Source organism: Panthera pardus, unplaced genomic scaffold, assembly GCF_024362965.1.
Source record: "Panthera pardus isolate Hobbes unplaced genomic scaffold, ASM2436296v1 HiC_scaffold_2, whole genome shotgun sequence".
NCBI classification, from domain to species: domain Eukaryota; kingdom Metazoa; phylum Chordata; class Mammalia; order Carnivora; family Felidae; genus Panthera; species Panthera pardus.
In genome coordinates, this window is record NW_026526765.1 from 64,586,581 (window position 1) to 64,727,373 (window position 140,793).

The 140,793-nt window shown below is 48.7% G+C and overlaps 1 protein-coding gene across 6 annotated transcripts; it reads left to right on the forward strand.

Moving 5' to 3' along the window:
* The first annotated feature begins 38,528 nt into the window (after positions 1-38,528).
* On the forward strand, positions 38,529-116,721 carry HRH2 (histamine receptor H2). Of its 6 annotated transcripts, none has more exons than XM_019450362.2 (4): positions 38,529-38,693; positions 60,043-61,621; positions 67,349-67,539; positions 88,798-88,956. In XM_019450362.2, exons 2-4 carry the CDS (start codon positions 60,546-60,548, stop codon positions 88,839-88,841), a joined length of 1,311 nt encoding a protein of 436 aa, XP_019305907.2. In that variant the 5' UTR covers positions 38,529-38,693; positions 60,043-60,545; the 3' UTR covers positions 88,842-88,956. The 6 variants fall into 6 exon arrangements, with proteins under 6 accessions (XP_019305907.2, XP_053763079.1, XP_053763080.1 ...); XM_053907105.1 differs by lacking the exon at positions 67,349-67,539 and adding an exon at positions 69,193-69,263 and having other exon boundaries at positions 38,533-38,693; positions 88,798-88,900; XM_019450364.2 differs by lacking the exon at positions 38,529-38,693 and adding an exon at positions 55,169-55,365.
* The last annotated feature ends 24,072 nt before the right edge of the window (positions 116,722-140,793 follow it).

Genomic DNA, 140,793 nt, shown 5'->3' on the forward strand with positions numbered 1-140,793 from the left:
AAATTTTAATTATCTGCCAGAGCATGATTTCCACAGCCACCCCCATGAGGGGCGGATATGAGGCAAGCCAGAAAGCTCCAAAATGTATGATGTCAGCAAAAAAGGGATCACAGTCTCCTTGGCAACGCCTTGGGGCCTTGGAGCTGTTGCGATGAATCCAGAGGCTTCCCTCTCCCCTGGGTAGACGGGCTGTAAGCAATAGAGGGGGCTGTGAGGAGGGGCCTGGGACAAACCTGCAGACTCACTTTCCTCAATGGTCAAACCAGTTACCCAAGAACTACCCAGCAGCGCCAGCTGGGCCCCAGGCCCTGGGTGCTGGGGACTGAGATGAGCCTTCCCTGCTGGGAAGGAAGGGCCAGCCTTATACGCCCTCCCAACGTGTGCTGCTCTGGAGAATCATTTCGTAGAGAGATGCTACACTTCAGTCTTTTTAAAGTGAGTGGATCACAAGAAATTATTCACTAAACACTGTGTATCCAACAAGTGTATAATGCTTACTCCCTGTTCTTGGATTAATTCATTAGCTCCTTATAACAATCCTATAAGGCGGGTGCCTTTCTCATAACCCATTTTGCAGATGAAGAAACAGAGGCACAGAGTTGCTGAATAATTTTTCCACGGTCACACAGCAGATGGTAGAGGGAGGATGTGAGCCCGGGCAGCCTGGATCTAGAGTTTTTGTTCTCAACAGCCTCCACGTGACATGGGCAGGACGCTGGTCCCCCAGACACTGACTTCGGGGAAGCACAGAACAAACCATCCCTCTGCCTCAGCCAACGCTGCAGGAAGCAGGATGTACGAAGCTGTCTGCATCCTTCCACCGGCTACGGCGCCAACGGGCCAGAAGTGGGAACTGGGGCCCGGATCTGTCTTCTCGAAACAAGGAGTGTCCCTATCGCCTATCTTGAATGTCCTTTCTTGACTGGTAAAAGCAGGGACGGAAGCAGAGAGCCTATCACTCTGGAAGGTGGATGGAGTGAAGCAGGAGAGGCCAGCGACAGTGAGGACATATGTCCCAGGGGACACACCATGGCCACAGTGAGTCTTCAGTCACACAGAGACTGAGGCAATGCGGACGCATCCAGATCCAGACCTGGCTCCCAATCTGCTTACGTGCATGACCCCTTTTTCATAATAAACATTTCAAAGTGAATCAGAAAAACGTATAATTTCCAAATCCAGTCTGTGCTATTGCAAAGAATTCTCTATTGGAGTCAAGCCAAATTGGTTTGTTTTTTAAAAATGTCCTTTACTATCCTGAAAGTTTAGATAATATTACATACATACACACATGCTTTATATGTACGTGTACACCTATACATATATATATGAAATCTCCCACCTATAGTATAGAAGAAAATATTTCATAATACAATAATGCACATTTCAATATGCAAGCACTCTGACAAGACTATAGTAGGAGACACAGTGAAATAATCCAACAGTCAGACACTGACTCTTATTTATAATATATAAATACGGGATGCCTGGGTGGCTCAGTTGGTTGAGCGTCCGGCTTCGGCTCAGGTCATGATCTCGCAGTCTTCGAGTTCAAGCCCCACGTCTGTGCTGACAGCTAAAAGCCTAGAGCCTGCTTCGGATTCTGTGTCTCCCTCTCTCTGCCCCTCCCCAGCTCACGCTGTGTCTCTCTCTCCCAAAAAATAAAAATAAAAATAAACATTAAAAAAAATAAAGAGGAACAAGATGCTCAGATGACTGACAGCAGGCATAAAAAGTGCAGGGAAACGAGGCAGAGACAAAGTGAACCTTCCACTAAAAACCAGTGTGATGGGGCGCTTGGATGGCCCAGTTCATTAAGCATCCAACTTCTGTTCAGGTCATGATCTCACAGTTCACGAGTTCGAGCCCTCTGTCGGGCTCTGTGCTGCCAGCTCAGAGCCTGGAACCTGCTTTGGATTCTGTGTCTCCCTCTCTCTCTGCCCCTCCCCTGCTCACACACTCTCTCTCTCTAAAAAATAAATAAACATTAAAAAAATTTTTAAAAAAAAACAGTGTTAGGATTAGTATAAACAGACCAGACATATTTATATGTGATAAGAGGAAAGGCAGTAACTTTAATTGAAGTTTGGTGAACATGCCAAGACAAATGTAGAAAATAAGGAGTGTAACAGTCTCACCAAGAAGCTGGGCCTCCTTTGTAAGTACAATGTCCAGATCATACCCTGTGTGATGAAGTATCCCAGAAACATATATCCCGTTTTGAAATTTCAGTGCATACCAAGGGACACTGCCAGTCTCAGAGACCTGGGAATCTATACCCTTGGAGAAGAGACAGGATACAGGGAATGGCATGGAAAAGAAAAATAATAATAATAAATAACACAAGACACCTTAGAGAAGTTATGTGGTTGACTGAAAACCCGATCAGAGTCCAAATGAAAAATGACAGCCAACCCCAAGATAGATCATTTGAATGTGTAATTCCAGAACATAGATCTCTTATAGTTTAGGCTGCAAGAAAATCTAAATTTATATTGAGCAGCAGTAATTTTGAATACTTTTGAAAAATATTAATGAAATTTAATGAGATTTCTGCATTTCACGTATGCCCACTAATTCAATGCAATTTAGTTCCAAGTCTGATATAAGAAATAGGCAATGAGTAACTGAAGCCTTTTTCAACTAATTATGAGGTTGGAAACACTATGGCAGATGATGAGTTAGATGAGCTAGACCAAAAGAGATTGGTCAGCAATCTCAAGACAGAATTTTTCTTCCACTGAAGCCCCTCTCTCTGTAAGAACCATCTCCCGAATTACTGGGATTTCACATAGTGTCTTGCAGAAACTTTTCCTTATTAAAATATTGAAGTCATATTGGTTAATACTGATTATATTTGTATTTTCATTATTAAAACATTGAAGTCATATTGACTAATACTGATTATATTTGTATTTTCCTTATTAAAATATTAAAGTAATATTTATTAATACTGATTATATTTGTATTTTCCTTGTTAAAATATTGAGGTAATATTGAGTAATACTGATTATATTTGTACTGAGTAGCCTGCTGGGACATTTTAAAGTTGGGAGGGATGCTAACAATTCTTCCTTGTGTCTTACTGTGTGAGACTATCATGCCCGTGGCAGAATTTAAGCATCCTTGTCCCCTCCCCCGAACGCCATTAGTGGTCACAATCCTTATGACAACAAAAACACTGCCCCCATTTCCAAAGGGAGTGGTATCATCCAGGTAAGAATCCCAGATCAACACAGTAAGGGAAAACTCAGGTTGGGCTGTCCTGACCTCCTGCTTTATTGAGTCCCGGCTACATGCATGGTTCTCAGTGATTCCTCACGGTAGACCAGAAAGCCATTCTATTAGCCTCGTTATGCATATAAAGAAATGAAAGTCCGGGGACATCTGGTGGCACAGTCAGTTGAACATCTGACTCTTGATTCCGGCTCGGGTCGTGATCTCACAGTTGTGAGATCAAGCCCCATGCTGGGCTCCACGCTGAGTGTGGAGTCTGCTGAGGCTTCCCTCTCTGTCTCTCTGCTTCTGCCCTTCTCCCCCACTCATGCTCTCTCTCTCTAAAATTAAGAAAAAGAAAAAGAAAAAAGTCCAGAGGGATGACGTGCCCAAGGTCAACCAGCTGGTAAAGCCGTTGGCTCTGTAACCCCAGTATCCTCATTTGTAAAATGGTTGGGAGGCAAGCACTCAATACATATTTATGGAATGAGTGAATAAGGAAATGAACAGACTAGGAGAATTGTCTGGAAGACTTTCGTCATTTTAGTACCCAATCCAGGATGGTTCCGGAATATGTAAAATCAAAAACAAATTGACAGAGTCTGACAAATCACAGAATAAGAATTCCTACTTCATGCAAGAATGATAAGAATTGAACAAGATCCGTGTTTTGGAAGTACTTGGCATATAATATTCCCATCCCTTCCTACATCCTTCCCCCCACTCTCACTTTCCAAGGTCAAGATAAAAATTCACCTTAATAGAGACAATCCTTTGCTCGATTATAGCATTTTACAGATAGCGAAAGCACTTCTACATGTGGGTTCTCACTTGATTTTCATGTATTGCCAGAGTTGGTTGTGAACATCCACTACCTACCCAGAGATGCCAGCTTAGCGGGGAAGGCAGACCCCCATTCTCAGCCCCCCTCAGATTCTCACACTTCCTCCTTCCACTCTTCAAAGATTCTGCCTGATTAGCATTGGAAGTAAGTCTTTGGCTAAGCTTAGCCCTGCACAATCTGGCTTTATGTTAAAGGTCACACTTGAACCAGCTCTGCCGGTCTCATTTCCTTTCCAAGCTCGCATTTGGCTCTTAAAGGAGCCTTTCCCCTTCCACTCCGAAAATACCCTGAAGATTCTGCGTGCTTGTCCCTAAAGGGTTGACTCAGCAGATTCGTGGGGGCAGGTGGGAGCTGGGGTTCGATTTTAAGGAGAAGGCAACAGGGGAAAATAGAGTATAGTAGCCAGAGATACCAGAACCAGGATGAAGGCTGATCAAAGCTATCCTTGTTTGGAGCTGAGTGTGGAGTCTTGATCCCACCCTCCTCCCACATGACCCCCAGCATCTGCAAGTGGGAAGGAACAAGAAGTTAGAAGTGGTGAAAATAGGGGAGCCTGGGTGGCTCCGTGGGTTAAACGTCCGACTTTGGCTCGGGTCTTGATCTCATGGTTCGTGGGTTCGAGCTCCGCCTTGGGCTCTGTGCTGAGAGCTCGGAGCCTGGAGCCTGCTTCAGATCCTCTGTCTCCCTCTCTCTGCCCCTCCCCTGGCTCGTGTTCTGTCCCTCTCTTTCTCAAAAATAAATAAACATTTAAAAAAAGAGAGAGAAATGGTGAAAATATCCCCAGGAGGGTATTTACATGTGAGAGGATAAGCCAGGGACTGCCAGTCCTTCTCACAACAAACCACTGTCACTGATTGCTGCTTAACTCAGTCGTGGTGGGGTGTGCAGGTAGGAGAGAGGACAGGGAGCCGATGTCTGTGGGACGAGCTCCTGCAGAATGAGCAAGGGTGGGGCTTGGTCTCCGGTGGCAAAGGACACTCCTGTTTTGCTCCAGAGTTCCTGGCTTGGACTCTTCCAGAAGTATGCCTCTGTGTCCCTGGCCAAGGCCAGGGTAGGTTTTTGTTGTCATTGTTCATGCCACCAAAAAATCAGGGCAAAAATAAAAAGGCAATCCATGGCTGAGGTGCAGGAAAAGGAAGGTCCGTTCTGTGCATGTAACCTCCCCACTCTGTCCCGCTCACCCAAATGCCTCAGACAGGGTCTAACACAGACAAGAGGTGCTTTGAAAGTACTTGTTAATGGAAGAAAGGGGAGAAAGAAGGCAGAAAACCAGGCCTTTGCGGGCTGGGCATCCTTTTCCTTTATGTTTGTAGAGGGCTATGAAATGTGTGAATTTCACACGTATTATCTAACTGCCTTCCAAAAGCTACCAGAGCTGAACTTTTAACTAGAGCATTTCTGTTTTAGATTAAGCAGGTTTAAAATATTTTTTGCAGAGATTGCAATGGATAAACCCTTAAGAAATGGCTATAGTTTTCAGCCTTTTGAAGAATTCACTCTTAGAAATTGATGGGGTTTAGGGTAGGCTGCCCTAAAATACGCCCCTTTGGCATGTTGATTATTTTGAATTAAAGTTTCTTAGCAAACAGCTGGTACAAGAAGGGTACTTTGACCACCTTTGTCCCCTGAAAGGAGGAAATAAATTCCCTATGTGAAGTCTACCCTCCCTGCACCTAGACGTTAGAAGGCATTCTTATCACCAGAGATAGGGAATTCAGGGCTGTATAAACAAACTGTTACTTCATTTATTTGCTACCCCAAACCCAAATTCTTTTGTCAGTTCTTCACAAATAATTGTTTCTCTTTGTTTAAAAGGTATAAAATCTACCTGCTTTGGTCACTAAGAGCTCCCGTAGTATGAAGTTACATTTGTTTTTCTCTTGTTGATCTGTCTTACATCAATTTAGTTATTAGACCAGCCAAAGAACCTGAAAAGGAAGAAAGGAAAAATTTTCCTCCCCTATAAAATCATTCACTTAAAAGGGAGAGAAACTCTTAATGAATTAATTGATCCAGACTATGATATTCAATGTCTTCTCCCATTTAGAAAAGAAACATAGTCTTGCAAAAGAAAGACTGAATCATCCTGATTCAGATGCTAGTGAATCTAGCCAGCAATAACCAGGAAATGCAGGGGACAGAGGAACATGTAAATAACACATGGAGGCTGCAGTCAACAAATGCAGACCTGGAGAAACATAAGAAGACAAATGAGCACATTTCTTCAACACAACAACAACAACAACAACAACAACAACAACAACAAAAATTGCTTTTAAAAATTGAGAGAGAGAGATGGAGGGAGAACCTTAAAAGTGGTCTAGGAGACCACACCAACCAATCATTATAGCATGATCTATGCCATATTTGAATCCCATTACAGGGATTTCAAGGGGAAATCACGCCTAGGGGAGCAAAACTGATTTCTTGAGGGGTGGAAAAACTTAGCTGTCACAATGATTTATGGCCCTCCAAAGGGCCCAGTACATAAGGAAATATACAGTGTGTCTGTGGTATTAAAATTTCACAGAGCAGGGCAGGGAGGGTTGTGATTGGGGAAAAATGTCTTAAATAGCTCCTCAAAGGGCCATGATGGAAAACGTTTTGAAAACACTCAATTAGAACACTCACATCGTAAAATATGAGGCATCAGGGTCAATGTTAACCATTCACTGGTATGTGAAACAGTGTTGACTTTTTAGGTACAATAATAGTATTGTGATTACATTTTTTTAAAAGCCCTTATCTTTCAGAGATAACTACTGACAGATATCAGATATTTGCAGATAAAGTAGAGTATGGGAGAGCCAGAGATAAAGGGAAAGAAAGATCCATTGATGTTTCTCCAAGCAATAGACTTCCTTTTTGTTGTGTTTGGGGGTCCATCTGTTCCTGGGCTGTGGTTGCTAACTGGTGGCCCGTGGATCAAACTCAGCTCACAGTTGTTTTATTCTATCTTCACAGTGTTTTAAAACTAGTTGAGCCAACATTTTCTATGAGAGATTACACTTAAAACTCCCTAATTCCGGCTTCTCTTGAAAAAGCAGACTCTCTGAACTCAGACACAAGCCTCTCAAAGCTGTCTTTGCTCTTCCGGTCACCACAGCCACCCCAGGTCATACTGGAAAAGTCCACGCTCACGCTCTGTTCTGCTTCCTGTCTTTTCTTCCCTACCGGCCCTTGGTGCATGGAAATTATATCATTAACAGTGGCCACCAATCCTTGCCCACCAGCTGTGAGCCAGGCAGAGTTTGGCCGCATGATCCCACTGAACCTTCTTATCGAACCAGCAGGTTGGGACTGTCATTATCTCCATTTTACAGATGACAACACTGAGGCTCAGAGAAGTGGGATGACTTACTCCAGGCCACACAGCTATTGGGAATGTAAACCTGCTTTTTCTGATTCCAAGGCCTGTGTTTTACCTGTCATGCCAGCTACTGCTGCCTCCTTCATGTGACCATAGTGCATAGACTCACTCCCCCAGATTCTCAGACAGTCCCGATTTGAGGAGCGGATGGCAGAAGCTACTTCTGCGACCCCCCGGAACCTGGCCTCCTTCTGATTGGTTCCCTAGTAAGGATGTACCTACCGTGTTTGATGCTAGAGGAGATCATTTTATTTGCATCCTCTCCTCTACCTAAGGGGGGTAGTTAACTATAATTGTCTGAAATAAAATAATAATCTACAGTGAAATTGATATAGTTCGCGGGTAAATGAAAATGTGTGCCATCAAACAAAAAATATCACGCCTCGCACTTTAATTTGTTCCACTGCTGCGAATTTCAAGCACAAATAAGAGCTCCAAGTAGTCGCGTAGAACAACAGGGTTGAAGAGACGCAAGTTCAGTTTCTTCGCCTTTGCAATCACCGTGCTTTCATTTATTTCAAATCGATTGTTCAAACACAGGAGCATATGGCCTCATAAACCTGTCCCAAAGCAAACTTGAATGATTCCAAACGGCTACCAACTTACTCTCAAATAAGAGCGTATTGTTGAGTCTGAGGGTATCACCATCGACTGCGTAACACAGAGGTCTCAGAATTCGTTTCCATGTAGGATGATATTTTTTAAAGAACAAGTAATAAAAACGCGCTAGTGTGAAGCTGACGTATATTATTAAAACTCTCAACTCTCAATAACCACCGCATAAACCAATAATAACCAATAACCAACAAACCACAGCAATAACCAATAAAACTCTCAATAACCACAACAATATTTAGAGCTTACACCAACAGAAGGCCTTTTCAAGGAAGAAAACTTTACTGCAGGCCTATGGTGATAGTCAAAAATACAAACTGACTTTTAGTTCTTGTTATTGTTAAATTCTCATACGATGCACCCCTATGACTTCCCTGGCCCACCCTGCGTGCTCAGTCCCTCGGCAACATCCCTCTCTGAGCCCAGAAGGGCCTCTGAAAAGAACCGCCCACTGGAGCTGCAGAGTGGGGGAAAGCCCACAATTTGGAATCAAGAGTGGTCTGGAGCCCCAGCTCTGCACTTTATCTCTTTAAGCCTCAATGTCCTGCTCTGCCAAAAAAAAAAAAGGCCAAGGAAACAAAACAGGGGTGTTGGGAGAAGCAAATGAGACCATACCGTAAGTGAAAGCTCTTTATTAATCATGAAGCAGTGTTCCAAACCCAGTCAGCACTCTCAATGGATGAGCATTGCAGAAGATTCTAGCAGTATGTGACGCATAGCACTGTTTACTGATCACTGTCTGCATCTGTGAGCTGTTTTTTTCCAACACCGGCAACCAGTTCTGATCCCAACTCTCTGGACACCAAGGGGGTCAACTCAGTTCTGAAACAGACTGCCCGGAGTTGGTGCAGACCCCGCTGGTCAAGGGCTCAGTCCCACAGACTGCCCCGCTAAGACACCAGTCGCAAATCTGTACTGCCTACACTTCCTGTACAAATAGCTGCCTGTACTTCTGACCAATCGATTATAAATTCAGGGGGTTTCCACAACCTCCTCCTCAGGCTTGATCATTCGATAGAATGGTTCACAGAATTCAGGAAAGTGCTTTACTCACTGTTACCAGTTTATTATAAAGGCTACAACTCAAGAACAGCCAGATTGAAGAAATGCCTAGGGCAACGTACAGGGGGGGCAGGCAGGGTAGGGGACTCCTGCACCCTCTCTTGGTGTGCTGTCTTCCCCCCACCCCAATATGTGTTCACCAACCCAGAAGCTCTCTGAACCCCACCATTCAGGGGTTTTCATGGCAGTTTCATCTCATAGGCATGCTTGATCGGATCACTGGCCATTGGTGATTGAGTCAAACTCTAGCCCCAGAGATTGGGAGTGGGGCTAGAAGTTCCAACCTTGTAACCATCGATCAGGGTCTTTCTGGCAGCCAGCTCCCTTCCTGAAGCTATCTGATGGCCCCAACCACCAGTCACCTCATTAGCATACAAAGGACACTCATCACTCCTGGATACTCCAAGGGTTTTAGGAGCTCTGTGCCAGGAACTGGGGGACAAAAACCAAATATGCAGTTGCCATAATCTGCCACTTTGCGTATACTATCTCCTTTAATATCTTCCTGATCATAATTCTGTGAGGTCAATGCTGTCATCCTCATTTCAATGATTAGGAAAAGGTCGCTCAGAGAGGATAGTGGACTTGTCCAAGGCATCACAGGTTTCAACCCAGGTTCTAAACATTCCAGAACCTGCCAGACCCAAAGAAGGGATGGGTTCACCTTGCCCAGCATGGACTGAAAAGAAAACATTTCCCTTGTGGGCATCACCCTAAAGCCAGGGGCACAGGAATCCAGCCTCATTGATGGAGCTGGTATTATTGACCCTGGGTGAGAAGTTACCGGGAAACTGACTTGGGCACCAAGGAGGGAAGATGGGTGTGTTTGTTTATTCTTACTTATTTAAAGGACTTTTGAGCAACTGCGTGAAAGAGGGAGCAAAGTGATCTCATGCTTTGGTCCACATAGCCAGACCACTTCTAGATCAAGTAAGAACATGCCTCCGGAGTCCAGTTGGCAAACTACCAGGGAGATAGCCCTGGCGCTTAAGCCTGGAGAAGTCTAAATGACAGGAGGACGGATCTGCATCCCTATTTTAGATTTTGGAAACTTAAAGCTGAGAGAGGCGAAATGACTTGCCCAGGGCCACACAGTCCCCGGGCCAGAGTGCCAGAGTCAGGCACTGGACCCCAGTCCATGCGACCGCATGGTGTGTGATGTGTCCACAGTGTGTGGTTGCCCACGGAGTGGCGTAAGGCACCAGGGTCTGGGTATCTTCCACAGAAGCCACAGACTTCTCTCTCACAGCAAGAAGCTCCCACAGGATTGATGATTCTGCAGCCTCCTGCCTACGACTCTTTCTATTCTGGGTGCAGGGCGTGCAATTAGCATAAATCTGAATAAATTTCTCATTTTTAACAGAAAATAGAAATACATGAAAAAAGAGCTTAAAAAGCTCATGTTAACTAGTGAAATTGTGTATCGTCCTGCTTTAGATTCTACCGCCCTTACTTCCTTCTGCCAAGAAGCCCGTCTTTGCCATCTAAGGAATTCTTCATCCTTCAAGTCCCAGCTGAAAGGTCATGTCTTCTACAGAGTTTTCCCAAAGGCATCCAGAGAAGAGTTGATGGCTTTTCCCTTCACGCCTCCCTGGACTGTGTACATCCTTTACATTCTATCACATGTATTCTAACCACCCCGAAGTGAGCCACCTGAGGTTGTTGTGTCTCAAGTCCATACCCTCAGCAGATTTGTTCGGCTAAAAGGCTCTAGAAAGTTCTCTCAGTGCTACAGGTGCCCTGACACTCTGTATGCAACACCCAGGCTCAAACTGAGGGATTCCATACCCCAAGCTTGTTTGCACAATTTCCTTCTGACTCTGCTCTAAGGGTCTGCCCAGCCTGGGACTGGTCTCAGTGCTGTGAAGACACCATTCTGTGTCAACACTAGCTTGGTGGTTAGCCCAAGCTGCAGAGGGTCTTCCAAAGGGTCCAGATTATCCGATCTCAGCCCCCAAATGTAAGCCAGATGGCAACCCCGAAGACCCTAGGCTTGCCAGCCAACTAGGCTAAGCCTGCTTAGTTGACATCCTAATCTAGATATCTGCATTTCTCCTAGCCAGCCTTTGTTCTTATCTCCTACTTCCTCTGAGTGCTCACCCTTGAGCTATCTTTTCTTCCCATGTCTCCTCCACACCCCCTTTTTTTCCCACAGCCACCCACTGTCCCATCTCCACGTTGGACACCAGCCTGATTACTTCTCTGCCCCAGATTATCACACACACGAGGCTCTGTATGTAACAGACTGTGACTGAAAGTTTAGAGCAATGATGGGTGGTTATTGCACATCACACAGGACAGGCGACAGCCTCAACTTGAATATTATCCTAAAATCCGGTATAATCCTAAAATCCTAGCAGGAAGAATTTCTCGCTGGCCACATCCTCCCACACTGTTGACTCCTTTCCCTGCTCTTTTCCTTCCATGACGGCCTCCCCAGCCCCTCTCAGTTCCCTATCTTACCATTCTAAATCCCCTCTCAATTAAGAGACTTCAGGTTTCTGGTCCCTCCTCTGCTTTTATCTCCTTTTAGCTCCCGGGCACAGCTAGGCACACCCGCACGCCCCACACATTCAGCAAAAGGTTCTCCATTCCTGGTCACCATCCTTGAGCTGCACCGAAAACACAGAAGGCATTGGCATTACCACTGCCCTTCATGAGACCCAATTCTAGGTCAGGGATGCCTCCCCTGGAACAAAGGAAATCCAGGGATTGTGCATTGTTTTTCTTTCTATGCTGTCTCCTGTGTAGGGCTGAAAGGAATTCAAGGTCAGAGACCGTCTAACTCATCTCACCAATCCCGTTTCTGCCTAGAACTAGGGAAAGGTGATAGGAAGAGTGAAGAGATAAATGGGTGGATGACGACAGAGTCCACAAACCAAGCGAAAGGCAGGAAGGAGCACGGGGGACACTTTGGAGTTGGGGTTGGCCACGTGTTTACTCATTATCACATTACTCATTCCTGGGGGGACCTAGTTGCAAAAAATCACAGATCTATTTCATTGGTATGGAGCAGCTCATGTGAAAAGTCATTGAGGTAGATGACATTAGTGCTTAGTAGATATTTGCTATCCACGCTCCGTGGGCAGAATACACATTCCACGCCCACAGACTTGGCCTTGGCCATGTGAGTTGCTTTGACCAATGGAAGCCAAGTGGAACCGACAATGCAGCCATTCTGAGCAGACAATTTAAGACGCGTTGCCTATTTCTGTTCCCGCTTTTATGCTCCCAACATAGGCCTTGAGAAGAGCTTGCTCCAGGAAGTACAAGAATTGAAGACGCACGGAACAGATCTGAACCCAAGCCCAGCGGAGCCACAGCTGACTCACAGATCAGTGACAGGGAAGAGCCATTTGTTGTCGTAAGCCACTGAGTTTTGGGGGGTTGTTTGTTATCCAACATACACTGACTAATAAGGTCATCTAGTACAACCTCTGCCCAATGCATCAACCCAACTTCTCACCATTTCTGCCAATTTAAAATCAGGCCTCAGCTTGTGCACTTCCAGTGATAGGGGGCTCTCTACCTACCAAGAGTGAGATAGACCCAACCCATCGCCTGCCTGAGTTTGATCGCTGGTCCAACTCCCTCTGTCCCCTCTTCCTGGCCTCCCGGAGTAAGACCATCCCAACACACCTGGCAGAGATTGAAACGGTATGGTGCTGTGGCACCACCCACCTCCCCCTCTGACCCCCAGCTGTTCCTATACAACATGGCCCCCTGTGTCTTCACCTCTCTATACTTACTCTCCTTGCCTACTGTCCTTCACAAATGCAAGGTCTAGAACTGACCACTGCGGCCAAGCAGTATGACCAGGGGCCAGACTCTTGCCTCTACTGGTCTAGACCATCTGTCTCCACGAGAAACACTTGGTTAGAAGCAGACTGTGGAGCTGGACAGACCTGAGGATAAATCGCCGCCTTGCCGTCACCTGCTGTGTCACCTTGGATACACCATTTCATTTCTCAGAACCCTACCTTACTCATCCGAAAAGGAGGACAATCGTCACCTCCCCCTCACAGAGCCGGTGTGACAGCAGAAAACAGTAATATGCAGCATGCACTTAACACAGTGCCCAGCACACAGAAAGCACTCAGTCTTAGCTGAATAGTTACAAGAGCGATTGTTTACTCTGGATGCCAATTGAACTAACGACACCTACATTTCTTGAATAATGTTTTCTTTCAGAGAGGGATTTAACATTTTTTTTTAAATATTAAAGCACTCAATAACTTCCAGTTATATATAAAAAAAAAATAAGTCCTGGGGATATAATGTACAGCCTGGTGACTATAATTAACAACAGTGTATTGCATTATTTGAAAGTTGCTAAGAGAGATCTTAAAAGCTCTCATCACAAGAAAAAAAAAAAAAGAATTCCGTAACTATGTGTGGTGATGGATTTTAAAGTAGACTTATCGTGGTGGTCATTTTCCAATATATGCAAATAGCAAATCATTATATCGTCCATCTAAAGCTGATATAATGTTGTAGGCCAATGATGCCTCAATTTAAGACAAAAACAGAAAGGAGAAAAATTCATACGATATCAGAAAGAGCAAAGGTAGACTATTTGATCACCCGCAGACAACACTGTCAAAATATTAGCTAACGCCTGTTTGTGTGGACGTTTAATTTGGAGCCAGATAAACTCTACACCACACCTTGCTCCCCCTGTCCTGAGGGAGGTAGCTGATGGCAGAGGGATGGGGCAGCCTTGGGAGGTCGCGCAGCCTAAGTGTTCAAGCCCTACTTCATCACTTGCTACCGTGTGGCCTTGACTTAGTAACCTTACCTTTTGGATCCCAATTGCATTTTTGATAAGTGAAGGTTTTATTTTTTTAAACAGCTTTATTAAGGTGTGATGCACGTATCATATAATTCACCCTTAAGGCGTACAACCCAATGGCTTTGGGGGTAGTTGCAGAACCTGATGTGAGGCTGCCAGCATCTTCCAAAAGGCCCTCAGTGTCATTTCTCCTCCTAGGCCTTCACCCTCCTCTCACAGAAAGTGATGATGTCTGTGAATGCCATTCATTTGGTCCTTTAGAGGGTATGTATTACTGAAGACCTCCTACTCCCCCCCACCCCCAGCCCAAGCGCTGCCCTGGGCCTGTCGATGCAGGCTTGATCTGATGGACACGGCCCATGGCTTCATGCAACTCACAGACAATGAACATAAACAGGAGACTCCCAGAGTAAGAGCGCCCCGAAGGACAGGTCCAAGGGTACCTGGCGAAAACTGCTTTAAGGGGCGGCTAGGGTAAGCCTCCAAGGAGAAAGAGAATGAAAGGGAGCCAGCTGTTAAAAGAGCTGCACAGAACATTCCAGGCAGAAATACTAGCAAGAGTGATGGGAATAAACTTGGCTTCTCAGGAAAACAGACAGGGAGGCCAGTGTGGCTGAGGGGTGGCGAACAGGTGGACAGGTAGGAGACTGGTAGGGGAGGCAGGCAGAGGCAAGTGCTGAGGCCTATTAGCCAGGGAGCAGGATTCAGATTTTGTTCCAATTGAGGAGGAGCATTTTTGGAGGAAGTGACAAAAAGGAGGAACCATCCTGGCTGTGAATGTGCTTTGTAAGATACGTGAGAGGTGACACCTTTGCTTTTCTGGGGCCCAGTGAAGACTTAATCCTCCAGGGGCTCAGTCTCCTCCGTTGGGGCCTGTCTTGATACTCTGGGCAAGTGGACACGCCTTGGAGCTAAGTAAGCAGCAACTTGTTCTTGTCACTTCCTTTCCTATTTACCTTTCCAGGCCCTGGTAGGCTCCGCCCCTGGATCCTGACCTTTCCCAGGACCTCCCTATCTGAACTGCTGGCAGGCAGGCAAGGGTGACATTCACCACTTGGCCGTGCAGCCAGGGACGGGCACCACCCTGGGCAGGCCCTGGCAGAATCAGGGCCTGGAAGGGAGGAAGCAGTGAAAACTCTCTGGAAAAAAAGGAAAAACGGATGCCGGGTGGGACCCTGGAGTTCAACTGGGGAAACTGAGGGCCAGAGAGAGAAAGTGGCTCGTCTGAGGTCATACAGCAAGTTGGAAGCCGTTGGGACTAGATCCGTATGAGGTTCTCTCATTAGGCCAGTAATCAGAGCGGGCCTGGAGCTGAACAGGAGCGGGCCTGGGCCAATAGCAGTTTATAACCACCAAGCTTCCGCTCCCTGCCAGGCCCTGTCCTAAGGCATTTATTTACACGTTTAACTTCACTTCTCACAACGACCCTATGAAGCAGGGATCATTAGATGGCCGATTTCATAGCGAAGGACATAGGAAAATCGGCTTAGCTACTGGACAAGATTCACACTCAGATCTCCTGCCCCCACAGAGCCCCACACTTAACCACACTACCAAAGTGAGGCTCCGAGAGGGGGATGACTCAGTCAGGGTCTCCACGGCTCACTCACGCTCGTGCTGGAGTCACTGCCCTGAGGCTTCCCTTCTCAGGCACCTCTTAACAGCACTGCCACAAAGCACAGGGAAGGCTTTGGCACGGAAAACACTGGGTGAGTTGAAACTAATTGTGGGAACAAGTTTTGCTTTAATGTTGCCGATTCATCTGGTAAGTGTGAGGGGAACAGAGAGGACTTGCAGGAAGGAAGCAGCTCGAACATCCCAGCTGGTGGCAGGTGTAGCAGAACGTGGGCTCTGGGCGAGGTCACGGAGTGCTGGTTGGAAATCTACGGGACCGTCAGCAAGTCATTTAGCGGCACTTCAGCCTCAGTTTCCTTATCTAGAAAAGAGCTGGATCAACTCAACTAGTGATCATCAAATGGCAGTTGGCCATGGACGTGTAGCAAGCATTTGGCAGAGGATCTGGCCCATGCTAAGCACTAGATCAATGTTAGTAATGGTGATGGTGATGATGTTGATGGTGATGATGGTGATAATGATAATGGCCATGATAATTTTGTAAAAAAAAAAAAAAAAAAAGTAGAGAGAGTGATTGGATGGCTCCAATAACCAGAGTCCCTCACCCGAGCATAAGTCCTTTCCATTGCCAATGCAAGGAAGACCCACCAAGAGGAATGGACCCACCTCTGGATGGGGACACCAACGCACTGAATCCTTGTTTCTACGGTCCTTGCACACAACCCCTCTGTTCAAACTCTTCTTCCAGACAGACTAATAGTTGTGGCCACATTTATCTCCAATACCCCAGTACCAACTGGGTGTCCTGGAGTTAGCACCGGTTCACACAGGTGTGAAGCTCAGTCCTCCACAAGCTGTCCCCACTCCAGATGCCAACCACAAATCTCGGGAGCCACCCGCACATCTGACCAGCTGACGATAAATATGTAGGTGCCCGTGATTCCCTCAGGTTTGATAATTCTCTAGAATAACTCACAGAACTCATTGAAAGTACTAGACTTATGATTACAGTTTTGATATATAGGATACAGATCAGCACCAGCCAAGTGAAGGGACACAGGACGAGGTCTGAAGAGGGAGACACAGAGATTCTATGCCTTCTGTTTGTGGAATCCAGACATCACCTTGTCAGCACATCAATGTGTTCACCAACCAGGAAACTCCCACCATGCCATGATGTCAGTGTTTTTATTGGGGTTTCACCAACATGTGAGCATGATTAAGTAAATCATTGGCCACATAACTGAACTCAATCTCCAACACCTCCCACCCCCCACTCGCCGAAGTCAGGCTAGCCCAAAGCTCTAATTTTCTAATCACAAAGGTGGTCTTTGAGGTGACCCTAGATATCTAGGGTTCGTTATCTAGCCCCCATCCTGAAGATATCTAGGTGGGTTCGTCCCACCTAGAGTTCGTTAGCATGACAAAGACACTTCTTTCAGGAAATTCCAAAGGTTTTTGGAGCTCTGTGCCAAGACAAAAATCAGATATCTTCTTTACTTTACCACACCTCTCTGGGTAGAGCCTCTCTCCTCTCCTCCCCAAAACCTTGATTGAATTTTCCAGGCTCTGAATTTATTGTTTTCAACCTGGGAGGCATCTTGTCCCTGGAATAACCCCTTCAGGAGTTGAGCTCATCATTCTGCCCTCTACATATGGATTTATTCTGTTCACTTTTAGGTACCCCAGACTCCCTAAACCTCCTTCTGATCTAGATCCTGAGCCTTAGCCCCAAACCCCACTTCTCAGGCTAAGGCTAAAGACCTTCACTTGTTTATATCATCTCTTGGATCTGCCCAGATTCCACATCTCACCTAGCCACTGCCCAAGACCTCTCGCTGTGCTTTCTTGGTTCATCCCAACTTCAGATCCTGAGCCTGCCAAGTCCTGCCAAGTCTAGAATCTGGCTTGAACAGAATCTTAAAAAGGCATAAGTCCAATGGCTGATGGCACATTTCCATACCTTCCATTTCCTAGTTGGATGGCCTTGAGTATATCACTTCACGTCCAGAAGGTCACGTTTTCTCATCTGGAAAACAGAAACATATCCTCCGTTAGTCAGGATTCAGCTAGGCTTTGCTGCAGTAACAAATACCTCTTAACATAACATCCTAACATAACAGAGGTTCGTTCTCGCTCACACCCTCACTCCTAGCACTGCTGTATCCAGTAACTATGTCATCTAGAGCACATGGTCTCCATGGTCACCAGGGTTGTGGGAATAGAAGGGATGGAGGAGGTCTACTGGCCGTCAGTTGCGTTGGCCCAGAAGTGACCCACGTCTCCTCCACTCACAAGCTGCTAGACCACATGGTCTAGCATCTGGTCATCATGGCTGTCACATACCTGCAAGGATTGTAGGGGGATGTCTATGTGCTATTTGGCAAGTGCCAACACCCTTCTCCACAGGTTCAATGATTCACTGGGAAGTTGGGAAACTCAAGAAAGCTCATGTATGTGAAAACTCCAGCCACACAGCAGATGATCTCTAATCAGTCTTCTGATTTCACAAAGGGCCTCTGTTTTGCTCTGTGAGCCCCTTGGTCTTGATAAGAGGGGTGGGTCCCATTTGTGCTCTTTCATAGTGGAGCCTTCTTGCTTACCGGCTGCCAGGGTGAGACAAGTCCTAGTGATCTGGCCTCTGGGGCAGTTCAGACCTGGCTGAGACAAGCCTTGCAGAGATGTATTCCCTGGATTTCTCCCAACTACCCGCCCCCCACCTCCCCAGGTTGGAGATCCTGACTTCTTAGCCCTTAAATCAAAGCCATAAGCAGGGTTTATAGCACGGACCTGTACCTCTGCAGCCAGAGAGCAAAAATGATCTGACGTAGTGCTTTTGCTTTCTATTTTTCTGGCGAAGTTTGCTTTGCGTAGCTGTAACTGAGTTAGTGGAATGGAAAGGAACACAAAACACGGAGCCAAGGTAACGACAACAATACCAGCAGCGAACACTTATTGAGTATTTATTTACTGTACGCCAGGCTTTTTGCTAAGTGTTTTATGAGGATCGTCTCATTGAACTCTTTCAGCCTCCTTGTGAAGATCCTATTACGGTCCCCACTTTACAATTGGAAAAATTGAAGAACAGAGTGCTGCAAGACCTGTCCCTGTTGGTACACAGCAAGGCTGATGTTCACCCCCAGGTCTGCTGGACTCCACAGCCCATGACCAAGAGCTGGAGTACCTAACTCTACGCCTGGGATCAAGCAGTGTCCATGCTGTTCATCAGCAGTAAGCACATTTCCCAAACACAAAGCATCTTTAACTCTTAGGATGTGTGAGCGTTCAGCTAATTCGCCTTTCAGCAAGCATTTACTAAGTGTCTGTTATGTAAGGCTGGTTAGGTTCTGAGTGTAGGAAATAAACTGGACATGGCATCCTTAAGGAACTCATGATCCAGGGTATCATTAATTCCCAAAGCAGTAAGAAAGAGGCCATTGCAGAATAGGGGGTGGGGGTGGGGAACACCTGGAAGTTGAAGACCAGGTCAGGAAAGGTCAGGAAAAAGCTGAGACCTGGTGGATTAATAGGAGAGAATCGGGAAGCCAGGAAGGGGGGTTTTCTAGATTAAAACAGCATGTGCAAAGGCACAGAGGCATGAAAGAGCATTGTTGGGAACTTGAAGGGACTTGGGATTATTGGGACATAAAATCCAGGATGGGGACAGGGTGAGGACACCATGAGGAGATGTGGCTAGAGAGGTAGCTGGAGCTACACTGTTCATTCATTCATTCATTCATTCTCTGAGCACCAGAAAATTCCAGGTGCTGTGTTAGGCTCTGCAGTGACAACAGTGAACAAGCCACAGAGCTTTAAGTGTGGAGGACGGAGATGGGCAAGAAACAAGTAGACACGTAAAGAAAGAGTTTCAGAGAGATAGGGATAAGGGAGAGGTCCTTGCGTGCCAGGCCCAGGAATCTAAGGTGGTAGAGAAGCCTCCGTTGGTAGAGGAGAGATGAGGTTAGATCTGGATTCGAGAAGCTCAGCCCATGCAGAAGGGGAGGCTGGTGCTGCAGCCTGGGCAGGTACTCTCAGCACAGGGTCAGGCACATGGCAGGCACTCAGATAATGCTAAGGATCTGGGTATCGGTGTGGTGTGCTTCCTGATCTGGGCCTGCGCTGCCCCCATCTCCAACCCTCTGTGTCCCCAAGGACATCTGCAGCAGGGCCAGACGCCTCCTAATCACTCCGCTGGCTCTATGCCCAGCGAGGACATCTTGATAAGCATTAGAACTCCAGCACTGGCCCCAGAAGAGAAGACAGCTCAAGTCCCTTTCGCTCTGCTGCTGACAGGCTGAGGATCCCCACCGGGTTCCCTCAGGGCCTCATCCATCCTCTGAATGGGTGGTGGTCAGACATCTGACCAGGAGCCAAGAGCCTTCTGTGTCTGCTCCTGACTTGCTGTGTGCCCCAGGCAGGTTGGTCCCCAACTCTGTGCTTCTGTTTCCTTCTTGGCAAAACAAGAACAATAAACCTACCTTCCCACCTCACAGGGCTATGATCTGGAGCAAAGGAGATTATCCATTCGTTCCTCCACCAGCACGTTCTGACTGAGCACTTGCTGGGGAGCACCCGGTGTCAGGAGGGAGGGCAGGTGCAGCTGGCAGAACAAGAGAAATAAGTCTGTCGTATTTGTTTTCACACTGCCTGATGTCCAGGCTCTGCTCTAATAATATTACGTGGAATTGTTTCATTTAATTTTCAGAACAACCCAGCGAGGTGGGTTCTCTCATCCCCACCTCTTTACAGCCTGGAAAACAAGGCAGAAAGAAATGTGAAGGCTGCCCAAGTAGACCCACAAGTAGAAGCAAACAGGCACATGAAGTCGGTCTGAGTCCAGAGCCTGTCCTTCTGACCACGAGTCCACACTGCCTCACTGCCCACATAGGGCTCACAGCCTAGGTGATGGGGACAGGGCTTGGAAAACCCTCAAAAGCTAACACAGAGTTACAGATTGAAAAGTTCTGTGGCATCAGGAGACAGAGACAGGAGGAAGGAGGGGAAGTGAGACCTTAAGGAAGGGCTGCCTTGCTGCAGAGAGAAGAGAAGGGGGCTCTGGGCAGTGGGGGTGAGGCTCTGACAGCAGTGGGAGGGCTCCACAGGGCTCGGGAGGGGGCCTCAGACCTGGGAAGCCTTGGCAGGAAGTTTGCACTTTCCTCCAAGGGCACTGAGAAGCCACTGGAGGGATGTAAGCTGTTTATGTTTTATAAAGAATTGCCTGCACTATGGCGGCCAAGATGGGACACAGAAGGACCATCCTAAAGACGGTGCAGTGACCCTGGTGAGAGGGCAAGGTGGCCTAGACTGGGTGGTGGCCTTGGGGGTGGGGGGAAGGCAGCTTCAGGAGGATATCATGAAGTAGAATTAACAGGAGTGGTTGGGTGGGGACAGGTGACACCAGGAAGCAGAGGACGTGGAGAAGTTATGGGTCTCAGAGTATCTCAACAGGCTCGGTCTCTACAGAAACAAAGGCTGAGGAAGAGTCATTATAGAGCCCCTGAGGGAAGGAGGCTCTGCTGGTCTCTGACTTTGTGAGACCTAGAAGCCTGAATCTGCCCCTGACCAGCCCTGTGACTTCCGACATGACTCCACCTCCCTGGCCCTCCTTTTCCCTCTCTGGAAAACAGAAAGGTAAACAATTTCCCCCAGAAACCTCCGTAGACTTTCCTTTAAGCCTCATTGGCCAGAAATAGATCACGTGACCAGCCCTAGACCAACCAGTGGCAAACGAGAGTGGGCATGACAGGATGTGCCCGACTCCAGGCATAGCTGTATATTCTTGTCACTCTCCCCACCCAGGGGCAAGTCCCCATGAATTTTAGCCAGCCTTAAGAACTTGGTGAAAAATACAACTTGGGGAAGTGATACCCTGTGACTTAAAAGGCTAGGTCATAAAAGAACATGCAGCTTCTATCTGATTTCTGAGTTCTGGGGTAATTTATTACACAGCAGTAGATGACCAGATCACGTGATCCGCTGACACCAACCACACCCTCACCCCCTGGGGTTAGACATGCTGCCGGCTACATAGAACTGGGGCTTCGGTAGCAATGACCGTGGCCAGGCATCCCCAATGTCTACCCACGTTGCAAAAAGTTTCCGGCCATCAAACTCTCAGCGACCATAGGAATACTAGGAACTTTCTCATAGGCAACATGTAGCCTGATGGGATACTCTGCTTGGTTGGTACAAGATTTACACGAGAGCTAGAAATGTTAGTGCTTCTCGACACAGGTTCCTGCGTTACTAACATGCTCTGCCCCTGTGGCAGCTGATTAAAGAATTCAGCCTATCCTAAGAACTTTCCTGTGCCAAGTTCTCTCTGGGCTCTGAGACACAGAAATGAAAATATAACCATTATATATACCCTCTGGGGGCTCTCGGAGTCAGGCGTGCCCATAAATAACTGCTAGGTCAGACAGAAAGTATGCAGTGTTCATGAGATAATGCAACTCAGTTGTGGAGGAAATCCAGAGCCAGGCAGTCTCTACTGAATCTGGGGAGATGGGAGGGGGAGGGGGAGGGGGGGAGGGGATTTGTGGCAGTGGTGGCATTGCAAAGTGTGGAAGCTCCCCCTGCCCGTCTATCCTCCTGGTCCCTCTCTCACTCATTGCTCTCCCTTCACATGGCCTTCTTTCCGTCCCTGAATAAATCAAGCTCATTCCTGTCCCAGGGCCTTTGCACTTGCTATTTCTTTTTTCTAGAATGCCTATTACCCCCATTTTTGCATCACTTGTTCTTTATCATTTAGACCTCAAATCAGGCATCCATGCTTCAGGCGCTTATCATTTCTTGGCTACTCAACAATAGATCATCCTTCACATCAGGGAGGTCAAAGAACGGTAGATTTCCAGTCTTTATCTCTCTCTCTTTCTCTCTCTCCTGCCCCCTGGGAATTATGGAGCAAGCATGTGATCTAGCTTCAGCCATTCCAATGGGACAACCAGAAACTATTCCCAGTGGTGAAAACAATCAAATCCTGGGCCCAACAGGGCAGCAGAGAAGGTGCCAGGCAGCTTTCTAGGCCGACTGTGCTATGGCTGGTCTGGCTGAGGTCTCTCTTGGGTCCTGCCCCCTTTCCAAGTCTTGTTCTCTAATACAGGTAAAGCCATCCAGCTACCCAGTGCCCTAGTCAGTTTCTGTCCAGCATTCACTAACCAGAGCTGGTTTCTGCAGTTTGCAACCACCCCTCACCTCCCTTCCCAAAGCAGCCGACCCCCACCCCACCCCACCCCACCCCACCAGACACATCATCTAATTACCATATGGGACATTGCAGTTAACGTTACCTGTTTTAATAATGTCATTACTTCCCTTCCAACTAGAATGCAAGCTGCATGAAACAAAGGCCCCGTCTGCTTTGTTCACAGTTGTATCCTCGGGGCTTACAACAGTGTCTGACACAAAATCAGGGTCAGAAAACGAATACGTATTGTTGGATGGACATGTGAATAGACATGGAGAGGAGGATGCGCTGTTGGAAGGAACAGCATAAGCAAAGGCTAGGAGGTAGGAAATGTTTGGGGAACAACAAACCCACACCTAAGGAATACAGAAATAAGGGAGAGAAGGGAGCCCTCCTAGTGGGCTGGTGTGCTTCCTGCCTCCCTAAAGGCTTTCAGTCCAGACCCAAGGTTCTGGCACAAGGCAGCAGGTCTGCCTGGGGCCCAAGTGACAGAGTAACACCTGCCATGTGTGTGCCCAGAACTGCATTAGGGGCTAATGAGCCTTGTCACATTTCATCTCCACAATTATCCTGTTAGGTGGGCGTCAACATGCCCACCGTACAGAGGAGGCCCAGGGAGTCAATGAATGGCTTGCCCACTATCAGATGGCTTCTAAGGAAAGCTGAGCCAGTCTGAGGACCTGCACTGTTCCCTCTGCAGGACTTGTCAGAAATGAGGGGGCTCCTAGAATTTCGGTCCCCAGAGTCACAGAGAAAACCCCTCGCCAGCCTCGGCTTGAATATCTGCAATGACGGGGAACTCAGCCCATGCCATTGCCAAAATTTCCCACCTGGCAGGTTTGGAGAAGAAAGAAAGGAGGTGGGTCCAGGGAAAAGGCACTAGCAAAAGGCTGAAAGATCTTGGGATGGTTTTAACGGGGGACATGCCAGACTGGATCTGAGCTTTGGCATCATCCCCAGGGGTGAGAAGAAAGGCTGCCGGGGAGACCAGGAGGCCTGGGAGGGCCGCGAGGACACGCTGCAGTCAAGATGCTGGGTGCCGTTGGGAGATGATGGGGGCACCTGCTAGTCAAGTTCCGGGGTTTCTTCTGGCTGTGCTAGGCTCCCCCACACTTCATTTTGCATGTGGTACAGAAGGAATGCCATTGTGTGGCTGACACCCTCCTACGGTAGGCAGGTAAGATCAGTGGGTAAGGTCACGGGGAGGCCTATTGCCTGTTCAGCAGAGGCCCTGGTAGCCGACCATCAGCTGGCAGTTAGGGGGCCTCTGGAAGCTGAGCCCTTTGTCAGAACGGCCTGTGCCCTGGACTTTCCCAGCGGTCTGCCCAAACACCACCCCACCGCTCTCTCGGGAATCTTGGATCAGATAGACTCCGGGTGAGGGCTCGGAACAGCTTTCTCCCCACGCACATTGGAGCAGGGCAGACCATTTGAGCCTGCCGTGGCTGAATTACAGGGGATTCATTATTGCCTCTCAGCCGGCCTAAGGCAGTCAAAAGTGTCTGGCTATGGCCTCTCCTGGACCCGCACTCAAATCATGACGCCCCCCGCCACTTTGAGCTTCAGTTGCTCCCTCTATCGAACAGCGACAGGGGTGTTGAGAGGACTATGTGAGCTACTACCTGTGAATGTAAGACCCTGACAGGCGACAGTCTTCTATATCATCCTTCTGTTGACTCCCGCTGCCCAAAAGAAAACAGGTAAGTTCATACTTACGTATTGGTACTTACATATTACGTATTTGTGCGTGCTAACTTTGGAAACCGGTTTGGGTTTTTTGGTGGTTTTTTTGTTTTGTTTTGTTTTGTTTTTTTTTTTTGGCAATTATCAATGAGACATAGAAATTTTCTCTGCTGGCTGCCAGACTGTGATGTCCCCATCTGAACATAAACGATGCTCCGTGCTCATGGAGTACAAACAGAGCCTCAGTGGTGCGGGGCTCACCCTGGCCCATGCTGCATCTGTGTTTTGACCAAGACACAGACAAACCTGTTCAGAGGCCGCAGAAGTTACTAAATACCCCCTCCTTTGACTAATGTGAATGACTGACAGCTTTTCACGGCCTCCAAGATAAAATGCATTAAGATACCCAATGACCGAATTGCCCTTGTGACTTGACAAGATCCGAACCAGACCCACTTCCTTAATTCCACTTTAGAATCACCCAAACTTAAATTCTCTGAGGAACTCTCCCAGCCCGACCCCATCCTTGTGATCCCCCTGGGCTGCGTCCCCCCTCACTGTAGCGAGCCAAATAAACCTACCTGTTGACCACAGGTGTGCTCCTGGCGATCTTTGGCTGGTGGCCTTGGACAACAGCGTATCTTGAACCCCTTTCTATCCCGGTCCCACCAGATATCAACACCCCGTTTGATGGCTGCAGAAGAGGGCATTGTCTGGATGGGAAAATCTGTTGCTTCTTTTTTTTTAATATTAAACATCATATATTCCTTTATCATAGGATTTGCTTTGTCGTATTTATTTCTACTGTTCATTTGCTGCGCTGTAACTCTTTGCTTGTCTTTTTGTGTTCCCCCTGGACCATAATAAGCTCTGTGAGGGCAAGGACCCCACCCCCTAACCCAAAATCTGATAAGAGCTCGAGGAGCGGTAAACAGAATCAGAAGGACACTAAAAGACTGTTCATCACCAAAGGAAACCAAACAAGAACAGTGCAAGTTGCAGTTTGGAGCACTTCCTGATCACGGGAAAAGCCACTGGTGCTGGCTCTGGAAGGAAGCTGCACCCAGGGTGCTGCAGGCCTTGGCTGGCTGCCTGAGAGCTGCGGCCTCTCAGCATCTATGAATAGCCTTCGCTCGGGGGCATCCAGCTGTGCTTGAGGTCCTGGGACCAGAATCTGTGATATACTAATAAGGACAGCAGTAAGGTTGGGCCATGGGTGACCCCCCCGCCCCCCGCCAGCCCTGGGACTGAGCTTTGCCTCCACTCTGTCATCAGCAACTCCAAAATAGATTGAGTAGGGGTTCCTTCGTTGAGCTCAGGGATGGAAGGGAATTGAAAAATGCCAGGGGTCCCCACTTTTCATTCTTGCCCAATCCAGTATGGCATTAGATGTTCTGGAAATCCAGAAAAATTCCCGGGCTCTGTTAGGAAATAGAATTCAAAGGGAATGTCACCGACAGCTTAGCAGATGCCATCCCCCACATGGAGTTGAACCTGAGGGCCTGGGGAAGAGGTGTTCTTTCTGCTGAGTTCAGAGTAGGGAAATAGGGAAGACCCCACTCTTTGGAGTTGGGACAGAATAGAACTGGATGGGGAGTTCATGATTCTACCACAGTCAAGGCATGAGCCAGAATTTGAATGTGGAAAAGAGACTGTGAGCACTGGGAGAAGACCAATGGGTTGTGGGGGACGCGGCGGGGGGGGGGGGGGTCCTCAAGCCAGCTGCTACTCCCTTCTGCCTGCTGTTCTAGAAAATGATCACCAAGGGCTCTTCCTACTCTTCAAATGGTCTGTGTTGTGTGCTCTGGGAAAAGTCACATGTCCTTTCTGATCCTTGTGTGGGGGGGGGGGGGGTTGCCAGTAGGGAGAAGAGGGAAAGGGAGATAGACCAGCTGATTAGTGTCTACAGACTCTGGGCCAGATATCATGCTGGGCAAGAGGAGGGGAGCGGGGAGTGATGAAGGGATCAAAGACACTTCCCCAGTCCCCAGGAAGCCCATCACCAGGGGGAAGGGAGAAGTAAATAGCTCATTGCAATACTTGAGGGACAATCAGAGGCTCATCAAGCTAAAGCTCAAGGAATGAGTAGGAGTTTCTCGGGGGAGAAAGGGAACTGGGCTTCCCAGGGGAGGAATCCACATGGGCAATGGTTTGGGGAGTACCCAGAAGGCAAGGACTCACATATGTATATTGGACATTTGTAGCAGAAGTTACATAGCCCAGTGACTGCAGGGCCCAGGAGGTAATGCACATGAGTGAGGTGGACAAGTGTCCAAGACCAAAGGAAGTGTGGGGACTTCAGTGAAGTAGAGAACTCATGCCCTGTCAAGAAAGCCACTCCTCAGTTCCCATCCAATGCTACCTTGTGAGCCTTAACCCAGTGTTTGACTTCTTAGAAGACAAAAGTCTGGGTTTTTAGGTAACATCTTCGAATTTGTAACCATTGACTCCAATATGCCAGACAAACAAAACAGGCTGGACACAACTCTTGGCTCCTCAGTTTGCAAGTTCTGGGCGAGGTGGGTTCTGAGGACCCATGGGTCTTCTTTTCTACAAAGGCACGTAGCACAGTGATTGAAAGCATGCACTGTGTGGCCAGAAAGATCAAGTTCAAGTCTTGGCACTGGCTCTTACCAGCGAATTCACATAGTTTATGAATGTCACTGCCTGGAGTTGTGCAATGCACAACATATGGTTGCCTCGTATGTTACTCTAAGCAAGGGCCTCCTCCTCTCCAAGCCCCACTTTCCTCACCCATAAATCAGGGATGATTACCTGTGTAACTATGAGAGTGAAATGAACTTATTATATAGACATACATGCTTACTTCAACGTTGGGTATGCAGTGAATATTCAAAATACAACATCTTCCATCTAGTCAGCTGGAGAACTCCAGCTGAATCTGCAGACCCTCTGGAGAGAGGCATCCCTTCATGTTGGAGAATTCTGGCTGAGGATTGGAAGGGAAGACCCCCTCTCATTGGAGCTGGGCTGGAATAGAATCAGATAAGGGAGCTCATGCTTTACCCGGCAAGACATCAGTCACGCTTAGAATGTGAGAAAAAAAGATTGAGAAATCTGGGCACCCGGTTCAGGTTTTGAGAAAATTTAGTAGGGATTTATTAAGAGAATCCATTGTGGTCAGCTAGTGGGCAGTTTGCCAGGAGGGCAGGAGAGAGTGGGGGTGGGTCTGCATCCGGGTGATTGGAGGGTTGGAACTTCTGGTCCCCACCCCTAACCCCTTATTTTCTCACTTATGGGGAGAGGAGGGAGGCTGGAGGATGAATCAGTCCCCAATGGCCAGTGATCAGTCTGGTCAGTCAGAAGCACGGGTGGCAATCTGGTCTTCAGACTGGCATCTGAAGTGGGTGGGGGCAGTCTTGTGGGACTGAGCCCTTAACTGGCAGGATCTGATGCTATCTCTAGTAGATAGTGTCAGAATTGGGTTGAATTGTAGGACACCCAGCTCGGTGGCATTGCGAAAAAAAAAAAACATGGTAGCCATAAGAGTGTGTAGGGGTGAAGGAGCTAGGAAGGGGGGGTTACCTCCCAAATCCCCATGACATTTGACACATTGGTTCAACCCTCCTTTCCCATTACCTGTGTATCTCATGCTCAATCTCTCCTCTCTCTGTCTCTCTCTCAGACGCTTTCCCCCAAACCCACCTCATCCTGCCCAAGATTTCCTGCCTCCCAGCTCCAGGCTCCAGGGTCTTAGGCAGAGAAATCCCACGCTCTTCCAGCATCTCCACACCCAACATCAATATCAGCTTTAAGAATCTGAAAGGTCATTAGACTGAGTACTCAACACATGTGCTTAGTGAACAGAAGGGTCCCCAGCTACCAAAGAGATGAGGTGGGGAGAGGGGGTTAGAAATATTTTTTGTATGTAGCAATAATGAAATGCCCAGCATGATAATACATTGCTTAAGAGTTATAAAATATTTATGTCAGTGATATTACTAAGTAATCGTAAGAGCAGACATTTATTGCATATTTGCAAGGATACCAGGCAACACCCTAAAAGCAGGACCCACAATATTTTGCTGAATGTTTACATGCATAGAGCAGACACCACTTCTCTGCCACAGACCAGGAAAGTGAGACGCAGCGTGGTCAAATGATTTGTCAAGGTGACACGCTTATTAAGTGGTTTAGCACCCAGATCTGCCAGGCTCCAAAGCCAGTGCTCTGAACCACAGAAGTTCAGAAAGAAGGGGAGGTCCGACTCAAGATTCTAAATGCTCAGCTACTATTGTAGAGAAAGACCCCTTTCGAAAGAGCAAGAGTAATAGCAAAATAGCCAGGAATAATCTTCAGGCAAGCGGGCAAGGCCGATAGCAAAGACATCATGCCGCTTTGCGAAGCACGACAAAGCAGGAAGTCTGGGTAAAGGGACTGCAGATCACATTCCTGGGTTGCTCCTCAAATTGCCCCATTAATTTGTTGTAAAGCCAATAAAAGTCCCATTAGTGCCTAGAAGAAGATCTTGGCACGTTCATTAAAATTAATTTGGAAGAAAAAATGTTCAAGAGTAACCAAGAAAATGTTCAAGAAATGGAATAAGGAGAGGAGCTCACGCTATTCATTCATTCTTTCTGTGGATATTTATTGAACGCCCATTATAGAACACCATCCCTGTCCTCAAGAAGTTTCCAGTCTAATAGATAGTATACTATAGAACTAGGGTCATGTGAATGGTGTGGCTCTGTGGCAGAAGCAGACGGAAGGAAACAGTGAGGATCCAGGCATAGGCTCTTGAAGGCGGGGAACTTAAGAAATCATAATCATAAGGATGTTCATGGAGTGCTTTGCCTGTGCTGTATCATTGCATCCCTTAGTAATCCTGTGAATCGGGAATCCTGATCAACCCTACTTTACACATATGGAAACACAAACCCAGAGATATTAACCTGCTCAAGGTCACAAGCCAGTAAGTGGCAGAGCAGAGCCAAAAATCCATGTCTGTCCAACTCTAGTGTCCCTTGCTCATGAACACCACAACATGTGATATGATAGGACATCAAGACATTGCAGATCAGTAGAGAAAAGGTGGTCTAGTCAACCAATTGTGTTGGGATAATTATTTGAGAGATTATTAACTTGATTTTAAAAACAAATCTGAAATGGATGAGATATTTATTGGGTTTTTGTTTGTGTTTGTTGGTGTTGTTTAAAATTTTTTTAAATGTTTATTTATTTTTGAAACAGAGTGACAGAGCATGAGTGGGGGAGGGACAAAGAGAGAGGTAACACAGAATCCTAAGCAGGCTCTAGGCTCTGAGCTGTCAGCACAGAGCCCGACGTAGGGCTTGAATCCACGGACCGCGAGATCATGACCTGAGCCGAAGTCGGATGCTTAACCGACAGAGCCACCCAGGTGCCCCTATTGCTGTTGTTTTAAAGGCAGACTGCCACATGTAGCGCCTCATTTGGATGTGTCTGGAATCTTGAAAGCTTGACCACCCTATGTTGTCCTACAAATGGACCTGGAGAGCTTGTTTGGAGGTTCTAGTGGGAGAGCGCAACTACTCCTATACCCTTGACCGAAGAGCAGTACTCCTCTATCGGGGAAGTTCGTTCTCTTCGGCAGCACATGGCTTTGAGAGGATGCACAGGGAGCCATGAGGGAGGAAGGAGACACCAGCCTGGCCAGCCAGATCAGCCGAATCAACCCTGGCAATAATGGGGTGATGGATGTCACAGCCAGGTTGCCCTCACATCCAAAATGGCTTAGATATTTAAATGTAAGACAAATCCATAAAAGCAATAGACAAAATTAAGGGACCAGATTTTTTTTAGAGAGACAGGAGAGGGACAGGCAGAGGGAGAGAGAGAATTCTAAGCAGGTTTCATGCCCAGCGTGGAGTCTGACGCGAGGCTCCATCTCATGACCATAAGATCAAGACTTGAGCTGAAATCAAGAGTCGGACACATAATTGACTGAGCCACCCAGGCACCCCTGGATCAGATATTTAAACGTGAGACAAAACTCATGAAAGTAATAGAGACCATCATGGGGGGAGAAGATTTATAATTTTGAGTTGAGAAAGCCTTTCTCAGACGGACAGGAGGGTCAATAATGCTAAAGAAAAGATCGATTGATCTAATCACATTGCAGTTTAAAGCTACTTTATAGCACAAGGCATGGACACAAAGAACAAAATGAGAAAGCATGCCCGCAGCACAGACAAAGCTTGATATTCAAGGAACTCTTATAAGCCCATAAGGAAAGAAAACCACTCTGATACAAAAACAGGCAAAGTTCATGAACAGGCAACACTGGAAAAACAAACAAACAAACAAACAAACAAACCAAAAAACAAAGAGTGTTGGCAGGTTGCTGGCCCCACACACTGCCCCTTCCAAAGGACCTGCCTTCCCTCCGGCCTTTGGAGTCATATGTGCTTATCTGCTGGCCTGAGACCCATCGGATCCTCTCTCTTGAAGATCTGAATGAAGAGATGACTTATATAGCTGTGGTCTGGTGGTAGGAAGATGAGCTGAATGGTCACCTTAGGGCAAGGCCTAAGTCACTTCCACATAGCTAAAGCCTCAAGTCAGACATTCTGGTGAGGAAGAGGGTCAAGTGACAAATTGGGAGCAACTAAATGTCCATTAATAGGAGATTGGCTAAAAAAAAAAAAAAAAAAAAAAAAAGTATAGTTGATCCATATAATGGAGTATCTTTTAGGAATTTAAAAGAGTCAGGTAGGGGCGCCTGGGTGGCTTGGTCGGTTGAGTGTCTGACTTCGGCTCAGGTCATGATCTCACAGTCCGTGAGTTCGAGCCCCGCGTCGGGCTCTGTGCTGACAGCTCAGAGCCTGGAGCCTGTTTCAGATTCTGTGTCTCCCTCTCTCTCTGCCCCTCCCCTGTTCATGCTCTCTCTCTGTCTCAAAAATAAATAAACGTTAAAAAAAAAAAATTAAAAAAAAAAGAGTCAGGTAAAACTTTATATATAGGAAACAATGCAGAAAATCACTGGGTTTTTATTTTATAAAAAAACATAGTTTTTTATTTATGTTTATGGTGTGTGTGTGTGTGTGTGTGTGTGCGTGTGTGTGTAAGATTCAAGGTGGCTGGGTTTGAATGTTTGAACCCTGGCTCTGACATTATCAGCCATATGGCTTTGAGCAAAATTACTTAATCCCAATTTTTCTCATTTCTAAAGTGGGAAATAACCATATCATCTTCAAATGGTTGTTTTAATGAAGACTAAAGCATGTATTGTCTTCGAACAATGTGAGGAACATATTAAGTGCTCAGCAACTGGAGGCTTGCACCATCTTCATCCACTGACCAAGAAAACCAGGAAGATATGCATCAAATAGTTACTTGCCAATACTCTGAGAGAACCAACTGGGGTGGAGTTCACACTATGACATGTGACTTTGTACACATCTACAGTAATTCACATTCTCAGAACAGCTATATTTTATCTTGAAACCTACAAGGAAGCTACGAGGGAGCTTCCTTCTCTAAGTGGAGGAGCTGATCAATAAAGAAGGAGATGAAAGTGGAACAGATGGGTGGAGAGAAGTGGTATCCTTTCCCGGGTCCCCAGAGAGCGAGCAGTGCAGGGAGTGGCCGCAGAGAGCTTTGGCAGGTGGTATTCCATTTTTCGTAAGGCAAGGTGTGATCTGTTTATGATCTTACCAAAAAAAACACCCTCTTCCATTTTTTTAAATAAATAAATACCTAAAATATATTTTTACGGATAGATAAAAGTCTGGAATGAGACAGGGATCAAATTATTCATCAGCTTATCTCTGGAGGAATAAGATTTCAGGAAACTTGCTTAACCCGTATGGTTTGCATTTTTACAACCAGCTTTGTTACGTTTAGAATCGGTAAAAAATAAAGTATTTCCCTTTAGAAAAAGAAAAAGAAAAAGAATATACAGTTGAAACGTCAAAGAACTTAATAAGAAATTTTGTCGTTTGTGGCAGATGCTGCTTCGTGGCCAACCTGGCACTTCCGTTCCCAGCCGTCCCCTTTGCCTGCCTCCCGCTCTGGAGGCTGGGAGGGCCAGGTTGTCGCTTTGCAAGCCTCCCTTGCAGCTAGGGGTGGCCACGTGGTAGACTTGGGCAAATGAGATATAAGTGGAACCCTGCTGAGGGGAACAGATCTCACCCGCTTCCTACCGCCATTTTTCCTGCCCCTTCTTGGGATGCGTTATGAAAGTGAGGGTGCACCAGGATAAGAAGGCTCTTAGGAGGGGCATGTGACCCAGCCTGGGAATTTAAGGTTGAACTTGCAGAGAAAGTAATATCTAAGTGTGACACGGGACCAGATAGGAAAATGTCCCAGCAGAGGAAAATTGGGTCACCGTACTCTCAAAGGGCAGCAGATTAGGGATGGGGTCATATTTTTTGCGTGTTTCTGTATTTCCTCTTCGAATCAGGATGTGTTCAGCTATAAATCATAGAAACCCCGACTTAAGAGGGAGAGGGGCTTATTATCTCACAGGTGAAAAAGTGGGTCCAAAAGCCTTATAATTTTGGGTTTTGAGTCCATTGCTTTGCAGTTCTCATAGTTTTTCCCTCAGGGTCACAACAGGGCTGCGGGAGCTGCAGGATCAAAGGACGGAAGTAGCAGAACAAAGCAGGAGGAGGTGTGCTTCCTGCGTCTCCTATTATAGGAGGAAAATTTTTCATCCCCCTCCAAAAGCCTTCCCTTCTCATTGGTCATGCTGGGTCACATGACAATCTCCATTTGTAATGGAGGCCGGGACAGCACGGTGGAAGTCGCTGTTGTAGACAACAGCAGAGCCCTCCGCACCCGCCCCCAACCCCCAGACCAGGGACAAGCTGCCCAAGTCGTCTTTGGCTGGGTCCCAGGCTCACCTTCTGACCCTCACATCCAAACTCCTTGCCTCCTGGAACGCGGATTAATAACCCAGTCAGGCATCCAGGGGGTTAGCCCAGCTTGATTCCAAGCCCTGGCTTTTTCTTCATTCTGGGCCCTGTTCTCTTACTGGAGTGCCAGTTCGGGGCTGCCTGTACAGGCCAACACATCCTGTAGCTGCTCTTAGGAAATCCTTGCATTATGGCTAATAGTACATAGTAATATTCTATGTCCTAGTCAGGGTTCTCCAGAGAAACAGAAGTAATAGAATGTGGACATGGAAAGATTTATTTTAAGGGATGCCTGGGTGGTTCAGTCGGTTAAGCATCCCACTCTTAATTTCGGCTCAGGTCAAGATCTCACAGTTTGTGGGTTCCAGCCCTGCATTAGGCTCTGAGCTGACAGGGCGGAGCCTGCTTGGGATTCTCTCTCTTCCTCTCTCTCTCTCTCTCTCTCTCTCTACCCCTCCTCTGCTCGTGAGTGCAAGCACTCTCTCTCTCCAAATAAGTAATAAACTTAGAAAGAGAGAGGGAGATTTATTTTAAGGAATTGGCTCATGACATTATGGAGGATGATAAGTCCAAAATGCATAAGGTGGGCTGGCAGGCTGGAGACTCAGGCTGAACACATCATTTCCAACTCTGGATTCCCACAGAACCTTCTATTTTGTGAGTGGAGTGCACCAGGAGAGCCAACTTGTTGAAAGATGGGGCTTTGGAACCAGTCGACTGAATTCCCCAGCTAGCCGTGGGACCTTGGAGAAAAACTCTAACTTTCTGAGCTTCAGTTTCTTCATCTATAAGGAGGAGCTGGTGGGGGATAATAAATGTATCTCCCTCGTAGGGCTATGGGTGAGAATTATTTGAGATGATTTATGCAAAAAAATCCAGCACAGTATACAGAAGATGGTATATATCCAACAAATTGTGTTCCTTCCTATCTTGTAAGCCAGAACTGGGACATCTATAAGCTTAGAGACCTTGGGGAAATTGGCAAATCTGGGCTCTTTGGGGTACCCCAGTCTCAGCCCTGAGACTTTTCCAAAGCTTCTCTCAAGACTCAGAGCACATGATGGCCAGGAAACTGCATCCCACACTTCCACTTACAGTCTCAGGTGCCCTACTGCAAACCCAGAGCCACCCGAGAGCCCAGGACAGAGACAAGAAATAACCGATGAAAAAAACCAATGGGTTTCGCTGGAATTTTCCGCAGACCACTTTAGTAAATGTTATCACTATGCCATGTCATTCGTTATCTTAATTGTTGCATTTTTTTTTTTCAATTTTAAGCTGTCAGACTCGGCAGAGATTACTCATTCAAAGAAGGCACGTTTTGTTGTGTTTTTTTTTCTTCTATTTTGGTCAAATAGTGGTTTGGGTTTCCTCAGAATAAGAAGCTTCTTCCGTTTCCTTTGAAAGATGGCTTTTATTAAGTATTCAGAGCAAGGAGAAAATTTAGGCTATCAGATCCCAAGCCCTCTTACAAGGTGGGGAGCCTCTTAGTAATAATGACAACTTCCTACATGATCAAAGCTTTTAGTAGTTTCCAAAGGTTTTTCAGATCTGTTACAGAACTGGAAACTTTTAGAGCTGGAAGGGGGTGCAAATGTCATCCCAGACTGTGGGGTGACTGACCATGAAATGACTCCAGCAATAACACTAGTACTAACTTGCTTTGTAGTGTACAAAGGGTATCACCTCCCTGTTAAAATCCTTCCTTGGCTGCATTTAATTTAGGATGAAATCTATATACCCCCCCCCCCCAAAGCCTTGCACCAACACAATCTCCAACCATTTCCCCCTCTCCCTCATGCACTCAGCCATGATAAACTTCTCTGTACCTTGGGGCATTTGTACTTACGACTCTTACTACATGGGACGTTGCTCCCCCTTATCATACACCTGGGTTAGCTTAACCGTCATGTGCGAAGAAAATCCTTCTCCAACCATCATTAACAAAGCACTGCCTCCAGGCCCTCTCTATTACATTGCCCTGCTTTGCTTTTCTCGTGGCAATTACATTTGGCTGAAATTATCTGGCTTACTCATTGCCTTTTTCCTCCTCACGTTTCAGATCCTTGCTTATCTTGTTCCTTGCTGTATTCCATAGTCAACCCCGGGCCTGAAATACAGTAGGTCCAGTCAATATGTGTTGATGAATGAATGAATGAATGAATGAATGAATGAATGAATTTAATATCCATTTCTCTTCTCATCTGAGCCTCATCTAAACCCTTTGAGGAAGACATTGCTGTTAGGCTTATGTGATGGTCAAGGAAATGAGCTCAGAGACCTGATTCCTCCCAAGGCCCCTTATCTGATTCATTGCATTGTAACAGACCACCCCAAAACTTATTGACTTAAAACAATAGAGATGCATCATTTGCCTCAGTTCTGTGTGTGGGCTGTGAGGCTCTTCTGGTGGTCTTCCTTGTGCTCAGCCATGTGGCTGTGAGAGCTGGGACAGCTGGCCATCTCTCTGCACGTGACCCTTCACCCCAGATATCTTTGCGGCCTGGCAGTCTCAGAGCACTGTTCCAAGACAGTGCCAGCTGAAGCACCAAGGCTTCTTAAGGTCTAGCCTCAGAAGTCGCATAGCATCCCTTCCGCTGGCTTCTGTCACAAGGCAAGCCCAGACTAGGGGAAGGCACACAGGTTCCACCTCTTGGTGGGAGGTGCTGCCATTTTGCAAAGGGGTTTGGGCCAAATTGCTGTGGCCCTCTTTGACCTTCTATCGCAGCTAACAATTAGTAAGTGCTGTGAAAAGCTGAAACCAGCTTGACTGAACCGACTTAGTAAAGAACGCCCACGATTATCCCGCAACATCACGTGACTCCAGAACTCCAAATGGCCTACAACAAATTTATCTCTCAATTACCCTACATGTCCCCTGCGGGCTGGGGCCGGTTCTGGGACTTCACTCCGGGACCCAATGTGATGAAGCCTGAAACATTGCCTGATTGGAGCCGGTCTCAAGACAGAAGAGTGACATGGCAGACGCTGGCTGTCACAGACCCTCCTGCATAGAAGTGACACAGATCACCTTCACCAACACATCAGTAGCCAAACAGGTCACAGACATATCATCCTCCCTCTGGGAGAGGCACCGACTATGAGTGCACAGTAACCTCACCCACACAGAGCCAATTTTCCTTTTTGGATCTTTAAAAAAAATTCTTTACAGAGCCCAAATCTGTCTCATGCTATTTCCACCATAGCGCCACGTGCTGGAGTCTCATCTGCTCCCTCAGAGAACCCTTCATAGAGAGGGGGGGAGAGAGAGAGAGAGAGAGAGAGAGAGAGAGAGAGAGAGATTGCTGGAGGCTTCTCTCTTCCAGGATACACACCCCGGCCTTTCCAGCCCCCCTCCCGATTACCTGCCACAGCTTCCCATTGCTCACAAGATCAAGTCCAAAGTCCCATCACTGAGGTGTCCTCAAAGCTCCCCACCCCCCCACCTCCCCCCCCCACCCCCCACCCCCCACATCTGATTCCTGCTGGCTGGCTCACCCTGAATGCCCCAGGCTGTTTGATGCCCTAAACCTGTCTCCATGCTGTTCCCTCCAGCTGTGCCCTCCCTCCTTCTCCACTTCTATCTCAAGACCATCTTTTTTTCCCTTGGCAGGGTCAAGAGACTTTCCTTTTTCCTAAACCTTTTCGTTATAGTATTCATTCATTCACCTATTCAACCAACATTTATTGCGCATTTATGACTACGTATCAGCTACTGTTAACAGGCTCTGGGGAGACATAGGGAACAATACAAACAAGGTTCCTGCTCTTTCACCGGTGACATCCTGGGAAAGCAGACAATAAGCATTAAAACAAAAATTTTTTTTGAAGATACTGAGAAGTGTTTTCATCATAATAAAACAGGATGATGTGAAAAACGCTGTGGTAAGGAGGTGACTGCTTTAGGTAAGATGAGCAGGCCTTGTGGCCTCTCTGACATTCAAGCAGCCAGGAAGACGTGGGGGAAGAGCCTTCTTAGTAAAAGGAACAGTCAGTGCAAACGGTCTGTGGTATGGTCCAGCATGGCCTGTTCCAGGCACAAGGAGGAAGCTGCCATAGCTGAGGCACATGGAGTGAGGCAGAGGGTGGAGAGGCATCAGGTCAGAGAAGTGGGCCAGATCATGTTGGTAGTGGTAGGGAGCTTGGATTCTATTCTAACTACAACAGGCAGTCACGGGAGGGTTTTAAGCAAGGGAGTACAGGGGCAAGAGGTGATTTGCACCTTTTTTTAGAGATGACCTATGCTGCTTTGTGAATTGTAGGTGAGCAAGTGTGGAGTCCCCCAGACAGGCTTGGAGGCTCTTGCTGTCATTCCACGATACTGGTGACTTGGATGCATGGCCTACAACCTCCTCCCGCAGAAGCTGTGACCTCAGAGCTGCAGAGGTCTGTGGCCTTAGTCAGTATCCCAACACAGAAGCACAGGGTGAGGCCCATAGTGACAGAATGGCTTGGTGTGCTGTCAGTCATCATCAGCATGGCTCTGAAACGTATGGTCAACTGAGCCAGGATCCTTTTGCTCTCCTTGGCCTATCTTCTGCACAAACTCCCTTGCTCATATCAGGTTCCTTGAGCAACCACGGGCAGCCCATCTGACCACCTGCTTCTCGTACCCTGGGCTGACTATGCAGGTCTGGCCAACACCCTTGGCCATCCTGCCCCCCTCTGCCGCCAGCGGGGAGCTCCCTCCACCCAGAGCTGCGTGGTTAGCACAGCAGCCTTGACATCTTGATATTTAAGAGAGATTTTTCTCATCTGAACCTCCATTTTCCATACCCCAAATTCCCTTTTCCCAAGACCCTCCCTCCTCTCTACCTCTTCTCTTTCTCCATCCCTTCCTTCAACTAGAACAAATCCACTCTGGGGTTTTCTGAAGTTCCTCTGATCCCGGAATTATCCAGGCTCTCCCCTTGAAACGAGACCCTTCTCTCTCATGTAGCCTGATTCCAGGTGCCGCTGGGCACCCCTGCGGAAGGCTGCCACCTGACCCCTGGGCCACAGCCCGGGAGTTCCCTTCCATTTGGATCACCGCACAGCTGGACACCGGCTCCCAGCCCGGGCTGTCGGGGCGGTGGGTGGAAGTGAGGTGGGAAAATGAGAGGATGGAGGGTAGTGTGACCGAAAGAAAGGGGAAGGGGGAAGCGTCCGAGCCAGAGAGAGAAGGGAGGAAGGTCTAGGAGAAAGTGGGGGAGCGTGGGGGCCTGGGAGTGTGGGGAGCGAGCAAAGCGAAGGGAGAGTGTGCTGGGCACGGAGGCGGGAGGAGAGGGAGAGGAAGAGGGGAGCAGCAGAGACCGGGAGAAGGGAGGGAGGGAGGGCGGGAGCAGCTGAGCGCGAGGAGGAGCGAGTTGGGGGCGGAGACGAGGAAGTGGGCGCGAGCGGCGGGGCGCAGGCCGGGCGCCCGCTCCATCCCTGCCCCGAGCGGAGCCGGCGCGGGCGCAGGACCGCGGCGAGCCCGGAGCCGAAGCCGGAGCCCCACGGCGCAGCAGCTCAAGGTAACGCGGCCGCCGCCTCCCCGCGGGGCCTCGGCTCCGGGTGGGGTCCCCGCCGCCGTCTCGACCCTGACCCCGGGTTTGAGCTCCCGGCCCCGGGGCTCGCTGATTGCGCCTGACCTTGGGCGATTTCCTCCGCCTCGGAGCCTCAGTTTCCTTCTCCGTGACCCGCCGAGGTCGTGCGCGCGCCAAGGGGGCGTTGCAAGGACGGGACGCAGCCCGGGTTCGGGTTCGCAGCAGTGCTCAGGGCGCGGGGTGGGGTGTATCGCCCCAGCTGCCCGGGTGGGGGTGGATTTGGAAAGTCCACTTGCACCGAAACAGCCTCTGTCCTGCCCCCAGGCTCTGAGCGGCAGCATTTTCTAGGGGCGATTTGTCTGCGGGAGCGTGGAGTCACATTCTGCTGAGGGAAAGCCAGTGGAGGGCTGGGGGCGGGCCGGAAGGGGGGCTCCGAGTTCCTCAGGGAGCCCAGGCATCTGGCCTTCGTCCTCCTGGGCTGCTGCCCTATGCCCAGTAGCGAGGACGGAGCTGACCTCGCCTGGCCCGATTTGCCTCCAGGATATGCTGGGCAAGTGGCCTTAACCAGGAATCCCAGTTCGCTGACTTAAGTGAAAGTGCCGTTGACCTTGACCATGTGAACCTCAGTTTCCCACCCCGTGAAGAGGGGTATACCACTGCCCCCTTTGAGAAGGCTATGAGGATAAGAAAGTGGGGCAGGAAAGTACCTGCAGGTTGTGGTGTCCCCCAGTGGCAGCTGTCATACCCTAACTTCCATGGCCAGATTCCTGGTTCTGGTTGCCTCCTGGGAACTCATCTGTCCTGGCCAGGCTCCTTCTGCTCTCCTTTGCCAGAGGTGGCCAGTGGTCTGGCTGGGCATGAAGCGGGGTCCTGGGAACTGGGATAGGGAGCAGGAGTCCCTTCCAGTCTAGACATGCATCCTGATCGTCTTCTAAGACATGAAAACTGTGAGGTGACAGTTTCTGTCCTGACAGACTCCTGGGGGAATCTCTTGGAGCCTCAGTATCTTATTTGTAATGGGAAGTTATAAATTCATACTTACTAATGAGTTCCCTGTCGCTGGAGGTTATGAAAGGCAATTAGATAGATTACATTTATTGACATCTTTGACCCTGAGATACGACAAGAATTGAATGGAACGAGAAATAACATTTCTCCTGCCCTTGCCCTGTGCAGGCCTGTACTTGGTGCATTGTATACACAATGTTGGCTGTAGTCTACACAAGGATCCTGGGAAGCTGGTGTCATTAAACCCCCAAATTCCAGACAAGGAAACCAAGTCTCACAAGGGTGAATGGTTGCCACATGGTCACACTGGTAGGATGTGCCTGTGCTGGGATTGGCCCTAGATCTGCCTGACTCCAGAGTACTTGTGATGGTACCACAGTGGCTCCCCAAAAGATGACCGTGGAAGGTGTCCAGCATGGGGCCTGGCACCTGGTGGGGGCCAAGTCAGCGCTGGTTTCTTGTTCCATGTGTAAGGGGAGGGAGCTGCTATATCATCACTGGGGAAAGTGAGTCTGAGTCTAGCACTGGGGTTGGGGTATCTTTGCCTAGTGATTTCTCTAGGGGTTATTTCTCTGGAAGGAAAGCTGGTCATTAATCAACATCACATAGGAAGCAGATATCAAGCCGGCTCACCCCAGCCAGCCAGCTTCATTTCCTCTGCCACCTAGTCCCACTTAACCTCATCTCTGGTAACCTCGGCCCAGGCTACCTCTCCTAGCTTCACGGACACTTTTTGTTCTCCGTACTCTGCTGATAACTAACTAAACTCTCCCTCCCAGCTGATGGGTCCCACGGGAAAACAAGGCCAGCTGTGGTCCATCTCCACCAACGCCCAGAGAAGGGGAAACAGGATTAAGTCCCAATCCCAAGGATTTAGCTCAGCTTTGGGGAGGAAATCCCTGATAATGGGGAAATGGGCACCCAGCTATGGGAAAGTGGGTGTCTCAGCAGGCTAGAGAGGTTCCTTTACTAAAAATGTTTTTTGCAAATAAATGTTTATTCATTTTTGAGAGAGAGAGAGGAGGGGGGAGAGAATGTGAGGGGGGGAGGGGCAGAGAGAGAGAGAGAGAGAGAGAGAGAGAGAGACAGAGGATCCAAAGCCGGCTCTGTGCTGATAGCAGTGGGGCTCGAACTCATGAACAGTGAGATCATGACCTGAGCTGAAGTTGGACACTCAACAGACTAAGCCACCCAGGCATCCCTTTGCCAAAAATGTTTTAAAAGAAGGGAGGCCATCCAAATGAAATGATGGGAATGTGAACAAAGGCTCTTTCAAATGCAAAGATGGTCATCAACTATCCGAGAATGCCTAAATGTCAAATAGGGGATCAATTAAGTAAATAATGGAACAGCCATGTGGCTACTAAAAATGGAGAGTTTTTAATGAATGGGGACATGCCTATGCATATGCAAATATAGGGCATGGTCACAAATTAGTGGCAAGCACTTAGAAAAAAGACTGGAAGGAAACGGACCAAAGAGTGTTAATAATGTTTGCCAGTGGGTGGTGGGATTATAGATTTGTTCCCTGACTGTAATTTCTGAACTTCCCACATTTTATGTAATATGCTCATTAGCGGACATAGAACCCTCTGGCTTCTAGGGACGGTATAACCCACCCGCTCCCACCTCCTGGCCAACACCCAGGGCAGGACTGGCACGTGGACACTTATCGGTGACAAGGCCACCTCTCTGTTGAGGCCTGGAAGGCCCCTTGGAAAAAAGAAAGAATACTTCATTGTTATTACCAATAATATCTGATATTGGTTGTGTTCTTACTATGTGTTCATGGTAACCCTACAAGGTAGATACTATCAATATCCCCGTGTTACAGAGAAGAATGATCTGTAACCAAGAGTTAGATAATTGAGTCCCTGGCCCAGCACCCCACAGCATTCAAACCCAGGCCATCTGGATCCAGAGCCTACACCCCTAAGCAGAGTCAGGAGGGGTGGGCAGATTCAGTTAGCTCACGTGTGAGCACTAGTCACAGAAAACCTGGGGGAGGCCGTGCATGTCCCTACTTGACGGCTGAGGAAAGGGCTGAGTAGTGACCCCCACAGGGCCAGGTTCTGTATTAGATGCTGGGGACCCAAAGGTATATAAGGTGCCATCACTACACAGCTGTGGGGAAGACTGGTGTGTATACAGTGTGCCAGGGCTTCGATGGGATTTGTTTAAGAAACCATGGAACGTCAGAGAACGAAGGGTGAAGCCTCCCCAGAAGAAATGATATTGGAAATGATTCCGGAAGGGTAAGCAAGCATTCACCAGGTGGGCAAAAGAGGTTAGAGGCGTGATTCTCAGTCAGGGTCAGTTTAGTCTCTTAGGACTGGGGACTGGATATTGATTGTCACAACTGGGGCAGAAGGCTGTGCTCACATCCTAGTGAGGAAGGGCAGGGGTGCTGCTAAACATCCCAGGATGCACAGGACAGCCTCCAGAACAAAGAATTATCCTGTGCAAAATGTCAACCGTGCAAAGAAACCCTGGAGCTGAAGAGAAGGGCGTTCCTGAACAGTGATCGGCCTGTGTGAGGCACCCACAGATAGTCCCTAAGTGCCTCCTGTGTGCTGGGGACGTTGAGGCTGTGACTGCACTATCGGCCGCCTGGCCCTCTTGCTGTCCCTCTGCCGCCATCAGCAACTGGAGTGCTCTTTGATAAAATTAAAGCATCGTACAGACATAATTGTCATGCCATAAAATTCGCCTACTTAAAGTCTACAAGCCAGTGGCTTCTAGTATATTGTGCGACCGTCACCACGATCTAATTCCAGAACATTCTCATCACCCCGAAAGAAACTTTGTACCCGTTAACTGTCCTTCCCCGTTCAATCCTCACTCCCACCCAAGGCTAGACAACCACCAGTCTCTCTTCTGTGTCTATAGAAGTGCCCATTCTAGGCATTTCGTATCAGTGGCATCATATAATATGTGATAATATGGAATAACCTGTGGCCTTTTGTGACTGGCTTAGTTCACGTAGCATGTTTTCACAGTTCATGCGTGTTGTGACACGTATCAGTACGTCATGCCTTTATACGGCCAAAATAATATTCCATTCATGGATACACCATGTTTCGTTTACCTATTCATCAGTTGATGGGCATTTGGGTTGGTTCCACTGTTTTGGCCATTATGAACGATACGGCTGTGAACATCTGTGTACAGATTTTGAGGACATATATTTTCATTTCCTCTGGGGATATACCCAAGGATAGAATTACTAAGTCATATAGTAATACTATGTGTCACCTTTTGAGGAACTACTAGAGTGCTTTTTCCAAAGCAGCCAAACCTTTTATGTTCCCGTCAGCACTGTATGAGGGTTCCAGTGTCTTCTCATCCTCACCAACCCTTATTACCCAATTTTTGGGTTCTGTGGGCATGACGGGCTATCGTTACGGTTTTGATTTGCATTCCCCGGCTGGCTGATGAATTCGAACCTCTTTTCAGGTGCCCGTTGGCCACTTGTACGTCTCGTTCGCCGAACAGTCCGCTCAGATCAGAGTCAAAACTTCGTTGTGTCACCCCCTGACTTAGACCAAAAGGCACGCCCTACCAAGGCCTACAGGGCCCTGCGTGATCGGGCCCTGTGTGTTGCTTTGACTGCATCTCTGCTCACTCCCTGTGCTCTGACCACACTGGCCCTCAGGGAGACAAGCTGGTCCCCGCTAGAGTCTCCTGCATGGGCTGTTTTCCTCTGCCAGATCACCATGTACCTAGGAGCTCTGGGGTGAGCCTCAGGGGGGGGCCTTCCTTGTCCTCTCAATTTCAAGGCCCTCCTCCCTTCCCTAGCACATTTCAAGGTTTCCTTCTATCTATTTTCTTTTTTTCTTTTCTTTTCTTTTCTTTCCTTTCCTTTCCTTTCCTTTCCTTTCCTTTTCTTTCCTTTTCTTTCCTTTTCTTTCCTTTTCTCCTTTCTTTCTTTCTTTCTTTCTCTCTCTTTCTTTCTTTTTCTTTCTTTCTTTCTTTCTTTCTTTCTTTCTTTCTTTCTTTCTTTCTTTCCTTCTTTCTTTCTTTCCTATCTGATAAGATCTGGAAGAACTGGGCTCCAGGCACCACTATACCTTTCATCACGGTGTGACCCAGGGCAAGCCACTGTCCCTCTCTGGGCCCCCCGCTACCCCGTCTAAAACCAGGCAGGGGCACACTAGTGATCTCACAGATCCTTTCTGACTCTGTCCTTCTTTGATGCCAGCTTCCGTGGGACAGCGCTGCCAGGAGGGTGCGGGCCTGGCGCCGTGGCAGTGAGAGAAAGGTGGCTGGAGCCAAGTTGGTCACAGATTGGAGCAGGCAGCATGGCTGATTACCGCCAGCCCCGTGGGGACGGTCTCCAGGAGCATGTGGCAGCCTTGACCTGGCGCCCAGCCTCCAGGAACAGCAGGAAGAATTGTCAACAGCCCCAGCCAGGACTGGACGCCTTGGCCACTTTCAACTCAGCGATCACCCACCTTTCCGGCCAAGAATAATGGTCTAGCCTCCAAACCTACAGCCCTGGGGGAATCAGGGCAGGATTCCCAGAGCTGGGTGCAGAGGTCAATGGCAAGGCAGCAGGTAGACAAAGAGGATTGCAGGTGGAGAAAGAGGTGTGAAGAGACACTGAGCCACGAAACCTCCAGGTGTCCTCAGGGCACGCAGGACAATTAATTAGGTTTTGCCCGAGGCGCAAGGGGCAGTGGAAGGAGGTAACAGAGGAGTCAACAGGGCAGGATCCCACAATGTCAAATTGGGGAGTTTGGACTCTGTGCTGTAGGCCGGGGAGCAACGCAAGGATTTTAGGCCGAGGACTGAGGTGACCAGGTTGTGTTTTCCAAAACACAGTGCGGAGGCGGGTGGGGCTGAGAGAGAGCCGAGACCTGGAACATAGTCAGGATGCCCCTGCTCTTGTCCAGGTGAGCTGGGATCAAGGGTGGAACAGTGCAGCCAGAGAGAAGGGAACAGATTCAAAAGCTGTTTGGAAGGTGAAGGCATATGCAGGGGTGTGGGGGGTAGGGGCGGGTTTGAAGGAGAAATAGGAGTCTAAATAATGAACGATGCAAGAACAGTGGATGCCAGCCTTTTGGGGTTCTGGCTATAAGAGAGAAGGCACAAGGAGCTGACATTTGAGTGTGGCACTGTCCAGATGGCTGAGGGATGGAGGACAGAGGCAGCTGCTGGAGGGGGTGATCCAGACTCAGGGATCGGGATGTGCAAAGGCACTGAGGTGCAAGAATATGGAGAGTTAAAGGGAGGGTGAGACTCTCCGGCTGGCTGGTGCACAGAGGGCGTGATGGCAGGAAGGGAAGGGAAACTGAGCCCTCTAATCAAGAGTCCCTCTCTGGGACTCCTTACCACACTCACGGGACAGAGGTGGTGAAAGTCAGCCTGACTTTCAACCACAAGGAAGGCAAGCTCCCGGAGCAATTGGCCAGTGAGTTTATGTTGATCTGGATCAAAATTCTCAAAGTAATAATGAAAGAGGGTGGGTGGTTAGAAATGGAAGTAAATCCTCAGGGCAGACCCAGCTTTCTGAGAACACCGGGAATATGCTGAGCTCATAGCCAGCAGTTGGTGGAGGTCTTTGACAGGGAATCAGAAGATGTCAGAGAAAAAAAAAAAAGTTGAAAAGTTTAGATATTTTATTTTAAAGCCAGAAGACTTCATTTAAAATCCAGATTTCCAGCTTCTCTTGAAAAACGTGGCAATCTGGTGGCACTGACCCATCGTGACCACAGAGGCCACCCCTCTGGCCGGGGCATGCATCCTCTCTCTGGGTTACCATGCCCACACCCCCACAGTCCCACAGTGGGTATAGACAATTCACACACAGCCTGCCTGGCCCAGGGCACCCTCGGGCCTGGGAGGCAGGGCAATCTTCCTAGTTTTCCCCTGCTCTGCGTTCCCTAAAGTGGTCCTGGGAACATTATTTGTAGGGTGGGCTCCATGGGAAAAATAAGTCAAGTCCACCATTAAGACCTTGTACTTCCAGCACAAATTCCTTTTTTTTTTTTTTTTAATGTTTATTTTTGAGAGAGAGAGAGAGAGAGACAGAGGGACAGAGTGTGAGCAGGGGAGGGGCAGAGAGAGGGAGACACAGAATCAGAAGCAGGCTCTAGGCTCTGAGCTGTCAGCCCAGAGCCCGACGCAGGGCTGGAACCCACCAACCGCGAGATCATGACCTGAACTGAAGTCAGACGCTTAACCAATTGAGCCACCCAGGCGCCCCACAAATTCCTTTTTTTAAGTGGCAACTTGAACAAATGTCCACAGAGCCCATTTGGAAAAATACTTACTGCCTTTGCTAAAGATTTCTTAGACGATTATGGGCTTTTTTTCTTTTCACCTTTTGATTAGAGAAAACATCCGTGTGGTTAGAAGTACAATATACAAGGGAGCCTCCCTCCACCCTGACCCCCATTTGCCTAGTCCCCTGCCCAAAAGAGGAGGTCACTTTTGTTAGTTCATGGTGATGTATCCTTTCAAATTCGCTTTGTACAAAAACATATACGCTTTACATGTATACGTATGTGCATATTTTTGACATGGGAGGAGCATGTCATACACACTTCTGCACCTTTGTGTTGTTATTTTAGTCACCGTAGAATTAATTCCCAATGTAGAAAAGTTTGGTAAAGAGATCTGGAAGAAGACAGTAATAAGTCATTGTCACCATCAAAGAAAACCACTCTTACTGTGCAGCCTGTCCTTCTAGACATAAGTTTTAGTTGTTTTTCTCCCCTGTAGGTTGATAAGGTAGGAGTTCTGAGTTCCAGTCATCTTCTATATACACTTTCAATCCTGCTATTTTATTACTTAAATATAAACAGGTCCCCTTATTATTTCATAATTTGCAAAGCGTGATAGTAAGTGCTATCAGAATTCCATTATGACATAATTTGCTCAGCCAGTCTTCTAGTTTTAAACACCTGCAAGTCATTTCCAGTATTCAGCTGTTGTAAATAATACAGTTGGTCCTACAGTGTGTGATGTGTTTGGACTGAGCTGAGCGGACGTCTCCGGGAATCCTGGCACCTGGGTCAGATGCCGAAGGGTCATGGGTTGGTTCCCCAGGGCAGGGGGTAGGAGCTGGGGGTGCTGCTAGGGGCACAGCTGAGAAAGGGGACGTGGTGAGGTCGTGGAAGGAGACGGGACAGGGCAGGACAGAGCCCAGTGGAGAGCTGGAGGAAGGCAGGTTCTGCAGCAAGCGTGGTGCTGAGGGCTTGTGAATCCCGTAGGGGATTTGCACCCCCTCGACCCCAACTACTAGGGCTTTCCACGCCTCTGCCCGTTTATTCCTCACAATAGTCAAATGTGTAGAACCCGTCATCGTTTCCATTGTGCCCGTCGAGGAGGCTGAGGCAGAGAGACACCAAGCCAGTGCTTGCTGTGACCGCGGACAAGAGCAGCAGGGTAGCTGGCTGTCTAGAAGTGCCTTGCTCTTAAGCCCGCAAGCCTCTCCACGCCTTTGTGCTGTTGAGATTATCATCCCCGTTTCACAGGAAGGGGACTCGGGGCTCCAGGCCAGGTGGCCTGGCCAGAATTGCCCCACTGATAAGCAGCGGGGCTGGAATTAGGAGGCCCTGCAGCTGCTGTGGGGGACCCGGTGTTTCACTGAGGTTTGCAGGCTGAGAGGACAAGCGTGCTACCGGGGACACGGGTCCATCGGGCCCGGCAGGCTGTCCCGGGCCTACCGTGAGCTGCCCCTGCTCCCGGACTGTCCCCGTGGAGGCCCGTGTGCACTTGCCACGCTCATTTCTTCCCCCGCTCTGGCCGCCTTGGGTGCCTTCTCTCCCCGAAAAGGCAGGCCTCCACGTCCAGTGAGGGAAGAGCAGAGAGTGGCCGGTGGGGGGTTGGGAATGACATTTGCTAGGGTGCCGCCTCACTTCTAGCGCCAGCCCTTCGTGTCGCATCTCATCTGACCGGCACCACGCCCTGTGGGATCACGCCCCGTGGGATCACGCCCCGTGTACAGATGGGGAAACTGAGCCTCAGAGAAGTTCCCGGCTCCTTTCCCCGACACAGGGTTGGCTTCCCCGGTGGGCAAAGTGCTTCCTCAGGGGCGGGGCCGGCCCTGAGGGTCCCAAAGTGGACCTGGGCGGTCGGTTCCACGGATGCTAGCGCACATCCAGTCCCACAGCGAGAGGATTCCCTTCTCCGTTCACGTCCTCCTCTCGTGTCACGGGGAAAGCGTCAGTTTGGTGCTAATCCGTCTTAAGCACGTCTCCAGGCACGCCAGCCTGCCTTTCCAACAGGGAGAGAGGCTGGCTCTTTGGGCAGCAGCAGCCACACGGAATTTAACACTGATTGTGTTTGCGCCGCCTTGATTTTCAGGGTGACCCGTTGGAGGGAAAGGGATCCTGCTGATTGTTACAGTGATAAAAACCATTCCTTTTGCAATAAATTCAAACACATTAAAGAAAGATAGCAAGTAAAAACAAAAAAAAACAAACAAACCAGGACTGGCATTTTGTGGGCTTGGCAAAAGCCGTGGAAGTGGTGCACGAACAAATGAGGTGTGGGGAACACAGGGGGTGTGGGACAGGGCAAGCTGTTGGGAATGGAAACCTGGGAGGGCTCTTCCCGCCTCTGACCTGCTGTGTGGCCTCCGCCCAGGCATTTGGCCTCTCTGTGTCACATTTGCAAAACGGGGTAATAGGGAACGCCCTGACTGCTTGCTCCACAGAGTTCTGCAGGACCCCAAATGAGTTCATGGGCCCGGGGAGGGGCCATGGAAGGTGGGAGAGGACAGGGAGGATTATAGAAGATAGCCAGTGTGGGTGAACGTTCCTGGCAGATGTTAGCTGTTTGCTGCTTGGGTCCTTAAAGGTGACCCAGCCGGCCACACGACGACGCGTGCCTGCGAGAGCAAGCTGTACCTTGCGGGAAGGGCGCAAGCTGCAGTGAGGTCAGGGGGAAGGAAGATCAGAGAGGGAGGGAGGCCCCATGTTGGGGGGGGGCAGTTCTGGCACCCAGCTCCCGTGGCCACGGCGGCTGCTGTGGGTGCAGGTGATGACGGTGATGGAGATGAGGACGGTGAGGAGGAGGAGGAGGATGGCAGCAGTGACGGGCAGGGCGGTGGTGGCAGTGATGGCAGCCGAGATGGCGGAGATGATGGTGGTGAGTCCAGTCGGAGGGCCCGAGGGCTGTTGTATCATAAAGAAGCGGAAGCTCAGGAGAACACGAAGCCCCGTCGGGCTGCCTGGGAAAGGGGACTTAGATTTGTCCCGTGGAGCTTCAGAGCTTTTCAGGAACCTACAAAAATGTCTGCAAACTCACACAGGCACACGCGAGTACCAGACCCAACATACAAAAAGAAAACCACAAAATTGCAAGTAATGAGTGTTTAATTGGCTATCTACAAATGTAACACTATGACAGCTAGTCAATGGCAGCTCGTTATACTAAATAGCTAAGTACACATTCTCTTTTCTATGGAATAGACGTATTTTGCAAAGCACTTATTATTCAGTGGGCTATGCCTCCAAAACAGCGTGTATAGGGCTCTATATGTTTTTAAATGGCTATGACTGGTTGGCAAATTATTGGTAAGATAGTAAGTCCCCCATCATTGGAGGTATGCAAGGTGACTGGGGATGACTACCTTTCAGGGATGCTGAGCAAGGGGTTCTTGACCACCAGGTGGCCCCTGAATGTTGTTTCTACCCAGAGCACTCCTGTTTTCTTATTTGGGGAGCTCATGATTGCACCCTTCCCACCCCCTCTACACATACACACATACATAAAGTTGCTGGAAGAAACCTTTGAGATATTCTAATCCCATGTCGTCACTTTTTGCTGAGGAAAATTAGGATATAAAACTTGGAGGTAACATAGCAAGTCAGAATCGTACCAGGGACTCAAACTCACGGTCCAAATTCCCAACCCCATGCCCTCTCCACCCCACCCCGGCCCCCTGGGCAGTTTGCCCTGGATGGCAGAGATTTGGGCCCCCTTGCAAACATTGGCAATCCAGGGTCTCACCTCCTTCAGGAGAACCAAGGCAGAGTTTTCATTTAGCCCAGTCCATCCCCTGCCCTGAAAAGGCCTTCCCCAGGCCTTCCCCACACTTGCCAAGCTGCTGCTGGCTGTGGACTTGGGCCAAATCACAAAACACCATAAATCTCAATTTCCTTATCTAGAAAATGGAAATGAAGAATGGAATGCACATAATAGGGTTGTTGCAGAGATTAAATGGGATAAAGTATATAAAGTACTTAGAACATTGGTTGGCACTTTCAAAGTACCCAATAAATGGGATACGATATTGTTATGATGGCTGTTTTCAACGTGCATTTAGTCAATCCGATAAGTATTAATTGAGCCCTCGTTAAGTGCTTGCAGGGAGCGAGACAGAGTGGATCCTAGCCATCATGGCTCCCGTGTTCCAGTGGGGACAGGGAAATAGCGAACAAGTAGGGAAGCAAGAAAAATGCCGGGAAAAAAAGATGTGCTGTCCGGAAAGCCAAGTGGAGGGGGTATGATAGAGGTGAAGAGAGTTGTTTCTGAGGGTCAAGGAGGGCCCCTGTGCAGAACTGATCTTTGTGGCAACACTGGGACATCCAGGTCAATAGCCCATCACATCACAGGCAGAGCCCCAAGGGGGAGCGAGTGGCATGTCCAAGGCACTGGAACAAGGTCAGGGTGGCCACGTGCCCACTGAGGCCTTGCGCATAACATAGGAGACCAAAGAGGTAGGGCGCAGAGCCTATGGGGCCTTATGAGCCAAGGTGAGGGTATCACAGTATAGCATTGGCAAGAGAGGAGGGAGCCAGTCAAGAGCTGTCATGAAAGGCCAGGCAAGAGGGGCAGCTGGGTGGCTCAGTTACGCATCTAACTCTTGATTTTGGCTTGGATCATGATCTCAAGGTTTGTGAGATTGAGCCCCTCGTTGGGTATTGCACTGACAGCTCGGAGCCTGCTTGGGATTCTCTCTCTCTCTCTCTCTCTCTCTCTGCCCCTCTCCTATGTGCATGCACACTCTCTCTCTCAAAACAAATAAAGAAACTTAAAAGTAAAAGTCCAGGCAAGAGATGATGCTGGCTTGGACTAGCACCAAGATGGCGGCAGGGGCCAAGGAAGGTAGCCACATCCTAGCTACACATATTTCAGAGGGAGATTCCCTGGGCTCCCTGGTAGGCTGGATGTCAAGGATGATGCCTACGCATTTAGCTGAGCACCTAGGTGGATGAAAGGGAAGCAGAAGGTGGAAAGGAGAGTTGGGGATCTCCCCCAGCCCCACACTTCCCAATCTTACATGCACTTTGTGCCCACAGTATCCAGAATAGGTGAATCCAAAGAGCCAGAAGGCAGGCTGGGAGTTGGGAGAGACCAGGATAACGGGGGATGAGGAGTTACTGCTGAATGGGTGTGGACTTTCTCTTTGGGGTGATGGACGTGTCCTGTAGCCACAACATCGTCCATGTGCTGAATGCCACCGGATTGTACACTTGGAAATGGTTAGCTTTATGTGATGTGACCTTCACCTTCATTGAAACAAAAAGGAAACGAGAAATAAAGTTTCTCAGACAGACGATAATAACTAAGGGAATTTATTGTCACCAGATGTGGCTCGGGTTCCCACATCAACCCCTGGAAGAGGTCAGGCAAGCTGCATAGGGTGTCTCATTGAGAAGAAAACACCCTCGCAAGAACTGGTGAGACACATAGGGAACGAGCTGGACCAGGTACATACCTTGGGTAGGTGTGGAACCTATGGACACTCAGAGACCGTAGAACCAGGGCTGGCTCAAAGCCCGCTGCCCGCCTCCTTACCAGCTGTGTGCACTTGACAAGTGACTTAACTGCTCTGAGCCATTTGTCCAACAGGAACGGTAATCATCTTGGCCTCACAGAGATAGGAGAATATCTGTAGGAGCTCAGCACACAGAAGTGATCTGTGTCCCAGCTTCTGGTCCAGGTCACCTTCTCCCTAGGTATGATGCCAGAGTGATAACATTCATCATAATAAAATGTCCACTTTGACCCGCCTCCCTCCGTCCCACTCTGGACTAAGGAGGGGGTGGGGCTCTCCCCAACCTGTGTCAAGCTGCCCCAGATTCCACACAACATTCAGATCCATTCACCTCTCAGCCTATGCATAGGGGCCCCACCGGTGGTGGCAGGGGGGGTGGCCATTCTTGGAACATGACACTTTTTTTATTAAAAATTTTTTCTTGCACATTTATTGATTTTTGAGAGACAGAGTGTGAGTGGGGGAGGGACAGAGAGAGAGGGAGACACAGAATCTGAAGCAGGTTCTAGGCTCTGGGCTGTCAGCACAGAGCCTGATGCGGGGCTCGAACTCACAAACCATGAGATCATGACCTGAGCCGAAGTCGGACGCTCAACCGACTGAGCCACCCCAGGCCCCCCAGGAGCACAACACTCTTGAGGACAGAAGCAAACACAGTGCCCGGCTTTGGGCCCCTGGAGGCAATGGAAGTTGGGACCAAAACTCAGATGACTGGGAGTCTAGGACCTTTCTCTGTAAGAAGAGTCTCAACCAGAAGTCTTTTCCTGCCTACGGGGCTTTTATGAAACACCCAGCCCACTGCTGTGAAGGAGCTAGAAATCTCCACCACACAAATGAAAGACCAAAGCGAATGTTATCGCGAAGCAGGAAGAATGTTGTGCCGCAAATGCCCAATCACACCATCTCTTTGAAAAGCCCAAGAACCATTCCTTTCTCCACAGGAAAAGCTAAATATACAGTGGCCCAGGATAGGGGCTCTAGAGTCCGACAGACCTGGATTCAAATCCACCTAATGGTGTTGAGACTTGGGGCAAGTTCCTGAACTTTTCTGAGCCCTGGTTCCTGCATTTATAAAATGCAGAAAAGCTCTCTTGCTTCAAGATGTGATAAAGAGTAAATGAGGTGGTGTATACATCGAGAGCCCTGAGCCTGTCGCGAAGTAGGCATTCTATATGCGGTAACGAGGAAGAAGAGTGTCCTCCTGTCCTCATTGATTGGTGGCTGACTGGGATCGGGAGAGATGTGTTCCACACCTTCTACCGGTTTCCTGGACAATCTTGAGCCTACTGATTGAAGCTTCAGTGGCTCCCTATTGCCTTCAGAACTAAGTCCAAACTCTTCAGCCCTCCAGCCCCGGCTCCACCTTCCCCCTAAGAATCAGCCAGAGAGGTCGGCCGAGGCCAGCTCATACAGGGTGTGGCAGCCGCGGTTATCTTTACACTCACCGCAGGGGAAGCAGCAGAGGGCATGGCATGACCAGCCTGACTCCAGACCTGTGCAGTGATTGTGGGGGAGTGGGGGGAGGATGGTCCCCGAGGGCCGTGAGCTTGGAGTGGAGGACTTCTTACAAAGGGCCCTGCGGACCGAGCGGACCGAGTGCCAGCCCTGGCCCGGAGCCCTGACCAACCACGTGGTCGATCCTGCTCCTCAGCCTGATCTGATCACCCAGCCCCCGTGCCTCTGCGTGCTGTTCCCTCTGCCCAGCGTACTCTGCCCCTTCCCTCCTCCACCTGTCGGACCGTGTGGCTGCTAGGTGTTGAAAAGGTGATACCTACCCAAGGTACAAAAGATTCCAAAAGGTCACAAAGGGTGCATGGCGCAAGAAGTCTCACTCCCACGCGGCTCGGCCCCCAGGTCCCCGCAGGAAGCAGCCCACCTTGCCCTTTTGGCAGGTGGCCTTCCTGAGCCAGCCGCGTGTGGATGCATGGGTACACACACACACACATTCCCCCACTCGGCACATGTTTGGAGACCATCCCACGTGGGCCCGGACAGCCTCCTCATCTTTTCGATGGCATCATTGCTCTGTGTCCTGTGCACTTTTACACAATTTCCAGCTTTTGCTAACACGATCAGCACTGTGGGGAGTCACGGGACAAATTCCTAGAAGCACAACTGCTGGGTCAGGAGTCTGAGTGTTCTTAACACTAATGGGGTTTTCCAGGCTTAGTAAAATGTTGCCTTCTGTATATGTGTGCGAGCGTGCACACACACAGCTGTCACCTGCCACCAGCCAGAGTCACACTTCAGTTTTTTGAATTCCTGCAGCTCCTTGTTGCCCCCACCGTGGGGCTTGGCTGTGTCCGAACCGCAGGGGCTGGGACCCGCCGTGTCCGCTGGGTTTGCATTCCCTGCCCCGGCCCCATAGCTTGCCTCAGGCTCCCGAGTGATGGTAAGAAGGAACCCCCAGGGCTCCTAGCGTGTCAGCATTTCTTAAGCGGAGCTGTGCGTTGGCTGGCATCGGTAAGTGGGAAGAAAAGGACCCTGGGAGGACCAAGGTCATTTCCATTCCCGCCGTCTGAGCCTGAGTCACGCTTGCTCAGCACCCTGTGTGGGTATGGCCACTCTGGAGCTTGCAAAGGCTTGTCTTCCCTCCTTAAAGAATAAAAAGTTGCCCCGTGACATAACCCCCATTTCTCGGGCCCTTCTGGGACTCTGACAGGGGCAGAGCTCCTGAGGGTCTGTTGCTGGGGCCACTTTCTGATGTACTCAGCAGCAGGTACCTAGGACATTTGAAATGGCCAGTTATAGGGGGAAAGTTCTAAGAAATTATGGCTCATAAAGACAAAGAACTGCCTTTCCAGGACCCAGTGACTTCTATGTCTCCGAACCCACAGTGGTTACTGGGTGTGGTCGGCAGGGCTCAGCTCAGGCCCACCACCACTGCCACACCCCATCTCCTCGTGTAAACAGCAGGGCAGTGAGCCTCTTCCTGCCTCCAGTCACATCACTACGCTTACACTCCCCCTCTACCCCAGAGGCCTTGCATCGGAGCTTTTGTGGGAGCTGTTCCCTCCGTCTGGAACCTGTTTGTCCCCCATTTTCATTGAGTTGGCATCTAAGGTCTCAATTCAAATATCTCCTCCAGCTTTCAGTAACTAACTCCTGGACCCGGGCAGCTCCCCCATTATATAATCTTTTTGGCTCCTTTCTATATATAACTTTTTCCTTTCTATCTCCTCTTTCTATATATAACTCTTAGCAGAACTGTAATTAAATGAGCAATACTACAGTGAATTACTTAATATTTGTCTCCCCCACGGTAACAGAAGCTTCTAGATGTTTCTGTCATGCCCACTGCTGTATTTAAAAGCCCAGTACAGTGTCTGCCCCTGGAAGGCACTCAGGTGCTCGTGAATGCTATTTCCCGGCTGTGCAGCTTTAGACAATAATACAGATAACATTTGGTGAGAACCTACCATGTGCCAGGCAGTAAGAGTTTTACAGACTCTTACTGTGCATTTTTACACCCACCACGTGAAGGAGGGCATATTATTTTACGAATTTTACAAATGAGGAAACTAAGGCTCAGAGAGGTTGCAGGAAAGTGCCCAGGGTCACAAAGCCTTCCAGGGTCATGACAGCACTGGAATTAGAACCCAGATCTGTCCAAAGTCCCCGCTCTCAGCCCCTGGGACTCTGCTTCATTTCTCTGTGTGTCAACTTTTGCAGAATAAGGGGATCAAATCACCCTTCTTCACAGGATTGCCTACTGGTTCACCCAGAAGGTACCTAGCATACAGGGGTCGTCTGATGAATACCGTTTTCTTTTCCTAGTGTAAAATTATTGCCTGGAAAATCAGATTCATCTGTGAGGCCAAGTGAGAAACCCAATCAGACAAGCCTTAACTGATCTCCCCCAAATTGCTGGCAGCTTGCACAATGCCAACTCCCCAGGTGGCTGTGCCTGGAACTCAGGTACGTAAACCTTGAAAGAGGAACTTCATTTTACTTCCCACTGAAAAGAGAAAAGAAAATGCTGGACTCAGTTTGATAAAATTTGAAAGGAGGAGACCTGAGCCTCGAGACTAGTGGCTTTTCTAGATGGCCTCATCCCTCTAGTTAGCAAACAGAATGTACAACCAGTGACATTTCTTCTGTGAGGAACAGTGAGAGGGAAGTTGAGGCATGAAGTAGACTTGGGTTTGCCTCCAGGCTACCTCTGTGCTGGTGGGGTGGCCCTCGGCCGTATTCTTTGTGCTGTGTGGGAGGAATGCAGAGGGAAATGATATTCTGGATCCCACCCACCACAACTCAGTTCCTGGGGAGACACATTGTGATGCTGAATCACCAAGGATCCCCCTAGAAGGAGAGTTTTCCGGGGACACTGAAAACCCAGCATTCTACCCAGTGTGCCCCAGAAAGCACAAGCCTGTGCCAGAGGTGGGTGTAAGTGGGAGGTAGAAGTGAGGGGGCAAAACAAATGCTTCTGGGCTTCTGGACGAGATAGCAGAGGAGGCCAGGCCTTGAAGGAAAACCGAGGGCTCACCAGTCAATAGAAGAGAGGAGGGACATTCCCGGCAGTGAGAACAGCATGTGCAACGGCACTGAGTCAGGATGGGCCTGGGACTTTCAAAACCAGGAGGAATTCAATGTCACCTGCACTGTGTTTCTCATAGTGTTGTCTTGGGACGCGAAATTGCACATGGCAGACAGAAGCTGAGACTAAAGAGAGAAGACAGAACCAGGTCACGAAGAACCTTGAATGTCACGTCAAGGATCTAAACTTAGAGACCAACCGAAGCTCGTAATGGAGAGCAATCAGACCTCCTCCCGCACAGAGCCCAGCACGGTGGGTTTGAAAGACATCAGAGAGTGCAGTGAGTGCATTTATCACGCTGGGCTGGGGCTGCTCTGGAAGGCTAATTGGCCAGCATGCCCCCGCAGTGCCTCGCTCTTTGTTATGGCTGCATCTGCTGGGTGATCACTGCAGGTAAAGGTCAGAAGCCTCCCCGGGGGCAGTGCAGGGTACTGCCACCCTGAGCAAATTCTCCCAAAGGTGCCTTTTCAAAGGCTATTAAGACAAAGATGAGGAGAGGAAGCCGTGAGACTCGCAGCTGTAACATCCGCGGTCAGCGTGCAAGATGAGTAGAAGAAGTGGCTGGAGCCTGTTCTAATGACTTTCAATTAATTTTCACACACACACACACACACACACTGAATGAGAGGTAGAACAGATGATTGTCTGGTCTTCGTGAACAGTTGGATAAGATCTGTGTTAGATAAGATCGTGTTGTTTTCTCAACTTTTTGCATGTGAAAATTTTCGCCATAAAATGCGGGGAGAAATAGGCCCATCAGACGCTCACCGGACCCACTGAATTCTGAGGTGAATACCTGTAGATTTCCAAGGTGGGGAAATCACACACACACACACACACGCACACACTCACACACTCCACATACCCTGTACCTCTCCTGTTACGTGGACAATAGAAAATGTTGGATGGATGGATGGGTTGATGGGTGGGTGGGTGGATGGGTGGATAGGGGGTGGAGAGAGGTGGGCAAGATCCAGGCCCTGTGGGGAGGGCAAACACAAAGCCATATTACACTATAAGGTAGCAGGTGCCAATGGTATAACTCGGTACAAAGTACAGGCATTCAGGAAAGCTCCAGGGTGTTTGAGCGGTGCCTTAAAAGGAGAGTAGTTAAAGTGAATACGGGAAAGAGCAGAGCTCCAGGTGAGGGAGACAGCAAAGGCAGGTGTGAGAAGGGGTAATACATCTGGGGAAAGCCTGGGTTGCCTCAATGGCAAAGTTAGGGGACAAGTACAGGAGTGTTTGGTGAGATCCAGCTGGAAGGATGGGTTGAAGTCTGATCGAAGCACAGGCATGTAAGGCAGGCTGAGGAGTGTGAGCTGAGTTTGAATCCAGGCTCTCTGCTCACTTGCTAGGGCTGTGACATCCCTTGGCCTCTCTGAGCCTCCGTCTCTCAGACATTAAATGGAGCAGTGATTTCACTCACCCTTGAGTTATTGTGAGGATGAAATGGTATTTCATTTAATATGGGATCTCACCATGCCCAGGGCTATCCTACAGTAAGGAGGTGCTGCAATGTCTCGAGCCATCCCCTGCTGCTGGGCACCCTGATCGTTTCCCAGTTTTTGCCTCTTGCAACCCCCCCGGCACAGAATCCTTTATACATCTTAGCGTGACAGAGGCTATCTTGCCACAGCCTAGGTTCTCAAAAGAACAAATTAGGTCGAAGGGACCTACAGGGGCATCCTTATGCAATGAAGAAATTAGGGAAAGGAGGTTGCTCAGGATTGTGTAGCGTGTGTGCCTGTGTACAAGTAGAAACACGGGGAGAGACTGGAAGGCCCCCATCATACCAAACCGTCAGCAGCAGTCACCTTCTGCTTTCAGGCATGAAAGTCTGGGTGTGCGATAGCTCGAACCGTTGACCCTTCCTGTGTACCTCAGCATACTTGGTTTACTGCCATAAGCATGTCATTGCTTTGGAAGTTTGAAAGGAAAGCTCAAGAAAGTGTTGTTGTTTTTTTTTTTTTATGTTAGCTGTGATGATGAAAATAATGATAATGATCTTGTGGTGCCGTGACCCTCTAGGGCAGTCACTGTACCCAGAAGGCACAGGATGGATTAAGCTCCAGGCGAACGCATCTCTATCAGATGCTCACCTGCCTTCACGAGAGGTCACCGGAAACTTCTGGGACCTGGGCTGTAAAATAGAAACTCGGCAGAGTGGTTCTTCTTTGAGACATCCTGAAAAACGCACCTACCGCCGCTCTGTTCATCATTGTGCCCCCAGCACCTAGAATAGCATTTGGCACGTTACGTTCTGAAAGAAGTATTTGCTGAAAAGAACAGACAGAAGGAAGAGAAGGAAAGGAGGGAAGGCAGATGAAGTTTGAATTATGTGAGAGACTGCTTCGATTCAGATTTGAAAACCCCGAACGCTAATGAAAACATTGGTCCCAGGGCACAAATACCTATACCTGTATAAGAGGTATACAGAGACTCAGGAAAAAAATGGCTTTCGGAGACAGGGATGCTCAAAAAAGAGAGCTTTGCTGCTATCCCCCCCACAGTTAATTAAATGTACCAGTGAGAGCCATGCTGCTTGTGGTATTTATGTAATGAAAAGATCTTCTAAAAATAATACCCAGAGGCCCAGCTCGCAAGGCCTGGTGGTTGAACCAGCTGGAGTGGCAGAAGGTGACCAAGAGCCGTGATCCTTGCACTGTCACAGTGGTTACGATTAAATGATGCTTCTCATATTCAGGTTGCAAAACCGCTCCAGGCCAGAGCCTAAGAGAGGCTTAATTTTTGTCACATGGCGATTAGCTTGCTTCTGAGAGGGGGTCTACCGTCAGCTTGATTTCTGCACGCTCCCCGGTTGCGGTAGATTGCCTGCTAGCTGCTGTCTGGAAAATCAGGATCAGCTTCTGTGAAAGGGAATCATCAGGGCCTTAGCTGTTTTCATCAGTTGGGATCATAGGATGCCACCAGTAGGAGGGAGTCTCTGGGGTTTAACCAGGAAGTATCGTGTGTGCAGCCATTCTGTTGAAGTGGGGTTTGCATGGGGACAGGTGGAAGGAAGGTAGGAAGGATGGGAGGGAGGGAAGAAGGAACTGGAAACCACCAAAATACTCGTGATAAGGGCATAATAGAATAACCATGGCCAGCCACCCCACGGGCTGCTGTGCAGCCACTGGAGAGGCTGAGTGAGCTCTGTGCTGGCTGACCGACGATGTGTGCTGCTATATAAGAAAAGTAAGATTTAGAGAGACGTTTAGAGCAGGTGCCGCTGGCGAACTATGACAGCGGGCAAAATCTGGCCCTCTGCCTGGTTTTGTGCAACCTGTGAGCTCAGGATGGCTTTTACATTTTTAAATAGTTTGGATCATTTTTAAAAAGAGTTAGAAAAAATCAAAAGAGGAACACTGTTTGGTGACACGTGAAAATTACGTGAAATTCCCAATTTCAGCATCCATAGTAAAGCCTCCTGGGAGCGCAGCCACACTCATTCATTTGCACCTTGTCTGTGTAGGTGCCCTCGTGCTACAGTGACAGAGTTGAGTCATTGCAGCAGAGACCTTGGGGGTTGCACGGCGGAAAATACTGACTACCTGGCCTGCTCCTGAGAAACTTTGTCAGCTCCTGGCTTACTGTATGGTGACGTTTTGTAAAACCCACAGCGTCAAGTTCTCAGTGCTTTATCAGAGTAAATTCATTACATTTGCTGATTTATTCATTCATTTTATCATTTATCCATTAGAGGCTTAATACCTCCCTGTGGGGTCAGGCACTGGGGACCAGCAGCGAACAGCAAATGCAGTCCCTGTTCCTGTGTCTAGAGTCTCTGTCTAGTTCTTTCTTTCTCCCGTATAAGTATCCACTCCAGCCGTATCTCACTAGGTGACACAGTGGTCCAGTCCCTTGCACTCTGCCTCCCTTCCTCCTCCCACTGTGTATCCTGATTGCCTCAGTCCCTCCTAAGGAGAGGTGTCCAGATTGGCCCTGTGCCTCCTGGAGCCTCGCCGGGAGATCGAGGTCTAGACGGATTCGCCTTGAATCAGTCATGCTCTTAGTCTGATTGCAAAGTGTTCAACACTTGACCCTTGCATTTTCAGCTCCTGTTCTCCAATGGTCCTAAGAGGCAGACGCAGCAGTCCTTGACCCCCGTCGCATGGGTGGGAGCATCCATCAGCTATGGAGAACGATGTGGCCACATCTCCACGTGATCTCTCCTGCATAAAACCAAAGCCACCTCCAGACACATGCTCTGGTGCCTCAGTCTCTATGCAAGACCTGGAGAGTGGAGACCTGCTTCAGTCCTTGGAGGAAGCTGGCTCTGCAGGGGGTAATTCGAGGACTGGAATTTGAACCCAGAACCTTCTCTCTTCCTTCGCTCTTCTTCATTCATGTTCGTGCCCGATACCTCCTCGGAGACGGCTCTATTTATTTCTAGAAAAGCAGTACTGCGGCAGTCATCGTAGCCTCCCCATGTCTGGACATTTTCTTTTGGCTCTCCTGGAAGCCTAGAGCCCAGTGATTGGCATAACTGGCACCCGGGGGAGCTGAACGAGCGGCGGCCAGGGGCCGTGGGCAGAGGAAGGAGCCGTGAGGTTCCAGGATGGTACCTAACGGCACAGCCTCTTCCTTTTGTCTGGACTCTCCCCCATGTAGGATCACTGTCAGCGTGGTCCTCGCTGTCCTCATCCTCATCACCGTCGCCGGCAATGTGGTGGTCTGCCTGGCTGTGGGCCTGAACCGCCGGCTCCGCAGTCTGACCAACTGCTACATTGTGTCTTTGGCCATCACTGATCTGCTCCTTGGCCTCCTGGTGCTGCCCTTCTCAGCCTTCTACCAGCTATCCTGCAGGTGGAGCTTCGGCAAGGTCTTCTGCAATATCTATACCAGCCTGGATGTGATGCTCTGCACGGCCTCCATCCTTAACCTCTTCATGATCAGCCTCGACCGGTACTGCGCTGTCACGGACCCCCTGCGCTACCCTGTGCTGGTCACCCCAGTCCGAGTGGCTGTGTCTCTTGTCTTAATCTGGGTCATTTCCATCACCCTGTCCTTTCTGTCTATCCATCTGGGGTGGAACAGCAGGAATGAGACCAGCAATTTCAACCACACCATCCCCAAGTGCAAAGTCCAGGTCAACTTGGTGTATGGCTTGGTGGATGGGCTGGTCACCTTCTACTTGCCTCTGCTGGTCATGTGCATCACCTACTACCGCATTTTCAAGATTGCCCGGGATCAGGCCAAGAGGATCCACCATATCGGCTCCTGGAAGGCAGCTACCATCGGGGAGCACAAAGCCACAGTGACACTGGCCGCCGTGATGGGAGCCTTCATTATCTGCTGGTTCCCCTATTTCACTGTGTTTGTTTACCGTGGGCTGAGAGGGGATGATGCCATCAACGAGGCCTTCGAAGCCGTCGTTTTGTGGCTGGGCTATGCCAACTCGGCCCTGAACCCTATCCTGTACGCCACACTAAACAGAGACTTCCGCACGGCATACCAGCAGCTCTTCCGCTGCGGACCTGCCAGCCACCATGCCCATGACACTACTCTGAGGTCTGGCAGCTCTCAGCTGGCCAGGAATCAAAGCCGAGAACCCACGCGGCAGGAAGACAAGCCCCTGAAGCTCCAGGTGTGGAGTGGGACAGAGGTCACAGCCCCTCAAGGAGCCACAGACAGGTAACCACCCAGCCATTTGTATGCAGGACAAGTGCATGGGGAGGGGGACCCACTAGTGGTAACCCTTAGGTGGCGGCTGTTCACCAGGTGCTGGTTGAACGTTCTGTGCTGGGAACTCTTCGTGAGCACTTTGCAAACCTCGTGGGGTTCCGTCCTCCCAAATCCCCCCGAGGTAGAATCTTGTACTTTCATTTTTAAAGGACCATATTAAATCTCAAAGAACCTGACCAGGGCCACTCAGCTGGGACCTGGACAGAGGCCCTCTGACTCTAGAACTTGTGGGCCCTTTTTTCTAGCTACGTTGTCCTTACAGTCAGGAGCCCTAAGTTTGAAGCCCAACTCTGCCACTTGGTTCGTCATCTGAAGTGTTCACCCAGGCTTTCCAGGACCACCTTCAAATGGCCATGCGCTGATGCTGCCACCTGGGGAGTAACCACAAACCCAGCTCGGTCCACATGCGTTGAGCATCTCTTATGCACCAGCTCTTATGCTAGGGGCACTCGGGTCAGAAGAGAAAGAGGACGGGCCAAATTGGGAAGGCACAACCTTGAAGGTCAGGCTAGGAGCTTGGACCTTATACCATAGGTCTAAGGGGAAAGTGGGAGGATTAGAAGCGAGGGTGGGGGCAACCCAGGCAATTCTGTGCTTTGTGTAGAGAGCTCTGGTTCCCTGTAAGGTGTGGACAAGAGGGATGAGAAGGGGCCATCAGTGAAGAGGGCCATGAGAGAGGAGAAGGGAATAGAGCAAAATCTAGGAGGCTATAAAAAAAATCGGCTCGGAGAGCATTGGATGTTGGGGGTACAGAAGATGCAAGAGAGAGGACACCTCAGGATTCCACCTCCAAGAGGTATCCAGGCTGAAGAGATAAAACAGGATCAGAATGAGATGTAGATAAACGCACCGGTGGCAAAGCCAATGCGGGGTATTAAGGGAAACCCCATCAAACACTTGAGTGGCTCTGAGGAAGCTCACCCACTGCACGGAGAGGGTGTTTACAGGTCTGGGGGAGCTCTAGCTGTTGAGAGGGGTGAACGAATGGGCACTGGTAGAACACCTGGCACATTGCAGTGCTCAACAGATGTTGCTTTCCTTACTCTTCCAACAGACCATGCCAGAATGCTGGTCTGTGTGACTGACCCATCCACCATTCCATCCATCTGTCCCTCCATCCACATATACATCCATCTGTACATACATACATACATACACCTGTCCATCCGTCCATCTACCCATCCACATATACATACATACATACATACATACATACACCTGTCCATCCGTCCATCTACCCATCCACATATACATACATACATACATACATACACCTGTCCATCCGTCCATCCATCCATCCATCCATCCATCCATCCATCCACATATACATACATACATACATACATTTATCAACTTCCCACCACATGCCTGGAACTGTGCTGAGCACTGGAGATGCAGAAGTGACATTTTGGGCATTTATTGCGATGAACAGGATGGAAAGTCAACTGCATAGCCCCGGTCTCAGCTTTGTCCTCACTCGCGCTGTGGTTTGAGCAAGTCCCTGTCCCTCTTGGGCTTCAGTTTCCTCATTGCATAGAGTGTGGGGTCCGTCCTCGTGCAGCCTGCCCTACTCACCTCCCAGGGTTGCCCGATGCACAAGTGAGCCAAGAGAGGTGAACAGGCTCTACAACCCAATGGGACGTTTGTCTCCCTTCAATAATTGAGCATCGGACTTGAGGAAAGCTTGGACGGATGCTGCAGACCCACACCCTCTGGGTTCTGATCCCTGGGGAGTGCTGTGGGAGCAAAACGGCCCAACTGGACCCCTGGGCCTCATGGTCCCTCTGGTCCTGGCAGCAGCCAGGTATGGAGTGTCCCACCATAGACCTGGATCCTGGGCTCTCCACCCCTCCACTGCTAGCCATCTGGAACAAGCCTCATTGTTCCTGCTCCAGCCTCCTAACCTTGAGACTCTCCGTCTCAGATCTGTCCCCCAAACCACCCAGCAATGTCTCTCCAAAATGCAGATCTAAAGGCTTCCACATCTGGCCCTGATGGGCAAGACCCCTTCTGACCACGTCCTTCCACATTCCCTCATTCAGAAAGCGACCTCGAGTACAAAGCTAATTTAGCTCGTGAAGCAAAGAACAAAGCACGGGGCGTAGACCTTGAAGAAGGGCTTAGACACTGTAGAAGCCCATTGACACAATTCAGTGTAGTCATGCATGCCACTAGCCACTGCTCTTACCCGTGTGATCCCCTGGTTTATAGGCTGCCTTCGCCCCTAATCCTTAGGGAACAGCATTCAGTAAGTACTCAGCCACAAGAGCTGACACTGGGTACCCACTGGGTGCCAGCTTTACATGTTTGCCATTGTTTCTGTGTGTAATCATTCTGTGGGCATCCTGTGCCCACCCTTGTGCTGGGTGCTAAGGGTGCAAAGGGACATAAAGCAAGCCCCCCACCCCACCCCACCCCAAGCATCGGTCTCACCACCTGTAATCGCTCATGGTCTGGTTGCAGAGTAGACGGGCAGTGGTTCAGTGCAGCACTTGCCAAGGATCGCAACCCAGCGTGCTGGGTGCCCGGATGAGGCGGCTCGTGGCCCAGGGAGCCCATCCCAGGGAGTAGACCTCTGAGCTGAGCCTTAAATGGGGACGGGAAAGACCTTATTCATCCAGGGTGGTACTTTCGGCCTTGTGACCTCATTTCGCTTTTCCCACAACCCCATGAAGTAGGTGCTTGTTTAATCTCCGCTTTACAGATGGGAAAAGTGAGGCTCGGGAAAGTGAAGTAAATGGCCCAAGTGATGCAAGCTACTGTGTCAGCCAAAGCCACATTCTGAGTAGAGAGATAGCAGCCCGCATTACTGGCTGTCCTCTGGGTGCTGGGCGCCCTGTGTATGCCCATCTTTTCTTCTGACCTTCACAGCCACCCTGGGAGGGGGCTCTGAAGCTGAAGCCAGGCTGCGCCTGCCCCGATCACGCACAGTGGCCACAGAGCCAAAGCCTTCAGAGCACATGTTCTGTGTGGCTGTGGCCATGCTCTGTTCTCCAGGCCTTGGAAACAGGGGGCAGAGGGGTTTGGCAGAGGAGGATGGTGAGCTGCTTGGAGGGTTTCACACGATGGTGGGGACCGGGGGGCGCAGGAGGCCAAGAACAGCCAAAGGTTGATTTTCACACTGAGACTGCCAGGGTATCAGGGCCTCATGTGGCCCTCCATCAGGTTGGCTCCCAGCTTCCCTGATGACCGATATCACTGACCTGACCAAAGGCCCTTATCACTGCTGAGGTGGGTGGAGGTCTGAGCTGAGAATTCTGAAGGGACTACCTGGGCCTGCCCTTGGAGCAGGGAGGGACACGGTCAGCCAGGGTGCCAGCCAATGGGAGACTCTAGGAGGGAGGGGCCCGGCTGGCCCGTCCTCCCTTCTCTGTGGCCTCTCCTGCCCCTGATTGGTTGCCTTCACCCCACCCTCGTCACCTCTCCCCATGTGCTGCCCCGCCCCACTCAGTGGCCTCCACTGTTCTTCCTGGATAGAGGGGTCTGCAGCCGTTTCCTAGGGCTTCTGTAGCAGATGACCTCAAACTTGGTGGCTGAAAACAACACAGAGTGATTCTCTTAACAGTTTGGGAGGTCTGAGATCAAGGTGTGGATGGGGCTGGTTGCTCCTGGAGACGTCAGAGGAGAATCCACTTCCATGCCTTTTCCAGCTACTCTCCTTGGCTCACGACCCTTCTCTCCCACCACTTGTCCCTCTTGTCTCCTTTGTCATATCCCCTTCTCCCATCTGTAGCCAGATCTCCTGCCTCTCTCTTATAAGGGCTCTTGTGACTATATTTAGAGTCCACCAGGATAATCCAGGATAATCTCTCCGTCCCGAATTCCTTGACTTAATCACACCTGTGAAGTTCTTTTTTGCCACATAAGGTAACGTGCTCAGGTTCCAGCGATGAGGATGTGGACATCTCTGGGGACCATGTTCAGCTACCACAAGGCCCAGCTCCTCACCTGGCATTAGAAGCTCTACCCTCTTCCTGTTTCTTGCCAACATCCCACGGCCCACACCCACCCTCGACCCACTTCTGCCATTGCCAAAACAAACCTCTCAGCGCCCCGACTCCCCAGGCACACAGCAAGAAATTGCTATACGCCAGCCCTGCTGAGGCATAGCAATGAGCGAATCACAGGTCCTCCTCCCTGAGGGGTGTTATTCTAGGGCAGTGGTTCTCAAAGTGTGGGCCCTCAGCCAGCTGCAGGCTTCCAGAAGCAAAGTAGCCAGCGTCAGGCCACACAGCCTCAAACATGGAATCTAGGATTCCAGCCCAAGCTTGTCTGACCCCAAAGCTTGGGGTCTTTGCACAGTAAATGCTACTTGGACTTAAATTTAGCCTGGATTCAGTGCTAGTCCCATAGATACCAGATGAGGAAACGAGGACACCGGGAAGCCAGTGACCTATCTGAGGTCCAATGCAAATACTGGAGGAGCTAGGAGTAGACAGAGTTCTTTGGGCCCCTGCCCAGGGCTCTTGGGTCCTTTTTCTACATGCTCATTTGCTCTGGGTAATCTCCGAGGGCAGGGAGATAATATTCATGGGCACCTGGAGTATCAACAGTCTCGCTTGGGTGTGGCGCTTCCTCATTCCGACAGAGCACCTGCAGGCTGGAGTCAGAGCTCAAGAAAGACCCTGGGAGAAGAGATGCAAAGGAAGGCGAGGAGGGCAAGGTGCTTTCTTCTCCGAGGCCCCTGGTCAGCTGTCCGCTCAGGCCCCCCTCCCCATCTGCTCTCCCTCCCTCCGCAGCCAGAGAGCAGATTTCCACTCCTGATGCTCTTGGAATAAAATACAAAGGTCTCATCCTGACCTCACAGGCTGTGTACCCCACGCACCCTTGCCTCAGTCCAGACTATCTTATTCCTCTTGATGCCTTCTGTGTGTTTAATGTCTGCACCCCCGGACAGCATGCCCCCCAAGGGCAGGACCGTGTCTGTGTTGTTCACTGTTGTATCCCTAATAGGATGGGCACAGTAATATTTGTTGGATGAACGAATGCATGAATGCGTGAATGCGTGAATATCTAGTTCTGATTTCCCAAGAACTCTAAGAGGTGCATAATGCTGCCCTCACTTCAGAGATCAGGAAACCAAGACTCAGAGGGAAGTTCCAGGAACTAGTGGGAGGCAGAAATTCCTGGTTCCCTTTTCTAACTTGGATGTCACAACGGGCCTCCCTCCAAATAGTGGTGTCAGGGGCGGGCCTCACAGCGGAAGCCAACCACAGGCTCTGAATCAGGTGTTGGAGAGGGAAGACACCCCTAACGGTAACCCAGCCCCTCCCCCTGGCCCAGAGAGGTGAGGTAACTCGCACCGAGGGCACAGAAAGGGAGCTTCCGAGAGGGGTGGGAGCCCACGGTTCCCGACAGCCTGCTGCTCTGTGGCTGTCCGTGATGTCTCCCCGGCATGTCTGGGTTTGGCCAGAGGTTGGCGGCACAAGAGAGCGGGGGGTTGACTTCATCTGCCGCTCCAAGTTCGGCCTCTGCGGATGCAGCTGGTGTGAAAGAGTTCCAGGAGCCGTGCGCGCATTCTTCTTAAGGAGTGTTGCTCAGAAAGGAAGTTTCCCATAGCTTACCCCGCCAAGAGCCTCGCTTTGTTTACTCTTATCGTTTGGGTTCTAAAGTAGTCTAACTTTTTGGCACACTGATTCCAGCATTTCTTAACAGCCTTTATGGTGCTTTTTGCAGAGGTGCCCAGAGCAGCTCCCCCCTAACGAAGGGGCCTGGCCGCCCCCTTGCTCACTGGAATCCCCCTGGCTGCTTTGTCACCTCTGCCTCTGTGCCTGGCTGTTACCCAGCAAAGCTGCTGGGGTATTCTCCTGCTTCTGGTGTGGAACTAGGGAGCCCCAGTAGAAGTCCTACCCCACCACTGCTTACAGGTTGGTGTGGGTTTGTTTCTGGGCTCTCTGTCCTGGTCCGTTGATCTATGTCTGTTTTTACGCCAATGTCATATTGTTTTGATTACTGTAGCGTAGTGGTATAGTTTGAAATCCGAGTGTGATACCTCCAGCTTTGTTTTTCTTTCTCAAGATTGCTTTGGCTGGAGAAAGCCTTTCATGGTTCCATACAAATTTTAGAATTATTTGTTCTAGTTCTGTGAAAAAAAGCCGTCAGAATTCTGATATGGATTGTATTGAATCTTTCTTTGGACAGTATGGACATTTTAGCAATGTCAATTCTCTCAGTCCATGAGCATGGAATGTCTTGACATTTATTTGTGTCTTCAATTTCTCTGGTCAGTGTTTTATAGTTTTCAGTGTACAGGTCTTTCACCACCTTAGTTAAATTTATTCCTAGGTATTTTATTCTCTTTGATTCAGTTGTTAAAGACACTGTTTTCTTAATTTCTCTTTCTGATAGTTCATTATTACTGTAGAGAAATGCAACAGATTTCTGTATGTTGATTTTGTATTCTGCAACTTTACTGAATTCATTTATAACAGTTTTTTGGTGCAGTCTTTAGGGTTTTCTGGATATCGTATCCTGTCATCAGCAAGTAGCAACAGTTTTACTTCTTCCTTTCCAATTTGGGTGCTTTTAGTTTCTTTTTCTTGTCTAACTGCTGTGGCTACGACTTCCAATATGGTGTTGAATAAAAATGGCAAGAGGGGACATCCTTGTCTTGTTCTTGATCTTAGAGGAAAAGCTTTCAGCTTTTCACTGTTGAGTATGACGTAAGCTGTGGGTTTGTCATATGTGGCCTTTAATATATTGAAGTATGTTCCTTGTATACCCACTTTCTTGAGAGTTTTCTTGTATCATAAATGGATATTGAATTTTGTCAAATGCTTCTTCTGCATCTATTGAGATGATCATGATTTTTTAAAAAAATTTAATATTTATTTATTTTTGAGAGAGAGAGAGAGAGTGAGCAGGGGTGGGAAAGGGGAAAAAAGAGAGGGAGACACAGAATCCAAAGAGGCTCCAGGCTCCACGCTGTCAGCACAGAGCCTGACACGGGGCTCGAACTCACAAACCATGAGATCATAACCTGAGCTGAAGTCGAACGTTTAACTGATTAAGCCACCCAGGTGCCCCAATCATGATTTTTTTAAATGTTTATTTATTTATTTTGAGAGAGAGAGAGAGAGAAAGGGAGGGAGAGAACATGCATGAGCAGGGGAGGGGCAGAGAGAGAGGGAAAGCGAGAATCCCAAGCAAGTTCCATGCTGTCAGTGCAGAGCCCAATGCAGGACTTCAACCCACAAACCGTGAGATCATGACCTGAGCCAAAATTAAGAGTCAGGTGCTTAACCAACTAAGCCACCCAGGCACCCCAGAGATGATCATATGATTTTTATACATTTTTTTGTGAAAGTAGTGTATCACATTGATTAATTTGAGATGAACCATGCTTGCATGGTTGCATCCTTAGAATAAATCCCACTTGATCATGGTATGTGGTCCTTTTAATGTATTGTTGAATTTGACATGCTAATATTTTGTTGAGGATTTTTGCATCAACGTTTATCAGGGATATTGGCCTGTAATTTTCTTTTTCTCTATGGTGTCCATGTCTGATTTTGGATCAGGGTAATGCTGGCCCTAACATGAGTTTGGAAGTATTCCCGCCTCTTCAATTTTTTGGAAGAGTTTGAGAAGGGTAAGTATTAAATCTTTAAATGTTTGGTAGAATTCACCAGTGAAGCTGTGTAGTTTTGGACTTTTGTTTGTTAGGATTTTTCGGGGGGAGTGGGAGGGGGGAATTTTGATTACTAATTCAGTCTCTTTAACAATTGGTAATCGGTCTATTCCAGTTTTCTATTTCTTCATGATTCAGTTTTAGAAGATTGTATGTTTCTAGAAATGTATCCATTTCTTCCAATTTGTCCAGTTTGTTAATGTATAATTGTTCTTGGCAGTCTCTGATAATCCTTTGTATTTCTATGCTATCAGTTATAACTTGTCTTCTTTCATTTTTTATTTCACTTATTTGAGCCTTCTCCCTTTTTCTTAGGATGAGTCTGGCTAAAGATTTGTCAATTTTGTTTCTTTTTCAAAGAACCATATCTTAGTTTCATTGGTCTTTTCTTTTTTTTTTCTTCTTTTTTTGGTCTCTATTTCATTTATTTCTGCTCTGATCTTTATTATTTCTTTACTTCTACTAACTTAGGGCTTCATTTGTTCTTCTTTTTCTAGTTTCTTTAGGTGTAAAGTTCGATTATTTATTTGGGATTTTTCTTATTTCTTGAGGTAGGCCTGTATCCCTATGAACTTCCCTCTTAGAACTGCTTTTGCTGTATCCCATCAATTTTGGATTGTTGTCATTCCATTTTCCTTTGTCTCAAGGTATTTTTTTTGTATTTTCCCTTTGATTTCTTCCTTGACCCATTGGTTGTTCAGTAATATGTTTTTTAATCTCCATGTATTTGTGATTTTTCCAGTTTTCCTTTTGTAATTAATTCCTAGTTCCATACCGTTGTGGTCAGAAAAGATGCCTGATATGATTTCAGTCTTCTCAAATTGATTCAGACTTGTTTTGTGGCCTAACATGTAATGTGCCCTGGAGAATGTTCCGTACGTGTTTGAAGAGGATGTGTATTCCACTGTTTGGGGATGGAATATTCTGTATATATCTTTTCAGTCCATCTGGCCTAATGTGTCATTTAAGGCCAGTGTTTCTCTGTTGATTTTTTTGTCTCAATGATCTATCCATTGATGAAAGTGGAGTTTTAACGTCCCCTACAATCATTGTATTGCTGTCATTTTCTCTGTTAGTATTGGCTTTATATATTTAGGTGCTCCTCTGCTGGCACATACATATTTATAAGTGTTACCATCTTGTTGTGTTGACCCCTTTATCATTACATAGTGCCCTTTTTTGTCTTTTATCACAGTCTTTGCTTTAAAGTCTATTTTGTCTGATATAGGTATAGCTAAACCAGCTTTCTTTTCATTTCCATTTCCATGGAATATCTTTTTTCACCCCTTCACTTTCAGTGTGTGTGTGTGTGTGTGTGTGTGTGTGTGTGTCCTTCGATCTGAAGTAAGTCTCTTGTAGGCAGAATATAGTTGTCTTATTTTTATGCTTTCAGCCACTCTGTGTTTTGTTATTAGAAAATTTAGTCCATTTACGCTGATTGGTAAGTGTGTACTTACGGCCATTTTGTCAGTTGTTTTCTGGATGTTTTATAGTTCCTCACTGTTTTTGTTCTTCTTTCGCTCTCTTCCTTTGTGGTTTTATGCCTTTCTTTAGTGTTAGGTTTAGATTCCTTTCTCATTATGTTTTGCTATAGGTTTTTGCCGCATGGTTACCATGAGGTTCACATAGAACAGTGTATACAGATGTCTCATTTGAGTTGCTAGCAACTTGAACTTGAATGCATTCTAAAAACTCTATATCCTTCCCCCATGTTTTATGATTTTCATGTCATATTTCCATTCTTTTATTTTGTATATCACTTAACTAATTATTAGTTTTAGTTAATTTTACCACTTTTATCTTTTAACCTTTATACTAGCTTTATGCATGGTTAATCCACTCCCTTTACTGGTCATATTTTTACTTTCATATATTTTCTTGTTATTAGTTCGTGCCTTTTCTTTACAGCTGAAAGAAATCCCTTTAACATTTCATGTAAGGCCACCGGTGATGAACTCCTTTAACTTCTGCTTGTCTGGAAAACTCATGATCTCTCCTTCAATTCTGAACGATAACCTTGATGAGTAGAGTATTCTTGGCTGGAAGTTTTTTCCTTTCAGCAGTTTGAATATATCATGCCACTCCCTTCTGGCCTGCAAAGTTTCTGCCAAGAAATCAGCTCATGATCTTATGGGAATTCTCTTGTATGCAGGAAGTTGTCTTCTCTTGCTACTTTTGAGATTCTCTTTTTAAGTTTTGACATTTCAATTATAATGTGTCTTCATGTGATTCTCTTTGGTTTTATCTTATCTAGAGCTCTCTAAGCTTCCTTGATGTTTGTTTCTGCTCCCAGGTTAGAGAAGTTTTCAGCCATTATTTCTTCACACAAATTTTCTGCCCCTTTCTCTCTTTTCCTTCTGGGACCCCTATAAAGCAAATGTGACTCTGCTTCGTGTTCTCCCATAAGTCTCTGAAACTGTCTTCGCTTTTTAAAATTCTTTTTCTCTCTTGGTGAGTTCTACTGCTCTGTCTTCCAAGTCACTGATCTGTTCTTCTGCTTCATCTGGTCTGCTCTTGAACCCCTCTATTGTATTTTTCAGTTCCATTATTGTATTCTTCAGTTCTGTCACTTCTGTTTGGTACTTTCTTGTATTTTCTGTCTCTTCATTGAAGTTCTCACTTCAATCCTTCTCTTCAGTTCTGTCACTTCTGTTTGGTACTTTCTTGTATTTTCTGTCTCTTCATTGAAGTTCTCACTTCAATCCTTCTCCTAAGAATCTTCATGATCATTACTTTGCATTCTTTAACAGGTAGATGATTATCTCTGTTTCATCAAGATCTTTTTCTGACATTTTGTGTCTTGTTCTTTGATTTGGAACATATCCCTCTGTTTCCTCATTTTGCTTGCCTCTCTGTGTTTGTTTCCATGTATTAGTCAAAACAACTACCTCCCCCAGTCTTGAAAGAGTGGCCTTATACAGGAAATGAATCAACCTTGCCCCAGCTCTTACTTGTCCCTCAAACCTTTGTGATTGTCTGAGTAGCCTGATTTATTCTTTTTTAAAAATTTTTTTATGTTTATTTTACTTTTGAAAGAGAGAGACAGATGAGCGTGAGTGGGGGTGGGGTAGAGAAAGAGGGAGACACAGAATCTGAAGCTGCCAGCACAAACCGTGAGCTCATGACCTGAGCTGAAGTCAGACACTTAACCGACTGAGCCACGCAGGGGCCCCATCCTGATTTATTCTTGATAGGCCTCTGTTGTTGAAGGTATGCCCAGACCTGCCAGTGTTCCAAAGGGAGTAATCATAGGCAGCACCTAATTTCAGGCTGATTAGAAGCCAGATCCTTAAGCAGCAGCTTTTTACGTATGCAAATATATATAGTCCTGTGGGACTGTAATTGTAAACCTTGCTGGCCTCCAGACCACGAAATCTGGAGGTGTCCTAGGGGCAACTGTTGCAAAAATCAGGGCTCCAGGCAAGTGTGTGAGCTCTTTTCTAAGAGATGCCAGTGAGCTGTGTAAAGGCCGAGGGAAGGCTTTCTCCTTGCCTACATTCCCTGAGAGTGCCTCGGTAGCCTCTAGATGCCTGGCAAACCTGAAGCCTGTCCCTCGGGTTAAAGCTCTAGGACGAGTAGATGGGCTTTTTTCAGAGGCAGGTGGGACTTATGTTTCAGTCTGCTGTCTGTGCAGTGCCCTGGGTATAGTAGCCTTCCCAGAACTCTCTGGGTCCCCTGGGGCCCGGAAACACAAGCACCTCTGGCCACAAGGGGCAGGTGATCGAGGGGTATCCCCCATGTGGATTGTACTTGCCCACCGGCTTTAGTGAGGTTGTCAGAGAGTGTTGAGGCTGGGGCCTACCTAGCTGTGCTAGCAAGGTAGAGGGAAAATGCAAAAATGGCGCTCACCAGCACCTCCATCCCCAAAGTCCTAACTGACCTCTGCCCTCTCTGGCGAATACTGTAAGATTAGCAAATGCAGCCCGCCTGGGTGGCTGCAGCATGCCTGGGTGGCTCCATCGATTAAGCATCTAACTCTTGATTTCAGCTCAGGTCACAATCTCACTGTTCCTGGGATCGAGCACTGCGTCGAGCTCTGTGTTGACAGCACGGAGCCTGCTTGGGATTCTCTCTCTCTCTCCCTCTGCCCCTCCCCCCCCAAAAAAATCTAAGTTCGCAAATGCATCTCCTGCACGTACAATCCAGTCACCTCTTAAACTGCTGCCTTTCTGCTGGTCCCCTGATGAGCGAGTCCGTGCATGAGCCATTAAGTCCCTCAAAGGAGTATCTCGTCTCCACAGACCCCAGGTTTCCTGGACGTAAGCCCCATTGGTTTCCAAAGCCAGATGTTTGGGGGGGCCTCTTCTCTTCAGTGCAAGTGCAACAGGTTGGGGTGCCCAGTGTGTAGCACAAACCCCTCTCTCCTCAGAGAGAGAGTCCAGACCCATGAGATCTTCCCGTATTGTGAATTATCCCGCCAGGGTTGAGGTTTTTGGTGAGACTGCATCTCTGTCTCTCCTACCTGTCTCGATGTGGCCCTTCTATGCCTTGTTGTGGACAGAAATGTGCCGCTACATTTCCATCCTTTGTCAGCAGGAATTGTTCCATGTGTAGCCGTAGACTTGATGTGTCCATGGGAGAAGGCGATTTCAGGGTCTTCCTACGCGCCATCTTGGACACCAACTTCCATCTTTATTCCTTTCCTGTAACAGTTTTATTGAGGTATACTTCACACACTGTGCAATTCAGCCATTTCAGTATACAATTCACTGGTTTTTAGTATATTCACGGAGCTGTGCCACATCGCCACAACCAATCATAGAACATTTTCATCACCCCCCCGAGTGAAACCCTGTAGCCTTTTGCGATCACCTCCCGATCCCAATCCCCTACCGGCCCCCAGCCAAGAAACCACTAATCTATTTTCTATCTCTACAGATTTGCCTATTCTGGACATTTCATACAATGTGTGGTCTGTCGTGCCCTGCTTTTTCATGTAGCATGATGTCCTCCAGGTTCCTTCTGTCTTGCCTTTTCTTCCTTCCTTCCTTTCTTCCTTTCTGTTTTGTGTTTTCTTTTCTTCCCTCTGTTTCTTCCTCCTACCCCTCCTGCATCCATGGTCCCATTCACTAAAGCGCTTGGGCTTTATGGAAGCTTTTGGCCATTTATAGGCCCTGTTTGGGGAGCTCCAGGCATGAGGCTGTATCATGGACCCCTAGACTCCCCTTGTCCCTGCCACCTGCCCAGAACACCCGTTCCCAGGCCTGCAGTGCTCATGCTTCAGCACAGCTGCAGGAGAGCAGACAAGCTACAGCAAGAAATTAATCCTTTTCATCTTCTGTCTCTTCTGAGCATTTGGGGAATGAGATTCCTTTCTACCCCCAGAGAGGAAGTTAGGGGAAGGAGAGCAGAGAGAGAGAGAGAGAGAGAGAGGAGGTGGGAAGCCTTTTACAGCCTTAAAAGTCAAGGAGAATAAATAGTGACTTCCCAGGAGTCACTTGAAAGGTAGAGAACTCCTCATTTCACTCCCTGGGAATTGTGCCTTTGAAGCCAGCTAGAAGCCCCAGCTTGTGCCCAGGCCATCCCCCCTCCCTCCCTCTGGCTTCATGCAGACCCCTACCCCTGCTTGTTCCCCACCTTCGCTGTCCACTCCTTCTGTAGCAGATCTGATGGGACATGCTTTGGGGCTGCCTTCCCAGGGGCTGTGATGAGGAGGGAAGGGGAACTGTGCATTTGGGACCACTGCTAGTAGCTTTCTCCCCATAAAAAGAGGGTGAACACTCCAGGTGAACAAATGAGTGAAGGTCCCTTCTCCAGGGGATCCAGCCCCAGGGCATACAGCTTGGCAAACAGGAGGAGGCCTGGGTTTCAGCCCTGATGCCCTTGCGCAGGGACAAGGGAAGCTCTGCAGACTTTCCAGGCTCCCTGGGAAATTGCATGGCATCAGGCAAGAGTCAGCAAATCTTATCTGCAAAGAGCCAGATAGTAGATAGTTTGGGCTTTGCAACCCGTATGTTCTTTGTCGCAACTACTCAACTCTGCTCTTTCGATGTGAAAGCAGCCACAGACAATACGTAAATGAATGGGGATGGCTGTGTTCCAATAAAACTTTATTATGGACGCGGAAATTCGAAATCCATATCATTTTCATGAGTCCTGAAATGTTATTCTTCTATTGATTCCCCCCTATCACCACCACCATCACCATTTCAACAAAAATAGGTTGGTAGGCTGGATTTGGCCTGCAGGCGATTTGGCCTGCTGCCAACCCTTGGTGTAGGGGAAAGAAATGGGTGTCAGTTCCAGCCCCAGCACTTGCTGGGCTCTGTGACTCCAGGCCCATGGCCTGCTCTCTCTGTGCTTCAGCCTGCTCATCTGCAAAACAGGGATGAAAATGTCTCCCTGTGGGGATAGCAATAAGGCTCAGCATCAATTTATACAAAGCACCTAGCATAGAGTAGATGCTTAGTAAGTGGTAGCCTGCCTCCCCTCCTTCCTTCCTTCCTTCCTTCCTTCCTTCCTTCCTTCCTTCCTCTCTTTCACCCCTCTACAAAGGAGCAGCTGGAAAGTTCAAGGCAGGCTTTGTGGATTCATATCGCAGCTGTGCCACTGAATTGTTCAAATCAGGCCCTGACCCCTGAGCCTCATATCTCTCCTCCAAAAATGGGGGGCTTGGATCAGTCTCAAGGGACCATTTCAACCCTCATTATATATAAATGCTTAACAAGGGAGAGATTTTATGCCAAACCCCCAGTGTGTTTGTGTCAAGAATCTTCTGGCAAGGGCAGCGAAGAACATGTTTTTCATACTAATGAATCATTCTGAGTTACGGAGGCAAATTCAGGAAAATGTGTCCTTGTCACGACCCAAGCTGTGAGTGCAGGTAGGGGTGCAGACCAGGTGCACGGCTGGGCTGCCGAAAGAACCCCAGCCTGGCAGATGAGGGATCTGGATTTCTCATCGCCTCTGCCACTGACTGGCTGTGTGGCCGTGAGAAGATCGCATCCCTCTCTGAGCCCCAGTTTCCTCATCTGTTAAAGAGAGCTAAGATTTCTGCCAGCTGCCACTGCTTCTACAGAAACAGCAGTGGGTCACAGGCTTCTCAGCTTTTGGGTGTTCATTAAACCCATAGGGGCTGTGTGTGGCAGCGTTGGGGGACAGGAGTAGGGTAATGCCTGAGACCCGCTGTGCATTTCAGGGTGTCCACAGCCCCTGAGTCTCTCCTGGGGTTTGTGGACCACTTACTCTCTGCCCAGAGGTAGAAAGGAGGGGACAGGGGAGTTTGTCCCAACTGGCAAAAAGTAGCAAAAAGTGGTTCTACAAAGCCTCGGTGGGTCCGCTTCTCTGTACAGATTGTGCAGGAGGTTGCAGGGTGGAGGGAGGGTCACAGGCTTGGGCATCACAGGCCCGTGGATGAGACTCCAGTCTTCCTCATTCCGGGACTGAACACGTGTCATTGTGACCCAGGGATGGACATTTGGGATGGGCGGCAAGGCAGTCCCAATGCCCAGAGGATTCAGGGAACTTCCACACTGATTTTGGAAACACAGTATCTATAAATACTTAATCATTGTTGAAAGGGAACATTCAAATGGAAAGTCAAAGAGAAACCCCATTTCTGTTGCCGTCTTATGCAATCCCTGAAATCATGGCTCTCTCTTCCCTTCAAGCTTTTCCTGAGCCAACGTGGCTTTAATATCCTGGCAACAAGAGGTGACACACTTTGAGTTCCTCAGCAGGCCACATGTCTCCTGTTTTGGGGGCTGCTAAGTCTTACTGATTCATTCGTCCACTCTTCCTTTACCAACGGCCCAGAGGGAGGTGATGTCTCAGAACGTCTCAGCTGACTCCTGAAGGACAGTTGGAATTTTCTAAGCTGAGGAGCAGAGGTGCCATTCTGGGCAAAGGGACAGCGTGGGGAGAGGGGTGCGCTCGTGGGCAATGCGATGCCGTGTAGTGCTGTGGTCTGCTGAGAGAGCTCTGAGGGCTGATCTCCCCGTTGTGCTGGCTAGTTGATCTTGAGCAAGTCCTCCCCTCTCTAGGACTCTGTCCCCATCTGAAAAGTGAGGCTGGTCCTTACAGCACCTCTGTCCCAGGCTAGAGAAAGGAACAGGGCTGTTAGTGCCCTGTGCCCGCCCAGCTGTAAGATTCTTTGCTGCATTCCGCTCCGGGTGCCCTTGGACCATTTCGTGGAAGCTGGAGAAAGGCATGCTTTCCAGGTCCGAGAGCTCAGTCACTTCCAGCTGTAAACATGGTGACTTTGGAAGTTGAACCAACTCAATACGAGATCATCTCCACTCTCCTCCCCCGCCCCCAACCATCTCCTTCCCACCAGGGTAAGCGAAGTTCCCCAGGCTGTCTGACCCCCACAGCACCCTCTGGACCACGATAGACCTATCCTGCCAGGTTCCCTCCATGGTGTTTGCGCCATGGTCGGGCCCGGGGACACCGCTGACCTACTCCTGGGCTCTATCTGGCACTGCCAAAGACCAACCACATTCTCTCAGGGGCTTTGGCCTCTGCTGCAGGTTCCCAGCCCCCTGGACCTCTCCCAGCAGGCAGGCCTCAAAGCCCAGTCATGTGCTGGGGCTCACTGTAGGTCCAGGAGATCTGGGGGACCCCCTGTACCCCCCATGGGAGCAGAGGAATTGGGGTGCAAGGGATCCCTCCCTTGTCCTGGCTTCCAGCTGGGAGTAGGGCACAAGCCCCTGTGCGTTCAGACCCCCACACTCGTCCTTCAGTGACCCCCACCTCACCTCCAGTCACCCCAGTGACCCCAAGGGAGGGCAGCAGGGGCAGGGCCTACTCTCCCACCTAACTCTAGGCTCCTGGCCCAGCCCCCAGCTGGTCCCTCCTCTCTGGGTGGTGGGGGACTGCTCTCATGGACTCTTGAACGCCAAACACCCTAAGACTTTCTCACTGCTGTTTCTGTCTGGGGCCTAAGGAATCATCTGTGCCCTCGCCGGCCTGGATGGTGGGGGGGCAGCAATGGCAATAGGGACTAGCAAGAGGGAGAAGCGCCTGGCACGTTGGCCTGCCCTCAACAACTAACTCCTGGTGATGGTCATCAGTCACTGCCACGGCTCTAGGAGTGGTTGAGTCTGGTGGAGTCGGGGTGCCTGGAAGCTTCTGACCTTGGGCAGTTTACCTAGCCTTTCCTTGCCTCAGTTTGTTTGTCTGCAAATGGGGGCATTTTAAGTACCAACTTAAAAAAAATCGTCAGGATTAAAGGAGAGAATAAATATGAAGGCCTGAGAACAGTGGCTGGCATGTGGGGGTGTCTCTCAGTGGACACCGGCCTATGGCAGTTTGCTTGTGGGGGGAGGGGTGCATGAAGGGCCTCATCACTGACTGAAATGTTTCCCTACGTACTTTGCTGTTGTGTCCGCTTTTTTTTTTTTTTTTTTTTTTTTTTGCTGTTATAAGCAACCCTGTGATGAACATCTCCACGCAGAGGATATTTTGTGTCTTTCAGATTATTTCCCTAGAAACTGAATTTCTGGGAAGAGCATTACTGGTAGAAGGGGAGGGAGATTTTAAGCCTTTTGTTACACTTTGCACGGTTGGTTTTTAGACAGGCTGTTGGCCTCCCTGCCGCCAGCCACATCTGAAGGTATCACTTCCTCAAAGCCACATAAGGGAAGCATCTTGGAAGGGCTGTGAGTGGGGGGCTGGCCAGGGCAGGACATAGATGCAAGGAGAAGGGGCCAGAGGGGGCGGAGGGGACAGGGAAGAGGGGAGAAGAGTCTTTGAAAGGGCTGAGAAGGAGCCGTCAGAGAGAGGAGGCCCTGTCACACATCCAGGTCCTGAGCCATTCAGAGCAAACAAGTCTCAAACTGAAGAGACCAGCATGGTGATGCAGGGAGCTCGGTCCACGATGCAGCACCTGACCACACCTGACCTTGGGCAAATGCCAGGCCTGCCTGAGCCTCAGTCCCCCCATCTGCAAAATGGGCATGCCACTTCGCCTGCCTCACAAAAGTAGGGCAGAACAAGTGATAGGAAATGACTTTGATAATTGACTCAGGGGCCCTGGGTTCTTCTGACATAAGCACCCACTGGTGTAAGAGGGCAGGGGCTCTGGAGCCTTCTTCAGTTTTACAAAACGTTCTTTAGTCTCAAGGAGAGGCTTGGGCAAGCATGCCGGTTTCGTGGGGGTTACTGGAGGGTTTGAGCAACAGGGCGGGGGAAGCACAAGGCTGGGACCAGGGTGGAACGGAGTGTGACCCAGATCGACGGAGGATGCCCGGCCTCCCCGAGAGCCACGTTGTGTATTGGAAGGGGGCAGAGTGGGCAGGGCGTCTCCAGCTTTACAGCTGGGCCACACTGGGCTCCCTCGAGGCTCTGCCACTTGCTTGCTGGGAGTCGCTGAGCAACTGACTAAAGTTCTCGGGGCCCAGACTTCCTCGTCTGTCAGAGATAAGAAGTTAACAACTATATCCTATGTGTCATGTAGGTGCTGGAGAGTTCAGGGTTAAGTGCCCAACCCATGAGCACTTTATTATTCTGCGGTCCGAGTACAGCCGCAGGACATGGATAACGTGGAGGCACAGGAGCGGTTGAGTGGAACTAGAGCCCCCCACGCCTTCAGTTTTTCAAGCAACAAGCCCAGCATGCTGTAACACCCAGCTCCACTTACTGGCTGTGTGACCTCGGGCAGGTTTCCTAACCTCTCTGTGCCTTAGTTTTCTCCTCCATCAACAGGGAGAGTAATAGCACTTACCCCATGGCGTTGGTGTGTGGATTAAATGAGCTCATACGTATAAATGCTGAGAGCCGGAGTGGGGGGGTTGCTCCAGGGACGGCGGCTATCACTGGCTTTCTCTCAGGGCTCAGAGCACAGGCTTTGGACCAAGCAGACATGGCAAGAACCCCATTCCTCCACCCACACGCTGTGTGGCCTTGGTCAGGTCACTTAATTCCATGAAGGGCTGCTCCCCTCATCTGCAAAGATGTGGGTGGTGCCCACCTGGCAGGTCAAGCACACAGTAAATGCTCAACATGACTGGTGACCGAGAGTCTTAGAGAGAACACCCCTGAACGCTGCGCGGCCCCCACACCCTGCAGCCTCTGCCCTCCCCGTGGTGGGCACACGGGACAAAGGGTCACGCTCCTTCCCCATGCCTGGCACTCACTCGGGTGCCATCTCACTGACCCACATAGTTGTAAAATCATGGAGAAGGGCCAGGGCAGGCCACAAGCTGAGACTGTCCATCGGTGGGCTCCTGACCCCTCCCCCCCGCCCCCCCCCCCCCCCCCCCCCCCCCCCCCCCCCCCCCCCCCGTCCTGCAGCTTCCAGCACCTGCCAGGTCCCATGCAGACCCGCCCACCCGCGCCCATCACGTTCTGGCTATAGGATCCCGTGCCGTCTCCTCTCCAGCTACATCCCCGGGCTCCTCCTTCTCCGGATGAACTAGGCACCCCTGCTCTCAGAACACAGCCCTCAGCTCAGGCTGCCTCCTCTGCCCAAAGAGACCTCCCCCCCTCCCCACATCCCCTTTCAGTTCCCACCCATCGCCCCAGGCCAGCTCAGATGCCACCTGCTCCACGTCGCTTCCCCTGAGGCCCGGAGCCAGGAATGGTTCTGTGCCACACGGTCTTGCCCATGCACGCCCGGACACACTCAGGCCCTGGCACGCACTCACACACCCACACGGCTGTGTGTGTCCACACACCAACCCTCACCCGTGAGTCGCTTGAGACCAGCGGCCCCCGCCCTTAACCGTCTCCACATCTCTCATACTAGCTCGTTCTATCAAATTCATTCAGTCTGGTCTTCCAGAAGGAGCGTGCCCCAGTGGGAAGGGGGTGCAGGTGGGAGACAACGGCCGTTGTTTCATATTTGAGTTTTGCTAGGGAGTGACCTAGGGGCATCGCTGAGATGCCCAGAGCCTCAGTTTTCTGGTCTGTGAAATGGGACACCGGAGCTTGCCTCATAGTGCCAGTGGTTAACTAGAAAAAGGATGCAAAACCGCCCAGTCAGGACCTAGCACGTGAGCACTGAGTAAATGCTAGTTCTTGTGAATCACTTATTCATTCGCCAGTACAACTCACGATACTTGCTCTGTGGCAGGCCCCTCGGGGACTGCTAGAGTCGCAGCCAACCCCTCCGTCATTGAGTTCCCAGAGCAGTCCCAGGCTGTGATGCTCCATCACTCAGGGATGCATGTCCTGTGAGGTCCCTAATCAAGATCCCTTTTAGGAGCCTAAAGCTTTTGGACCGTCACCATCTATTTCCCTTGTCATGGGGAGAAAATTTAAAGGGCCCAATGGTTTATGACTGTTACCTCTTTATATCAACTGAGTCCCAGGGAGTTCCGGGAAGCCTCTCACCTTGTCTGGCATGAAGGTGAACCGAGCGTGTGAGCGAAACTCCTGCAGGAAGCCTCTGTCCAGTTTGCTGTTGACATTTGCTGCTGAAGGACAGAAAGACCTCTCCACCGTCCCTTCAAAGTAGATGCTGGTGTAGGCAAATTCTCCATGTTTGCTTCCAGAAAATTATGAGAAGGGCGTGAAAAATTAGTTTCTTTCATGAGCAGAGAGGCCTGAAGTTCGGTCATTTCGGCCTATCAGGCACTATCAATTTGTGGCCGGAACACAGGTATAGGAAGATAATGCTCTGATTGGTGTCTGGGCGTCGTGGTGTCCCCAAATTGCCACCTCATGGCTTACTTCAGAGCAACCCGAAATTAGGTCTGGCCTGGAGAGGGGGGTCACCCCTCATTATGACAGAAGCTTGAGGCAGGGGAAAGACCCCTGGTGGGTTGTGGCTGGCTCTGAGGATGTGAGAGAGCCTCTTCCCCTTTCTAATCTCCACTTGCATTTCCTCATAGAGGAGAAAGGACTTCCGGTGACCCAGTTCCCAGGATGTAGGTGAAACTGACACAGGCAGTGGTTGGTTCTGCTGTGTTGTTGGGAACCGGAGAGCAAGGACCTGGGTTCAGACGTGAGCCCAGACCCTCAACACACAGTCCCTCAACCGCTGGTTCTCGGTGACCCTAAGGTACAAAGCAGCCAATGGCTGGGCCCGTTGCGGGAGACAAGGGAGGGGGAAGGGGGGCCTTCCTCTCCCAGCCCTTTCGCTGGAGTTGTCCCCAGGAGAAGGCATGGAGTTGACTGCGACCCAACGGCAGGAGAATGAGGAAGTCTCAAACCACACTCAGGACTCCTCGTCCCAAATCTCACACTTTCTCCGGCACATGGCTAGCCTCAGAGGTGCTGGCTGAAACGGCCGGCGTCCCTCGATGCCCTTCCTGGAGTTCCTGCCCACGAGGCTCTTCCAGGCTAGCCGCAGAGAGGTAGATATGGAAATAAAGCCGGCATGGGCTACCTCACACAGCAGAGGCACTGCCAGAGTGGCAGGGGAAGTGCTTCTGTTTCTGCCAATCTGTGAATTGGGGAAGTCAGAACATGGGAGAATCACTATCGAAACTGACATTTACTGGGTTTTTCCTTTTCACACACATGGCTGAACGCCTATGATAAACTTGGACAGTGGGGATGCAGATGAGAGGTCCGGTGCCTGGCTTTAGTCTGGGAAATAGACAGGGAAACTGATGGTTAACCCAAGGAGGTCAGGGCCTCAGCAGAGGGGCTCCAGGAGCTGGGGCAGATTTCGGCGATCCCGGGAAGCCTCAGAGACAGCTTCCCACAGGAGGTGATGCCTGAACAGAACCTTGAAACAGAAGTAGAAGTTGAACGGCAAGAAGAGAAAGGCATTTCAAGCAACGGGACGCGTGCAAAGACACAGGTAGAAGTCATAGCAGAGGGATGCGTGCACATGGTGGTTCCGTGTGATAATTTGTACCATAAGCAATAGAAGGTTATAGCAAAGGGCACTGACAGTCATTAACTGCATGTCCTGTGAGGTTGCTCTTATCAACTTATTTCACAGATGAGAAAACCCAGGTTCAGGGAGGACCTGGGCAAGGCTTCCTCTACAGAGCATGGCACTGAAATGAGATCCAGACTGTGGGTGGCTGAATATATTATAACACCCTCCATATGAAAAGAGGGGATTCAGATTCAAATTCAAATTCAGATTCTAGGAATATTACTAGGACACTGTTGACTACCAGCAGCAGAAACCCAGTTAAAAGAGGCTGGGATTGGTGGAGGTGGGGAACCGGCTCATAAAACTGCAGAGAACAAGAGTAGCTTCAAGGATGGCTGGATCCAAATGCACAAATGTCGTCAGAAATTTATCCTTCTCCACCTTTCAACTCAGTTCCACCCTGTGTTAACTTCAGCCTCTGTCGGAGTCTCCCTGGGGTGCCACCAGCAGCTCCGAGGTCACATCTTACCACCTTGGCAGGTCCAGTGGGAAATGTGTCCTTTCCTACGGTTCCAACTTTTGCAACCAAAAAGTTACAGGCCTACGTTTCGTTGGCTGAGGGGGCGGGGGGGGGGGGGGTCACGTGTCTACCTCTGCACCCAGGCCTGGAGCCAGGGCGAAGAGTAAGAGGTCAACCCCCTCCCTCACGTGGGCAAAGAGTGAGGAAGGCTGGATCCCAAAGAGAAGGGGACTCGACGATAGGAAAAGGTGAAAACGACAACTGCTTACCATAGGCACTTACTGTGTGGACACTGCCTTATGTGCCCTCAAGAACCCCATTTACACCCTAGCTTCAAGGGTTAGGGCTCAGGGCGGGACGGGCCATGGGACTATGGAGGGGGTCAGGAAATACTAACCCTACCAGTCTCTCTGGACTCTGTAACGTAGTACGGTCTACACGATATTGAAATTTAGCTGAATGTCTCATCCCAACTTACACCTGGCATGGATGGCAAACTAAGGAGCGGAGGAGGGCTCCATGCCACTAGCCTTTATTATGTTAAATATGCATCTTAAAATTATAAGAGGCTAGAGATTCCACAAGATAAGAAAGAAAGAGAATGAGGGGGGAAAAGGCAATTTAAAGGCAAAGCAAGAGGGGCGCCTGGGTGGCTCCGTCGGTTAAGCGTCCGACTTCAACTCAGGTCACGATCTCGCGGTCCGTGAGTTCGAGCCCCGCGTCGGGCTCGGGGCTGACTGCTCGGAGCCTGGAGCCTGCTTCCGATTCTATGTCTCCCTCTCTCTCTGCCCCTCCCCCGTTCATGCTCTGCCTCTCTCTGTCTCAAAAATAAATAAACGTTAAAAAAAAAATGTAAAGCAAAGCGAGAAAACACAGGAAAGGTTAGAGGTGGGGCAAATATAAAACACAAAATCACATTGAAGAAATCAGTCAAGGTATATCAGTAATCATGATACCTGTAGATGGAATAAACTGACCACTTAAGAAAAATAAAGGCTGTCCGATTTGTTTTTTAACCTAAACGTTTTTTTGCAAGAAATAGACTTAAGGAAACAAAAATGTTGAAAGTATAAGGAAAGAAAAATATAATATGCTAGGCAAATACTAACCAAAAGAAATCTGGGTAGCTATATTAATATCAGACAAAGTGAATTTTAAGCAAAATATATTACTAAAGATAAATATAGTCACCATATTTTGAAAAAGATTCTATTTACTGGAATGATAGTAATTCTCAACTTGTACATACCCAATAAACTAGCTTCAAAAATATGTAAAGTCAAATTTACAGAACTACAAAGATTAATCACAAACATCATAGATAAGCAATAAGAGTATGGGGGGGTATTATTTTAGAAATTTTAGATGTTACAGAGATTAAGAAAGATAATAAGAGTGCTGTAATCCATTCTATGCCCTAAACAACAGAAAACTCAGATATAGGGAATTTTTTCTAGCAAAATAGAACTTGCCAGAACTGACTTGGAATGAAAGAGAAAACTGGAATGGTCCTGTAACCATTAAAAATAAATAAAATGAATGAAACACCAGTAATACTTGGTTTTCAAAGGAGTTCTGCCAAGTACTCCAAGAGCAAATCATTCCAATTCTGCACAGACTCTATCAGAGGAGAGAAAAAGGGAAACTCTCCTATTCATTTGATGAGGCCATTATAGTATAAATTCAAAAGCAAGTATGAGAAGGACATGAATAAAAAAGAAAATGGAAACAACTCAGATGTGCATCAACAGGTGAATGGACAAATAAATTGGAGTACAATGTAATAGACTGCTTTACAACAGTGGCAATGAACTGCAGGGACATGCATCAACACAGTTTTAACTAACTGAAAAAAAATATGGCATTAAACAGTAACAACAACAAAAGGTAGCTACAGAAAAACAATCATAAGACATGATTTCATTTATATAAAAGGGAAATACTAAATTTTAAATACTTTCGATTTGTATTTTTAATCTTTCTTTGTTTTTTTCTGGTTTTTTTTTACAAGCGGTGGCATGTTTTAGTCCAGAGTAAATTATAGTTATTACATAAGTTTATGCTTATTACCTAAGTGATAATGATTGAGATGTATGCTGAGAGATTGTGTATGCCCAAAACCACTACGTGCATTAAATAACCAAAATTTTAGTATCTGCAACTGTGTATTAAGCGATAAATAAGCCAGTATTTTTTTCAAGCCTTTTAAATGCACTCAAAACGTCAAATAGGTGGCAGGTCTTTCCAGGCATGTGAAACTTACGTTTGCGGTTCCAAAATATGGTAAAAGTTGTTTTGTTTACAGCCGTAAAGTGTTGTGGAGCACTGCTGTGATCATAAAGTCTAGAAGGTTGGTTGTGTTTAGTTATAAAATGTTGTAGAAGGTTGTTTTGCTGACCGTATTATTATTGGAAATAGTCTACCTCAACTAATGCTCTGTGTTGTTGTATTAGACAAAAGTGTTTCGGTTGCAAGCGATAGGAATTCAGTTGGATAGCCCTTGACTTACCTTCGTTTCACATGCTCCCGGCTTCTCTGCCTCATAAGAAAGATACAGTAGTCGTGGAAAGGACTCTCTTTCTCCCAGTTTGAGTTATGGACTCACCTCTCAAGCAGTCACTGTTGCCACGTGGATAGCTTAATTCAAAAGCATCCCCTAGGGGATGGGGCCCAGTGATTGCACTCCCACCCGGACCACATGCTGTGGGGAGTGGATGGTTCCCAAAGGAAGGCATGTGGGGCAGATAAATCACATTTGTCCACTCAAGTTTTATTTCAAGATGATTATCATCTGTGAACAGCCTTGTGGGAGCTAAATCTGGATTGTCCCCGTTTGGAAAATGACAATACTGCTGAATTAATTATTATTTCATGAAAAGAAAAAAGCTGTAATTTACAGCCTCCCTCCCCACCACCCGACCCAAAAAGTAAAATGCAGGCAGAACACTGCAATATGTTTTTTAGGGATACGTAAATATTTGCTGAAACAAGTCAGTTCCTGGTAAATTCTGTTTCGTAACCTGAGAGGTGGTTATACTGGTATCCATTTTCATATTCTTTTATATTCTTTAAATGATGCATTTTTGTTTTTTATGTAGTCTCTTTGGGTGTATAATGTATTTCATTTAAAAATATTTAATGACAGAATGGACAGGTAACAAAAAGATATGGCTGAGTAGAGGAGTTATTTGAGATGTTTATTTTCTTTGTTTTGTTCGTCTCTCCGGCCTGAATTTCTTACCAGGATCATGTGATATTGCCATAATAATATTATTTTAAGTGATGTGGAAGCTCGTTAGAAGGGAGGTAGTTCTTTCCTAGCCACAGCTAGCTTTTCTTTGATAATTTCAGTGAAAGTCAGTTTATCAGAGCTGCGTCTGGAATGTTAATCCAAGGGTAGATACCTGCCTGCTTGGTCAAATATGTACACTGGCTGGCATGGAGGACTGGAGCCTCGGAGGTGCCAGGGGTATGACCTTGAGGTCCAGGCGAGGGCAGGTGTTCTGGGGAGAGAAGGGCTGGCCAGACCTACAGAGAGAGTTTGGGCCACTCGAGGACTCTAGCAGTGGCTAAGCTGGAGTGTACCTACACACCTAGGAAAGCTAGGGGGTCGGCGGCCACTGTCCTCTGTGTCTTACAAAGCCAGGCATCCAAACCTATAACCCCCATCTAACAGATTCTAAAGGCGAGCTCGGTGCTCTTTGCTCTCTTTATGTAGAAGGGAGGAGCAGGGAGTTTGATTCCTCTGGCAGCCAGATTACCTTAACAGATGATGGCAGGAGCTGAGGCCCCCTGTGAGTTTCACAGGACACCCCGAGGAACTGCAGTGGGTCTCAGGACCAAGCGATGAGTGGCTCCCAGCTTGAAACTGACAAGGAAAGTTACCACTCCAGCCTAGGCAGGGAAGCCAGAAAGTAGGAGGCATTGGTGGCTTTAGACAGAGCTATTTTGTCCTGCCCTGGAGCTACAGAGACCCCAGACAGAGTCTCTAAGGTCACCATACAATACTTAGCTTCTCCTGTGTTTGCACTGAGGGTGAGCTAGAACGTGTCGGGGACGAGGAACCACACTCCCCAAACCGCAGCTGCTTGCGCATTCCCTTCCCCATCCAGTCCAGCCCATAGTCTTCTCCCACCTGCATGATAACACACTTTGCGCTGAAATTTATTTGTGAGGAAACTTGATAGTGTCACCATAAACGGAAATGTACTATCACTTGTGGAAAACACAAAGAACTCGTGAACATAGATACGATGACACAAAACAAGGTCTGATCAAAGTTTGACCAGACCCAATCGCCTGATGAAAGCTCTGAGCCTGCCACCTGTTCTCGGTCATAAAGGGAGACCTGCAGGTGTTGGGTAGGTCTCCAGGCACTGAAAACAGGGGTGCCACGCTGAGCCTTTCCCTCTGACTTCATGAAGCTTGAAATAAAAGTGATGAGGGAATTCTGACTCCCTGAAAGTAGCTAAAGAGAAAAAGCAGGTCTGCCATCCACACTGCAGCAGGCAACGGGGCCAAGGAAATTTGTATGCCCAGAAGTGAGGGAAATCCTCTTATTCCTCAAAATGTATGCCAAATGCTTTGTTAAAAACTTTCCTACCAACCTTTGGGCTAACTCAGTCTTCAGCGATCTATTCTTTGATCAGATTGACTCAACAGAGATTAACGGAGGAACTACTATATGCCAGCCATAATTGTCGGGGCAAGTGCCTTGCCTTTAGGGAGCACACTTTCTAATGGACAGATGTGTTCGCAACTGATTTTAAGGCAAGGCTGAATAAATCTGTGTGTCTTCTTCTCCCAGCCTTCCCCCGAACTCCTGCAAGGCGTGCTGTAGATTGTTCGGGAATCATTTCATCTAGAGTCAGAAACAGCAAACATTACCTGGGCTCCTATTGTGAGCTAGACAATGTGTGGGATACCTTCGTACATATTGTGTAACACTTAATCCTGCCAATAATTGGAAAGGTGGTTACTTTTTCCTCCGTTTGGGTTCAGAGGAGTTCAGGGGCACACAGAGCATGTTAGAAGCAGACTTGAGATCGGAAAGCACGTCTCCTGGTGCTCTCCTTTGTGGGTTGAGGGAAGTCCCGGCTGCACATGGGCAGCCCTGGTGGCAAAGGAAGGGCTCCCACCCCATCCCACCCCACCCTTCCCAAGGCCAGCTTAGAGGAAGCAAAGGCCAGAGGCTAGGTCCTGGGCCCACTGGCCTTGCTCCATGGTCACCTCAGCCCTGACCTGTGCTTGTGTCTCCTCAGGAAGCCAGCGCTATCCTGCACTGTGTGCTCCGGCAACCTTCTAAGCTGCTGCAAGAGTCTGTGGGGGCTTAGGTTCCTCCAGAGACACGTGAGAGGCCCCTCAGAGGAGCAGCCAGGCCAGCCACTGTCCGAGGAGCCACTGAGGACACCACCCCAGGAAGCGGTGAGGACTCTGCCCTCCGAGGCTGTCTAGACCCAGCCCAGGACACAGAAGATACTGCTTCTGGTCACCAAGATTTGACTCCTGGAGCCATTAAGGACCCAGAAGCCCCCAGAGCCACCGAAGATGCGCCCTAGCCCGAGTCTAGGGAGTCCCAGAGCACGCAGCGGGGTGCCGGGGTCCTTGGGTCTAGTGTGGTACGGCCTGTCCTGTGCCGGGCATTCTCAGCAGATGCTCAGAACTCTCCTGGGTCTGGGTCCGCTGAATCCCATGGGTTCAGAGCTCACGTTGGTGCTGGCCCTGAGTCACAAGCAGAGATGGCTGGACGTTGGAGGTGCGTGCACAGGTGTGTGCATGGATTTGTACGTGCAGGAACGCGCAGGCCCTCTGAGCACAGCAGACGGCGTTGCCATAAAGAGTTAGTCTCTCACTCCCTCATGGGTTCTGTAGGATGAAGGAGAGGAAAGGAGAGGGAAGGGAAGAGAAGAGAAAGGAAAGGAAGGAAATTAGCCTTTAATGAGCACCTTCTGTGTGCCGGGTACGTCATCTACATGAGTTCACATAATCCTTATAACAGGTGGTAAGAATCACCAACCTACTTGACAGAGGTAGAAACTGAGGCTCAGAGAAGACCGGGGCCTGCCTCAGGGTACTCAGCTAGTATGTGTTCCCGGCTCACAGAAGGCACTCGAAAAATAGCTGTGCAGGGAATTAGCAAGTAGGAGCATGGGTAAAAAGCCCGGCTTCAAGCCCAGGCTCTTGCCATGACCTTGCACTGCTTCTCAGGAGAGAGATCAAGGTATTTCCTTGACTCAGCCTACCTGCCTCTTAGCGAGGCTCAGAGCCGGAGCCTAGGGGATCCCTTCATGCTGCAGTACTAACCCTCTCTGGTGCTTTTCATCAACAAGAAGTGGTGTGGAGCGGAGCGAGCATTCGAACATTCGGGGCAGGTCCGGGGTGGGCGGTGGTGGTTAGTGCGCCGGAGTCCTAGAGGAAGAGGTGGCCTTGCCGGGTGGGGGGAGTTGGCCCCACAGCGCCCTCTGCTGGGTACGTAACCTTGGGTGCGTCAGTAGGGATCTTTCTGACCATCTCTTGACTCCTCTGTCCAAGGGGGTAAGATGGCCTATTTACAGGGTTGTTGATGAGACCCAAGGCAGTGAGGGTGACGACAGCCTGGAGAACTGAGGGTGTGCGTGGACCCTCACTGCTAACCACTGCCACTGCCCCTCCCTGAGCCCGCTCCTTCCTTGGTTCCAAGACCCCCTCGTGGTGTCCCCCTCCCTGCACACCTATGCCTTCTCAGCCCTCTTGCGACTCACTGTCCTCTCCCCGGCTGTCCAGTGTGCCTGTCCCAAGGGCTTTCTCTTCTCACTGCGATTTCTCTCCCTCTGTGACCTCGTCTGCGCCCTCTTAACCGAAGTTACCAGGAGGCTTCCCTGTGAGGAAATGACTCACAGATTTGTACCTGGACCCCAAGCTTCCTCTGGGAGCTTTCCAGCCACAACTGTGGCTTTCCAGCCACGACCTCCAGCCTGGGTGTTTCAAAGGCACCTCGCTTTTAGCATGTCCACAACCACACTCTAGACCTTTTCACTGCACCTGCTCCTCTCCGGGTTCCCAGTCTCAGACAGACGTCTGCCACTGGCTTTAGAGCCCGAGCCACTGGCCAAGGAGGTCAGCCTTGGCACCTCCCTTTCTAGCTCCTCTTGCTCAGTTTTCTTGAGCCCTAGTTCCACACGTCCCCACCTTCTGCTTGATTCTCTGCACCTGCCCTGTCCCCACTCGGCCCCACTGCCATCCCTCGGTCGGGACAATTGAGACAGCTTCCTGACAGCTCTCCATGTTCCCTGCTGGCCTTCCTCCAGCCTGCCTCCCCACCCAACAGCCACAACGGGCTGTGCAAAACGCTAATATGGTCACGTCGCGCATGCAAGAAACCATCTTTCTCATGGCCCACCAGCCCTGCATGGTCAGCCCTGACCTGTCCCTCCAGCCTCCTCCTGCCATGGTCCCCTCTGTCGCTTCACCCCAACCCCACTGGCTTCTCTCTTTTGTTTGTTTATTTTATTGCTCTTTGCAGCTACTAGGCCATGCACAAGGCTGTTTCCATGACGTGAGACCATGAGATCTCAGCTGAAATATCACTTCTTGAGGAAGTCTTCCTTGACCCACCCTATTAGGTCAGGCCTCCCCCACATACCCCAGAACTGTCCTCAGAGGCCATTGATTGTTTGTAATTTACAGTCATCTGTGTGGTTCTCTGTCCGTCTCCCGCACTCAGGAGGTCATGGGCCCTGCCTATTTCTTTGGACCTTTGTATGTCTAGCCCCTAGAAGAGCGTTTGGCACATAGCAGGGGCTTTACGCGGTTTATCTGCCAGCATACTTGAAGGCATGATTTGCCCCAGTGGCCCTCAGAGATGCTCAATTTCTTGGCTGGATTCCATCTGGAAGTCCCAGAATCCCTTCCTCAAGTTTTCTTGGGGGTCTAAGGCAGGTGGGTCTCTAAGTCATGGCCAAGTAGTTGGAGGCATAAGACTGGTCTGGCTGATCACGGTCTCAGCTGGTCAGGGCTCCAACCCATCGTGCCCACACACCACCTGCCACTGCAGGGGCCTCCTTCGGGTCTGTCTCTGAGCTGCCGCCACCCTTCTGGAGGCTTCCTAGAGCCTCTGCTGGCTGCAGAAGTGGGGCACATGCTGTCTAGAGGAGGAGTGTCTGCGGTGGGTCCCCAAATCCATGTTCTGTGTTGCGACCATGTTCCAATAAAGCTATCGAAACAGATGCTGCCTTGCGGTTTTATTTTTTCACTTCCTGGTGAGGAATACTCCCCAGACTTCATCGTACGGCGTGTCTTAATTTAGAAAAAGAGTTATGAGAAAACACTGCGGTAAAAGCCAACTTGGAAGCTACCTTAAAAAGTAAAAGAGTCCTCGGGGAACAAGGGTTCATCATAGGACACCATGCTGGCAATGAAGGACAGGCTGGTCGGAAGGATCAGGCCTTTGTCCCGCTTGCCCTGTGAGCCAGGTACGTGGTAGGCTCTCGATAAGGGTTTGTAGAAGGGAGTGTTTCTGAAATTGCCAGCTTCCGAGACGCCTTTGTGAAGTAGGAGAAGAGGAGATCTTTAAAATGGAAAACGTGTCCATCAAGGAAGTCTGCATGCGGTAGAGTAGGCACAGGCAAGGGACCAAGAAGGTCAGGAAGGTCAAGAAGAAGTTCACGGAGTTTGTGCCAGGAGTGAGTCCCAAAGGCACCGATGAGAGGGTTTGGAAAGTGAAAGGGGGAGCTGACCAGAGTCGAGGTCACCATTTGAGGACAGGGCGGGGAGTAGTGTCCCCTGGGAGGGAAGGGAAGAGGCCGGAGGAGGCCGTGGAATCCTGAACGTGGGGCCTTGCAGAGAAGGCCCAGAGGCGCGCGCCTTGTCGAACGTCCCCTGAGGCAGAGAAGGGATTCCGTGTCAGCTCAGCCAAAGCTCACGGGAAGTGATTGGCTCAGAATGGGTTGTTACGTGGGTTTTCTCAGGGGAGAAAAGACCAAGATGTGCTAAGGGGGATTGGGAAAGATGAGAGTGGCAAATGGAGCCAATAGACGGTGTTAAGCAGTTTGTGTCGATGGAAGAAGATGACAGGGACGTGTCCCCCGAACTGTACTAGTGGGTGTGACTAATAGTGGGGCACTGCATAGGCAACCAGCCAGGGCTGGAAGCCTGGGAATCGCAATTCCCAGCATCCTATTCCAACCAGCTTAGGTTCCACCAATAGGGAGCTGGAGAGAAGCAAAACCATTATTGCTAACTAGGCAAAGAGGTGGGGGGGCGGCGGGAGGAAAAGGAGATCAGGGCATCTGGAAGGGCTGACCGCGGGGAGGCCCCCCAAGGCGGCTGCATTGGGCACAGGAGTCATGGCATGGCTTGGAAGGGTCTTCATCAAGAGAGGCTAAAACGATGCCGTGTGTGTTATGGAAAGATCATTCAGACTCGAGCTGAGGGAGCAGCCCCTGCCAGTGAGGGTGGACTGTAGCATTTTATAAGGATCTACCACAGGCTCTCCTGCAGGCCATAGACTCCATGCTGGGAGCCCAAAGGAACGGACCTTCCCCACCCTCCAGGGAGACCGGCTTGAACCTAAAATCACCAAGGAACCATGGAAGGAATGGGACACGGGGGCCAGTGCCGGGATGACCAAGGCCTGGTGGAAGGTGCAGAGAGCGGAGTGTGGGGAGGACATGGCCGTGGCAGCCGTGACCTTCTGAAGGGATGCGCTCCTGGGGCACGTGGGCCGGGCTGTGCTTAAACGCAGGTTAGAAGCGCGGTGGGTGGGAGGGGGGAGCGCTCAGAGCCGAGACTGTGGGAATCCATTTGGAATCCCATCTCGGCTGCATAGCCAGCGGTTCACCTTTGCTGACCCGACTGCAGCTGGAGCTTTGAGGGAGAATTTACCATCTTCGCTGTCCATCTGAGAGAGCTCTTTCCAGGCCACCCAAGCAGGAAATAATGGCCAAGGACACATACCTCCCAGAATTCCAAGCTTTCCAGGGACATTTCAGGAGCCTTCCGTGGTCACTAACACTCTGAAGAGTGGCTGGGAGAAGCTTCCTTTCACCCAGCTGGTAGCTCTAAGGGGTTCATAATCTGTTAGTTTTGGAGGTCACTGCAGGTGTCCGTGCCACATCCCCAACCTCCCCACTCAGGGCCACACAGCACAACGTGCCTCTCATGCCCTGAGATGCTGCTGTGCCAGCCTGGCTGGACCACAGCCCTCATTGCTGGGGCATTACCGGGGCTCTCATGTGCCCAGTGGTCCTGGCAGGATTCCCAAGGAAATAGTGTCCCAGAGGGACCTGCAGGCTCTGTGTGGCTCCCAGACGACCCTGTCATCTTTCAACTGACATTTATGAGTCCCTTCTTGTGCCCAGACACTATGTCAGCCCCTCCACAGACGCTAGCTCATTTCTTCCACCAGTCAGCCCTGCCAGGTAGAGATTCACGTCCCCACCAGCTGGGGCCTGAAGAGGGACACCAAGTGAGCAGTTAAAAACCCAAGTAAGTGACACAGCTGAGGCTCCAACCCAGACCCGCTTGTCTTCAAAATTGTAACATTCCAGAGAAACCCAGAGTCCCTTTGACCACCCTTCTCCCTCCTTCCCCCTAGCAATTCTCCCTGATGCAACCTCTGCTACCCAGTCTGCTGCATGGTGTTTGGTTCAGTTTTGTTTGCTTTAACATAAACGCCATACTCCACCATAGGAGCTGAATTCAGCAATGTGTCTCCAAGGGTCAACCACATTAGCCCATAAAGAGCTCCTTCATTGTTGCTAACTACCAGAGGGTGTTCTGTGGTGTCCCCCTAGCCATGAACGTTTGAGTCATTTCTAATTTTTAGCTGTTTAAACGATACCATGCTGATCGTCTGACAACATTTCCTTGTGCACATATGCAAGTGAGTTTTGGTGGTGGGGGGGGGGGGGCGTGCATGTGTGTTTAACATACCTCCATGTGTAATTCTGGAAATGGACTCTACGTGTGGCCCAATAGCGCTTCAGAGAGGCACAGATCATCCAAGCTCCCACCAATGACCCTGGCGGGTGGGGGGGGAGGCCTGTCTCCCTACAGCCCCACCATCCCACCTGTCTTTTCTATCATGCCTTGGCTTCTTCCATCCCCTAGAAGTTAGAATATTCCCCCTAGAGATGCCCTACCTCCGGTGAGTGCAGGACAGGACATTTAACTAGAAGAAATTCCCAAAGCTTTCCTTGGGCTCACCCCAGGCTTTCCATGAGCGCTACCAAGTCTTACCTTCCTCTGGGTCCCCAGGGAGGAAGCCAGCCTGCCCAAGTCACATAGGTGGTGTGAAAGACGGTATTCGCTCACAATGGCCAAAGTATACAATGCATCACTTTTTGTACATCCACGAAGTTGTGCAACCGTCACCACTGTCTGAATCCAGAACATTTTCGTCATCCCCAAAAGAAACTTCATTGGCGGTCTCTCCCCGACACCTTGACAACCGCCAGTCTCTTTTTAGTCCCTATGGACTTGCCCGTTCCATACAATTGGCATGTACGTGTACGGTCAGAGCAAGCTTGGCATTCACAGTGACACCCACCGAAATTCTAAAACCCAGTCATTCCTGTTGCTTACAAAAAAAAAAAAAAAAAAAGTCTTATATAAAATTAAAACTCTTTACTATGCTCCCCACTAGTTATTTGATTTGGATACTCCCAAAGGCAACCTAAGGAAGGAATAATAACCACCAAAAAATGAGAAATGTTTTGCTGAGTATTTTCAGAACTGACTCGCTGGGACCATAGACGTGAATGAGTGACTTTCTTTCTGTATCTGGTTGTTCTTACGGAAAAATCATTTTTCCCTTGGTTCTACTAAGTGTAGAACAGAGACTGAGAGACATAGATCTGGAGGGGGTGCCGAACTATTTACCTGCCCAGGTACCCATGCATCTACATCCAGCCCTGAGCCCAGCCAGGACTTGCCCCAGAAAACATCTTTTCTATTCTTAAGAAAATGTATCCAAAGCATGGAAATAGGGCTAAAGGTGATGGTGTGTCCTCCGAGTGTCATATTGGAGCGTGGCTAGCAGGCGTGACCAGTATTAGATGATTCTCTAGGGGAAGGGTCCCTTTGCTGACTACTTATTATTGATCAGGGACCAGAGTCTGCAGCCACATGTTGATTTGTACAAGACTGATCATTGCAGATGATTTTCCTGTGGCCCGGTAGAAATGCAAGTGACTTCTCTTCCGTAGAAAAGATAATGCCAGAGGTTATGGTTTCTTGTGCTGTGGGACACTGACCAGTTTTGTGTCTTGGCAGTCTTATTTCAAGGTTCTTCCTTTCCAGATACAGAGTTGTCTCTCAGATACTTCTTTGAGCCAACTTTACCACTTTGCTTGTTCCCCCCGCCCCGCCCCCGAATGGGTTCAATTAAACTCTGTTATGTGTTGACTATACATTCGCATGAGTTGTGTTTTTAATCTTTTGAAAATTCTGCTTTGACAAAAATCTTGTTTTTCTAACCACTGCAATGGGCAGGGGTGCCCCCTGCTGGCAGGGTTATTCCATCCATTAGACACTAGAACCACATGCTGTTCTGAGACCTACAAAGAGATTTGGGAACCGAAAGAACAAGTCAGAGCTTCCAAAATATAAGAAAATGTAAACTTAAAAAATGAATGATGCTCAGTTAAAGAGCTACAAAATACATTTTAGATGTCTACCATAGCTTGTCAACCATAGCTTCGGCTCAACTCATGATTATGTAAAAATTATTTTTAATATGGTATATTCTCAGTGGTCACAATTTCTTTTTTTTTTAATTTTTTTTAATGTTTATTTATTTTTGAGAGAGACAGAGACAGAATGCCAGTGGGTTAGGGGCAGAGAGAGAGGGAGACACAGAATTGGAAGCAGGCTCAGCACAGAGCCCGACGCGGGGCTCAAACTCACGAGCCGTGAGATCATGGCCTGGACGCTCAACCGACTGAGCCACCCAGGCGCCCCTCAGTGGTCACAATTTCTGATGTTAGGAATCCCTCAAGACAAAGCGGAAGGCATGGTCTGTGTGTCAGTTTCACCAAGTGTAAAATGGAAATAAAAAATAGTTATGTACTTGGGGACGTTCTCTTGGATTGGCAGCCTGTCCCACCTGCCCTACTTCTGATGGGGTCAACTGTACAGAAGCCCAGATACACTTGACAAGCCCAGCTGGACTCCCTAGGATGTGGTGGGAGAGTGTGGGCAAAATTCCTGCCGTATATCACCAACGCACTGTGCCTCTGTGGTCCTCTGTCATGCCGTAGGACCACTGTGGTGGGCCGGGGCCTTGATACAAGTCAGCTATTGATCTGGGCAACAAGAGACCCATCTCCTCTTCTGCACAATCCACCAAAGTTCATGGGAGAGCATACTAATAGAAGTCTTCTTCCACTACCTGGTGGCAACAGCTGTCCAACCACTTTGGTTTCATCGACTCCTGGCTGCAGGCTGCGAGGACATGACACCTGGGAAATGCGGAGAATGTTCTGGTTTTGAGCTGTTTTTTGAGCAATCAATTCACCAGTTTGTATCCATGGTAACCCCTTGGGGCAAAGAAGAGTTCTCAATAGGGATTCATATCTCCCTGTCCAAATGATCTTTTCAACTCTCCCAATTTTGATTTCGGTAATCTAGAAATAGCGATTTTGAGCCACCATGGACAATGGGGTTATAAATAGCATGACTACCTATTTCAAGCACAAGAAACTCTGAACCAGATCAAAATCACTCATGTGGCCACAGCGTGGGGATTAGGCCCCTGTCCTCGCGTCTCTGAAATTGTGGTCAGGCCCACCATATCATTGTTGACAAACAATGTTGGGTTATATTTTGACCCAAGGTAAGAGGAGAAAACAAATAGGCATACTGGATCGCAAGGTTTTGAGACTTTTACTGAGAAGGACCCTCACTCCTCTCTTGACCTCAGAACCCTAACATCTGAATTCTGGTTCCAGTTCAAGTTCTAAGGAAGCTTTAGGGCCTGTTCTTCGTTCATTTGTACTTTGGTTTCCCCATCTGTAAAATGGGAGTGACCCTTAGTGTAAGGATCAAATCAGGATGGAATGAGATAATGTATCAAAGTGCCCAGCACCTACTTGGTACCTAGTAAATATTTGCTTTAAAAGCTCCACAATTTTAAGGTAGATAACTGTTTTACATGTCACCAAATGAAGATGGTTAAGGTTCCAAGTTTGAAAAAAAATCCTGTAGTTTGATGTTTGATGAAGGTCCTTCCTGTACAGATATGCTAATCTGGGAGGATTGACTCCATATCTTATCAATGCATTAAAATGTTTTCACACCCCACCTTAAATGACTCTATTAGTGTTGAATTCAACTGCAGTTCACCAGCTGGCATAATATTACTGCTTGTAGAATATGTTTAAATATAAACATTGATTGGTTTTGATTTTGCAGTCTTTTTTTTTTTTTTTTTATTCTGGAATCAACCTTTTTTCTTTTGGCAATAATGCTGGCAAAAGCTAGATAGGGGGAGAATACCAGCCCAGTGAGAAGTGGGAGGGAGTCCTGAGCTGGAGGTTATAAATTGCAACAATAACCAAAGCGCGCATTCATTCGTGGGGTTGTTTAAACATTTACCCAAAATTGAAATAGGCTGGGACTTGCAAAAGAATTGGAAGGAATTGAAAATCCTTTATTTGGTAAGATCAGATCCATTCTTCTTCCTCAAACCAGTAGTCTCCAAAGACAAGTGGCGTGTTAGTAGGAGGAAGCGTAAAGGCTTTGCTGTTGTGCGTTGGTGAGTTAACGCTGCTGGGTTTGCTCCCATGCGACTTGTCCTTCCTTATCATTCCGTGCTCCTGTTGCAATGCAGGCAGCTGTCAATCATGGCTGCCCAAACCTGTGAGCACCCTCCCACGTGTTCAGGGTTTCCTCTGTTGTGAATTCCTCCTGCCCGGTGTCCAATGCAAACATCTGCATTTCCCAGCCTTCTTTGCCCTTCGGGTGCAGACATGTGACGGGATTTCCTGATCAAAAGCAGCAAGCACCTTCAATTTTAAAATCCACTCCAGGGGGTGCCTGGGTGGCTCAGTCGGTTAAACGTCCGACTTCAGCTCAGGTCACCATCTCACGGTCCGGGAGTTTGAGCCCCGCGTCGGGCCCTGGGCTGATGGCTCTGAGCCTGGAGCCTGCTTCTGATTCTGTGTCTCCCTCTCTCTCTGCCCCTCCCCCGTTCATGCTCTCTCTCTCTGTCTCAAAAATAAATAAACGTTAAAAAAAATTTTTTTTAAATAAAAATAAAAATAAAAAAAATAAAACCCCACTCCAGGCAGAAAGCGGTGGTCTCAGGCAGCACCAGGCTGATGGGCAGAATAAGCTTCAGAGGGCATCTGGTTCTGCCAAGGATCTAGGAGCTTCCTAACAACCCCTGTGCTAATAAATCTCTTCCTGCTTAATACCCAGCTCCTGGCATGTAAGAGGTACTCAACCCATTCTAACTGAGTGAAGGCCTGTCGAACCAGAATTTCTCCTGTGTATAGGTTTTCAAGAATCTGTATGCCTGGGGAGAAGGACTGAGTCTGTTTTGAGGTATATCCTCCCCTACTAACTGGGAAGGCAGAGGCTGTGTCCTTCAAATCCTTGGATGGCAGGGCCTGGCAAGTGCTTGGTTGGCACAGAGTAGGCCCTGACGAACCCAGAACTGGTATTATTTAATTTCCCCCATCCCTTCCTGTCTCTCCAGGGTTGTTTTTGTACTGCCATATCCCTGGGGGTACCTCACTCCGTCTGCGAAGGTTGGAACAAGGGGCCCTCCCAGGACCACCCCCAAACTCGGGCAAGAAGGGCCCCTGCTCTGGTTCCTGAGCTTTAGACAATTCTGCCCTGGACCTCCAGCTGTACCTCATAGGATGTGCCCAACAGGAGCTCAACCCTCCCCCACTTCTAAACCACACTCGAGACCCTGGATTTCCTTGGCCAAACACTGCTAAAGCCCAGTTCTAGGGCCTGCAGGAGCCTTTCCCTTAGATCCAACACCTTGAGGCAGACCATGCCAATGGTGTGGGCATGGCTGGATCCAGACGTGGTTATTTGTTGGCGGGGAGGGGTTGGTATATGGAGTTTTAACTCTTGGGCGTGTACAAGACCCGGGGTGTATGAGACGGATGTGTGTGAAGAGAAGCGGGATGGCCTCATGCCACAACTCCAGCTCTCCCCTTCCCACCATGCTCTGGCGCAGAACTCCAAGGAGTCCAAAGATTCTAGAGTTGAACCTGACCTTTCAGGTAGTTTGGAAATATACCTGTCAAGGTCAAAGGACAGAATATATTTAATTTAATAGTTTATCCATGTACTAGTTACCTATTGCTGCATAAGAACTTAGACCAAAATTCAGCAGCTTAAAACAACCCCCACTTATTATCTCACAGTTTCTAGGGTCAGGAACCTGGGATCTGCTTAGCTGGCTTTTCTGTTTCACAGTCTCTCGAGAGGTTGTGATCAAAGTGCATCAGCCCAAGGTCTGCGGTCTCATCCAAAGGCTCAACTGTGGAAGGACTGGCTGTCAGACTCACTCACTGGTTGTTGGCAGCATTCCGTTCCTTCCTGCCCAGGCCTCCCCCACATGGCGGCTGACTCCCTCAAAGCGTGCAAACCCGAGGCAGGAAAGAGAGTCTGTTAGCAAACCAGAAGACACAATCTTTTCTCACCTATTGTGGAAGTGACGCCCCTTGCCTCTGTCATATTCTACTAGTTAGAAGAAGCAAGTCACTAGGCCAGCCCACGTTCAAGGGCAGAGCACCAAGCCCGCACCTGGTGTGGCCAGAATTCCCATCCCAGGGGTCTGGCAGAAGCCAAATGCTTCACTCTGAGCCAAGCCCTGGGTTGTGTGCACGTTGCTCCCACCCAAGAGCCCAGCGTTCCCCAGAGCACTACCCTGCACCCTGGACAGATGAGCAAAGCTCAGTTCAGAGGGAGCTTCTGTGAAGGACAGAAATTACCACCTCCAGTTCCAATTACCAGCTGAGCTAATTGCAAAAGTAATTGCAATTGAAGGGTCTAATTACCAGGCTGGGCCAGACAAGCGCCTCCTCCCCGCCTCTGGGGAGCCTCCTGCTGCCTCCTGGGGCTGCAGACATGGTGGGAATCTTATTCTGGAGAGAACAGGACATGTCCCAGAGACCAGATTGCCAGAGAGAGGCCACCATCTGCACCCCTCCCCCAACACCCAGATAAGGCTCCCCAGGCCCAACAGTGGTCTCTCCCCTCGCATCTTTGCTCCAGCCCTGGACTCTTAAGCCACTTGACCTACTCCTGTGCTACACACCAAGAGCCAAGAAATATGAACTGAGGACTCCTCGCACTGGCATCTGGGTCTTAGTCCTCTCCCTTGCCCTTCCCTCCCCCACGTGTCACTATACCAGGCACGCATTGGCATACCACTATCTCCCCTGTCTGACCCGGTGTTGGTCCTCAGCCTGGCTCCTCGAAGAACACACTCACGCCTGTGTGCAGCTGCCAGCCTCTGGATTCTACTACCTACCTGCAGATCCCATTCCTGGCACCTCCCGCCAGCTGCATCCCAGCCTGCGCAGCACATCCGGCCCAGGAAACCAGCTGGGTCTGGCCTGGTGAGCTCAGCACCCAGCACCCAGCAGGTGCTCATGTATCTCTGCGGAGGAAATGAAGGCAACGAAGAGAGACCACTGAGGCAGTGTCCTCCCCTACTCTGCAGCAGCTCCAGCTGCCTGCCACCCTCCATCAGGCACCCTCCAACTCCCACTCCACACCCCCAAAACAGCTGTCCTTGGACCTAGCCAGGCACACACCGTCATCCACCCTCTGGAGCCTGGAACCGGGGCGAGGCCTACACAGATCCTGGGGTTAGGTCCCAGCTCCCCAAGGTGTGCGTTGTAGAAGAGGGACTGCTGGTGGGCTCTAGGTGGGCACCTCCTCCTGGCCCAGAGACTCCTCGCCTGTCGCTGGGGAGAACAGCACTGCTGGAGGGCCAGGGCCAGCTCTGCCAAAGCCCAGGAACCATGGCTGGCGTCCCTCTGCCAGGATCTGGGGGTCACGGTGGGAGAACTCGCTATTCTGTCAAAACCTTTCTAACTCAGGGGGAGCCTGGCCACTCTCCCGCTGAGCACCTTTTAATAGGACCCTATTGCCCTCAGGACAGAGCTGAATTTCTTAGTTGAGCCAACCTGCCGCTCTCTGCCTCTATCATTTCATCCCTCCTCTGCTCCCCTGCTGCCCCAAGGCGCTCCCCAGGGCTCTGGCCTGCCTGGCCTGGTCTGCCTGCTTCACGACCCTGGGGTACCCCTGCTTTGGCTCTTCCTTTGGCAAAACCAGGTAAGGTGGAGCCCCTGAAGCTCACACAACTTGGGGTGGGTCCTGAAGGAAAAGAACACAAAATGATGAATGCAAAATGATGAAGTCAGAGCCCTGAAAGTGAGGGTCCCTGAAGCTTTGGGCCATTGGCCACATGGCCACTTGCTGCTCCCTCTGTAGCCTTCTGACCTCAGCTACCCAGCACACTCACCTGACCTGTTACCTTCTTTGACCAGCCTTTCCCTGGCCCCTTCGCACCACTCCCCATACCTGCCCAGGTTAGGGTTCCCAGGATGCCCTAGGCATGGCTTCACAGTGCCCATATCGCCCTGCGTCATAAGTATCTACCTGTGGGCCTGACCCTTCCATGAGGCTGGGGCCTCCCTGCCGGCAAGGGGAGTGCCAAATCGTCAGCATTTTGTTCCGCCCGGGCGTGCAGGTGTCTCTGGAGATAGGTTGAATCAATGAATGAACACTTTTCCCACAATCAAGTAAATACATGAACATCTCTTATCTCTTCTGGAAGGCTTCAATGTTCAGCTGTGCAAAAGCAGGGCTATTCCACCAGGAAGGTCTCCCCAAACCCACTCACAGACGCAATCAGCCTGAAACTCCCAGCTAAACCCTCCAACAGCCTGGAGGCCGGGCTCAAGGAGTCCACCAGGGGGCAGTGTGGGAACATGGATGCTTATCTAACAGCACCTTGCAAGTAATTGCCCTTCCCTAAGCCTTCTGCTTGCGGAAAGGATCTCCACCCAGCCCCACCATCCTGCGGCTCCCAGAGCTCCAGCTATTCATCCGCACTCTTTACAGCAGAAAGCCAGGGCCGAGGAGTCAGGCAGATCCAGGATCAAGCCCCAGCTCTTCCATTTCCATCCTAGCTGTGTGAATGTTGACAGGCTCCTTTCCATCTCTGAGCTAGTCTTCTAACCTGCAGGGTTGATGTGATGCCCGTGGGAGTCTCTGAAAATGGTAAACTGCCAAATTCAGGTTGGTTATTGGTTAATTCATCATAAACCATTGTCTCGGTCCACTGTCTGATTCCCAGATGATGCCACATGAACTGGATTTCAGCTGCGGGGGAAGATGTTGAAAATGCCAACCCTATAATAAGGTTATAAATGCTCTGATTTAGTCTTTATTAAAGACATTATGAGCAGTTTATTGATTTTTTTAAGGGAAATGAGAGGAAGCAGGAGCAAACCCTCCTGGGTGCCAATTGAATTAGCAGCTGGGAGTTTATTACATGGGAGACACGGCCGAGCGGCGTGCCGACACTGGTTTCTGTCCCTCTGCTGTCTCCTTCCCCTGCCACAAACCGTGAGCTCCTCCAGGCTGTGAAGGAGATCAGAACCTCTCTGGAACCCCAGTGCCCAGCACAAGGGCTAACACACAGTCGGTGCTCAATTAATGCACACTGTGTTGCTCTAAGGAAGGCTTTAGAGAACACTTCCTTTCCTACTATTCACTTGGGTTTCTGTCAGCATCATCAACAGCACTTGGCTGCAAGCCCTAAACCCTGACGTGAGGGAACTTAATCTACTGGAAGGATGTCAGGTAGCTCCCCAAATGAAATGAAAGCCAGAGGACTGAGCTCAGCAAATGTCAGAGCAGCTCAGGGGTGGGGGGTGGGAGACACTCTCCTCTCTGCCTGGTTGCCACCACTGCGATGAATGACCTCTAATAGTCTCTTCCTAGGATTCAAAACTCCTGGAGAAAGGCCATGCCTTTCATTGGCCTGGTCTGGAGAACATAGCCACCTGGCTGGATAGCCCCAGGACAGCCCCACCCACAGTGCACGAGGGGCAAATCCCCCAGTGAAGGGGGCAGGGACGCTGGATGGCCAATGACCATCAGGTCCATGACCCAATCCAATACAGCAAGTCCAGGCTGGGACTCCAGTCCCCGGAACTCCCCTGCAGTTCCCAGAGCCCAGCCTTGCAGCACAGAGCATGGGAAGGTGGCCGTGTGTGGGTGGAGCAGGTAAGACTGAGGTTCCTCCTTCAGAGTATGGGAGAGCCGGCCGAGGAGGCAAGACCCTTGGAGGGCAGGGCAGAGTGAGTGAGTGACAGAGAGAAGCCTTCAGTTCAGTTACAAGTCCTGGGAGCTCATCTCAGCTTGCCCGGCTTCACTGGGCCTCAGTTGTATCATCAGTGAAGATTGTTCTGGGCAAGCTTCCCTGTCCTCCATAGTCCCTCTGTTCAGCAGAATCCAAGTACGTGGGTCCCTGAGGCCTACAGAGACGCAAAGACCCCACGGTCATTGACCACACACACACACACACACACACACTCACTCACCAGACCCCAGCAATAAAGAGGCCCCTTCTCTCAGTCATTAAACAGCAAATTTCTAGAGATGGGAAGCTGACCTTGAATTAGCTCTTTTGCTCATTAGCTGTGTGACCCTAAGCAAGTCATTAATCTTGAAGTTTCAGTGTCTTCCTCTGAAAAATGTAACACCTTCCTCATAGATTTGGTGCATCACATGAGGCAACACATGTGGGAGAACTTTGTACATTGCAGAACCCGGGAACTAATTTTACTTTTCAGTGGCAAAAGCCCTTTTATTTTTATCTGGGGGTAACAGAGCCCTTTATGTCTCCCTGCATTTTGCAGACTGGCTCATTGGGAATCCCGTAGCCACCTGGGTCCAGCCCTCTGCTTGCAGACCCATGCCACAGAGTCCTGCGTGAGCCGTCCTGGGCGGGGGGTGGGGGGTGCGGTCCACGCGGCCCATTCCTGCCATCAGAGACTCAGCCAAAGTGTGTGTCAGGGCCCCTGTCTACACCTAAGGGCGGTACTTACCGAGGCTACCTGTGTAGTTAGCGTCATGCCAGCTGCTGCAGAAATAGCCCCAGAGGCCTGGGAACACTCACACCCAGTAGGAGTTTATTTCTTGCTCGAGCAATAGTCCAAGTCAGGAAAAACCAACCCATCCAGAGGGGCCCTACGTTTCCGAGTTTTGTCTCATTTCAGCCTGCAGCCGGGACAGTTGTTGCCTGAGCATGTGGCTTTCTGGTAGTATCTTGCTGTGGGCAGCAAAAAGGAACAAATGCACTCTAGCTTTCAGGCTCTTTTCCTCTTCCATGTTGGGCAACAATTCATTAGATGTTCTCAACTGTGTACCAGGAGTCCCCAGCTTTCCCGCCTGTGAGTGCTGTGTCCTCTCCACCCATTGCCCAATCCCAGACCATGCCCTGTATGTTGTTATGGCAACACCTTCACTTCAAGGCACCAATTTCTGTATTAATTTGAGTAATACAAGCTGCGGAAATGTAGCTCCAAACCGAATAAGGGTTCGACACGTCTGAATTGGTCGCTTCTTCATACGACAGACCTGAGCCTGTATTCCTAGTCATCGGGGGTTTCCTCTTCACCAGGATCGGGGAGAGGCTTCGCCATGTGTAGTCTTATCCGCCTCTCTTGCCAGCCTTGGGAAGGGGAGACAGTGAGAAGGGACATGCTTGCTCCTCAAAAGCCTCAGCTCCAACCAGCCAGGACTCAGAACTCAGCCCATGGCCACATCTAACTTACAAGGGAGGCAAGAACCAGGAAGAAGAGAAAATGGGTTTTGGGGGGAACGGCCAGGAGCCAAGTCCAGCTCCATCTTTGGGAGGGGTTTTCTCTGACCCACCCCTCATGCCTAGTGGCGCACATATGGTCATTCATTCATTCAACACATGTTTACTGAGCACCTACTATGCACAGACCCTGTGAGGGGAGGCAGTGACTGATGAATCAGACACTGATGCGTGTCCACAGTGAGCTCACAGCCTAATGGAGAGACCAGAAACGTACAATTCCACCCCAGTGTGGTTCGAGCTGGTGAAGAGTGTGCAAGTGCAAGGAAGGGGGGTTTTAAGGTGTTGAAGTTGTACATGGAAGACTTCTTGGGGGGGGGGGGGGTGAGGTTTACACTGAGGCCAGTCAGCTGTAGGCACTGTCCCGATGGAGGAGGAAGGGTTCAGAGTAAGTCCCAGGCAGCGGCCAATCTGAGCCTGGGGCAACCTGCCAGGTGGGGCGGGGCTGGTTGAGAGGAACAGACCCGAACCCCAGCTCTCCTTCAGCAGTGAGCCCCTGGGAGATGACTCTCTCTTGGTGATGGAGGGAGGCCAGTGCAGAGCAAGATATCCAGAACGTGAGATGTCAAGTACTAAGGGGTGTATTCGTTTCCTCTGGCCGCTTGTAACAAATGACCACAAACTTACTGGCTTACAACGACACAAAGGTATCACTGACCAGTCTAGAGGTCAGAAGTCCAAGATGGGTCTCAAGAAAACTCCAGAGGGGAATCTGTTTACTTGCTTTTCCAGCTGCTAGAGGCCACCTGCATCCCTTGGCTCATGGCCCCCAGCCGGCAACTGCATCCCTCCAATCTCTGCTTCTGCCCTCACAGCCCCTCCTCTGCCTCTCCCGCTTCCCTCTCATGCATAAGGATACTTGTGATTATATGGAACCCTCCTGGATAATCCAGGATTGTCTCCTTCTCTCAAGGCTCTTAACTTCATTTCCTTGTGGAAATACTTCTGCACATTGTTAACCCAGGGTTTGGGCCATGACCCAGTCGAAGACCACCAGAGCCGTCCATTGCCAGGTTCGGGGCTAGGCACGGCCCAAGCCAGGGCAATGACTGTTCTTGGAACTTATTACAGAGCTATTGGGGAAGAAGTGCTATGGTGGCTATCTTTGGGAGAATCCCTCTGAGGCAATACACACATAGGGAAAGCAGATTTGAGTAATGGAAAGAGATGATGACATTGTTTGAGAATATGGATCTAGCTATGCCTGAAGCCAACTCTGGACTTCTCAATTACATGAACGAAAAAAAAAAATCTATTTGGGTTCCATTCCGTTTCTAGCAGTTGCAACCAAATAGGTACTGATAAATCCAGTCTCCGGCACTAGCCTCAGGCTTAGGGACTGCCTGCAATGTCCCTCTCCCTTTCCCCAGGCTTCCCCATCCTTCAAGACTGTTTCACCCCACCTCTCCAAGGAAGCCATCCCTGATTCCCCACACTCCCAGCTCACCTGCCCCTACCTAGAATGCTCCCCATAGGATCCCAAGCTCTCCAGTTGGCCACCTCAGCCAAGTGCCTTCCCACTGCCCCCTTGACCTTCCTTGTCCTTTCAGCCTTAGGGATGAGCTGCCTGTCTACCCTCTGGTCACTTACATCTGCTAGAACATGACCTTCCACCAATCTGGAAGGACCAGATGCTAAGCTACAGGAGAGTCAACAGCTGCCATCCTCGAGAGCAGGGAAAGAAAAGCATTATTGGTCCTTCGCCAAGGGTTGCTGCGCCCTGTCCTTGACAGGGCCCCAAAAGCCAGCTCAGAGCTTCTCACCCTGAGGTCTTCTCTACAGGGCCAAGGCCATCCCCAACAGAGCAGCAGTCAGATCATCAGTCATTTCCCCCGGAAACAGAGAATCAGGAAGCCTCCTTGAAGATCCCGGTGCCCTAATCCTTCCATACCTCTGATTCTGATCTGATTCTCGGATTCTGATCTGATGCACAGCCAGGGTTGAGGACCACTGCCATCCCTCAACAAACTTTATGATCTTTGAAGGTTTTCTTCACACTTCTCTCCTATAGGACTGACTCCTCCTCAGCTGAACTCTGAGATATTTAGGCTACTTTTTTTTACCCCATAAAAATCTCCCTTTAGGAACTCAAAATACTAAAGTAAAAGTGATGGATCAGAAAAAAAAAAACTTGAATACCTCCAGACACAGGAAGCTCACCACTTCTCTGGCAAATCATTCTCTTGATGGACGGTGGATCCAGGTCTGCCCTCTAAACTTACTTTCCTCCAGCCCTCTGGGAAAGCTGACAGAGCACCTCTCCCCCTGGCCTTGACCCCCCAACTTTCCAGTGCTGGCCTCAGCCCCGACACTCGCTGGCTGTGCAGGAGGACAGTCTCTTGGGTCCCCTACCATTGATACCCACATTTCCACAGACCCCTCCCTTCTATTCCAAGTATCTCTAGCTGTTTCCTGGGGAGTCTCTGACATGGGGTCCCGTGCCACCTCACGCCACACCTCTCTCAGCCCCTCCTCGATGGGAACACGCACTGTAAACATTGTAGAACCATCGAGGCTGCCTCTGAAGAGAACACGTGTGGCTGCTACAGCTCTTCCCACAGAAGGAAGATGTCGCTGCTGAGAGGAAGGTGCAATGAAAATGTGGGGTGCTGCAGGGGTGCAGTGCGTTTTCCAGATCAGAGCATCAGACTTGACGATGCTTCTCAGGGAGGCTAGGCGAGGCCTCTGTTCTGCCGCAAACCACCCACCTTCCAGAAGCTACTCCCAGACCTGGTGTGTATGAGCCAGGCTCTCCTCCCCAGCCAGCACAGCCCAGCAAGCTGCGTGGGTACACAGCCTGGCCAACTCGGTATGTAACAAGAGCCACGAGGCCCATGATGGCACAGCGGCAGGGGGGTCAAGAGAGCCCCCATCCCCTTATTCCATGAAACTTTTTTGTTATTATAGACACCACTTATGAGTCCCCACTGCACATGCTGTAGGCTCCAGCTGTGCAACCCTGGGCAAATCAGTTCTCATCTCTCAGTCTATTTCTTACCTGTAAGACGTGCATGATCCTCGTCTCTGCCTTAAAGGATTGTCAGCAGAAATGAATGAAACGAGTAAGTCCTCAAATAATGTCAGCTGCTGTCACACTTCTTCTATCCTGACCACCACACAGCTAGAAGGGGAGGAGGAGACTGAGGCTCAGGGAAGCTCTCGACCCCACTCAAGGTCCAGCAGGGAGAACTGTGGGTGAGGCCAGAAGCCCTTTTTCCACCATGCCATTGTGTCCAAACTTAGGGACTCCATTGTCATTCCCAGCAGCACACCAGGGGTCAGGGGCTCTGAGGCACATCGGGCCTGGTCCCTGGTCCAGTGGAGGCAGACAGACACACAGTAGCACTGCCAGGGAGGAAGAGCTGTGATGGGGACCTAGGGAGCTGGGGAAAACCAAGGAGAGTCCTCACCCAGACTGGGGAGCCCTGGGGAGACACAGGAGAGGTGAATTCTTAGCCAGGCCCTGAGGGCTGAGTGCCACATATGGAAGCAGTCCCCCAGTTCCTCAGAGAAGCAGCTGGAACAGTGGTAAGGACATGGGTTAAAGCCTGGTCTGCCCCTCAGCCGTGTGAAGAGTAAGTCTGCCTCTCTGAGCCTCCGTTTCCTCATCTAAATAGCAGGGGACTTAGTAACAGCAAGATCACGTTGGTGAAGATGCCTGGCGCCTGGTAGGAATTTATAGGCTGCAGAATCTCAGTCTCCGACCTCTTACTAAGTGCCTCCTGCATGCCCAGCCCAGGATGGGAGATGGTCATCATCCAGTTTGCAGACAAGGATGCTCAGGCTCTAACAGCTGAGGGACTTGCCTAAGGTGGCACAGGTTCACCGCCAGCTCTGCATTCACTGAGCGCTTACTAAGTGCTCATCACCTCAGCGAATCCCCCGAACATCTCTGGGAGGATGGCGTTGTTTGTTTCCATTTCACAGATGAAGAAATGAAGGTCCAGGATGCGGACCTGCACAAGATCATCAAGGGGCGGGGGGGCGGGGGGGGTGTGGCTTGACAAGGGGCCATGATGAAGGCCAACCTCAACCTTCTTTGGATCTCTACACCAGTACCTCTGCCACCAGGCTCCAGATGTGGCCCTGGACATACCTAGAAGTTGACCCAAACAACGTGGTCCCACAAGGGTCTTTGAGGTTGACTCTGAGATACCCAGAACTGAATTCTCAGAGGAAATAAGCTTATTAGAGGGGGTTGAATTTGCTGCTAATGGAACAGTGGTGGGCATTGGTTGTTTCTTCACCTGTAAAACAGAATGATAATAATCCTTCCCAGTGTCCCCTGACTCAGATAGCAGAATCCACCCTGGTTTTCCTGCGGGACCCACCCATTGCCTCTCTCAGCCCAGGAGATTTGGATGGGACCAAATCCCCACCCCCAGCTCCAGGCGTGGAGCCCAGCAGGGCTGGCTAGTCCCCCAGGTGCAGTGTTCGGACCCAAGCCCCAAGGGTCTTGGTGTCTCTAATGGGAAGGGAGAGGTCTTTCAACGATGCTGTTGGGAGGAAAGGACAGAAGCCAAGGCTGCCCGAGAGTAAGCGTGGCACAGGAGAGCAGAGCCAGGAACTGGACATTGTATCCTGATACACCATCTGATCGTCTGCGTGCAGCCTTGTTCTGGCTAAAGCAACCCCTTAGGAGATTTAATTACAAAAACCAGTAAATGCCCCTCTTTTCTCAAGTCCCCCTCTGAATCCGGTTTCTGATACTCGCAACAGCAGAAACTTGACAAATAAAATAACCCCAAGTGGATCTAAAATATCACATTTGCCATGAAAAACAAAAATACAAGAAAGCATTAACGTTTTAATGGTAGTAATTAAACAAACAGGAAAACAATCAAATTAAATAAGAGAGTTTTATTTATCTAGAAGGCAGTACTTAAAGAGAGAATTATTTATTTAGGAAAGAATAAAGGTGGGGGGGAGGGGAATGGAGACTTCTGAAATTCTGAAGAAGGCATCTGGGCACTCAGAGGGAGAAACCATCATGGATTGAGTGCTAACTATGTGCTAGGTGCTTCTCCTGACCTGATCCATTCCATGCTCAAAAACCCAGCCTAAGTAGTGGTTTTGTACCCACTTTCACAAATGCAGAGATTGATGTTCAGAGGAAATAGACACTTAGCCAAGGCCACATAAAATTGGCACCGAGCTTCATCTCACCCCGAGTCCAAGGCTATCTGCTCATCAAATAATTCACTCAGGAAGCATTTATTAAGCACCTGTGGAATACCACATCCTAGGATAGCGCTGTGATCACAGTCACTGGTGGTCACCGTCGGAACATTATAGAAGGCTTCCAGAAGTGGAAAAATCCATCGTGAAAATCAGGGCCAGCACCAATGAAGACGAGGCTACCTCCTTCCCCAACCACTTCTGGGTCACCAAGTACAAGGGGAAAATTCAAGTCCATCTGATTGTAGAGTCTGCACATGCCCTAAGACAGAACACCCTGTGTCTCCAGGACCAGCACAACTCCCCTGTGCTCGGAACTTACATACTCCCTCTGCTCTTGAGAAAAGCACTGATAGCCTCGTCTAGAAACCCTTCAACTTTTCCTTCTATAAATAAGAAATCCCTTGCAAATAATTACACTGCCTCTCTACCCACCGGTTCTAATGAAAAGCAAATGCTTCATAAATCTTTTTTAAAAATCCATCCACAAACTCCACCTGATGGGAGACTTCAGGAACTCAGAGCCACACAGGGTCAAGCTGGACCTAGTTTAGCCAGGACAGAGCATGGGACCGCCATCGAATGAGAACCTGCTGTGAGCACGCAGCGTCAGGCTGTAAGCCTACAGGTTACTGCTTCGCTGAATGCACCCAGGCTCCTGGCAGGGACGTAGCCCTAGCCTCCATAGCACAGATGAGAACACTGCAGCCCAGCGAGGCGGAAACATACAGTGATCCAGGGCAGAGCAAGACCTGAACCCAGACCCCTCTGTTCCCAGAGGCTGTCCTGCTCTCATCTCGCCATCCTTGCCCGCACATTGGGCAACAACAACAAGGCAGGAGCAGCACTGAGTCCCCAGACACTTCTTTATTGCTGCAAGAAGAAGCTAAAAGTCCCCCTGTGTGGTAGCTGCAGAGTAGGGTTGCAGGGACTCTAGGGAACAAAGTCACTCACATTCTGCCCAGACATCTTCAGAATAGATCGCAGCGCTCTGGGAACATGCCTCCTTAGTCCCATAAATAATGGAGAACCCGTGCATCCTGTGGCATTTCTGCTGAAATCATCACTCACCCACACTCTCTGCGCTTCCCGCAGAGGCCAAAGAAATCCTTGCTGATTTTTTTTAAATGCAGCCTTTTGGTGTACGTAGTTTTGGATTTAGCCTCCACTGAGCCCCTACTCAGTGCCATGCCCTGTCTTAGGCACCTGAGGGGCAGAAATGACCTGAACACAGCCCTGCCCTCAAGGAGCTCAGATGCTGCTGAGAGGGGAGAGATTGAACAGACTCTGGAGTTGCCGTGACGTCAAGTATTCAGCAGAATCGGGAAGAGTGGGGAGCAAGGAAGCAGGGGAGGGTCACTGCAGACCAGACTGGCAGGTCAGTGTCTTGCAGGGGGGGATAGGAAGAGTCAAGACTGTGCCCAGTGGGGGAGCCACCCTGGGGAGAAGGGTGTTCTTAGAAGGGGCGGGGCTAGTTGGGGAGCCATGGGATTCCTCTGTCACCCTCAGGTCTCAGTCAAGCTATGAAACTTACAAAGTCACAAAGGTAATGAGATGTTGTCGTTGTCGTTGTTGTTGAGATGGGGAGGGTGTCAAGATGTGCACACCTGTAGCCAACCTGAGGCAGTACACACAGATGTGGAAGCTGAGTGTCACAAGGAGGAAAGCCAAGGGCGTGTGGAAATCAGGGAAGGTGTGAACTGGCACAGGCTCTGAAATGGGGGAGTTTGGCAAAGTTCATCGACATTTTCCAGAAGCAGGTGGCCCCAAGAGACCCCTGGCAGCCTGGCACCGAATGATGGGAGGGAAGGAAGCACAGAGAAAGGGGGGGCTTACTCTAGGGTGGGGTGAGGGGTCTACAGGAGGAATGACACTGGAGGTGGAGCCAGAAAGATTAGTTTGAGTTTGCCAGGCAGAGAGGAGGGAAGCATTTCAGGCAAAGGAACCAGAGGGTGGGGACGTCTGTTGCCTTGGCTTCCCCGCCTCTGTTCAACACTTCATTTGGTAACCACCTCCTGACTTTCCCCTGGGAAATCCCCACTCTTGGTCCCTGTGGTTTAGGTGGAGCTAATGCCACTCTCCCAGATGCAGGAATGGGCTTATGGTCCAGTCCTGGCCAATCGGCACACCCCAGCCCCCACAACCATTGGTTTAATGCTGGGCACGTGACCCCAATCGGCCAACGGGAGTCAGCCCTGGGACCTTTGCTGGAATATCTAGAAGAGACTCTTCTTTTTTTTTTTTTTTTTAACTTTTTTTTTTTTTTTTGAGAGAGAGAGAGAGAGAGAGAGGAAGCACATGAGCGGGGAAAGGGCAGAGAGAGCAGGGGGAAGAGAGGATCTGAAACGGGCTCTGTGCCAACAGCAGAGAGTCCAACATAGGGCTCGAACTCACGAGCCATATGGTCATGACCTAGGCCGAAGTCGGACACTTAACCGACTGAACCACCCAGGTGCCCCAAGAGACTCTTCTTTCCTCCTGAAGTTACTACCCCTGATCACCATGAGGGGAGTGCCTGCCTGAGAATGGAGTCAACACAGAGGAAAGCATATTCTAAACAGCATGACTTAAGTACCTCTGCATGCCTCAAGCTCCCTCCACCGCTGGATATTCCATTACATGAGCCAACAATTTTCCTTTCCTTGTTTAAAAGTCTTTGAGATGGCTTATCACACCGGTGACCTCCCAGATTGTGACAGTGGGTGCGAAGGCCTAGAGGTGGCAGATGTGCTGTGTGTCTAGATGCTTATGGCGAGTAGACTGTGGCAGGAAGTGAAGTTGTGTAGGCAGCTGTGGCCACGTCACAAAGAGCCGTGATGTGAAGCCAAGCTGGGCTGAGGGCGCCGGGAGAGGACTTTAAGCTGAGGAATGATATAGTCAGATGGATGTTTGCAGACCCACTCTGTTTATTCCTATGTGTTTAAAACCTAGAAAGAACCCACCAAGTAGAATGCGAGCCAGACATTTTTCTTCTCCAGTTTTTCGGCACAAAGGTGCTATCTAAGGCACTGAGGGCCCAAGAGGATGCTTCCAGGAAAGGGAGCTAGCTGGCTGAATCTTTAGGAGGAGATTGGCACACTGGCTTGTACATTCAAAATGCCAACTAGTTCAAGCCCCTGGCTTCAGCTGTCACGGACTGACTGTGCTGTCAGTCGCTCTGATCTGATAGAGGGGGACAAAGACTATTCGTGTATTGTTCCCCCCTGAAATCTAACTCCACAAAAGTCTTCTGTCCTTGCCTCTGCCTGGGCTGATGGATCAAAGGACTATTAAAGCTGATAGACAAGAGGACCAGATAATGAGTTATTTGACGCTAGTGGTATGCAAACGGCCAGAATGATTAACACACTCTTAGGCAGTTGGTGATAGATGGCCTTATTGGTACCAATTCATCACCTCTTCCTGTTTCCAAGCTCTTTGTCACGTGACATTAGAGTCCTCACATTAAAAGAGGGGGACGTTAGAGTCCCCCTCACATTAAAATGTGTCCCATTTTCTTGACTTTGGGCTCAGGTGACTTGCTTCAGCCAACAGGAGGTGAGAAGTGACAATCCGCCTGTTTCAGGCCTAGGCCTTCAAAGACCTAGGTGCTTCCACCCAGCTCCTAGCACTCTTGCCATCACCATAAGGAGAACATGTTCCGATGAGACCACTGTTGGGGGGTGTGATTCTCCATGTCTCCACACATCGAATGAGAAGACGCCGGGACTGGCTACATAATTTGTAGGTTCCACAACTGGGGTCCTCAGGTCAGATCTGGTCAATCACTTGTTTTTTGTTTGGCCCTAGAGCCAAGAATGTTTTTACATTTGTTATTGGTTGAAAAAAATCCAAAAAAGCACCCTATTTCGTGACATGTGAAAATTACTGAAATTACAATTTCGGTATTCACCAAGTTTTATGAAACACAGCCCTGCTTATACTCTTACATCTTGCCTGAGCTGCTGTCACACCACAATGATAGCATTGAGTCACTGCAACAGCGACTATGGGATCCACAAAGCCTAAGACATTCCCTCCCTGACTTTTTACAGAAAAAGTCTGCCAACCCTGTTGCCGATAGACAGAAGGGTCACCTAGCCAATTCTCACCTAGAACAGCTGAGTGGCAACTGAACCACAGATCTCTGGGATGAATGCTTGTTGCTGTTACACCCTCTGAGATTTTGTTGTTATGTGTAATGTGGCAGTCACAAAACATTCGGGCTTTGATGTAAGTTAAGATTTCTCAAAGAATGGTATGTGGGATGAGTTCGGACATACGTGGAGGAGCCTTACGTGGCATTGAATTGCATCATGAGAAAGGATTGCTGTTTTCCCCCCTTCTCTTTAAGTCGTTATTTCATCAAGAAGGGAGCTTCAGCTTGGTGCTGGTAAGTCTTTAATGCTTTCCTCACTCCTGGTCATTTATTCGTAACAGGGACAGAGCACCCTTTGAATTCAGGAATTTGTCAGGTAATGGTATCCCTCTAGAAAGGATAAGAGAGTTGTTTTCATTGTATTCCTTTTGATGATTTATCTTCTATTTCTGTCAAGTAAGACTGGTTTCTCATTTATGTCAGTGCTTTTGTCCTGCAACTGTTGATGGAAAAATCATGAGTGTATTTTAAGAAAAATTATAAAGGTGATATGAGTTAAATTAAGAAAAAATATTGAGTATATCATCATGCAGGTGTAAATAAATATGGGGAATATCACAAAAGTGGGGGCCAAATGGCTAAGGTTTGGGAAGCACTGATACAGATGACTTCTGAAACCCCTCCCTTCTCTGGTTGCAGAGCATGATGCTAAGCATGTTAAATTTGGGATGACTTTCCCTGGCTCAGGCTTTATCTCTGCTGCTCACTGGCTGTTTAACCTTGAACAGATTATTTCACCTCTCTGAGCCTCAATCCCCTTGCTGCAAAATGGAGATAGCACTTATCAACCAGCATGCTTCCTCTTTGCCCTCTACTAACAGAACCCCAATTTTATTCAGGTATCCACTATCCCCCCCAAGTAGCCATGAGCTTCATGGAAGTTGATCCCAGCTCCAGCAGTGGCCCAGTCGCCCTTCCTCCTTGCCAATGATTTGTCCAGGAGTAGATTATAAACAAATGCTGGCCACTGAGGCATGAGAGACTTTTCTGGACATTTTGTAGCTTCTAAGAGAGAGCCGCCGGAAATAATAGTCCCTTGTATTTGCCTGGGTATTATTGAGTCTGGATGTAATTCTTGGAACCACTGTTGTCAGTTGCCTCTGATAAAGCCAACACTAATAAAAGACAAATGATAGATGGACAGCCCCCAGGTTTGGTGATATTTGTTGAGCTGCTGAATCAACCAGCCCTGAAGCTAACCCTATCTCTGTAAGTGAAATATGTGGGGTTATAAATGTCCTTATTGTTTAAGCCGGTTTGAGATGTGGCTTCTGTCACTTGCAATCAAAAGAAACCCAACTAATACAGACATTGGTATTTTATGTTAAATAGCTACATTAATACATCTGCAAAATGGTCTGCCTGGTTTGTGATTATACGTACAGTCCTTTGCGCATAAGCATCTGCAACAGGGACTCCCACTGGCCAACGAGTATTCCTTCCCCCATTCTTCCTTGCAAACAAAACCTAGATTTTATTCAGGGTAGCAATGTGCTCAGGTAAAAGACTACATTTCCCATCCTCCCCTTGCAGGTAGGTGTAACCACATGACTGAGTTCTGGCCAATGATGTGCAAGTGGAAGCAAACTGTAAGCATTCCAGGAAGACTGCCTAAAAGGAATTGACTCAGCCAAAGTACAGCCCTTTCAGCCTTTCCTCTCATCCTCTTCCTTGAGCTTCCAGTGGAGTTGTGATGGTTGGAGCTCCTGGAGTCCTCTTGGGCCATGTGGTGACCTTGAGGACAGAAGATGTGTGCAGCAGAGCATAAACATGGAAGGAGCCTGGGTTCTTAATGAGTTCCTGGAGCGCGCATACCAGCACTGCACTACGTTTATGCAATAAAGTAAATCTTTGTGTGTTTAAGCCCCTGTTACTTTTGGGATTTCCATTACACACAGCAACACCTAATCCTAACTGATAGTGTATCTAATTGGAAATTCCTTGTCCTCTATCAAGAGGCTGATGTCTGCAAATATACAAAAGTGTGCCTAGAACAACTTTCAGATACACAAAAGGCCTAAGATTTAATATGATCTTTATTGACAGTTGGATTCTCCAAAGAAACTTAGATTTAGTGGGAGAATAAAAACAGATCATTTATGTGGTACACTTAATGCAGAATCCAGTCCATGCAAAGCACGCAAATAACGATGACTTCTAGATTAGTCCAACCTAACCTAAGGTTGGATCAATTAGTCCAACCCTGCGATTTGACATGTGTGGAAATGGAGGTCCAGAGAGGGGAAGCCCCTTGTCCAAAGTCCTGTAGCCAGTCGGCAGTGCAGGCAAGACTAGAGCGCTCATTTCTTCACCTTTGCCTGTGATCTTTCCTATCTTCCTGATCCCTTTTGCAAGGAAATGAGGCAGTGGTCAGGAGGCCCTGGCTGACCATACCCCCTCCAGGAGCCTCTCTGGCAGTGATCCTTTGTCTTAGTCCACCCAGGTTGCTGTAACCAAATACCACAGACTGGGTGGCTGATAAACAACAAAAATTTGTTTCTCACAGTTCTGGAGGCTGGAAGTCCAAGATCAGGAAGCCAGCATGGTCCAGTGAGGGCCCTCTTCTGGGTTGCAGTGTTCTTGTTGTGTTCTCACATGGCAGAAGAGGATGAGGAACTCTCTGGGGTCTCTTTTGGAAGAGCACTACTCCTAGTTATGACAGCTATGCGCTCATGACTGAACCACTTCCCAAAGGCCCCACCTTCCAATACCATCACCTTGGGGATTAGGATTTCCACGTGTGAATTTAGGGTAGACACAAACAGTCAAACCACAGCATCCCTCTCCCGGGCAGCCAGCTCAGCTGAACAGCCTCTCGGTTCTCTTCCAAGTTCAGGACTCCCTAGCTTGTTCAGGACCAGAATGAAGAGAAAGGATTGGGAGTCCTATCCTCTTCCATCCATGTGTCCCCCGGTCTCTGTTCCTGTGATGCCTGTGAGTTTAATAATGTATAATAGAAATGAGGACAAAAGAGGGGAAAGTAAATAGTCTGAGCATCTAAATAGTATCCAAACCCGGGACACAGGTAGGGTGGGTTTACAGCCTTCTTCCTTCTTTCTTAGGGGTCTTCGCAGCCCTTTCAGTAGCTCTGTCTCCTATAGAGAAGGCGGGAGCCATAAGACATCAGCGTGGCTAATACAGCCATGGAAGAAGGTCTAGAGGTGCTGACCTCGCTGGAAGGCCAAAAGGGAAGACAGAATTCTCCAGAAATGGTTTTGTTTTTGCCTCCCTGCCAGAGAAGTATCTGTTATTAGAAGAACCTTATCAACATTTTCTTAGTGCTGTTATGAAGACAGCCAACGTGCCCTAAACTGATGAATTTTGAAAGAAGCATAAAATAATTAAAAAAAAAAAAAAACAAAAACTCTGAAGCTAAAAGAGTAATAATGAATGTTTAAAAGCTTGGCTCCTTTGAAGCTTCTCTCTGGAACACATTAACCCTTTCACTGATTACAGGTTCCAAAAAAGATGATTATTAGGGGATTCCAAGAACCATGTGAGATATTAAAATATCTCTGATCATTTAATTCTTAGAAGAACCCTGCGTTGCAGAAATTGGTGTCATGCCCCCCACCCAGCCATAATCAGGGGAGCTGGACCCACACCTGGGCCTGTGAGACTGTGACAGCTCACGCTCTGGTCTCCATGCTGGGCCCAGCCATATTTTGGTCCTCCACCGTGGGTCCGCCCTGGGTCTCAGCCAGGACAGATGGCCCACTTAGCCTACCCAAGGACAATCTCTCATGCTTGCCTGCCAGCTCTTAAACCTTCCAGCCTGGCCAACAAGGTCAGAAAGCTCTTTGGGAGACAGGGGGTGGGGACACTGCTTGGGCCACCTCCTTCATTCCGGTTCTCCTTGGCTCAGAGGAGCAGGTTGCCAAGCGAGAAAGCCGAGGGAAAGCTGGTCCTGGCGGCCCTGAGGGCAGAACTGGAGACTCCAGAGAGGAAGTCTACACAGAGGCAAGTTTGGACTCCACAGAAGATGAGCTTCTAGCAGAGCTTCCAACTCAACAGGAATGAGTTTCCCATCCCTAGAGGTATGCAAGCTGAAGTCAAACTGCCACCTTCCAGGAATGCAGTATGAGCAATCCTTGCCTTTAGTGGTTTTGGCACTCAGGGGCATTGAAATAATCCTTGTTCCAGGAGAGCTTATTACAACCGACACCAAGTTAGCATGTACCAAGACCCTGCTCCAGATGCCCACCCAACCTGTGCCCATCCAACCTCAACAGCTCTGCAGCTGGGGCTCATTAGCCCCATTTTCCAGATGCTTAGAGAAGGCAAGTGGCTCATCCAGGGCCATACACCTTGACCCATATCCAGCTGCCTCCCACACCTTTCAGTGCTTTTTGCACTCTGAATCTTGTCTGAAGTCAATCCCATTTGTGGAAAGCAATCTTCCCATAAAGGATGAGGACCTCCTCTGCATAATACCAAAAATCACTATTTACTGAAAGCTTGCTATGTGCCAGGCACTCTTTTATGCACTTTTTTTTTTTGCAGATATTATCTCATTTAATCCATCCAAATCAACTTTCTCCTTTGCTGTATGAAGAAATTGACTTGTAAAGGTGAAGTCACTCGCCCAAGGTCAGACCCAGTGAGTGGCAGACCAAGCCTTCTTGTTTTTTTGAAGTACTCCTGTTTCAGCAGGGGGCAGACCCAGCCACAAGGCATGTGGAATAAGAGGAGGACAATGAGAAAGAAGAGGGAGTAGGGATGGTCTGGGGCAGCCATGTGAAAGAGCAGCTTTCACGAAGCTGATGGAAAGCTGGGGAGGACCCTTCCAGCAAAAGGGCCTGACTGCAGAAGCTGGAGGCTGCCCCTTCCCCAGTTGGTTTGTATGGATAGCTGGATGGCCTTAGTCAAGTCACTGTCCCGTTCTGAACTTGGAATAGACCACGGCTTAAACCAGAGCTCCAAGTCCAGCAGGGATGAGAGGACAGTTGGGGAAACTGAGGCAAGCAGGCAGAGTTAGTGAAAGCTATGATTCCACAAGTCCACTCACCAGTTTCCCAGCTGGGAGTGCTAATTGACTCTCCCTGCTCTGGGAGGGGGGAGGGGCGGGGATTGGGAATGGAGACCCCACCACTTGCAAATCATTAGGTCCCAACTATTCGGAGAAGGTGCAGGGGTGGTGCCTGGAAGCTGCCATCCCAGCGTCTTGCACTCTCAGATCCCATTGGCACCCTTTCCAACCAGGACCTGCAAGGGCCCTGTCTCCAGCCAGCTTCCAGGGAGTTGATCCTACAGGTCCCTTTCATTCATTTGTTTATTCATTCAACAAACATTTATTGGGCACCAGCAACGCCCCATCCTGGAGCAAGGCACTCCCAGGCCCATATCCTTGCTACTCTGGGGTCGGGCTCATTACCCACCATCGGCCAGAAGAGAGGAAGAAATTCAGTCACGGTCACACACCTAAGAAGGAGTAGAGGGAGTAGAGTCCATACTCAAGCTTACAGCCTTGCTGCCACACCAGCCCAGGCTTGGCCCACGGTGTCTGAGATAAACCCACAACTCAGGCCCTGCTGCCTGAGCCATGTGTGTGCCTGTCTGAAGGTCCTGGATTTCCCACCGTCCTGGCACCTGTCACGGTTTAGCAGGTTACCATGGTATCGCTCCCCAGCACCCCGGGCAGCAGGGACCACCATCTGTTTACACGGCTGTCAGAGGAATTGATGTCATGCGAAATTGTCAGCTCAGCAGGATGGGAGGAGGAAGAGTGGGCGGCTCTGAAAGCTTCCAAGCCATCAACACTCATCTCCATCAAAGCCCTGAGCAAGTCGCTGCTCCCCTGGGAGGAATGGAGGAGAAGGGGGATTGAGAAAAAAAAAAAAAAAAAAGGATACTTTCTCAGAGGAAGAAGCAGGGGGCAATCAATGGTAATCGTGTTATTATTTCCATTGTGATAATCATTTTACAAGTCACAGGCTCATTTCAGCCTCTCACAGCCCTGGAAGGTCAGCATCACCATTAGCTCCATTTTACAGATGCTCCAGACTATGAAACTGAGGCTCAGAAACACGAAGAGCCTGCTCGAGATCATAGGCAAACAGGATGGCTGATCCCGTAGGAAACGGCTCCTGATCCTCAGGCTAGGAGGCAGGGAGTTGCTTTTGGCCACGATGGGAGGCAGGTCTGCCCCAGGGACGCAGGCACAGGGCAGTTGGTCCACTGACCGCACCACAGAGCGTGGGACAGAAATGACATGAAGAGCCCGGGCTGAGAGCCGGGAGCCTCGGGTTCTAAATTACACCCTCTGACACGAACACTGCTGCAATCAGGGACAAACAGCTGGTGATTGCCAAGGCCAGAGCACAACTAAGGGACGCCTAAATATCCCAGGATATATAACTGGACAGTGGAAATCTGTTGCTTGCCAGTTCATCACCCATTCCCGTTTTCAGTAACAGTCTACTGATTCTCCCCCGGGGAGCCAAAACCCCTCTAGTCTCACTCCACCAGGGACCGGAAGATGCTGACCCACCCCAGATAACCTGCCTCTAATCCAACCGGTGTATCTCAACTCCGGGCCATGATGATTGGCTCAGACATAGGCACATGACCCAAAGCGAGCCAATGAGAGTCAGGAAAGAGAATCTCTCCTGCTGGGCTCATAAAAGCAGACACTACAGGCCAGAACTTGACCACCGTCTTGCACCACGGGGGCAGAGCCTGCTTGAGAAGGTAGGTGACGTCCGGCTAAGCAAGGCCAAGAAGGGGAGTACAGATTTCCCCTGGATCCAGCCACTCCTGGAAGAGAGAATCTTTGGGACTCGCATCCCTTTTTGCTGAGGTAGTTGAGTTTCCTCAGTGCCACTTGAAAGAGTCCTGGTTGGTTCACCCCAACTCATCTCAGTGAGGGAACCCGGTGGGGTTGGGAGGAATCACTGAAGAAGCAGCCCGGGTTAAAAGTGAGACCGTTCCCCCCCCCCCCCCACACCCCGAGGGGAAACCGAGTAACAACAGATTGGTTGCTGAACTGGCCTCAAAGGAGAGTGGGCAGGTTAACTTCAGGGTTTGGTTCTGCGGGTTGTGCAAGTTGGGACCAGCGTGGAATTGCAAGAATAGGGGACTGGTTGAGGCTGTCACAAGACTCTGTTCTCTCCATTCTCCCCCTGCAGTACCCAGCCTCACCTCTAAATAAACATTGACCAAATATTTAGAAAATACTGATTTGAAAGGACCCGGTGTATTAACCTGCACAAATGACCCACGTGTCTCCAGCTAGCCCATGTATTATAAAACCTGATACAACCTTGGACAAATCCTGTTTCTCTCTGGGCCTCAGTTTTCTCCTCTCTGAAGTGAGGACCCCCATTTGCATTTGCTATGAGGAAAGGGAAGCTGTGAGGGACAGGACTGGATTGACACGCACTGTGGCCGGGCCAGGAAGGGCTTGGAATCTCTCACCCCTCACCGTAGGGTCACAGTCTCCCATTTTCAAATAAGCAACGGTTTTCAGTTGGGACGTTTTTCTCCATTTAAAACCCTGTCTCTCCTTCCTTCTTAAAGACAGAAACTGAAATATTTATGGATGAAGTGATACGATGCCTGGGATTCGCTTCAAGATGATATGGAAGGGAGAGAGTAGGTGGAGGTATAGATTAAACAGAATTGGCTGGGAGCTGTCGAAACAGGGATGATGGACACATGAGGGTTTATTATACTATTTCTCTACTTCTGCAGAAGTTTGAAATTTCCATAATAAAACGTTCAAAAGGAAAACAAACCCCCTGGCTTGCTATCAGTGTGGGCTGTTCTGACATGTTTCAACACGCTACACCCCAGAACCTGGGAGAGCCTCAGCCCCGGCTGGGGGGTGAGAAGAAGTGTTTCAGGATAATTGATGGAGATAATCGTCTGAGCTTTGTACCTGTGGTTTTTTCTCCTCCCGCGTCTCAAACAAGGTGGCAACTTTCGGCTCCCCTGACTTGCAGGAAGGCTGAGGCAGGGTGGGAAGGCAAAGATGTGTGAGTGAAGAGCTGGGAGAACTGAGAGCGGTATGGAAACCGGGAGTTCTGCCGGAGCCGGGACCTGGAGCATCTCTGTGGTGACCGGTCGGCACCGCCGATGCCAAAGGCGGGACCTCTCAGAAGCCTTGGCAAAGCCTGAGAAGGTACGGCCTTTGCCTTAAACCAGTGGGGAGGCTGCTTCCCTAACGGCTGACACCTTCTGGTCTGTCAGGTCTGGATTTTCATTTAAGTCACTGGAAAGAAAAGGAAGAACTATCTACTTGCGGTCACATGAGAGGAATGGCAGAATAATGCAGGAGGCTCCGGAGTCCAAAGAGCCACAGTCTGGTCGTGGTTTTGCTGCTTATAAGCTGTGAGACCCTGGACAAGTCATTTCACCTTGTCAGACTCAGCTTCTCCGTCTGTAAGGTGAGGATGACAGCACCTACAGTGATGGACTTGCAAGGAGAGCAAGACGAGGGAATGTCCCCCACCGCGCATGGCACGTCCACTTCTCATTCTCTCTCTCTCTCCCCCACCCACCCGCCACCACCCTGCAATCAGGAAAAAGCTGTTTAAATAGAACTGTAATTGATATGCAGTCAGCGGAGGCTAATTAAGAATTTATTTTTGCTCCTTGATTAAATGACGGTTTAAAGTCTGGTTTCTCATTTTCTTGGTTGGCTACACAGAGTCCCCTGGAGTCTTCTGCACGTAGTGAAAAGGCCCCCATTAAATCTACAAACGGGAGTAGGTCATCTCTAGAGCAGACGGCCCAGTACAGGATCATCTGGACCTCTGACCTCAGCCCCACAGAGCGGATGAGACTCCCGCTGGCAATTCTTAATCTCCTCCGAACTCACTCCTCTCCTGGTCTTCTCCATCTCAAGAAATGGAACCCCACCCCCCTGGGCCATCCTTAATTGTCTCCATTCCTCACGTCTCCCATCCCATCCATCACCAAGGATGCTAGCTAGCTCCATTCCGCCTCCGCCATCTGCCCACTTCTCTCCACTTCCACACGACCTCCCAATTCAGACCGCCATTTTCTCTTCCCTAGAGCTTCCCCATTGGTCTCCCTGTTTTCCTTGCCCCCCACTCTTCCGCCCTCCACACGACAGCCTGAGTTTTGCCAAATATAAACCGGAATATTTAAAATATTAATCAAAATCCTCCAATGGCTTTGTACTGAGCTTAGAATAGAAATCCACCCTTTTTTCTGGCATGGCAGCAGCATCTGGCCCCTGCCCCCACCTCATCTCTCCAATGGCAGTCCCTGCTCTGTTTACTCAGCTCCAGCCCCTCTGGCCTCGTTCTGTCTCTTGAACACACAGGCTAAGCTTTTCCTACTTCCGAAGCCTTTGTACCTTCCCACACCTGCCCCCTCATCATTCCTCAGGTGTCAGCTCGAATGTCACCTCTTCAGAGAAGCCCTCCCTGACTGCTCCATCTAAAGCAGTCCTCTCCCCAACCCCCATAGTTCTTTGTTATATAAATGACCCAAAGATGCCCCTGTCTATTGGCCTCTAGGTCATTTCTTCACAGCAGGTTGAGACTCATTAGCCCAAAAGCCTGCCAGCGTCAAACTCAAATTTTAAATAGTCCAAACAAGCAGACTTTCCGTCACTTAGGACCTGCCTGCTTTGCATACCCCACAAAACTACATGCAGCATTTGCTGGCCATTGATAAGAGAACTGTGGTTATAAGACCCCAAGTTGCTACTGCTCTCCAGAGTTCGGACCTAAAGACTCCCTTCTGGGCTGCTCAGTGACACCACCTAGACATGTAAGCACCATCTCCGGCCCCCTACTCCCCCACTTCTGGATGTGGCCCCCTCTCCATTAGCCCCTGAACAGACTCCTGCTATGAGGGATATCTCCCCCTTAGGCAACCCTGGCACCACCCAAAAAAACTGATGTGTTACTACCTCTCATGGTTGTATTTTTTCCTTTGATGAGCCCCAAGTCCCTTGATCACCCTATACTTTTACCCACTACTTTGTTTGATTTTCTTCATAATATTTACCATTCTTTAAAATTACCTGGTTGGGGCGTCTGAGTGGCTCAGTCGGTTGAGCGTCCGACTTCAGCTCAGGTCATGATCTCACAGCTCGTGGGTTCGAGCCCCGCATCAGGCTCTGCACTGACAGCTCGGAGCCTGGAGCCTGCTTCAGATTCTGTCTCTCTCTCTCTCTCTCTCTGCCCCTCCCCAACTCATGCTCTGTTTCTGTGTCTCTCTCAAAAATAAATAAAAACATTAAAAAAAATTTTTAATAAATAAAAAATAAAAATACCTGATTAATTTGTTTGCTTGTTTTTTGTCTCTCTTCCTCTTTATAATGTAAAATCCATGTAATCAGTCAATAAGTCCATGTAAAGAATACTTGCCCTCACTAGTAATCCGAGCAATTGCAGCATTAAACGATGAAGTGTTAGTTTTTCACCCAAGTTAGTAAAATTTTTAAAGTACCATTTTGAATGGTACATATGCAAGAGTATGGGGAGGAAGAAGGACACACACCCTGCTAGTGGGAGTAAAAATTGGCATCTTGGAGGCTAATTCAAAACTTAAAAATACACAGAGCCTAGGGGTGCCTGGGTGGCTCAGTCGGTGAAGCTCAGGTCATGACCTCATAGTTGGTAAGGTCGAGCCCCACACTAGGCTCTGTGCTGACAGCACGGAGCCTGCTTGGGATTCTCTCTCTCCCTCTTTCTGCCCCTCCTCCTCCTCTCTCTCTCTTTCTCCAAATAAATAAACTTAAAAAACATGAATCAATAAATCAATAAAAGAGGATTTCCAGCTCCAGGAAGATGGGAGTATGTGTACTTTTCTCTGGATGCACTAAATATTACATTAAATATACATATTACATTAAATATATATTTATATATATTACATTAAAAGATTCTGAAAGGTGGAGAGAAGAAAGAAGACTGGTGAGAGACCTCAAGACTCAAGGAACAACAGAGTGGTGAGTTCTTGGGTTTTCTTTTAGCTTCATAGCCTTGAAGTTACAAACTCCACTAAACCAAAACCAAAAAAAGGTCCAACAAAAGCTTGCTTTTTCTAGCCAAAGGATCAGGAAATGGGCAACCTAGAAAGACAGAGAACTTTTAGACAATAACCAGTCTATTCCATAAACACTGTAGTCCTACCTCACCCATACCAGCAAAGACCAAGTGGGGAGCCTAGAGCTCCGCCCTCACCAGTTGAGAAGAAGGTGTCCAATCCTCCAACCATCAACCCTAGGGGATGTCAGAGAAGACCACGCAGGGAGCACTTATGAACCCCTTGTCTGCCCCATGGGTCATTGGAGGTGTCAGTGTAGACCACATCGGGACCCAGAAACCCCTACACACCTAGCGGTAATGGGGAGTTCCCTCCACCTTGGGTATCAAAGGAGGCTGGATAGGGAATCTGGACTTCTACTCCCATCTGACAATAACAAGGCAGCACCCACTTCCCTTGCCAGAGAATCTTCAGAAGAAGTCCGCTAAAATAAAGGGTTTAAACAACATGTGGCGTCTCATGCCATGATACCCAAAACTTCTAAGTTTCAAATTATTCATCATACTAAAAATCAGGAAGATCTAAACTTGAAAAAGGAAAGTCGTCAACAGGTGCCAACACTAACATGACATAGATGTTGAAATCGTACGACAAGGATTTTAAAGCAGCTATCCTAAAAATGTTTCAACAAGCAATCATGAACATGCCTGAAGTAAATGAAAAAGAAAGTTGAGCAAGGAAATTAAAAGCCTTAGCAAAGCGATTAAAAGTATAAAAAACCAATCAGATGGAAATTTGAGAATCAAAAAAATACAATAACTGAAATTTAAAACTCAGTGAATGGGTCAACAGAATTTAAAATACAGAAGAGTCAGAGAACTTGAAAATAGAATATAAATTACCCAGGCTGAACAACAGAGAGAAAATAGATTGAAAAATAACTAACGGAACCTCAGGGACATATGGGACTATAAACAAAGACTGAACATTTACATCATCAGAGTCCCAGAAAGAGAAGAAAAAGAGGGCAGAGCTGGAAAAGGACTAGAAGAAATAATGGCTAAAAACTTGGCAAACTTGGCAAGAAACATAAACCTGCAATTTCAAGAAGCCCACCAAACCCCAAACAAGACACAGGAATGAAATCAGAGATAGCACTTTACCCATAGAGGAAAAACAGTTTTAATGACAGTATAAGAAAGAAAAGGCACAACAGTGCTGGAGGGAAAAAACCATATACATCAAAAATGTTCTTCAAGAAGGAAAGGAAAATCGAGACATTCTCAGATAAAGGAAAACTAAGGGAAACTGCCATCAGCAAAGCTACCTTAAAAGAATGGCTAGGGGCGCCTGGGTGGCTCAGTCGGTTAAGCAGCTGACTTCGGCTCAGGTCATGATCTCACGGTCAGTGAGTTCAAGCCCCACGTCGGGCTCTGTGCTGACAGCTCAGAGCCTGGAGCCTGTTTCAGATTCTGTGTCTCCCTCTCTCTGACCCTCCCCCGTTCATGCTCTGTCTCTCTCTGTCTCAAAAATAAATAAACGTTAAAAAAAAAAAAAAGAAGAAATCTTGAAACATCAGGAAGGAATAGCAGGGTAAGCAAAATTATGGGTAAAGTGACTTCAGAATGAAGAAAATTATGAGAGACAGAGAAGGATATCCTATAATGATAAAAGAGTAAGTCCACCAAGAAGAAGGCTTTTTGTGTATATACCAAAAAACACAACTACAAAATATATAAAGCAAAACATAATGGAACTGAAGGGCAAAAAATATATAAATAACAATTATTTTTTTTAATTTCATTTTTTCGGGGGAAAGAGCGCACATGCTCATGAACAGGGAAGGAGCAGAAGGAGAGAGAGAGAGAATCTTAAGCAGACTCTATGCCCACACAGAGCCCAGTGTGGGGTTTAAGAACAACCTCACGCCCATGAGCTCATGAATTGAGCGAAATCAAGAGTCAGATGCTTAGCTGACTGAGCCACCCAGGCACCCCAAATCCAAACATATGAATAGTTTTTATTTTATTATTTTATTTTTTTAATGTTTATTTATTTTTGACAGAGAGAGAGAGACACAGACAGGGTGTGAGCAAGGGAGGGGCAAAGAAAGAGGGAGACACAGAATCTGAAGCAGGCTCCAGGCTCTGAGCTGTCAGCACAGAGCCTGACATGGGGCTCGAACTCACGAACCGTGAAATCATGACCTGGCCAAAGCTTAACTGACTGAGCCATCCAGGCACCCCTAGTTTTTATTTTAGAGAGAGAGATCATGCGCACGAGTTGGGGAGAGGGCAGAAGAAGAGAGAGAGAATCTTAAGCAGGTTCCACGCTAAGTGCATGTCTCTATCCTATGACCCTGGGATTATGACCTGAGCCGAAATCAAGAGTCATACTCTGAACTAAGCCACCCAGGTGCCCCTAAATCTGCAATTATACTTGGAGACTTTAACATACCCTCTCAATAACTTATGGAACAATTAGACAGAAAAGCAGCAAGAATGTTAAAGAACATCACCAACAATGAGCAAGATCTAATGAACATTTATAGAACACGCTACTCAGTGACAGCAGAATACATATTCAAGTGCCCACAGAACACTAGATATACCATATCCTGGGCCATTAAAAAAAAAAAGCCAACAGATTTTAGACAAATGAAATCATAAAGAGTATGCTGTCCAAACATAATGAAGTAAAAATAGAAAGCAGTAACAAAAAGATAACAGAAAAAAATCTCTAAACATTTGGAAACTAAGCAGCATACTTCTAAATAATCCATGGGTCAAAGAGATGGTCTCATCTCATATCAAAAATTGCACTGAGCTGAGTGAAATTGGAAATAGAATATATCAAATTTGGGAGCACAACTAAGGCAGTGCTAAGAGAGAAATTTATAGCACCAAATGCATACACCAGGAAAGAAGAAAAGTCTTAAATCAATCATTGAAGCTCGCCCTTCAAGTATTTAGAAACAGGAAAGCAAATATAAACCCAAAGCAAGGAAATAATAAGCAAAAGAGCATAAATCAATGAAATTGAAAACAGTAAAACAATAAATAAAAATCAATGAAACAACAGTTTCCTTGAAAAGATCAATAAAATTGACAAAACTCTGGCTACATTAACAAGGAAAAATGAAAGAAGACACAAATTTCTAATATCAGGAATGAAACTAGGGATACCACAGATCCTTCAGATAATAGGATAATAAGAGATAATAGGATAAAAGGATAATAAGAGAATACTACAACAACTCTCCACACATAAATTTGATATCTTAGATAAAATGGATTAACTCCTTGAAAAACACAAACTACCCCCAACTCACTAATATGAAATAGAACATTTGAATAGCCCTAAAACTAGGGCTATTTAATTCATAATTAGTCACAAGGACATTTAATTCATAACTTTGAAGCTTCCAAAAAAATAAATCGCCAGGCCCAGATGGCTTCACTGGAGAACTCTACCAAATGTTTAAAGAACTAACACCAATCCTACAAAATCTCCTCCAGAAAATAGAAAAGGAACATATAAAGACTTCACAATTTGTTTTATAAAGTATTATCCTGATACCAAAAGCAGATAAAGACGGTACAAAAAAAAATTTACAGACTAGTATATCTCGTGAATATAGACATAAAAATTTTTGATAAAATATTAGCAAGTAGAATTTGCAATATATGAAAAGAATTAAATGCCATGAAACATTAGTCTAATATTTGAAAAACAGTCAATGAAACCCACTGTAATAATAGATTGAAGAAAAATACATGTTATGTTAATTGATGCCCCCCCAAAAAGGTATTTAAGAAAATTCAACGGCCATTTGTGATTGAAACTCCCAGAAAAATAGAAGTGGGAAATATCCTCAACTTGATAAAAGCATCTACACAAAATTTACAGCTAATGTAATAATTGATGGCAAAAGGCCATTGAATGCTTTCCTCTAAGATCAGGAAAAAAAACAAGGATGTCTGACCTCATCAGTCTTCTTCAACCTAGTGTTGGAAGTTCTAGCCAGTGCGATAAAGAAACAAAAAAGGAAACAAAAGGCATACAGACCACAAGGGAATAAATAAGACTGTCAGTATTTGTAGATGATATGATTGCATGTGTAAAAAAAATTCCAAGTAACCTACAAAAACAAAACAAAACACCCTAGACCTAATACGTGAGTTCAGCAAGATCATAGGATATACCAAATGAACATGAACATGCAAAATTTAGTTTTATATATTAATTTTAGTTTTATATATTAATTATATATTAATAATAAATTATATAATATCATATATAATTATACATTATATTACATGATATATAATATATATTATATATTACTAATTATATACTAAATAAATTATGTATTAATTTTAGTTTTATATATTTATTTATATATTAACTATGCACACGTGGCTGGTGAACCTGAAAATACAATACCAAGTAAAAGCACTAAAAGAAAAAAAAAAGAAATACTTAGGTATAAATCTAACAAACATGTATGGGATTTGCATCCTGAAAATTACAAAAGATTGATGACAGAATCAAAGATGACTTAAATAAATGGAATGACATGCTCTCTTCATGGATTGGAATATTCAGCATAGTAAAGAGGCCAATTTGTCCCCCAAATTAATACATAGATTTAACACAATTACTATCAAAATCCAAGCAATGCTTTTTGCAAATATAGACAAGATTATTCGGAATTTTATATGGAAAGGCAGAAGAACTAGAATAGATAATGCAATTTTACTTTATTGTTTGTCTTAGAGAGACAGCATGAGCAGGGATTGATCCCACAATCCTGGGATAGTGACCTGAGTCAACATCAAGAGTAGGGCACTCAACTGACTCAGCCACCCAGGCGCCCCATAGACAATGCAATTTTTAAAAAGAGAAGAAGAAAGTGGGAGGAATAGGTCTTACTTGATTTCAAGAATTATTATAAAGCTACAGTAATCAAGACTGTGTGGGATTGGTGGGGCGAATAGACACGTAGATCTGTGGAGCAGAGTAGAGGAGTCAGAAATAGACCCACACAAATATACCCAACTGATTTTTGACAAGGTGCAAAAGCAATCAATGGATTTCAACATGTGGTCCTGAAGCAAGTGAACATCCAGAGGCAAAGAAAGAGAGAGAGAAAGAGAGAGAGAGAGAGAGAGAGAGAGAGAAGGAAGGAAGGAAGGAAGGAACAAAGGAGGGAAGGAAGGAAGGAGGGAAGGAAAGAAGGAGGGAAGGAAGGAAGGAAGGAAGGAAGGAAGGAAGGAAGGAAGGAAGGAAGGAACAAAGGAGGGAAGGAAGGAACAAAGGAGGGAAGGAGGGAAGGAAGGAAGGAAGGAAGGAAGGAAGGAAGGAAGGAAGGAGAGAGGGAGGGAAGGAAGGAGGGAAGGAAGGAAGGAAGGAGGGAGGGAAAGAAGAAAGGAAGGAGGGAAGGAAGGAAGGAAGGAAGGAAGGAAGGAACAAAGGAGGGAAGGAAGGAGGGAGGGAGGGAAGGAAGGAAGGAGGAAAGGAGGGAAGGAACAAAGGAGGGAAGGAAGGAAGGAAGGAACAAAGAAGGGAAGGAGGGAAGGAAGGAACAAAGGAGGGAAGGAAGGAAGGAACAAAGGAGGGAAGGAAGGAAGGAAGGGTGGAGGGAAGGAAGGAAGGAGGGAGGGAGGGAAGGAAGGAAAGAAGGAAGGAGGGAGGGACGGAAGGAAGGAAGGAACAAAGGAGGGAGGGAGGGAAGGAAGGAGGGAGGGAAGGAGGAAGGGAAGGAAGGAAGGAACAAAGGAGGGAGGGAGGGAAGGAAGGAAGGAAGGGACAAAGAGAGAAAGAAAGATCATGGACTTAAATATTAAATGTGAAACTATAACACTGTTTGGAAAAAAACATAGAAGAAAACCTCAAGGTCTGGAGCTAGCCAGGAGTTCTTAGATTTAACACCAAAGTACAATCCATAAAAGCAAACTTTGATAAATTGGGTCTCATTAAACGTTTTAAGGCTTTTCTCTATGAAAGACCCTGTTAATAGAATGAAAAGACAAGTACAGACTAGGAGAAAATATGGCAAACCACGTATATCCAACAAAGGACTAGTATCTTGTGTGTGTGTATATATATATATATATATATATACACACACATACATATATATATATGTATGTGTGTATATATATGTATGTGTGTATATATATATATATGTATATATATATATATATATATATATACACACACACACTAGGATATAGTTTATATATACTTTCATGTGTGTGTGTATTTTTAGAACTCAAATTCATTATGCTAAGTGAAAGAAAGCAGACTCAAAAGGTTGCATACTCTGTGATTCCAATTATATGAATTTCTGGAAAAGGCAAGGACACAACTCTATGGGTAGAAAATGGATCAGTGGTTGCTGGGAGTGGGGTTAACTAAGAAAGGGATTGAGGGAATTTTGGGGGGCGATGGAACTGTTTTGCATAGTGATTGTGGTAGTGGTGGTCACATGACTGTTTGCATTTGTCAAAATTCAAAGAACTGTACACCTAAAAAGAGAACTTTTATGATATGTAAATTTTACCTCAGTAAACCTAACCAAAACCAAACAAACAAACAAACACCTCTCAGAACTTGCCAGTAGAATAATAAACAATCCAATTGGAAAACAGGCAAAAGGCATGAAGAGACGTTTCACCAAAAAAGACATACAGGTGGCCAACAAGCACATGAACCAACGTTCGATATTAGCCGTCAGGGAAATACAAATTAAACCCACAACGAGGTATCACTAGACACCTATCAGAAGAGCTAACATAAAAACGGTGGCAATGCCAAACGCGAATGAGGATGCAAAGCAAACTGGACCACTCATTCACTGCTGTGGCGGCCTAAGATGGCTCAGCCACTCTGGAAAACAGTTTGGCGATTCCTTTTAATAAACGAAACGTACAGCTACCATAGGACTCAGCCATCACACTCCAAGGCATTTACCCTGGAGAAATGAAAACGTACATTTGCACAAAAACCTGCCCATGAATGTTTATAGCAGCGTTGTTCATAAGAGTCAAAACTTGAAAACAACCCAGACATCCTTCCATAGGTGATGGGTTAAGCTATAGTCCATGCATTCCATGCAAAACTACCAGCAATAAAAAAGGAACCGACTACAGACACACTGATGAATCTCCGGAGAATTTTGTTGCGTGCAAAAGGTCAGTGTCAAAAGACTTCATGCTGTATGCTCCCATTTATGTCACATCTTTGGAATGCGAAATGTTATAAATGGGGAACAGTTTCGTGATTGCGGAGGCTTAAGGTAGGGTGGGGGTAGCAAGAAAGTGGGTGTAGCCATAAAAGGGCAACATGAGGGACCTGGCAGTGATGGAATGTTCTGTATCTCGACTGTATCAATGTCAACATCCTGGTTCTGATACCGTACTGTAATTTGGCAAGATGTTACCATTGGGGGAACTGGGTAAAGGGTATGTGATGTCTCTCTGTATTGTTTCTTACAAATGCATGTGAATCTACGATTATCTCAAAATAAAGGTTTTTTTTTTTAATTTTTTTAACGTTTATTCATTTTTGAGACAGAGAGAGAGAGACAGAGCATGAATGGGGGAAGGTCAGAGAGAGAGAGGGAGACACAGAATCTGAAACAGGCTCCAGGCTCTGAGCTGTCAGCACAGAGCCTGACGCGGGGCTTGAACTCACAGACCGCAAGATCATGACCTGAGCCGAAGTCGGACGCCCAACCGACTGAGCCACCCAGGCGCCCCTAAATAGTTTAATTTCAAAAACAATATGTTTGCAGCATTGCTCATATTCAGAAGGGAAAACTTGGAAATGGCTACACGTTCTTAAGTAGGGGAATGGTTGACTATAATGTCAGCCGTAAAATGGAATAGTGTGCAGAACCAAAAGAAAAACGATCTGTGACTTGCAAATGATCTGCCATGTTGCAGAACTCTTTATACAATGTGGTGCCATTAGTGTTAAAATGTCCACACATAAACAGTGTGTTTCCTGGGTTAGTACCCACACCCTACCTCCTCAATGGTGGTTATATGGCCTCCAAGTGGTCAAAAATTGATTCTTCACGACTTAAGAAATCTTACCCTTCCTGTATATAAAGCACAGATATACAGAGTGCATCAGCAAATAATCAATGTATCTATAGTATTAAAATACTTCATTGAGAAGCTGTGTTTAGGAAAAAATTGTCTGAAAGGCTCTTTAGAAAGGCAATATTTGGGGGGGGGAGGGTGGAAAGGTTAAGAACTCCTAGCCTAGACCAAAATTTCTCAATTTCTGTACTGTTAACATATTGGGCTAGACAATTCTTTGCTGGGGGGTAGGGGGGGTGCTGTCCTGTGCAATATAGGATGTTCAGCAGCATCCTTGGCCTCTACCTACCAGATGTCAGTAGCACCAACTCCCAGGTGTGACAATCAAAAATGTCTCCAGTCATTGCCAAATGTCCCTGGAAGGCAAAATCACTCCCAGTTGTGAACCACCAGAGGAAGGACCGGAAGTCATACCCCAAACTCCAGCCGTGGGGGATGGGCTGTGCGGTGAGAGTGATGGATCGTAGCGGTTTCATTTTTGACAAGGAGAATGTATTCAGGGCCCACTGGTGTCATTAAAAATTAATTTTTCAAAAATTGCTCTCGCTGGGAAATTCGGTCCTGGAACGGGGAGGAGGCCTGGCTGGCCCCAGGACCAGCGTCCGATCCCACCCCTTTCTCTGTCTGCTCTAGAACCACCACCAAGCCCTCCCCAACTCCTCAGGGGGCCTCTGTTTTTCCCCTTCCTCTTGCACCCACATCAGCCCCTGACACTCCACCTCCTCCATTCTCCATGCTTTGCTCCCAAACCTTCATGCTCAGGCAGCTCTCTGTCAGGAGCACCGTCTGTCCCTCCTCTGCCTGGAAAACTCTGACTCCCCACTGGCCACCGGTGTCGCATCCTCCAGGAAGCCCTCCCTCCCTCCCACCAGCTTTTGCAGGGCCCTCTGCTGCAATGCCACAGAATCGTCCCTCCATGTTCACCACATCCATCACGTTCGCCTGTCTACAAACCACGGTGCATATTCCACATTTACCGCCCCTCCTCACCCACCCCTCTCTCCTTTGCTCTCAGCTGTGCTCCTTGGCCCTCTGAATCGGGTAGGCTCGGTGAGCGCAGTAGATGGAACAGGGAGGAAAGTGAGACAGGTGTTGAGACCTGGCGCCCCGCCCACCGCCACCTGGAGCCCCGCCCACCGCCGGGCCTCACGTCCTCTGTTTTTTTTGTTTTTTTTTTTTTTAAATGCTTTATTTACCCTTGAGAGACAGAGCATGAGCGAGGGAGGGGCAGAGCGAGAGAGGGACACAGAATCCCAAGCAGGCTCAGGCTCCGGGCTGTCAGCACAAAGCCCGATGCGGGGCTCAAACTCACAAGCCATGAGATCACGACCTGAGCCAAAGTTGGCCACTCAACCGACTGAGCCACCCAGGCGCCCCGGTGCCTCAGGTCCTCTTACTAAGGCCACAGCCTCTCTCCTCAACCACAGCTCTGGCAGGGATCCAGTAACAGCTTGTCCTTTGTCCCCAGGAGGGTAGTAACAGCTTCCCTGCCGCCAGACCATCTCTTGTTAGCACCTTAACCTGGTTCCCACCTTGTAAATGCTCCATTCACCGTTTACCAAGCCCTCCTCGGCTGCCCTTCCTGAGGGGACCCTGACGGGGCCCTGAGATCTGATACACAGATCTGTCCCTGCCACTCAAATATGAGGTCCTTGAGTGCAAGGGCTGTGTGTTTTTATTGTGTTTGACGTTGTTTTAATCTCGGATACCCAGGGGTCAGCACTGATGGCACCTGGAACATGCTCTCAGTATGGGAGCCTACCGAGTGAAAGCTCACTGAGTAAAAAGATGAATGAAGGAAGAACAGGTAGATGGAAGGACAGATGGCAGAAGGACAGATGGATGAATGTGTAGATGGTTAGATGGATGGGTAGGCATACAGACTCTGATTTGCAAACATTAATAACAGCTGAAATTGCTTGAATGCTCTCTTGCTTGTCAGGCATGGCACCAAGGCCTTTATGTACCATTCACCCAATCTCCATAACCAGTCCATGGGGCAGGGACATCATGACGAAGAGAAGCCCAGAAGGGTTAGCTCACTTGCTCGAGGCCACAGTTAGGAAGGAACAATTCCAGGACTCAATCCCAAGACTACTGGCCTCTAGAGCCTGCAATCCTGATAACGTGGGGGTGTGGCTGGATCACACCAGGACCCCCAAGGTCTGCCACTGCACCGGGATGCTCTCCTAGGGCCTCTCCTGTCCCACAACCCCTCCCACCCACAGGTCCTGGGTGGTTCTTGCTCATTTCACAGTGGGCCTAGCTGCTGCACACTTGCCTCCGAGGCCACCCCCACCCCCATCCACCCCGAGTGTCACCAAGGATGCCTGCTTTACATGTGCGGGGCTCAGGGAGGCAGCAGGCCCTTCCCACTCCAAATCCACAAACCCTTTTTTGTCTCCTGAGCAGGCAGGAGCTTTGCAGGTCTGCTGGCTTGAGCTCAAAAGAAAACCCTCCTCCTTGGGAGAATAGCTGGGCTTGTGAAGAAGGGCCTCAGGAACCTGCACTCCATGGGTTTCCTCCGCATGGAAAAGAGCGTCGGCTTTAGAGACACAAGGTATGGCCCATGATCCCAGCTCTGGGGTGTTCCCAGGACACGTCCCCTCTGAGCCTCAAGAAATGGATTGTTAGTGCTTCCTTGCTGGATTATGGCCAGGAGCAGCTGCATGTCATGTAACTAAGCTGCACGGTAGTCAACAGACATCACCCGCCGTCTTCACCTTCTCACATTTTCTGGAACATGTGATTTGGCCATCTCTATGAGGACTGCCAAACAGCTTTTCCCCTCCTTTGGCAAATTAGGATATCGGAGCACAGAGCACTTAAGAGGCCTTCTGGAGGTCACGGAGGTCACGCAGCAGGACAGAAGCAGAGCCGGGTTCAAACCCTGGGAAATTTCTGCATCTTCCCACCCCCTGGGCTCCCCACCACACTGCCCCGGGGCTCCAGCTTTGTGATGGAAGCAGTAGGCGTTATTTATTTCCTTCGTTATTTATGCGCCGCACGTTTGGAACAGGGCCCTTGGTGATTAAAGCGCCTCGGGACAGAAAAGCTGAGCTGAAACATTCATGAAAATACAGAAAGGAAAACAAAGCAACAGCATCAACAGAGACACCCAGGCGGGAGTACAGGAGCGCGGCTGAGGACACAAACTCATCCCAGTGCCCAGGAGGGCCCCCTTCTGTATTTCCGGTACCCCAGGACCAGCCCGTTGGCCATCATTATCAACAGTAGTAGCATCATCCCTAGAGTCTTGGGGTCGGGCATCCCTGGTCTATAGCCCAGCTCTGCGAGTTCTGGCTGTGTGACCTTGGACAGGTAACCAGCCCCTCTGAGCTGCAGTGTGCCGGGCTCTGGTTTCCCAGGGCCACTGGGGATGGGGAGTTTATGGGATGATGTATGTGAAACCACAGCAGAAGACCCTGCCTGTTACAGCCCTACGAAGCAATAGATTTCTGTTCTTCCTTGACATTCGAAAAGCCCTTCTTACATGCACTACAGGCCAGGGTGAGCATTTGGGCTCTGAGTAGACTGTCGGCAACACGGCCCAGCTCCAACTGTGACTACCTATGATTGGGGAGAAAGTTATATGACACTCTAAATCCTCATCTCCATGTCTTTTAGATGGGGCTAACAATAACTCCTACCCCTAGGTGGGTGTGAAGTTTAAATGGGAAAATACACGCAGGGACGTATCACAGTTACTGATATGGGACAAGTGTTCCATAACTGTCATTGTTAATATTTGTCATCTTTCCAACATGCCTGCTTGGTAGTCAGGATAGGTACCTTTGCCCTCATTTTACAGATGACAGAACTGAGGCTCAGGGATGTAAAATGACTAGGCCAAGGTCACACGGCCTGACAATGGCAGGGCTGGGACCTCTGCACTGGGCTCCTGACTCGGTCAGTGCTCTATTATAAGAGTGCTAAGGTTGTTCCATTCAACAGGACACTGTGGTCTTGGTCAGCTCTGCCCAAACAGAGGGACTGGAAGACATCTTGTGGGGGGGGGGGGAGGGGGGGAAGCCTCGTTCACAGCTTCACGCTGATCTGGTTTCAAACCTTCTGCCTTGCTGTGTGACCTTGGCTGGAATTGAGCCTCTCTGGGCTTCAGGTTCTCCTATTTAATTTGGCAGTCTAATTACTGCCTTAGTCCTTGGGGTCACTGTGAGCAGGAAATGAGGATAGGTGTAAAAGTGCCCAACACCGTGCCAAAAGCACAGCGAGAGCTCCGACAATGCCACCGTTCCCTCCCCTGCCCCATCGGTGCATCTGTCATTGCCTCCCCTAGGGAGCCTGGCACCAGCTTCATTCCCTGCCGGAGGGACCTGCGTGACTGACGGCCCCTGACATCCTGGCTGACAGAGCAGTCTCTTCTCCACAGTCCTGCCCCAGCCTCCCCAACACGGAGACCTAATAAGGCCACTGGGGGGTGGGACGGGCCCAGCCCAGACCCACCATGTCCTGCCTTTTTCTCTTTCTCTCCCCCATCCTTCTCTCAACTCTGATTCCTCTCTCCTACCTCTCACCACCCCTGACACTTTCAAGGAAGCAGCCCCAAGGCATCTGACCATGATCCAAAAGTTACCTACATCAGAAAAGTACAAGATGATTTAACTTCACAAACTCTTAATGCATTCTTACTCTGATCCAGGGGTGCTGAGAATACAAAGTTGAACAAGGCGTGGTCCTGCCCTGGGGGATCTCCAGAGGAAAATGCAGCACCAACGGAAATATGCAAAATAATAAGATGTTGCATAATAAAGAAGGATTATAACAGCTGCCATTTATTTGTTCTGAGTTTCATATGTGTTCCTGTTGAAGGTCATAGCTCAGGTGCAGAGAGGTCATGAGTATTGGACCCACTTCCTGATTCGTGGTCAGCACTTTCACTCTGTGTCCTCACTTGGCGAAAGGGGGCAGAGGAGCTCTCTGGGGTCTCTTTTATAGGAACACAAATCCCACTGATGAGGGCTCCACCACCATGACTTAACATTCCCCCAAAGGCCCCATCTTCTAAAAGCATCACATTAGGCATTAGGATTTCAACATATGAATCTGGTATCTGGTAGAGACACAATATTTGGTAGGGACACAAATATTCAGAACATAGCACTACCTAAACATCCTATTCTAACATAAAGCATGTAAATGTGCGCGAATCTGAGCAATATTTGGATGGAAGCCTTCGAGGCCTTTAAGAGGAAGTCTGTTGATGGAGTTCTGCATTCTCTTTTTTTCCCAACAAAACACAGCCACAAGACATCTAACATTTACACTTCAGACATCCTCAAAGTAGAACAAGAAAATGCAGCCTGAGTGCAGAATCCTTCTGGATTTTTATGCTCATTTCCCTAATGCTTCACGGGTCTTTCATCCACACGTAATTCGACAGAAGTTTTTTTAACGCTGACCTTTATGGAGTGTCTTCAAAGCATTCAACTTAGTTCTCATAGAAATAGAGCTTTCTTTCCTATATTTTACTTGTATTGAACGCATGATTGTAATTATGTTATTTAGTTAAGTATGATGTGAACCGATGGAACATGAGCACAAAAAAAGAGAAGGTGGTTGTTCTGAAGAAAGCTCAGCTGAGTGCTTTGGAAATATTCCATAAATATGAGTTATTGCAAGGCAACAAATATAACTGATTCCTGTAAACTACAGCTCAGGTGGCAGAGCATAAAGACGTGTGTCACCTCCGCTGGAGAGCAACCTACCAGCCTTTGTCTTCCACCTGCTCCCAGCATCAGGGGATAAGGAAGTGTCATTTATCGAGACAGGCAGGTAAGTAGAGGCCACAAAGAGACAATTTTCTATTTCCGAGCCCCCTCCCACAGTGTCCATGAGGGGTGGGGACCTCTCCCAAAAGGTTCTCCCAAAAGGAAGGGAGGAATTAACTAGCAAGATCCTATGACGCTGAACTTACTAAGTTTCCTAGTGCGCTGGGTCACTGTGCCAGAAAGGGACAGCTCGTTGTCACGGCTCTCTCTCTCCTTTCCCTTCCCGTGCTCTCCGCTCTTGTCTCATGTCTCGTACTGGTGACAGGAAGTCATAAGAGCATCTGCTGCAAGGAGATGGCAAGAGAGGAGGTCCCGGTGGAAGATGCAGGTATAAAGTGGGCAAGCATCAGTCTGTGAAGATCTTGGACACCAGGCTAAGGCATCCGGACTTGATCCTACAGGCAATGAGGAGTGACTGAGGTTGAATCTGTGCTATAGAAAGGGTCACTCGGACAGTCGATATGGAGAATGGAGGCAGGGAGACCATCAAGGAGGCTGCTACAGTCACCTGGGCCTAAACTAATACGGGGAGCCCAGGTGGAGGTGGGAGGCAGGTGGCGGCCAGACCTCACAATGGATTAGACATGAGGAATGAGGAAGAAAAAGACTCTGACGAGGCTTAGGTGTGTGTCTTGGCCAACTGGCCCCACCCAGAGAGACGGAGAGGACAGGAATTCGAGCAAGATGAAGCCCTCAGTGTTGGCCATTTGGGCATGTGTTGTTTGAGAGGCTGCCAGAAGGAGAATTCCAGGAGCCCGGAGACACTCAGACCTACTGAGGGGACGGCTCTTGGAAACGAGCTGCTCTAGCTGCTTGAATCAGGTGCAAAGCACCCCTCTGTCTTGAGGCCGTAACTGGCCTCAATAACTGGCAGCAGAACAGGTAGGGTGGCAAAAGCCATGGCTTTGAGATCATCCCGATCTGGGCAGAAATTCCTAATTCTGCTGGTATGCGTTCTGTGAGGCTTTGGATGTGTGATTTCATGCCTGTGAGCTCTGTTTCGTCATCTGCGAAGTGGAACTGCATAAAAATACCTTCTTCATGAGCTATACGGAGAATCAAACGAGACGGTGGAGGTAAGCACCAAGCTAGTGCCTGACACAGAGTAGGTGTTCAGTAAATGGTGTTACTAGAACTAGCGGAGGTATCTTATTGTAATTTATAAAATACCGTCTATTATTTTCTTAATCCTACAGAAATTAAAAAAAAAAAAATTGCAATTC

Excerpts from the sequence above, each read along its gene's own strand:
- HRH2 (XM_019450362.2), top strand. The coding sequence starts at position 60,546 with ATGGTACCTAACGGCACAGCCTCTTCCTTTTGTCTGGACTCTCCCCCA. Across the intron at positions 61,622-67,348 it reads CCTCAAGGAGCCACAGACAG|AGGTGCCCAGAGCAGCTCCC; the intron begins GTAACCACCCAG and ends TGCTTTTTGCAG. Across the intron at positions 67,540-88,797 it reads TACCCCACCACTGCTTACAG|GAAGCCAGCGCTATCCTGCA; the intron begins GTTGGTGTGGGT and ends GTGTCTCCTCAG.